Raw genomic sequence first — 123,727 nt, 5'->3', positions numbered from 1 at the left:
TTTTTTTCTGATTGGCCGTGTCGGGTGGTGGTGGAGGGTCACGACACATTTATAAATAACGCGATCTAACCCCAAAACCTTTATTATGAAGGATACAATACGTTTGAGCATTTTGTTCTGGTTTTTTTTAATAGGTAGAACTGCACATTTCTATCAGTTGAGTATTGTGCTGTCATGAGTTTGGCACTACTGTATATGACAGAAATATACATCACAAACCAATAATGCTGCAATAAACAAGTAATCTACACATATAAAAGGCAAAGTTGTGAATATGTGTGTTCAAAATGTTTAGCGTACTTCCCGACATGCAACAAACTTGAAACTTTCCATGTGTGTACTTTCCAGACTGTACACCATGCAAAAATGATAAAAATACACATTTTTGGGGGGGGGAGCTCAATGATGCATCTTTTTTTGCATGGCAAGTGAGCTGTGACGTCAAATCTGTCATGTGACCCACGCATGTGGAAGCGTAACGCATTGTAGTGTAGCGGTTAGCGCGCTGCGCTACGAACCCGGCGACTGAGTTCGATTCCCGCTCACGGCCACCACCGATGACGATTATTTTTACCGGTCCTGGGCCTCCCCGAGGTCGACTCAGCATCAAACGAGTAACTGCTCTGCTGTGTGAACATCGCCACTGGGGAGACAAAGGCGGCGGGCGTGGTGAATCCAAGTCCCGGGCGAAGCCGGGTAGTACAGCTATTAAAGTATATAACTGCCCTATATGAATGGTGCTGCCAATGTTCATCATGGTTGTAATTGACAACTTGCATAGGTATTGAAAATACCATTGTGTGGAAGCCTGCATTTCGCACGATTTTATCCTTTGCATGTGGATTCTCAAATGGATGAATATAACCCACTAGCACGAAGAAACGTAATAATTCTAGTGCAATGGCTAAAATAATTTTTAATACTGAATTGACTACTATTTCAGTCTGTTTTACCGCACTTGAGCAGTCTTGATTTTTGTCTGGAAATTTTGTTTATGCCATTTAGGCAAAATGTAGCAAAACCGTTGCATTTAAACTGCTCTGTACATTCACACGGGAGTGGGAGAAACATTAACCACTGCTGTACAGTTTATACGTCATTCTATTACAGAGTGTTGAACGCTTCAATGGGGATTGTAAAAGTTAATGTTCCTTAATGCAGAGTGTTTTGATGAAGCAGTTTTGCAAATTTTCACTTCACAGCATTACACAGTTTCCCAGGTAAAGTCACGTAGGTAAAAATAAAAAAGTTAATCAAATAACGACGTTTCGGAAGCAACACAAACCTCCATCATCAGGTGGGATAGTCACAGCAAGAAGTAATTTGCTGTAGTGTACGTTACCGAAATAACCAAAGAGTATGGATCATTGCAGTCACGAAAACTTCAAATCTATAAAAAGTTTCCCAGGTGTTTAGTGTTTCTGGCTGTCATTTATTTTTGGAATATTTGGGATCTGGACATTTTTTCCAACGACAGAAAACATCAAAACTTAACCAACTTGTTAATAACGTTGGGAACACCGAACCACAGTCCTTGAGTTACATCATCAACAGCAGCACACATTATTCCAGTGAGGGATTCATTTTGATGTCTATTTAGTGTTATGGTTAGTGTGAGCAGCTCGTCGTGGAACGATTGGCTCTCATTCGTAAGGTTGCGAGTTTTAATCTCGGTTTGGGGTTGATTCTGCCTCGGGTTGATAAAATTGGTATCACTAGGGACGTGCTGTAAACGGATGATCACCGTCTTAATGGTAATTTGAACAGTAAATAACATTCTTTGAGCTGCTTGTTTTGTGCGGTTTTTTTAGCAACAGAATAGTGTTCAGCTCTATGCAGAATTGCCACGTGAAAATTTTACTCGTGTTATGCAATTCGGAAGGTTTTGATGTGTGATTGCATATAAGCGCTTTCAATGAACTGTCCATGAAGGTGTGGAAATAAATTTGAAGTAATATTCTTTATTTTCTTTTTATCTACAATTTAGTATTCAAAATGTATCGGTTGTAAAAAGAAAGTCCATCGTTTTGCTGGCTAGACATGCTTTGCAACATGCAACAAATTCGTGAAATCAAGATTATGACTGGAAAAATAACCATGCTATATATGGGAGTCTGCAAATGGATGTGTTGACAGTAAAGTCTGCCAATGGATTATATTCAACCAAATTAGATTTTATTTGGCTACATAATTGTTCAAAGTGTTGTGCCACATATCGTACATGTGTTCAGGAGCTTCCAGCCATAATCTCCACAAAGACTCGATTCTGCACCTCCATTCTCATGGATTGTTCGTCCACGTCGGCAGTATTATTTACCACAAAAAGCGTATTTTTTCTGCACCTTCAAGTGACTGAAGTTATTATAGGCAGTCTGCAGGTTGACAGAGATGGTCCGATGTGCGCATGACGCGGAATGTGGCGATGTGATGAGTGGGTCACGCAGAGCTGCTGCCTGGGGGCTCCTGAGAAGAGGAATGCGTGGCGAGTAGGGGCCCCGGGGGCCTCACGGGGGCCTCACGGGGGCTCCCCCTATTCTATTGATGAACCATACACACGAGGATCCCCACTCGTGATAAGCCTCACACAGAGATCCCCACTCTTAGCGATGAGCCCCACTTGCTGAACCCCACACAGGGATCCTCAAATGGAGTGTTGACCCTACACAGTGATCCGCAATCGTGTGAAGATCCCACACGTGCACATGTACGAGCAAGCTGCGACGGTGTGGGTGCCGCGGGCAGGATGCATGGGTGGGACAGGTGAGGTAGAGCGGGGTTGGTGGATAGGCGAGGGAGAGTGGGGTAGGTGAATCGAGTGGGGAAGGTAGGACAGTGGCGTGGGTGTGGCAGGTGAAGAGAGGGTGGGACAGGTGAGGCGTGAGTGAGGCAGATACGCAGTGCGCGTGTGTGGGAGCAGTGGGGCCATGCGCGGCTCGCCGCGCTGCCCTCGCCGCTGGCCCCGTCGTGAATCCGGGCCTCGTCAGCTCGACTGAGTCACCGTGGCAATGGAGGCCGAGCGGGCGCGCCTGGCGGCCAGGATCCAGCGATGGAACGAGTCTTGCCTCGACCTCTTTGGGATGAGCACCCCCGATGAGGTGAGACTGCGCCGTGACAGGGTTTCGCCAAACAGAATCGCACGAATAGAAAGACGGTCGCCATCCACGGAGCGCCTCCCCCGGGATTCACCGAGCGTTCAATGCAAGAAGATGAGCGGTGGCGCGGTGGTGACACTCGTGCCTAACAGCAAGTGGCACCTGGGGTTCATTACTGACCGGCGCCTTTCTGTGTGGAGTTTGTATGTTCTACCCTTGTTCTGCATGGGTTTTCTCGGGGTTGTCAGATTTCCTCTCATATCCAACCATTAAATGTAACTTGTATTAGGATATCTGGCCAATATCAGTTACATTGGTCGTGGCTAGCAAACAGGCATTTCACCCCTGGAACATTGTGCTGCCAATGAGCAAGAATAAAATTGTATGTTTTGGGTTTTTTTGTGTAGCCTCTTTATGTACAGTACTGTATGGTTCTCATAATAGTTCTGTCCTGGGATACACGCGGTTTATAAAGCCTAGAAAAGGGTTTTAAAACGACAGCGAGAGCCTTCCCCGTGCGAGTTTAAATGCCTCTACCGGGCAGGGAGCGAGGGCGCGCCCGGGCTCGCGGCCACGTCCAGGGTCGCCGTCATTTTACCCGAGCTGCCACCGTCATCCAAGGCAGTGACCGCCCTAGTTACGATATAAGCCACACAAACATCATCGCACCTCCTGGCTTTAACCTTCTTGATCAAAGCCAATGGCGTAACAATCGACCGCTTCAGAACATCAACAAGCCGACGCGCAAGCCACAGTGGTGCGATTGTGGCCATGCAACCCAAACTGTGGACTGCACAGTAAACCACTGCAGTCTGCGCCCCTGCAACGGCGGAGAGACGGCAAAACTAGACGAACGTCGTGAGAATGTTATTGTTTTATTTCATTATTTTATTATCATTCTACGTGACTTTACCGAAAGAACCAAAGAAGATAGACGAACTCTCTCCTGATGCGCTCTCGTCGTGGCTAGCAGACTGACATTGGCATTTAGCTCCTGAACAAATTAACCTTATGGTGGTACCCCGAGGTACCATAGTACCCCGGCTCTCGCACAATGTCCGTGATGCAGTCACTTTTAGTCTGTTGATGGTCGGCGATGCGGCAATCGACTCATCTCGACGAGCTGTACACTACGATGCACCACTACGGTGCGTGCGAGTGTTCAGGGTTTCAGCGCAATCGTCCTCGCTGCGTTTCGACATCGCGGAGTAGCACTGATTTCGGATTGATTGGTACCCCAGTCGCGGAGTTAAGAACTCCCCTGGAAAATAGTGTCCCAGAAATAAAATATTTAATTGCCTCGGCCATTTGGTATTATTTGGTACCCTGGGGTACCGCCGTATAAGGATCATATTGCCGTACACAATAATATAATATAATTAAACCAGCATGAGTCATAATTGTTAGTATTATGCTCGTTGGTTCTTTCGGTAAAGTCACGTGACTTTACCGAAAGAACCAAAAAGTATGGATTCCTGCAGACATGAAAGTTTCAAATCATGTTAGTTTTTTTATCCAAGAAAGCCTGATGGAATCTCAACTTTTTATAAGAGGGGCCTGCCACGTTTTATCAGGAGGGGGCGATGTTGCTATGTGTAAGCACGATTGAGTAATTTGCAGGTAACAATTTCAGCATTGGGAATGTTGGTCAATACCAATTAAATAATATGGTTTTTTTTATAGCGATAAGATGGAACGGGAGAACCCAGAGGAAACTCGTGCAGAATAGGCGGAGAACATACAAACTCCACACAGAAAGATGCGCGAGTCAGGAATTTAACACGCGGGCTAATTGCCACGAGGCTCACGCGTTACCACCGAGCCACTCCTCTCAAACGTAAATGTTGATCATGCAGAGTGACATTCTGGCTCGAAGGGACTATGTAGGCATGAGATGTATATAGAGCTTGGGTATTGAAACTTCAAGGTTTATGGTAGCGGTGGTGTCCATTCTCTATGAATTAAAATGGAGATAAAAAAAAGTATTCGTGTCCAAGAAAAGCAGAGGTCTGTTGGTCTTCACGAGTCAATTGTTGCCGAGACAATAATTGGGGCTGTCCACTATGGAGATGCTCTGCATCTCACCACGAAAAATATCACCGCTGGAGAAACTTCACCTTCGCACCATGTGAAGAAATGTCTGGTTGCACAGCCCGTGTTTGCTGCCCGGCGAAGCTTCGCATATTGACAGCGCTCACCTCCTGGAGTGACACCACCACCACCAAATGTGCCGCGTGTGTGTGCAGGCCCTGGAGTTCCATGCGGTGGTGCGGTTTCAAGTGCAGGCCGAGGGAGCCATGGGCAGGGTGCACAGCACTTGCGTGCGCGTCACGAGCTCCAGCAACGCCGTCGATGTCCTGCGTGCCCTGGAAGAGAAGCTGCAGACTCCTCTCGACTCCTACGGCATTTTTGAATTGCTCCCTGGCAAAGGTGGGCAAATTCCCGCTTCAGAGACTAGCTGCAAAATAGTGTTGTTCAATTATGTTTGAACATTTATAATTAAGATGTAAAAAAGTATACAACACATTCATACAAATGCACACGTTTGATATTACAGAAATTTTTCAAATGTGGTGAATTGCAGTTTGATTACGTTGATTTTATATAAAAGCTGAATATGGGCAGTACACTAACGTTCTCATAAAGATACTCACTTTTCGTCAGCAGATTATTTCGCTAAACATTTTGTTTTCAACTTCATATTCCACGTTCACGTTTCATCAGTACAGTGCAAACTTGCGAAATGCAGTTCCTGACAGCATGCTGCACCTCTGGCAGAGTGAGTGGAATTCATTTCGCCGCGTTGCTCGGAGCAGCTAAAAGCGAGTCGGCCCAGTTTAGCTGCCGGACATGTAGAGTGACTACACGGTAGCCTCACCAGGATTACCGGTCACATGACGGCTGCCTTACACACAGGCTTGGCAGAACGGCGTTAATTGGCCTTTGAATGGTGTCAGATAATGTAAGTGTGCCTGATGGGTGTGTCTACCCAGTGTGTGTCACGTACACTGCTTCTCGTGCCTTGCTGTTCTTGCATGGCTGTTGTAGAGACCGGAACCTCAGGGATTGCAGAAGCATACATTTCCATCTCTGGCCAATTTTGTGGATTATTTTCTAAATAAGAATGCACTTTAGCTCTTAGTCATAACACAATTATTCCATAAAGCTCTAATCCACAGATTTTAGCTATAACAATTTAAAAATATTTAAACTATGTTTCATTGTGATAATTGCGAGTGTTTAGTTCTTGTGCTATGGAAGCTGCAGGTTGACGTGACGATGCCTCGTGTTAGGCGGAAAGCAGCGCCGTGACGGGAGGTTAATGGACCTCGCGCGCTTGTGCACTGCAGGTGAGCGGCGCTTGGGACATGGTGAGAGACCACTTTTGTTGCAGCTGGGCTGGAACCCCAAAGGTCACCATGGGAGCTTCATTCTCAAACCAACTTCCCCATTACCTGCCAAGGTACTTTGATTCGTATTCAGTGAGGAAAGCCTCACCGATTTTCAAGATTATTTGTCAGGAGGGCCCTGTCAAGTTTACACATTAGGGGATGATGTTGCTACTATGTGTAATCCCAATTGAGTAATTTGCAGAGGTGATTGTTCAGCATTTGGATGTTTTGGCCAATACCAGTTACATTGTGTGGTGTTTTAGTTATGGGAGGAAGCCGGAGAGCCCAGAGGGGACGCATGCAGAACAGGGGTAGGAAATATAAACTCCACACAGAAAGGCACCCGAGTCAAATGACAGTGGTTGGGACAGAAAAAAGCTGATAAGTTAAAAGTGAAAATAGAAGGCGAAATGGGGAACTGTTTAAGCTGTAGGAGCAGTAGATAAGGTCTTGTCATTAACTTTGATGCTGGGGATGGCCACAAGGAATAGCAGCAGAGGCAGCAGGCTGAGTTGGCAGAGCAAAGGCAATGGGATGAGTGAAAGACAGAAGCAGGCAAAATAAGAATTCGTGTTTAGGTGGTTTAACCAGTTTTTTTTACCGGATATAAACCGCACGATTGAGCAAACTCATTGAGAAACTGGAGTCGGGAGAGGGAAAGTAATTTGCAAAGCAAAGCAAATTGAATGTGAAGCGAAAAGTAACCTGAGAAACGGTTTAAACGAAGTGAAACAGTGGAATCTGCGTAGGGGAGTTTGTGCTATTAATGCCAAGCTATGGACATGATATATATGTGTAATACTACACTCTATTATACATTTTATTTTGGGTTGTTTTTAAGTTACGAAAATTGTTAAATTTACATCGGGTGATATGTGAAAGTGGTGAATGTGTGAGGGAGGAGGGTTGTGAGAAGGCTGGCTGTGACAGTGTTTCTCTGGACATCTTTAAAAAGAGCTTTATAGCTCATCGGATTCCTCCAGTATGAATAAATATTCTAATTCTGAAAATATTCTGATTCTGATTGGCTGGGTTTTGATTGCACAGATCAGGCAATGTCCATTGCGTCACGGGAAGTGTCGACAAAAGAGTTAAAAGCGGCTCCAGTGATGCGAAGTTTCTTGTCGGTCGTCCCTTGTGAAGTCTTCCGTGCCTTGTCAACAGCCTTAACAATCTGCCAAGTCAAGTTGCTCAACAGTGTTATATGGATATGTCTTAAATGTCCCATGAGACTTTGCTGATTAATTTCCTCCTGATGGAATTTACATCGGTGTGCTGTTGTTATGCAGCCTCGACTATGTTTTACGTTGGCAGGGTAAACAACTCTGTGCCCATTTAAACACTTGTGATGAGAATGGCCTTGAGATTACCTCTGAAACACAGGTACACACAGGGCGCAGCAGCAGCAACCACCCTCCCTTGAGCTCAGCACACGCCATACCGGCCCGACGAGTTCCTGAAACACTTGCAGCCAATGTTTTTATCAACCCCTCATCTGCGTGTTACCTTGAATGATGTCAATTCATTTCAAGATCATGTTCATGTTTGTACGAATGCATCTAAATCATTCACCCCACAGTTGAATGTAGGTTTTGTTGTTAACTTTCCTCGTCATTGTTAACTTCCTAGAGTCTTTAGTAGCAGCACAACAGGTTTTTCACTGTGCGCAAGTGGAATGCCGCAAGGTAATTCCACATGCATGAACCTGTGTGACGTGAATTAGTGTGTGGGAGTGCAAGTGTGTCAGTGTATGTGAGACTGTGTGACGTGAATTAGTGTGTGGGAGTGCAAGTGTGTCAGTGTATGTGAGACTGTGTGACGTGAATTAGTGTGTGGGAGTGCAAGTGTGTCAGTGTATGTGAGACTGTGTGACGTGAATTAGTGTGTGGGAGTGCTAGTGTGTCAGTGTATGTGAGATTGTGTGACGTGAATTAGTGTGTGGGAGTGCAAGTGTGTCAGTGTATGTGAGACTGTGTGACGTGAATTAATATGTGGGAGTGCAAGTGTGTCAGTGTATGTGAGACTGTGTGACGTGAATTAGTGTGTGGGAGTGCTAGTGTGTCAGTGTATGTGAGACTGTGTGACTTGAATTAGTGTGTGGGAGTGCTAGTGTGTCAGTGTATGTGAGACTATGTGACGTGAATTAGTGTGTGGGAGTGCAAGTGTGTCAGTGTATGTGAGACTGTGTGACGTGAATTAGTGTGTGGGAGTGCTAGTGTGTCAGTGTATGTGAGACTGTGTGACGTGAATTAGTGTGTGGGAGTGAGTGCAAGTGTGTCAGTGTATGTGAGACTGTGACGTGAATTAGTGTGTGGGAGTGCTAGTGTGTCAGTGTATGTGAGACTGTGTGACGTGAATTAGTGAGTGGGAGTGCTAGTGTGTCAGTGTATGTGAGACTTTGTGACGTGAATTAGTGTGTGGGAGTGCAAGTGTGTCAGTGTATGTGAGACTGTGTGACGTGAATTAGTGTGTGGGAGTGCTAGTGTGTCAGTGTATGTGAGATTGTGTGACGTGAATTAGTGTGTGGGAGTGCAAGTGTGTCAGTGTATGTGAGACTGTGTGACGTGAATTAGTGTGTGGGAGTGCTAGTGTGTCAGTGTATGTGAGACTGTGTGACGTGAATTAGTGTGTGGGAGTGCTAGTGTGTCAGTGTATGTGAGACTGTGTGACGTGAATTAGTGTGTGGGAGTGCTAGTGTGTCAGTGTATGTGAAACTGTGTGACGTGAATTAGTGTGTGGGAGTGCAAGTGTGTCAGTGTATGTGAGACTGTGTGACGTGAATTAGTGTGTGGGATTGGTAGTGTGTAAGTGTATGTGAGACTGCGTGACGTGAATTAGTGTGTGGGAGTGCAAGTGTGTCAGTGTATGTGAGACTGTGACGTGAATTAGTGTGTGTGAGTGCTAGTGTGTCAGTGTATGTGAGACTGTGTGACGTGAATTAGTGTGTGGGAGTGCAAGTGTGTCAGTGTATGTGAAACTGTGTGACGTGAATTAGTGTGTGGGAGTGCAAGTGTGTCAGTGTATGTGAGACTGTGTGATGTGAATTAGTGTGTGGGAGTGCAAGTGTGTCAGTGTATGTGAAACTGTGTGACGTGAATTAGTGTGTGGGAGTGGTAGTGTGTCAGTGTATGTGAGACTGTGTGACGTGAATTAGTGTGTGGGAGTGCTAGTGTGTCAGTGTATGTGAGACTGTGTGACGTGAATTAGTGTGTGGGAGTGAGTGCAAGTGTGTCAGTGTATGTGAGACTGTGACGTGAATTAGTGTGTGGGAGTGCTAGTGTGTCAGTGTATGTGAGACTGTGTGACGTGAATTAGTGTGTGGGAGTGCTAGTGTGTCAGTGTATGTGAGACTGTGTGACGTGAATTAGTGTGTGGGAGTTCTAGTGTGTCAGTGTATGTGAGACTGTGTGACGTGAATTAGTGTGTGGGAGTGCTAGTGTGTCAGTGTATGTGAAACTGTGTGACGTGAATTAGTGTGTGGGAGTGCAAGTGTGTCAGTGTATGTGAGACTGTGTGACGTGAATTAGTGTGTGGGAGTGGTAGTGTGTAATTGTATGTGAGACTGCGTGACGTGAATTAGTGTGTGGGAGTGCAAGTGTGTCAGTGTATGTGAGACTGTGACGTGAATTAGTGTGTGTGAGTGCTAGTGTGTCAGTGTATGTGAGACTGTGTGACGTGAATTAGTGTGTGGGAGTGCAAGTGTGTCAGTGTATGTGAAACTGTGTGACGTGAATTAGTGTGTGGGAGTGCAAGTGTGTCAGTGTATGTGAGACTGTGTGATGTGAATTAGTGTGTGGGAGTGCAAGTGTGTCAGTGTATGTGAAACTGTGTGACGTGAATTAGTGTGTGGGAGTGGTAGTGTGTCAGTGTATGTGAGACTGTGTGACGTGAATTAGTGTGTGGGAGTGCTAGTGTGTCAGTGTATGTGAGACTGTGTGACGTGAATTAGTGTGTGGGAGTGCTAGTGTGTCAGTGTATGTGAGATTGTGTGACGTGAATTAGTGTGTGGGAGTGCAAGTGTGTCAGTATATGTGAGACTGTGTGACGTGAATTAGTGTGTGGGAGTGCTAGTGTGTCAGTGTATGTGAGACTGTGTGACGTGAATTAGTGTGTGGGAGTGCTAGTGTGTCAGTGTATGTGAGACTGTGTGACGTGAATTAGTGTGTGGGAGTGCTAGTGTGTCAGTGTATGTGAAACTGTGTGACGTGAATTAGTGTGTGGGAGTGCAAGTGTGTCAGTGTATGTGAGACTGTGTGACGTGAATTAGTGTGTGGGAGTGGTAGTGTGTAAGTGTATGTGAGACTGCGTGACGTGAATTAGTGTGTGGGAGTGCAAGTGTGTCAGTGTATGTGAGACTGTGACGTGAATTAGTGTGTGTGAGTGCTAGTGTGTCAGTGTATGTGAGACTGTGTGACGTGAATTAGTGTGTGGGAGTGCAAGTGTGTCAGTGTATGTGAAACTGTGTGACGTGAATTAGTGTGTGGGAGTGCAAGTGTGTCAGTGTATGTGAGACTGTGTGACGTGAATTAGTGTGTGGGAGTGCAAGTGTGTCAGTGTATGTGAAACTGTGTGATGTGAATTAGTGTGTGGGAGTGGTAGTGTGTCAGTGTATGTGAGACTGTGTGACGTGAATTAGTGTGTGGGAGTGCTAGTGTGTCAGTGTATGTGAGACTGTGTGACGTGAATTAGTGTGTGGGAGTGCTAGTGTGTCAGTGTATGTGAGACTGTGTGACGTGAATTAGTGTGTGGGAGTGCTAGTGTGTCAGTGTATGTGAAACTGTGTGACGTGAATCAGTGTGTGGGAGTGCAAGTGTGTCAGTGTATGTGAGACTGTGTGACGTGAATTAGTGTGTGGGAGTGCAAGTGTGTCAGTGTATGTGAGACTGTGTGACGTGAATTAGTGTGTGGGAGTGCTAGTGTGTCAGTGTATGTGAGACTGTGTGACGTGAATTAGTGTGTGGGAGTGCTAGTGTGTCAGTGTATGTGAGACTGTGTGACGTGCATTAGTGTGTGGGAGTGCTAGTGTGTCAGTGTATGTGAAACTGTGTGACGTGAATCAGTGTGTGGGAGTGCAAGTGTGTCAGTGTATGTGAGACTGTGTGACGTGAATTAGTGTGTGGGAGTGCAAGTGTGTCAGTGTATGTGAGACTGTGTGACGTGAATTAGTGTGTGGGAGTGCTAGTGTGTCAGTGTATGTGAGACTGTGTGACGTGAATTAGTGTGTGGGAGTGCAAGTGTGTCAGTGTATGTGAAACTGTGTGACGTGAAATTAGTGTGTGGGAGTGCAAGTGTGTCAGTGTATGTGAAACTGTGTGACGTGAATTAGTGTGTGGGAGTGGTAGTGTGTCAGTGTATGTGAGACTGTGTGACGTGAATTAGTGTTTGTGGAGTGAAAGTGTGTCAGTGTATGTGAGACTATGTGACGTGAATTAGTGTGTGGGAGTGCTAGTGTGTCAGTGTATGTGAGACTGTGTGACGTGAATTAGTGTGTGGGAGTGCTAGTGTGTCAGTGTATGTGAGACTGTGTGACGTGAATTAGTGTGTGGGAGTGAGTGCAAGTGTGTCAGTGTATGTGAGACTGTGTGACGTGAATTAGTGTGTGGGAGTGAGTGCAAGTGTGTCAGTGTATGTGAGACTATGTGACGTGAATTAGTGTGTGGGAGTGCTAGTGTGTCAGTGTATGTGTGACTGTGTGACGTGAATTAGTGAGTGGGAGTGCAAGTGTGTCAGTGTATGTGAGACTGTGTGACGTGAATTAGTGTGTGGGAGTGCTAGTGTGTCAGTGTATGTGAAACTGTGTGACTTGAATTAGTGTGTGGGAGTGCAAGTGTGTCAGTGTATGTGAGACTGTGTGACGTGAATTAGTGTGTGGGAGTGGTAGTGTGTAAGTGTATGTGAGACTGCGTGACGTGAATTAGTGTGTGGGAGTGCAAGTGTGTCAGTGTATGTGAGACTGTGACGTGAATTAGTGTGTGTGAGTGCTAGTGTGTCAGTGCTAGTGTGTCAGTGTATGTGAGACTGTGTGACGTGAATTAGTGTGTGGGAGTGCAAGTGTGTCAGTGTATGTGAAACTGTGTGACATGAATTAGTGTGTGGGAGTGCAAGTGTGTCAGTGTATGTGAGACTGTGTGATGTGAATTAGTGTGTGGGAGTGCAAGTGTGTCAGTGTATGTGAAACTGTGTGACGTGAATTAGTGTGTGGGAGTGGTAGTGTGTCAGTGTATGTGAGACTGTGTGACGTGAATTAGTGTGTGGGAGTGCTAGTGTGTCAGTGTATGTGAGACTGTGTGACGTGAATTAGTGTGTGGGAGTGAGTGCAAGTGTGTCAGTGTATGTGAGACTGTGACGTGAATTAGTGTGTGGGAGTGCTAGTGTGTCAGTGTATGTGAGACTGTGTGACGTGAATTAGTGTGTGGGAGTGCTAGTGTGTCAGTGTATGTGAGACTGTGTGACGTGAATTAGTGTGTGGGAGTGCTAGTGTGTCAGTGTATGTGAGACTGTGTGACGTGAATTAGTGTGTGGGAGTGCTAGTGTGTCAGTGTATGTGAAACTGTGTGACGTGAATTAGTGTGTGGGAGTGCAAGTGTGTCAGTGTATGTGAGACTGTGTGACGTGAATTAGTGTGTGGGAGTGGTAGTGTGTAAGTGTATGTGAGACTGCATGACGTGAATTAGTGTGTGGGAGTGCAAGTGTGTCAGTGTATGTGAGACTGTGACGTGAATTAGTGTGTGTGAGTGCTAGTGTGTCAGTGTATGTGAGACTGTGTGACGTGAATTAGTGTGTGGGAGTGCAAGTGTGTCAGTGTATGTGAAACTGTGTGACGTGAATTAGTGTGTGGGAGTGCAAGTGTGTCAGTGTATGTGAGACTGTGTGACGTGAATTAGTGTGTGGGAGTGCTAGTGTGTCAGTGTATGTGAAACTGTGTGACGTGAATTAGTGTGTGGGAGTGCAAGTGTGTCAGTGTATGTGAGACTGTGACGTGAATTAGTGTGTGTGAGTGCTAGTGTGTCAGTGTATGTGAGACTGTGTGACGTGAATTAGTGTGTGGGAGTGCAAGTGTGTCAGTGTATGTGAAACTGTGTGACGTGAATTAGTGTGTGGGAGTGCAAGTGTGTCAGTGTATGTGAGACTGTGTGACGTGAATTAGTGTGTGGGAGTGGTAGTGTGTCAGTGTATGTGAGACTGTGTGACGTGAATTAGTGTGTGGGAGTGCTAGTGTGTCAGTGTATGTGAGACTGTGTGACGTGAATTAGTGTGTGGGAGTGCTAGTGTGTCAGTGTATGTGAGACTGTGTGACGTGAATTAGTGTGTGGGAGTGCTAGTGTGTCAGTGTATGTGAAACTGTGTGACGTGAATCAGTGTGTGGGAGTGCAAGTGTGTCAGTGTATGTGAGACTGTGTGACGTGAATTAGTGTGTGGGAGTGCAAGTGTGTCAGTGTATGTGAGACTGTGTGACGTGAATTAGTGTGTGGGAGTGCTAGTGTGTCAGTGTATGTGAGACTGTGTGACGTGAATTAGTGTGTGGGAGTGCTAGTGTGTCAGTGTATGTGAAACTGTGTGACGTGAATCAGTGTGTGGGAGTGCAAGTGTGTCAGTGTATGTGAGACTGTGTGACGTGAATTAGTGTGTGGGAGTGCAAGTGTGTCAGTGTATGTGAGACTGTGTGACGTGAATTAGTGTGTGGGAGTGCTAGTGTGTCAGTGTATGTGAGACTGTGTGACGTGAATTAGTGTGTGGGAGTGCAAGTGTGTCAGTGTATGTGAAACTGTGTGACGTGAAATTAGTGTGTGGGAGTGCAAGTGTGTCAGTGTATGTGAAACTGTGTGACGTGAATTAGTGTGTGGGAGTGGTAGTGTGTCAGTGTATGTGAGACTGTGTGACGTGAATTAGTGTTTGTGGAGTGAAAGTGTGTCAGTGTATGTGAGACTATGTGACGTGAATTAGTGTGTGGGAGTGCTAGTGTGTCAGTGTATGTGAGACTGTGTGACGTGAATTAGTGTGTGGGAGTGCTAGTGTGTCAGTGTATGTGAGACTGTGTGACGTGAATTAGTGTGTGGGAGTGAGTGCAAGTGTGTCAGTGTATGTGAGACTGTGTGACGTGAATTAGTGTGTGGGAGTGAGTGCAAGTGTGTCAGTGTATGTGAGACTATGTGACGTGAATTAGTGTGTGGGAGTGCTAGTGTGTCAGTGTATGTGAGACTGTGTGACGTGAATTAGTGAGTGGGAGTGCAAGTGTGTCAGTGTATGTGAGACTGTGTGACGTGAATTAGTGTGTAGGAGTGCAAGTGTGTCGGTGTATGTGAGACTGTGTGACGTGAATTAGTGTGTGGGAGTGCAAGTGTGTCAGCCTAGAGCCCGAGACAGTGACACGGCGAGGGGGGCGGTTTGCCTTCATGCATAATTGAGCCTGTGTGGGAGAGACGTGCTGTGTGTGTGAGGAGTGTTGGGGAGACGTGCTGTGTGTGTGAGGAGTGTGGGGGAGACGTGCTGTGTGTGTGTGAGGAGTGTGGGGAGACGTGCTGTGTGTGTGAGGAGTGTGAGGGAGACGTGCTGTGTGTGTGAAGAGTGTGGGGAGACGTGCTGTGTGTGTGAGGAGTGTGGGGGAGAAGTGCTGTGTGTGTGAGGAGTGTGAGGAAGACGTGCTGTGTGTGTGAGGAGTGTGGGAGAGACGTGCTGTGTGTGTGAGGAGTGTGGGGGAGACGTGCTGTGTGAGGAGTGTGGGGGAGACGTGCTGTGTGTGTGTGAGGAGTGTGGGGAGACGTGCTGTGTGTGTGAGGAGTGTGGGGGAGACGTGCTGTGTGTGTGAGGAGTGTGGGGGAGACGTGCTGTGTGTGTGAGGAGTGTGGGGGAGACATGGAGGAGCACGTAAGTGCGTGTTCAAGTGTGTGCTTGTGTATGCTTCTCAAAGCGAGTCTAGAATCTGCTTCTTTATTGGTTGTAAACATGATTTAGTAACCAAGGCCTGGGAAACTGATGTCACGATAATGGCCATATTGTGAACATTTTTATCGTATTGTGAAACATGATGTTGCAGCAACCGTAGTAAGCACACATTATCTGGCTTGTCAAGTTTAATTGTATTGCCTGCCCTTGTGCAGGTGTGTCTTTAGTTGTGTCTTTTAATGCAAAAAGTTGTTTAATGTTGTTGTAGTTGATGGTTGTATTCACTCAAAGAGAAAATATCTATTCTGCCAGGTGGACGGTTGTGAAAGCCCAAGTGACCAGGTCAGAGACAATGACCAGGATTCCTTGCAGAGCCTCAAGAATTCCTCCGGTACAACCGCACACTCTCTGTGCACACAGTTCACCCTCGCTCCTTGCACATTAAACACTCACGCAGAGTGGCACACACCGCACGTGTACACACCGCACGTGTACATACCACACTGCATGGCCATGGTGAAGCTCAGCAGCAATTGCTCTGTGAACTCTGATAGCTGCAGCTGAGCCTGGTGACCATGGAGTGGGTCCAGCACCCTCACTACCCACATACACCAGGGCTGACGACCAGCTCCCCCCACCCTCCCTCCCCACCGTCACTCATTGTGGCGCTTTGATGAACTGGCTTCTGGGTTTGCCTGGAGCTGCTGCTGCTGCCAAACATTTTATGTGGTTCAAGTTGAAACAGGTTGACAATGGTTGCAGCTGCTGTTGCTCCCAGGAATTATCATTCACAGATGCCGCCGTATTTACGTAATTATACATTTGACATCTCCGGTGTAGGCAGCTAAATTCAGTGTTTACACATTTAAAGTACCGTTCATGGCTGAAATAGGTTTGTTAGAGTTAAACATTTGAAGCCGGCTAATTAGGATTAATTAATTATCTGATAAATGTAAAGACAATCTCTGGGTGTAAGTCATCAATTACGAAGCCTCAGCTCCCTTGCTGCAAATTGGAGACGCTTTGTGTGGAGAAACCAGTAAGGACACGTTTGGATGTATTGGTTTTCATTTATTTAATGGAGTAATTGCACTGTTATTCAATTTGATTACTATGCCATGTGGAGGTAGCGTACATTACACGGTGGTATAGTCATAACAAAATATTCGGTGATACTGCTGCATTGGCAGTGGTGCACAAAGAACAAATAACAAAAAAACACAACTCAACACAATCGTAAATAACACTGCCTTAACAAGATAAAGTATATAGTAATGCCATTTTTGGCAATGATCCTTCTTCAAAGCACGTAGAGAGACCAGATGTAGCGTGGTTAGTGATAGCAGGGTTTATATAATGATAGAAACGTATTAACCAGGGTTGTCTGTCGGATTTGAACCACACACCTCTGCAACACGCGGAAGGTATGCTACCCCTGGGTCCAATTGTTGCTGATGACCTGCTTCCCCATCTACATGAGTTTATATTCCTACAAGTGTCCTGATGTTATGCATTAGTGGCAAAAATCATCAGCGACTGTCTCTAAAAGCAATAGGTTTTCAACACTCTATTTAACTCACTCCCAAAGTATAGCTAACCCCTTTAATTTATCTAGTCGCTGAACTTCTGTCTCCATCCTGTATCTCTGCTCTGAGTTTAAACTGGCCTTCAAGTTTCCTTCATGGCTGTGTTCAGCCCATTGAGCGACTCTCTGGGTCTCACTCATCACCCCCCATTCAAATGAGCCCCAATCCCACTCTGTAACTCCTACTTTTGCCGCTACAGCTTCTACAGGTCACCCCAGGTGAGAGCTCACACTCACTGCAAACGTCCAACTGCAGGTTCGTAGTGGATATGGATGCATCCATGTGGCCCGGTGTGGTCACCATCTGGGTGCATTTGGTTAGTTCCACAAATTAGGTGGCCTCAATCAAAATTTCAAAATCATCCGAATAATATAATGGGGGGTCATTTTGATGGTAGTTGTAGTGATAGTTTTGGAGAGTGTGGCATGACATATACAGTGAGGGAAAAAAAGTATTTGATCTCCTGCTGATTTTGTACGTTTGCCCACTGACAAAGAAATGATCAGTCTATAATTTTAATGGTAGGTTTATTTGAACAGTGAGAGAGAATAACAACAACAAAATCCAAAAAAAACGCATGTTAAAAATGTTATAAATTGATTTGCATTTTACTGCGGGAAATAAGTATTTAACCCCCTCTCAATCAGAAAGATTTATGGCTCCCAGGTGTCTTTTATACAGTAACGAGCTGAGATTAGGAGCACACTCTTAAAGGGAGTGCTCCTAATCTCAGCTTGTTACCTGTATAAAAGACACCTGTCCACAGAAGCAATCAATCAATCACATTCCAAACTTTCCACCATGGCCAAGACCAAAGAGCTCTCCAAGGATGTCAGGGACAAGATTGTAGACCTACACAAGGCTGGAATGGGCTACAAGACCATTGCCAAGCAGCTTGGTGAGAAGGTGACAACAGTTGGTGCGATTATTCGCAAATGGAAGAAACACAAAAGAACTGTCAATCTCCCTCGGCCTGGGGCTCCATGCAAGATCTCACCTCGTGGAGTTGCAATGATTATGAGAACGGTGAGGAATCAGCCCAGAACTACACGGGAGGATCTTGTCAATGATCTCAAGGCAGCTGGGACCATAGTCACCAAGAAAACAATTGGTAACACACTACGCCGTGAAGGACGAAATCCTGCAGTGCCCGCAAGGTCTTCCTGCTCAAGAAAGCACATATACATGCCCGTCTGAAGTTTGCCAATGAACATCTGAATGATTCAGAGGACAACTGGGTGAAAGTGTTGTGGTCAGATGAGACCAAAATGGAGCTCTTTGGCATCAACTTAACTCGCTGTGTTTGGAGGAGGAGGAATGCTGCCTATGACCCCAAGAACACCATCCCCACCGTCAAACATGGAGGTGGAAACATTATGCTTTAGGGGTGTTTTTCTGCTAAGGGGACAGGACAACTTCACGGCATCAAAGGGACAATGGACGGGGCCATGTACCGTCAAATCTTGGGTGAGAACCTCCTTCCCTCAGCCAGGGCATTGAAAATGGGTCGTGGATGGGTATTCCAGCATGACAATGACCCAAAACACACGGCCAAGGCAACAAAGGAGTGGCTCAAGAAGAAGCACATTAAGGTCCTGGAGTGGCCTAGCCAGTCTCCAGACCTTAATCCCATAGAAAATCTGTGAAGGGAGCTGAATGTTCGAGTTGCCAAACGTCAGCCTCGAAACCTTAATGACTTGGAGACGATCTGCAAAGAGGAGTGGGACAAAATCCCTCCTGAGATGTGTGCAAACCTGGTGGCCAACTACAAGAAACGTCTGACCTCTGTGATTGCCAACAAGGGTTTTGCCACCAAGTACTAATTCATGTTTTGCAGAGGGGTCAAATGCTTATTTCCCTCATTAAAATGCAAATCAATTCATAACATTTTTGACATGCGTTTTTCTGGATTTTGTTGTTGTTATTCTGTCTCTCACTGTTCAAATAAACCTACCATAAAAATTATAGACTGATCATTTCTTTGTCAGTGGGCAAACGTACAAAATCAGCAGGGGATCAAATACTTTTTTCCCTCACTGTACCAATGGTTTGACATGGCACAAAGCTGAATGCACCATCACCATCCCAGCATGGCTGAATAAGTGACTGAGTACGTCCGATACCACGACATTTCACAAGCGTTTTCACCTTGTCAGGAAGCCTGCACAAATTTTTATTTTTACCTGCATTACGACCCTAATGGGATGACACACGATGCCCAAGTGAAAATCCACTTCCAGGTTATACTAATTATTACCCCATATTTAAACTCTCTGAAATGCATGCATGACATCGTGGAGCTGCCCATCCACGTGCATCTCCCTTTTACCCCAACCAGGCCACCTTGAGCTTGGTCCAACAGTTAGCACAATTGGCCATCAAACACAACAAAGTAATCACTAACAGCCGCTAACTCTGTTTCTGAAGGGTTCACACATATTCTCACTCTCCGTGTGGCTTTGCGGTGCGTAGAGTATTCATAACAATTATAATAACCACCGTCGCAAATTATTAACCTGACGATGGTGTGGGTGACCTCGCGACCGACCGAGTGCAGGCAAGGCCATTCTGCAGCTGAGGAGGAGCCTCTCGGGGGGCAGCCAGAGGGAGAGGCGAAGGTCTTGGGGAGAGAAGGTGACGCCCCCCGTCATGCGACAGAGCTCGTATGGGCCGAGGAGCACGCAGCAGCATCAGCAGCAGCAACAGCAGCAGCAGCAACAGCAGCAGCAGCAACAGCAGCAGCAGGGGGACTGCGAAGGCGGGGATGTGGAGGGCACCGAGCAGTGCTTGCCCTACCTCATTGACGTGACTCCAGGTGAGCGCGGCCATGGCATAGACGCTGGTGGTTCTGCTGACCATGCCTTGTAATCCAGCACTGAAGGCAGTTAGGGTTGATGGATTACACCAAAAATGTTGTGAAGCTTCCTTCTTGTGTGCGTTGCGGAAGTGCCATACTCTGGTTTTCCAGGACATGGTGGTACGGTAAAAATGTGGACTCCATCTGCTCTTTCTGTATGGGATGGAGTATTTATCCCCTGCATCAGTGGGTGCTCCGGGGTTCCTCCCACAAGTAAGCACAAATTAATTGGCCGATAACACCTTCGTATGTAGAGCATAGCACAGTTTCTCTCTTTCAGAGCGAGCGAATCCTGTGTGGTGGCGGCGGCGTGGTACAAGTTGACATTATTAGTGTTGTTAGTAAGAGGGAAGCATAACGCAGAATGGAGAAAAAAAATAATTAGTGACCTTTAATCGATGTTTTCCATCTCTCGTCCCTCCAGCGATGAAATTGACAGAAATTACCAACTACTTGGACTCATTAACAATGCAAGACAGATGACATTTTTTTTCTCACGCCTGTGTCTCTCTAGGAGGATCTCAACGCATTTTCTTTCTGCATTGTGAGGAGACGGCCATTGGCTGTGAACAGCACCAAGACCGATGCATTCAGGTGAGCATCGTTCCGGCTGTATAGCCCTTACAAAGATCCCCCGTATAGCCCTAACATCCTGTTTAGGCAAGTGCTGCTAGCGAGCACCTATGAAGGCCAGCACGATACACGATGGGTGGGTGGCTAGCACCATGCCCAGCCGACTTTGTCTCCCTAGTGGTGATATTTACCCTGCACCAGTTACTCATTTCTACAAACATACATACAAGTATGAATGCTCACAAAAAATATTTGCAAGAATCAAGGTGGGGTACTGCATTCAGGTTGCAATCCCAATTAAATTATTTTTCAAAATTCTACCTAAAATTTCAGTAAAAAAATAGTTCAGACTTCATCTCAAAATTTGATGTCATTGATTTGACATTCTGCACCATGAATGAGACAATGCAAACACAACGTTCATACAAATATTAAATCCCTACTTGTTTTTGATGGGTTCCTTTTTTTTACAGCATAATAACTGCATATCTTTTCTCTATGAATCTCAATTGCAGGCTGTGTCTGTGAAACACAGCACCTTCCTTTATGATAGTCTTGTGCTGTAAGAATGACACAAATATAAATTATAATTATTTTAACAATGTGTGCTGCTGCACTGTGTATGTTCTATGACTCTATGAGATGCAGGTGCATGGGCCTGGCATTGGACCTCGCCACTGCTTTGTCCATAAACAGGATGGGGTCGTGACCCTGGTGCCATGCGTACCACTGAACAACCTCACTTACGTGGATGGGCAGCCAGTCCATGAACCTGTGGTGCTGCACAATGGGAACACGGTGCGCCTAGGGTCGGGCACTCTCCTGCAATTTGTGTACGGACCTGGCTCCATTCTGGAACAGGAAATGATGGCGTTTGGAAACACGGATTTCACACCGTCAGGGCCTATGGTGGCTGGCTTCGAGCACAACGAGCTGGGATTGAGGATACCTTCAACGGAAGCAAAAGTGGATGTGCATAGACCACAAGCACAGCCCTCATTGCCGCAAGGGCATCGGTACGGGCCTCTGGGAATTGAACAAAGCGAAATGCAACAAGCGAAGGGGGCGTTCGTGGAAACAGCACCCAGAGCTGTTGGTGCTGGACTCTGCTTCTCAGAATCAGCCGTGAGCGCGGTGGCTTCGGGAGTCTCACAGCCTGAGCCACGTCCCTGGGAGCCCAGTCTAGGCCCAGGTTTCAACCAACAAGGCCTGGGGGGATCAGAGAGAGCTGGAGCCAGGACCAGAGCCCAGGAACAGGGGGATCATCTCAGCAAGCCCTTGTCAGGACCAGAGCACAGCAAAGTCCAGCTCAGGTGAGAAGTAACATGCACCAGGACATTTTATATCTTTGTTTTTGTAAGGACATTACGCAGATGCACGACAAAGTCAATGCACTCGAACCAGCACCATTAGGGCTAAAATGCAGTTTCTAAATGATCTGGCTTACACCGATACCTTCATGTGAATGTTAAAAAAATGAATTCGTACCATTCAATAAATGCATCCCGGTGTTTTTGTTTCAGGAATGCCTTGACTTCGGAGTTATATCAGAAACAAGCTGCATTTGAATCCATGTCTGTGGAACAGGTAGAGCTCCCTAACCCTCAAACTGATGACATTCACCCTCTCCTCCAATCTCGAGCCCTGTGAATATATAACCTTGAGTCTCAGAGAGGTTCCTTTCTTTTGTTTCCTTTCATAAAAAAAATAAGAATCTGTAAACGTATTCACGGTTTAAATGTTTATGGTGATTAAATATCAATCAATCGATATAACTCCGGCATAAACACTGGAATGTAAATACCACTTCGTTGCGCACGTGTTGGCAATGACCTGTGCTGTCTCTGTTACCAACAATGGGACAAAGCATCACTCAGCCAATGCAATTAATTTCAGATGTTCCCCCAGCACGTGAGTAGGGCCCCTAGACGTTGTCGAATGTAGCACCTGCGTCTCTGTCACACACACAGACACACGAATCAGTGTCATTGTCGTGGGGCGGGGCATTTCTGTGGCTATCCACCCGATTGGGTCCACGGTAACGCGCGGTTGGATTTTTAACGACCACCGGGCCCCGCTCCAGCTGCTCACGCATGGGGGGCAGTAGAGCTATTGTGTGGGGGGGGGGGCACCGGTGCAGTGATTCACCACGAAGCAGAGTGACCTTGGAAGGGGGAGGACATTTGGCAGTGCAGGCTTCCCCTCAAAACCACAATGATAGCGCCGGCCCCGACGACGACCACGCACGGGTACTGTCACTCGTGCAACGTGGTCCTGGTCCTGCGTGCTTGATGAGACGGGGGTACGCTCGTGTGAAGCTGTGCACTTATAGTTTGTCCATTGTGAGCAGGAAAACAGAGAGAAGCCTTCCTCATCTACATCAGAAGGGTAAGCCATCGTATTCATAGTTATTTAAATTACTGCACTGTGATGAAGGTCATCGTTTATAGTGAATTCATTTCTTTATAAGATACATGTAGGCATGGGGTTGAATAATGGTTGCATTGCAGTGGAGTATACGAGCTGTAGGTCCAGAGTTGTAGTCTTCAGTCTGATGCCAGATTGTATCCGCTTTATTCACCGCTGAGTGATTTGCTACCATGGCCTGGCGATGCTCATTGGGTGCGATGGAGACCGAGTGCTGAACATAGTGGCGTTTCTGCTGCAGGACGCTGCAGCGACTCCACGCCTACGAGCTTTGCCTCCCCGTCTACGTGGAGGTCTCCTCCATCGGTGAGGACTCCTGCAGCCGCGGTCATCATCGCGGTCTCCTTTCCTCGCTCTCCCTCTGTTTCGCTTTCCTCTTCGTGGGGGGGGGGCGCTCCCACGATCACTCACGAGCCTCCCTCCATCCCTCTGCTTGCCATCTCGCACCACTCACCGGCTTCTCGGTCGCCTTCTTTCTTGGCCGGCTCTCATTACTGCTGCCTGTGTTTAGCATTTCCTATTTTCAGCTTCGTGCCACCCTCATGGAAGTGGGCAGTGGGCGCCCCGCACGCAATGTGACCCACTCGTTGGTTCAAGCCCGGCGGCCGCCCTGGTTAATACTGCGGGTGTAGTGACCGGAAACATACTATGTGCTGTCTGCTTCACAGCGAACGTTAAACATCCCACGACGTAATTCGAAATGAGTAGGAGGCCATTGTGTTCCGGCATCATGGTCCAAATTTGCCAAATTCTAATATTACACCACAAATAACTCGATTTGGATTCCACACAGCGGCAATGATCACCTCCTCCTGGCAGAGGTAAGGCACAATGGTAATTGATATTTACCTAAGTAAAACTTGCACCTGTTGTTAATAAAGTTGCAAAAATCCGGTCTCGCACACAGGTTTGCAACACGCACCATCAATGTTTGCATTTAAATACAGGGGAAAAAGGGTGTCTGATAATCCAGAAAAATCGGTATATGTATCATTGATAGTCTGTAGGCAATTCTAGATTTAAAGCTTTCGTGACTGCTAGGATCCATACTCTTTGGTTCTATTGGGTAAAGTCACGTAGGTGAAAATAAAATAACAAAAAAAATCACGACGTTTCGGCCACAACACAAGTGGCCTTCATCAGGTGAAGGGACGAGACTGTCTGGAGGACAGCGCTGGAGTGAGAGAAGCCACGCTTAGATCACGACCTTTAAGCTGTGTGAGATGAAAACAAAGCGCCTTGACAAAGGAATAAGCATATAATTTAGCATTGAAATGGCTCATTGAAATAGCTAAGTTAAAGTATACACATCTGCACAGGTACCCCTTGACAAAGGAATTAGCATAGAATTTAGCATTGAAATAGCTGAGTGATTAGCTTGTAACTGGTCACAGAAATAGCTATGTTAAAGTCAGAGCATATACATTCACCGAGGCACCTAGTACTAATCAAACAGGAGAATTTAGCGAAACACAACCACGCTCAGACAGCGGACCTTTAAACTGTGTGCGAGCAAACAAGGTATTCTGACAAAGAAATTAGCATAAAAATTAGCATTTGATTGGCCGATTTTAGGAAAGAGGTGGTGTACGTGCCGGTGGACTTGCCGTTTAGCGCGGGGGAGGGGGGGAGGGGGAGTTTACCTATTGATGGTGTGAAAAGGGAATTTATAAGAGCTGAGAAATTAAGCAACCATTGGAAAGATGTTCTAAATCGAACTAAACATTCAACTAATTTCAATGGTACAGTATATTTTTTCAAGTAGTGGTACCCCAAACTTTCTCAGCTCTTATGAATTCCCTTTCTCACTCCAGTGCTGTCCTCCAGACAGTCTCGTCCTTTCACCTGATGAAGGCCGCTTGTGTTGTGGCCGAAACGTCGTGATTTTTTGTTTTTTTGTTATTTTATTTTCACCTACGTGACTTTACCCAATAGAACCAAAGAGTCTGTAGGCATTTTGATTTAAAGCTTTCGTGACTGCAGTAATTCATATTCTTAGTTTTTTCGGTAAAGTCACGTTGAAGGGAAACAACAAAATAATCAAGTATATATAAAACAATAAAAAATTCTCACGACGTTTCGACCATAACTCAAACCAACACACCTGAAGACGACCGTTTGAGTTATGGTCGAAACGTCGTGAGAATTTTTTATTGTTTTATATATATTTTATTATTTTGTTGTTTCCCTTCAACGTGACTTTACCGAAAAAACTAAGAATATAGTCTGTAGGCAGTCGATGTATGTGGTCAATGGTAGAGAACAAAAGGCAGAAAGATGAAGATGTTGGATTATTTGAACAAAGAGAGAATGACAAATGCCAGGGAAAGTTGTAGAGAGTGCAGGCTTTTTGACCTGTGCCCAGGGCCTGTCAATAGCCACGCATTGCATTGGGATGTTGAAGTCATGTTCTTTCGATGTTTATTTTCAATTTGTTGCCTGGTTGAAGACATGTCTGTAATTGAATGTCAATAGCACTCGCCACGTGAAGGTTGCCACTTCCCCCCTCCACCCCCTGCTCTTCTATCATGCGGCCTGTGACCTCTGTGCTTTGCCAATGGAATTTTCAGCCGAGGAGGAGTTCCTGGATGCGGTGACCTCTACCCCATCGGACATCCCGCCCTCGTTCAGCCTGGGACCGGCCTACACCATCTACTCTGCCTGCCGTTTCCTGCTGTCCAGCCAGGGCAGCTGCTCCCTGCCCTCGCAGCAGCAGCAGCGGCGGCGGCACCAGCATATAGCGTATCTCACAGAGGGAGCGGCCTCCCGCATAGAGGGCACAGTACAGGTGGGCATGGGCGCGCAACTGTGCTGCGTCTGTGCAGAGCTTCACACGCACACTTCACGGCACCACGATCACACAAAAAAGAACATGTGACAATCACACAAACAGGAACATTCCGTGGGCACGAAGGCCTTGATTTCAACTGGAGAAGTTCTGGATTCATTGGGGGCATGAGAGATTGCTTTCTAATCACAGTCCACTGCTAGGTTTAGTTTTTTATATGATCTTGTTTTTTTGTGACCAAGATGAAGACTTGAAGCTAGATGGTTGAATTGTTGTGGGGTTTGGCAGGTGATGGTGACGAGGTGGTGGTGGTGGTGGTGATGGTGTCGGCGGCATCGGCTGTGTTGGCTGTTTTGGCTGCTTGGCTTCGTTACCTTTTTCCTGTTTCTCATCATTTGGGAGTGATTAATTTCATTCTTTGCTGGTCAAATGTCTCCTCTGCCAATGAGCTGCAATTTTGACTGTGTTATCCACAAGTGGGCGCTGCAGCATCTCGCATGCCTGCCACTGGTTGTTTTATGTGCATGTGTGCGTGTGTTCACGTTCAGGCAAGTGGACGTGACATGATGGTGAGCGGTTTCTGGATGGCCAACACCTCAGAGTTGCTTCACTTCTTGGAGCAGGATGGTGACCTCCGCCCTCTCACACTCCCAGCGCAGGAGATGCTGTCCTCCGCCGTCCACACAGCATTCAGGTCCGCAATTGGCCTCCGTGTACTCTAACCACGTGACTTTTAATTCTGGTTCATTTAATGAATTTTTACTTTTTGTTCATTGAAAAAAATGTTTGTAGAGGGCCCCGTTTCTTAGCCTGCAGCGTTTCCCTGTGCCTCATGTGATCTGTGACTCACATAAACACATCAGGCTTTCAGTCTTATAAAATTGGTCAAATATAACGCATGCAGAGCTTTGTAAGTCCATTGTTTAACGAAGGCCACCCCATGCCATGTTTGCCATTGTGATTGTTTGAGTAGACTTCATCGCGCTGCTCGGTGCGTGTTAGTGAAGGGGTTCCCAGATCTGGTTCGGATATCGCTCACCACTGACGATAACCATGGGCAGGAATTAACCTCGGCTTGCTAAATTCATTGTGCAGTGCGATAGCCACTGCTTCACTGCTCCACCCCCTCCAGCGTTGACCCATGTGTGCGCTGTGTGCTGTGACCCACAGCAACCTGGTGGAGTGCTTGAAGACGGAGCTGAGTGTGCGCCTGCCCGTGTTCCTGCAGGACCCACAGACCCTGACTGCTGGGGCACCTCAGATAGGTGAGGTCTCATGCTGAACTGGCAGGGATGTGACGACATTCCACCTGTGACAATCGGTAATGCCACATGCTGTCAAAGTGGTAACACGTGTTTCACGATTTTGAAACTTAGAGAGTTGCTTCTCTCATCTCCTTTCGTCTCTTCTTGACCGCATTACGCGGTGCTTGTGAGCAGGTCCAGTGCTGTCTCTGCTGACGGAGGTGATGTCAATGCTGAGGACGTTCAAGACCAACCCCGCGCTGCTGGTGCAGATATTTGCACGCGTGTTCACGCTCATCGCGGGCTGGCTCTTCAACTCACTGCTCTCCGACGTGGACCTGGGCCTGCGCTCGCGCTACTGGGCCACCACGCTGCAGCGCCGCCTGCTGCCCCTGGCGCGCTGGGCCGAGGGGCAGGGTCTGGAGCGGGCTGCGGCCTGCCACCTAGCACACATCGTGCAGGTAACAACAAACCCACTGCATGGACAAACATGTCCTCTATTAGCACAGAGAAGAATCGCCAAGCATCAGGGCTCTCTCGCAGGATGATTCTGTATTGGGATGTTTGGCCAGTTTTACTCGTGGGAGAAATTCAAAATTCCCAAAGAAAATGCACCAATATTCTTTATATGAAAACATTCCCAGATGTTTCAGGTATTCAGTTGTCCATCATAGTCCATCACATCATCTCACCACACCATTAGATCCAGATCCCAATCAAAATGAAGGTGCCATTAAAATGAAGAGCATAATGGCAGGCAGTCATGTGTTGCTGTCCATCCCAGTTGCCCACGAGGGTTTGGGTTACAATCGAAAATGCTGCAGCAACATTGGCAGCAACAATTTCCATAAAAATGCCTCGAACGGATCCATGGCCTTTAGCGCAAAGTGGTGAGCACTGGTGGAGCGTGCCACGCACGTGTTGTTTGTACGTCGCAGATGTAAATCACCTTGGCCAAATATGTCATCTTTGAGCGATATCTCCCATATCATCGTGAGTGATTTCACACGTGGTCGTTTTGACCGGGGGCACCACGTCAGTGCTTGTCGGCGGCATCGAGGCATTTACAGTGAGTGGTTGCACGGTTGCAGGCCACGGAATTGCTGACCATGCGCAAGTACGAAGTGAGCGACGTCCGCGAGATCCTCGTCACCTGCTACCGCCTCAACTCGCTGCAGATGCGGGCCCTGCTGGAGACCTATCAGTACGCGCCCGACGAGCCCAAAATACCGCAGGCAAGGCCTCGCCATGTCTCCGCAGCCGGCGCGGTGCTCTGCTTGTCTGTGGCGAGAATACAAAAGAACCGCGTGGTTCTCACTCATGCTCTGTGAATGCCCCACACACGCCTGGCATTCTGCCGCTTCAAGGATGTTTCTGGTTCCTCTTCCATCTTAATCGCAATTTGATGCTGAGCTCTCGATTCTTCATGATAACTTCTTTTGCAATTGCTTTTGACTCGTGTATCAGTGTCTGTTTACATATTTGTATAAGTCACCTCATAACTGTTTCATGTTAATTATATTCTTGTCAGTCTAAAAGTAATCTGAGCAAACTCATGTATTTATTATTTATCATTCATGTTTATACAATATCTTCAATATCTCATGTGGCACGGTTATTTTGGCACCAATTTCTATTTCCTTCATTGCTGTTCTTGAATTCTCATCCTGGTCTCTTAAGTTCTTATCTCATTAACAAATAAACTTGACTTGAAAAAACAAAGGATTAGGCACTTGAATGCCTAAGCAACAGTCTGCACAGATAGGCCTGTAACCTGCTTGCTGTGCTGCCACCAGATAGCCCTGCAGCTTTGGAATGTCATGCTCATGATGTGCACTGCACAACCAAAGCCCTGGTTTACAGGGGTGCACCACCATCGACACAGGGATATGACATTCAGCTCCAAGAAAAAAACTGTTGATGCGAACTTGGTGTGTGTACGCATCTGTGTACATGCATCTTGTGCACGCGTGTGTGTGGGTATGTGTCTGAGTGTCTCCACGTGTGTATGGACATGCATGTGTGTTTGCGCTCCCAGGAGGTGATTGAGCAGGTGGTGAGCGTGACGCGCGACACGACGGACGCGGTGTGGCTGTCCCAGCAGCAGGAGGTGAGTCGCCTCGAAAGCCTAGAGCTGCGGCTGCCCTTCCTGGTGCCCGGGGATGGCTACGCCTGCGAGGGCCTCGCCGCCATCCCTGCCGGCCTGCACCAATTCCTGCAGCCCCTGCTCCTCGCCGGTAAGTACGCACACATGCACACAGAACCAGTCCTGGGTCTCCCCTCGGTTGATTCGGCTCAAATGAGTATCTGGTGCGATGGGTAAATATGGCCACTTGAGAGACAAAGGCGGCCGAGTACCGTGCTGGTCACTAACCCCGTCATGTGCCATGCTGTCTTTAATAGGTGCTCGCTAACAGCACTTGCCCTAAAAGTCTTAAAGGCTATACGGGTGATCTTTATCTTAGCGTGTGGTTGGGTGTGAGGAGGAGTACCTCTAGCTGTGACGCTGTGACGCAGGGCTGTGCAAACTGCTCCCACAACCGTGGACGGGGACCTGGACCGTCTTCTTCTCCGGCGACTTGGATCGCCGCTCCGCTGCAAACTCGCTGTCCGAGGTGACACGCGCAGTTCACACGCGTTTATTCGCGTGAATGTCCATGCTCGTACGTGCACAGATTTGCAGTTCATGTTCCCACCCATAACAACATCTGTGACACATGCGAAACATGTGAGGGCCAGATTGACTCTGCCCTCCAATAAAAACAGCTGCTAGGGCTTGCAGGATAGCGCAGTCGTAATGCTCTTGCCTCACAGCAAGAAGGCCCTGGGTTCGATTGTTAACTCGGTTACCTTTCTGTGTGGAGTTTGTTCTGCCCTTTTTCTGCATGGATTTCAACCAGGTTCTCTGGTTTCCTCTCATAAATTAAAAAAACCGCACAGTGTAACAGTTATTGGCCAAACATCCCAGTACTGAAAATTCACTGGCGAAATTGGGATTACACGCAGCAGCAACATCATTCCTACTGTGAAAACTTGGCATGACCCTCCTCAAAAAGGGTGTTAAGACTCGGTGAGGCTTTCCTGGGTAAAGAAGCATAACATTAATTAATTAACATCCGTTAATCAGCAGAGAGACTGGCCTTCTACAGGTGGGTGCTGTGTTTGACGTCGTGTTTCATTTTGACTTAAAACTTTCGTGACTACTCCTTGGTTCTTTCAGTAAAGTCACGTAGAAAGAAAATAAATTAAATATAAATTAAACTTTCGTGACTGCAGGAATTCATAAAACAAATAAAATAAAATAAACACTAATGTAGACTGTAGCTTGGTTTTTAATCGGAGTGAGTGTACTGACAGTCTATAATGTAAATGAGCGTACTGGCAGTCTATAATATAGACTGTAGCCTGGTTCTTAACCTCGGTGAGTGTACTGGCAGTCTATAATGTAAACTGTAGCCTGGTTTTTAAGCTAGCGAGCGTATTGCCAGTGTATATAATGTAGACTGTAGCAATGGTTATTAAGCTTGGTTCTTTTGGTAAAATAAAATAAATAATAAACACACGACGTTTCGATCGCAGCACAAGCAGTCGTCATCAGGAAAAGCAGGGTTAGCCTCTAAAGACAAACTGTTTATAAAGCTTTGGAGATGGGCGTAGCCCAAGTGTGTTAGCAGCGTGGGCGGGGCAGCAAATGATAATGTCGGAGAATTCAACGACACCTGCGACGGGTCTCCACCAATCAAAGGGCCGCCAGGCAATCATTGCACCTCGCTCCATACACCCACCTGCTGACGGTGGAGGTTGACAATATACACAAATCAAGTCATGACCCAAAGTGGTTGATGACATTTCCAATGATTGCTGAGTTTATAACCATCCTCTCGGTTGAAATTGTGTCTGTCTGTATATATGGATGGCTTCATGCCTGGATGGAATCTGTCTCAAATTTTTCCATGAAAATATTGGCTACAACCGGAGAAAAGGGAGAACCCATTGGGGTGCCTTCAGTTTGTTTGTAGAATGTTCCATTCCAGGTGAAGTATGGATTGGTGAGGCAGTGTCTCACCAGGGCCGGTACATGAGCATTCAATCCTTGTTGGACCAAATCTTCAATGATTTCAATGGTAGCGGGCACAAGAACTTTGATGAACAAGGAAACTAGATCGAAACTCTTCTTTGGTTCTTTCGGTAAAGTCACGTAGAATGAGAATAAAATAATAAATTAATAAAATAAAATAAGACAATAAAATTCTCACGACGTTTCGGCCACAACACAATTAATAAAATAAATATTGTGTTATTGTATTTTATTAATTTATTATTTTATTCTCATTCTATGTGACTTTACCGAAAGAACCAAAGAAGATGAATCCTTGCAGTCACGAAAGCTTTAAATCGAAATTACATCGAAACTAACGAGCAAATCACCTGGGGACAGTGAGATGTCCTTAATTGACGATACCAGGTGAGCTGAGTTAAGTACAGAAGAGGCGGTCTTACCAGTGAATGGCTGCAAGGTCTCAGACAGATATCGGGCCAGTTTGTAGGTGGGTGAGCCAATGGTGGAGACGAAGGGGTGTATCTTCTTTATGGATTTTTGGTAAGCCATATAATAAGGAAAACTGTTTGGTCTGTTCAATTAATGAAGCTGAATCAGTGATGATGCTGTTCGTTTTTGTAACGAGGCTGTTGGTGGGATCTCTTTTAATTTTTTGTGTAGCTGCCATCATTAAGTAGGTCCTGAATTTTGTTATTGTACACGATTTTATCCATGATGACCATGGCATTGCCCTTGTCGGCTGAGAGGATGACGATATCATCCCTCTTTTTCAATTGAGATAACTCAAAACGCTCATCCTTACTAATGTTGCTGACTGGTATCTTAGCGCTTTTGAGGGTTGCAGCAATTTCAGATCTTGTCACGTCTGCAGCGGTGTCCCAAACCCTTAAGAGCTACATCGACTTGAGCAATAATGTCATCCACTGGTATGTGTTTGGGGGTGACTGCGAAATTCATCCCTTTAGCCAAAACCGACTGTAGACCATTGGAAATAGTGCTATTACTCAGATTAATAACAACCTTGTCAACGTCTAACTTTTTAATGTGTGGATCTGGTTTCTTCTTAGAAAGGAGGTTGAACCTGGAAATCAGGTTATCTTTACATTTAGCTGACATTGTAGCAACTGATGAAGCAGTCATGTTATCTACATGTTCCCAATCAGATGTAGACATTTTTTCTGTCAATGTTAAGTGTGATTTCAAGAGTGTCTTGTCTACTTGATTCAATTCAGTACGGAGCAGTCTAATTCTCTCTGAGATCAGGACCAAACTAGCCCTGAACAAAATTCGTTTAGCATTGGAAGATGTGACGGCAGTAGAAGTCAGTGTAAATGAGATCGGTATTAGCTTAGAGTTGCAGCATCTTTTCAGAAATGTGAGGGACTCGATCAGATGAGCTTTCTTGTCTCGGAGTTTGTTAAAAGATCTTATGGTTATGTGGAAACCCTCCCCGTAGAGGCGGTAAAATTTTGAGTTAAAACTTTCGTGACTGCAGGAATTCATATTCTTGGTTCTTTCGGTAAAGTCACGTAGATAGAAAAATTCTAATAAAAATAAAGTTCATTAAAAAAACACCAATGTAGACTGTAGCTTGGTTCTTAATAGGAGTGAGTGTACTGGCAATCTATAATGTAGACTGTAGCATGGTTATTAATGATAAATGTGGCTTGTTTTGCAACAGGTCTCCGTCATGATGGGGGAACCGGAAATTGTGCAGATAAACCTGCAGAAGCGACAGGGCCTCGGCTTCAGCATCGTCGCTGCTAAGGTTGACCCTTCACCGGACATGTCCACACACAAAGCTAACTTTAACTCTGAACGCGGCCCGTTGAACCGTGCCTGTGTTTCCAGGGACCCAGGCAGGCCAACATTGGGATTTACATCAAGTCAATCATCAAAGGTGGCGCCGCTGACCTGGTAAGCGCCGTGTTCGCCGATGCAAACCAGCGACTGCACACGCACTGTCACATGCGGTGCTTCCGGCGCACGCCGTCACCGTCAAGAGAATCGCTCTCATGGCATGCAGACGCCAACGTGGCCGTACATTCCAATACATAACCAGGCATTGCTCACCCTCAACATGCCGTGCTACCTTCTTCAGTAAGGTTTGTGTTTAAAAGTGGAAATAAAACACAAAATGTGACAGGTATCAGCCAAACATTTAAATCCTGCAAAATTTCATGTAAATTACTCAACTGGGATTGCACACAGCACCAACATCGCCCCCGACTGCAAATACTTGGCAGGACCGTCCTGAATATAGTCTGGAGACTCGGTGAGGCTTTCTTGGGTAACAAGCACAATAATAACTCAGTAATAATACAATTCTGTCGGTCCATGTGATATTAAAATTCCACGTGGGGTGTTGACAGGTACTTGTGGTCCCTGTCAGGAGCCACCAACTGGGCCCCAGGCTGTGGTTCAGATATTGTTATCATTATTACTCAAATGTCCATAACCGCTGTGCTCATTATTCAGGAGCTCCAATTCGGAGCCCTCTTCACTCACAGGTTTTTACTGACGGTTAAATCCACACATGACGTGGTGCTGCATTGCACTGCATTCACCATATACAGGCACTGAGAAAGTGTTTATAATGTTATCTGCACATCTTAGGAATGCGCTTAAGAGCAACTTGGCAGATGGGAGATGCCTGTATAAAGTCCTCAAGTGCTGTCCTAATAGCCTGCATCCTATCCTTGTGTAGTGACATAAATTGGTCACTACGTGGCACAGCGTTGGCTGCTGGCAGGGAAGGGGATCTGCAGAGTGAAGCAGCCCTGCTTGAGAGCAGGCCACGTGACAGACCAAAGAGGGATCTAGAGTAAAGGTTACGGAGGGGACGCGTCGAGAGCCCGCTCGTAGATTCCAGAAGGGGGGCGTGGCTGGGGCGGAGCGAGGCCACGCTAACAGGATAAAAGGGGACCCGAGCGAAGGCTCGAGGCCGTCGTTGGAGTGGGATCCCCTCGTCATCGTCGTTGCTGTAACCTTGGCTGCTGTCGTCATCCACTTGATAATTATGCTGATAGCAGTAGTTGGCTGTCTTAGTTCAGTGCCATCAGTGTCAGATGGCTAGCGTTGTGTTGTAGGGTAGCAACCAGTATAGAGTTGCGTTTAAGTGAGAGCGTTGTTTAACAGTGCAGAGCATGTAACAGTGTGCTCAGTGTTAATTAAAGAATTGCCTCCAAGAGTGACATCTCAAAGTCAGTCACTACACTTGTATTAAGGACACATCAGCATCCTTCACTTTGGAGAGAGTTCAGGCTTTAAATATGGATGTGTGCATCGTTAGAAGGGGCAGTTGTTGGGTGGTGGGAGGTTGGTCAGATGGATGTGGCGTGGAGCCGATTGTGTGTCTCGTGTGCGTGCCAGGATGGGAGAATTGCCAGGGGTGACCAGCTGCTCTCCATCAATGGAACAAGTTTGATAGGAATTTCAGAAAAACGGTAATGAACTTAAATCCACCTGAATGTGAAAGCTGTCCACGACACATTGCACTATGTTTCGATTACCACGGTTGGCTATGTATGGTCCAAATAAGTTCAGCATAAGTAAAGGGTCCAGCAGTGGTAACGGTCATGCCTCACAGCAAGAGGCGCCTGGGTTTGATGCCTGATTCAGACACCTTTCTGAGTGGAGTCTTTTCTTGCCCTGTACTGCAAGGTATTCCTCCAGGTTTTCCAGTTTCCTCACACAGCTGAAACAAAGCATATAATGTAACTATTATTGGCCAAAACATTCCAATGCTGAAACATTATCTGCAAGTTATTTAATTGGGATTACACACAGCAGCATCACATTCTGCTATGAAAACTTTGCAGGATCCTGCCGAAAATGAGTCTTGAGGCTTCCCTAGATAAGTAATAATAATACTCTTTGGTTCTATTCGGTAAAGTCACATAGGTAAAAAATAAAACAACAAAAATCACGACGTTTCGGCCACAAGACAAGTGGCCTTCATCAGGTGAAGGGACCGTGCTGTCACGAAGGTCCTTTGCAAACCCACAGGTTATCATCAGAGATTTGTCCATGAGGCAATTCAGATTTACAAACATAGACACAATTTCAACCGAGTGGTTTCAAATTAAGAAATCATTGGAAAGATGTGCCAAATCATACCAAACATTAAACTAATTTTCAATGGTACAGTATATTTATCCAAGTAGTGATATACCAAACTTTCACGGCAGCTTATTTCCCTTCAAAACAACGTTTGCATTGTCAAATTCCCCTCCCCCCCGTGTTAAGTGTTCTATCAGCACTTTAAGTGTTCTATCAGCACTTTATGCTAATTCCTTTGTCAAAGCGTTTGGTTTCCTCCCACACGACCTGGCTTGACTTTCTTAATTCCATCGCTGTCTTCGTGACAACACGGTCCCTTCACCTGATGAAGGCCACTTGTGTTGTGGCTGAAACGTCGTGATTTTTGTTGTTTTATTTTTTACCTACGTGACTTTACCGAATAGAACCAAAGAGTATGGATCCTTGCAGTCACGAAAGCTTCAAATCTAGAAATAATAATGATACTGTATACCACACGGCTTTGAAATGTGCACTAATGCCTCCTCGTCCAGGTCAGTATTCTGTGAAAATGACCACCAAAGTCCCAGAGGTCATGTGGCCACATTCACAGCCATTCTCTTGCTCAGGCTTTTCCGTGTGAATCCCCCTGCCAGGGTTTGTCTGCACTCGTTCTTTGTAAAATGAGACAGTACTTAACATCCGTGTGAGAAAAACATTCCATTGGAGTTGGAAGTGTCACCTCGGTGGCTCCCACCGAGTGAGCCTGCTGCACTCAACGCACAGTCCCACGTGACTCCCTCCTAGCCGGCCGTGGCTGTCCACCTCCCACGCAAACCGCCCTTGGGCTGCCCAGCATCCTGCCCATCTGTCGCCTTCGAGCACGTGCCCCACTCTGCAGACGTCCTGCTGTGTGTGGCCTGCAGGGCAGTGGAGATTATGATGAAGACCGGATCCGTGGTGGCACTGGACATCGCTAAAAATGCCGCCCTCTTTCACAACTTGGCAGATACGCTCAGCCATCCGACGCCCCTCAACAACCGCGGTAAGCTGTTGCACATCGCCCAGCGTCTGCAGGGTGCGCGGTCCACGCGTCGTTGCGCGGCACGCAGCCTGCGTCGGTGACGCACGGAAATCGGCGAACGCTGTTGTACATTCGGAACGCTGTGCGTGCGTGGGTGCGAGCGTCCCTCAGTGGTGCGGCGGACGTCCCGCGCAGCGCGTCCCAAGAGCGAGAGCTTCACGACGCAGGCGTGGCAAGAGAGGGACCACGCTCAGGGCAGTGCTGCCCATAGCCAGGTGGGTGCACGTCCAGCCCCTTGCTGTCTGCATGAAACGCACAATTTAGATTTATATATAAAGATATACCCACGTAATTGGTAAGGCATGTGCAATTGCTGGGTATTTCCAGTTTGAAATTAACGATGCGTTTTGGCCAAACCCTCTGATCACTTTGCCTGATTGTCTACAGAGTAAGTCCCTAATAGCAATTCAACTTCATAAAAACATATTGTTCCTTTCGGATAATCTTTACAAGAGTTATCATGACCCCCCATTGTAGAAACAGATGGTGAAACAAACAGATAAAGCTAATGCATGACTGCTTTAAACCACAGTTGTAAAACGTTAAAAAGGAAGGCCTTGAGCAGGGGCAGGGAATGGGTGGAGGAGATAGCAGAAAAGTGGCAGAGCTGTCCTGGTGGTGGTGGTGCTGCTGCTGCTATTAACTGTGTCGTGGGCAGGCAGGCCTAGCTCTGGCTCCTCTCGGATTGAGTGGCCAAGAGAACCGCCGTGTGGGGGCCCACATTTTACTGTCATTCACCTCTAGCAAGAGTGGACTTTGATCGTGCGAAAGGGGCAGTTGGTGGTGCAAGCTCTACCCCAGCACCCCGCAAGTGCCGGCACTGTGGCCGGTGTAATCCCGTGTCGCAGCGCACAGTTTGCTGTAATATTCCGTGATGCGTGGCTGTGACTGTCGTGCAGGTCGACGTGTTGAGACTGCTGGAGGTTGAAATCAATCGGCTGAACTGCCGGCACCGCTCTCCTCTGGAGGAGGAGCAGCTGCAGAACCTGTGGATTGAGTACCAGTCGCAGCTGGGTAGCCAGCACGGGGCGGTGTCCCAGGTACCACTGCTTCATCACCCCCTTCCCGGGACGGCCGCACCCAGGGTAACGCTCCCTCCGGCAGCGCGTCCGCCTGAACCAGGCCCAAACTATAGAAGCAGGGCACCCCTGGCGTGCGAGGCTGTAAGGTGGCAATGGCTGTGGAGTGGGTTTATATATGGGTGGCTGGGTGGTGCGTCTTTCCTTGGTGCAAGAAGAGTCTGGGTTCGATTCCCAACTTGGATACCTTTTTGTGTGGAGTTTGTATGTTCTCCCCTTGTTTTGCATCGGTTTCCCTCCATAGCTACATCGGTATGACGAACCATTACACCACGATGGTAGCATTCATGATCATCAGACACCATCACCCACAGTAAAGAGCTCTGATGCGGCACTCACAAGGACTTGGGTCTCTATGTAAACAGTAAATCAGTTGGTTTGTAGGTTACTCTGTGTAAGTCTACGCGTCTCTATGCAAGTCTGTTTTAAGTTTGTCATTCTCAATGTAAGTCTGTGAAAAACCGTAGATATCTCTGTGGGTCTATGCAAGTCTGTATACGTCTATTGGTCTCTTTGCATGTCTGCAAGTCAGATGCATGAGGACACTGGGACATTGTTATTTTTTTATTTTTTTTATTTTACCACTGCCTTATTTATGTAGGCATGATTGCATGTAAGCGGGCAGCTCTGGCTTGTGTATTCGAGCCAAAGACACAATCTTATTGGCTGAGCACACTGCCTGATGTTTTATGTTGCAGTCTTCAGCGTTCAGGCCGGCGACATCCATGCTGGAGCTCTCTTCAGACACCCTGGTGACACAGGGCCAGTACTCGCACCCAGCGCTCCAAGCCCGGCTCGGACAAGCGCTGCCGGCCTGGTCTGACCACAGCCTGGGCCCCTGGGAGCAGCATAGACATTCTCCGGAGCCAAACCAAATGGAAGCGGTTCATCTGGGCACGAGCCAGACACGTCACAAATTACTTTTACACCCAAACTCAAAACAGCGGCAACCTCAGTCAAGTCCACTTTCGTTTGTGACCTCAGCTGGAGCACCAGTTGGCGGCAGAGAAAGAACGACTCATCTGTCACCTACTGGAGAACCAAAACCTCCATTTCAATCCACAATACCTGGCATTAATGTCAACATGAGAAGTGACGGTGAACGGCATAACTCCTTATTCTCAGTCAGTCAGCACACAGTGCCAGAATTGAAAGCCCTGCAGTTACCCACTTATCCCCCTCAGTCAGGGCCGCACTCAGGTGGTTTTAATGCAAGTGTGAAACACAGGAGAGATTCTCAGCAGTCACTCGTGGAGTCTCAGGTAGAGATGGAGGCACCGATGGGATTGGTCTCCTACACAGAGCCTCCTGCTGGCCCTCACTGTGCCCAGTCCCCAAGTGGTCTCTCCCCAGACCTAGACCCCGATTTAGCGGCAGGGGGTTTCCGCCCACTGTTATTCCGGGCACCTGTTCCCCAGGAGGCCGAACGAAGCTCCCCGGTTCCCGCCTCGAGGTTTTCTACAGGATTCTCTTCAACCTCCGATGGGAATCTCAATCAGCTCCTGCAGAGAGGCTTCTTCGAGCCCATCCGAAACTTCTCAAAGAATATGGACCAGACTCTCAATGCTGTGCACCAGGGTTTACCCACAACACAAACACACCCAGATGACTTTAACGCAAATCCATATGACTTACAAAGTACCGTTCACTTTGTGGAAAATGGCAGTGAAAATCAATGTGTACCGATCCTTAGTCACCTGTTATCACGACACAAACAAACTGCAAATCCACACGAGACAGGAGAATTGCACAATGAATTATCTTGTGATTGTGATCGTTTAGTGGGAGAGAGCGGAGTGGAGGACCCTCCCTGCAGGCCCCGGCAGCAGCAGCAGCCCCACGAGCCCACAGGCGCAAGACGCCACGCGCCTGGGTTCACTGGAGCGAGCATCGGCGAATCAAAAGGCACAAGGCGAACCACTTGTAGAGTCATCCCTGATGTACTTTCTTCCATCTCTGAGGAGATGTGGCCTGGAAATGCCCAACAATCCACAGCAACTGAGCTAAATTTCTCAACACACATCAGAAACCCCAAGAGAAATGCCTTGGGTGTTATGGATGCAATACAAAAACCCACACATGACAAAATTATTGCATTGGAACAGACTAGACAGCTTGCTAGAAACGTTCAGGTATCCCATGATGATGTAGAGGTATTGCCCATCATTAAAAATAAACGGGACCAGCATGTAAACACGTCTGCTGCTAAAGAGAGTGAATGTATCGATCAGTCGCCAAGTTCTACAATGCACAAGTTTGCAGCAGATGGAATAAAACCCCAGTTTGTAGAAAAGGTGGACATGAAGGTTCAAGTACCAGGAGGCAACGAAGATCCCAGTCACCTCTCCCTGTACTGGAATGAAACAAAAGCTTCAACAGGACCGGAGCCATCACTCACAACTGAAGGGAAATTGCCCATTTTTAGATCGCATGGAACAAATTCTGCTGGCCCCATAACTCCTCAACACACCACAACAGACATTGCCGACGAAATTAAGTCTGAAGTCGCCTCAGATGCAGGTACGTCGCAGCGAAGTGATGAACACAGGAAGTCGCGCTCCCGTGGGCTTCCACGCGTAACGACCGAGACGCTCACCCTAGCTCTGCGGGAGACAGAGGAGTCCTGGGAAGCACAGGCCACAGGCCCCATCGTCTCACAGCTGCCTAGTGCCGCCGCGCCCTTTGCACCGCAAACCTATCAGTTTGCGGCTCCCACTGAACACTTGCAACATAGCCAACTCCGCGTGAGCCCTGAACCTCCATCGACAGAACCTAAGGTTGGTGAATTTAGCCAAGGAAATTTGGAAATATCTTCTTCAATGGATAACTCACACTTCGAAGCAGACACGAAGGCCAAAGGTTTGACCAATTTCAGTTCTGGTCCTTCCAATAAATTTACAAGATATACATCAAGTTTTATGGGACATTTTATACAGGAAAATATTCAAATGACAAGTGACCAGCTTGAGTCAAAGCAAAGTCCTCCAAAAGTTGAACTAACTCAGTCAAGTGAAGATGCTGACTCTCAGTGGCATGTCGCTTTGATGCAAAATAATAGATCACCTTTAGATTATTACTTGGATGAAACTCATAGAGATGTAGAGGTTATGTTTTGCAATAACATTCAACAAGCTCCTGAATACTCTCAACACTTGAAACAAGTTGCATTCTACCCTTCCATTGAGGCTATGGACCCTCGCGGAGCATCAGAGAGAGGCATGGCCGAAGAGCTTAGTCGGCATCCTGAGGGGCTCGAGCTCCCCGGGGAGGTGGTGCACAGCCAGGATGCAAGGCAGAATGAACCAAACAAAAACAACAGTTCTCATCCTCCACTGAGATCTCAGCTATCTTCACAAATCCCCTTTGTTCTACCAGGAAGACAATTGTGTAGTGATATTAAAACACAGGCAGATATCGCTTTTCTTGAAGAAACAAATCATGGAGCTTCACCACAGCAGGGCGATCATAAACCTCATGATGTGCCCAAAGGTGAAATTTCCAACGCTTATGCTAATAAACCGGAGCAAACTGCCGATGACAGGGTTCTAAATAATTTTCAATTGAGCCCAGTCGATCAAACTATTGATACTCATTGGGAAAACTTAATCCACAGTCAGCTTGATAGATATCTAGAGAGTCCACTTTTAGATACCACTTCCTCGAGTTCTAGTGAAATACCAGCAGTGCATTCCTTGGAGGTCCCACTATTACCTCCATCATTGCCCCTGCCTTTAGAAGCTGAGATGTTCACAGAGTCGGCCTTCCCACCCCCGCCTTCACCATCTACCCTGCTGGTTGATGATTCACCCTGGGTAGAAAGGACAACTGAGGTGGGATCGGCTAATGAATGCGTTCCCTGTAATGGGGGACACTCCCATGAGCATCCAGATGACGTCCAATTTTCTAGAGTAACAGCCCATGCTCTGAGGACCTATAGCTCTGCTCCTCAGGACCCAGGGGAGGTGTCCTGGGCTTTGGGACGAGCATCCCTGAGAGACGGTCGACCGATGAGAGTGGTGGACGTGAGGGAGGGCACTGCTCGAACAGACTTGCAGGTCCTGGACAAGAGAGACTCTTTTCGAGCACAAAAAGTCTCAGGGCTGAGGCTGAACCCAAGTAAAGGCTCAGGGCAGCATGAGCCTCGTCCACCAGTGGCTGTAAAACCCAAAAGCCTGACATCTATGCCTCAACCAGTAGTTCAGCAATCCGGCAAGTTCATGAGATCTGGCGTTTACAAGCCACACATACTACGGCAACAGCATTCAAAGCCTGAAGGTTCTGCAGACAAACTGTCCTCGGTAGGGCTGAGAGAGATCAGGATGGGAGATGAACACCAATATTCCAGAGACTCTCCTCACCGTCAGCACCCCCCCTCCCCCAGGTGAGCAATGCAGATGATACGTTAAAGACCAACTCATCCGACAGTATTTAAACAGTTTGACATTGTTCTGTGAAAGAGTCTTAAAATTAAACGTAAAAAATATATGTAATGGTTCCTTTTTAAAAATGTGTACTTTATAGTGAGGTTTAAGTTGTTTGGTCAAGTTAAAACAAATGATAGGAAAGCGATAATTCCCTTTTAATAATAATTGGCCCTTCACGCAGAGGCCAGAGAGGAATAAGCTATAGTGAGGGAAAAAAGTATTTGATCCCCTGCTGATTTTGTACGTTTGCCCACTGACAAAAGAAATGATCAGTCTGTAATTTTAATGGTAGGTTTATTTGAACAGTGTGAGACAGAATAACAACAACAAAATCCAGAAAAACGAATGTCAAATATGTTATGAAATGATTTGCATTTTAATGACGGAAATAAGTATTTGACCCCTCTGCAAAACATGACTTAGTACTCGGTGGCAAAACCCTTGTTGGCAATCACAGAGGTCAGACGTTTCTTGTAGTTGGCCACCAGGTTTGCACACATCTCAGGAGGGATTTTGTCCCACTCCTCTTTGCAGATCTTCTCCAAGTTATTAAGGTTTCGAGGCTGACGTTTGGCAACTCGAACCTTCAGCTCCCTCCACAGATTTTCTATGGGATTAAGGTCTGGAGACTGGCTAGGCCACTCCAGGACCTTAATGTGCTTCTTCTTGAGCCACTCCTTTGTTGCCTTGACCGTGTGCTTTGGGTCATTGTCATGCTGGAATACCCATCCACGACCCATTTTCAATGCCCTGGCTGAGGGAAGGAGGTTCTCACCCAAGATTTGACGGTACATGGCCCCGTCCATCGTCCCTTTCATGCGGTGAAGTTGTCCTGTCCCCTTAGCAGAAAAACACCCCCAAAGCATGTTTCCACCTCCATGTTTGACGGTGGGGATGGTGTTCTTGGGGTCATAGGCAGCATTCCTCCTCCTCCAAACACGGAGAGTTGAGTTGATGCCAAAGAGCTACATTTTAGTCTCATCTGACCACAACACTTTCACCCAGTTGTCCTCTGAATCATTCAGATGTTCATTGGCAAACTTCAGACGGGCATGTATACGTGCTTTCTTGAGCAGGGGGACCTTGCGGGCGCTGCAGGATTTCAGTCCTTCACGTTGTAGTGTGTTACCAATTGTTTTCTTGGTGACTATGGTCCCAGCTGCCTTGAGATCATTGATAAGATGCTCCCGTGTAGTTCTGGGCTGATTCCTCACCGTTCTCATGATCATTGCAACTCCGCGAGGTGAGATCTTGCATGGAGCCCCAGGCCGAGGGAGATTGGCAGTTCTTTTGTGTTTCTTCCATTTGCGAATAATAATAATCGCACCAACTGTATGTCACCTTCTCACCAAGCTGCTTGGCAATGGTCTTGTAGCCCATTCCAGCCTTGTGTAGGTCTACAATCTTGTCCCTGACATCCTTGGAGAGCTCTTTGGTCTTTGCCATGGTGGAGAGTTTGGAATCTGATTGATTGATTGCATCTGTGGACAGGTGTCTTTTATACAGGTAACAAGCTGAGATGAGCACTCCCTCTAAGAGTGTGCTCCTAATCTCAGCTCGTTACATGTATAAAAGACACCTGGGAGCCAGAAATCTTTTATGATTGAGAGGGGGTCAAATACTTATTTCCTCCAAATAAACCTACCTTTAAAATTATAGACTGATCATTTCTTTGTCAGTGGGCAAACGTACAAAATCAGCAGGGGATCAAATACTTTTTTCCCTCACTGTATGTCATGTAAAGGGCCATTGGCTGAAACGTCACCTATTAGACTTTTGAAGCCAATGTTATTGAAGAATGTCTTGACTTAACGCTTTCGTGACTGCAGGAATTCATATTCCTTGGGTCTTTCGGTAAAGTAAAAAAAATATATATATTTTTGAACCTATCTACGTGACTTGACCAAAAGACCCAAATAATATTGAAGAATGTGTTGAGGTTTTTAGTTGCTCGTGTTTGTGCACCACTGCCAACGCAGTATCACGAAATAATTTGTTTCGATGACAACTGGGTATATTGCATTACATGCATATGTGATTTAGGAAATATGAAAATGGGCAATAATTGGAGTACAACGTATACAAAAGTTTGAAAGTTTGTGCGAGAGTGAACACTCATCAGCATTTTCTCAGTCGCAGCTTGGCTCTGGCTCAGCCTCACGCTCAACTGAGCGAGGCTGGGCCCACAGAAATCCTGAGTGTGGCTGGGACTATGCTCAGAGCCAGCTCAAGTTGGACATCTGTGAAAAAGAGCTTTATAGCTAATCGGATTCCTCCAGTATATATATAAATATTCACGATTCTGAAGTTAAGTGTGGCTTTAAGCCGACTCACTGGATCTAGACCCGAGCCTGATTCAAGCCATGCCTAAGAACGGAGACCTGCCTCTAGCACGGCCGCATGTGTGGGGTGGTCGCATTGCGCGCGCGCTGACGACCACGCGCTGCCTGCTGCTCTGTGCACCGCGCAGTGAGGCCGAGCAGGACGCGGCTCCCGGGGTGGAGACGCTTCCCTTTAACGAGCGCCTCCGCCTCTTCCGCCAACGCGAGAGTCAACGCAAGCACACGTGACCCTGCTCTCCTCTGACATTGGAAAGTGGCGAAGGCTGACGAACCACGCACGGTATTAGTCTCAAATGCTTTGCCTCGCTCGTACGTCGGACACAGGTAACGAAAAGCAGATCACTGGACGCATCCATTGTTGCTGGTGGTAAACATCACGCTGCAGAGTTCGTGCAAACACAGCCAGAACTGCTGTGGTTGCACGCATGCCTTGCACTGATTTCAGCCGTATTACGAGTGGTGTCAGGCTCTAGGCCATAGCTCAAGTACAAGTGCCTTGCCCTAAAAATAGCTGCAGAATTTCCAACCTGTGCATAATATGGCTATATGAGGGTGGGTCATGGTTGAGTACCTAACTTTAAGTAATTTAAGAAAAACTATACAAATGTAAAGCTCAATAGCAAATATAATCACTGTGCAAAATACCACGTACAATTTATGAAAGCAATGGAAAGTCAGCAGACAGGGCAGGATTTCACAGAATGACGATGCACAAGGAGAGAGGGGGCAGCACGTTCAGGCTGGATTTTAAAAGAGGCATCAAGCACTGAAACTGGTTGACCACGGGTCAAACTCTTTTTCCTTCACTCTTCACGTTGGTCGCTGACCTGTGGGTGCCGCCTCCATTGCTTGTCCTCGGTAACCATTTCCACATTGCGACCCTCGGCCTGTCTCTTGGTCGGTTCCCTCCTCCTGTGGTGTCCCCGTTCATCAAACCTTGCACTCGGAGAATGTGTCCACTTCAGCTCTTCTCTCTCCTGATGACTTCCATGAACTTATTTTGCACCGTACGTAACCAATCGTGCTCATGCCGTTAAAGATTTTCCACCAAGACATAGCATCCTGCACATGTGCCAATTTTCAAAGGTCACAAGTTTATTTAAAATTAAGTTTGACTACTCTTCTAAATGTTTTTTTATGATTTCAATGCCTGCGGATTTACTTTTCACAACACCCTATTTTATGCACATTACTACCTAAATACATAGTCTGCCACTACCTCCACTTTTTAACTGATAGAGGTGAAGGAAGGGGAGCATCCATAATCAATGCCATGCACTTTTAAGTAAGCTCATGTTCGGTCCAGTGTCCAGTTTTGGTGCCTAAATCTACCAAAATTTGCAATGCCTTCTTCACGAACAAACCTGCATCATCCACACTGCAAGTCTCTTTGCTACAAGTGATCCATTGTGATGCTTGTTTTCTAGCACTTATTAATGGTCCTCAGCCATCGAACAACCACCGTTTACTTTCCATAATTAGGTAGTCATTTAGTGCTCAATTTACTGACCCGAGACGGGCGATGGGCTAAATCAAACTTGATCATGATTCACAACCTCACACTTATGAGCTCATTGCCCTATCGGCGTGAGTTATATTGGTGATGAATGTGTAAATATAACGTTATAAACGTATACTCTATATCAACGCTTACTATCGACCAGAGGTTAATTGAGAAATTGGTCGTGTGGAATGAGGACGATGAGGCCAAGGTGATTTTGTTTCGCTTGAGAGTTGACACTCGAACCTACATCACTAATTACAGCTTCTGGCAACCATCCTGGTTAAACTGGCTGGGTGTGATCTTATGGAAGCAAATACGTATACTGTATTGTATATATTTCCTTTACAGTTTCATGCAATGAAATGTATAATTTTATACGTAGGCTTTTACAACCATTATGAATCAATTATTTGTGTGTACATAGTAAGGTATCAAGGCTAGATATTACGCATGCTCTAAATGACAGACAATTAATTTTAACATTGATATCATCACCCTGTAAACTAGCATGTTTTCTGGTTGGTTAATTTTGGATTTTATTGATGTACACTAATAAAAAAAATCGTGCATATTTATGAAGTTTCACCTTCATTTAGAAAATGTGTGACCTAAGACAAGTGGGCCAATATGCAGCTCTTCAGGAAATGCTGATGTTTTTTGGCTAATACCTAAAGGTTGTTCACCTTTTACATGCTTTCTGTATTTTGTGAAACTCGCGGTTTTCCAACCCGCACTACAATATCATGTATGTTATAATATTTTATTCTCGTCATGTACAGATTTCACCCTCAACATTTATTGTGGTTTTGTTAACCATTCCCTTCACTCTCAACATTTATCGTGATTTTGTTAACTGTTCCCCTTTATTTCAATGCACAACCCATTACTATGTTAGTTTTGACATAAATTAAGGTGGCAGCATCTATGTAACACTCATTAATTAGATGAAAACACCTTCGTATATATCTTGACTTAAAGCTTTCGTGAATGCAGGAATTAATTCTTTGGGTCTTTCGGTAAAGCCACATAGAAAAAGAATAAAAAATATCACGACGTTTAGATCGCAACACAAGCAATCGTCATCAGGTGAAAAAATATAGTGGGAGAGCTACTGAGGCAGGAAAAAATATAGCGGCAGGATGTTATAAAGGTTTGAGATGGGTGTAGCCCAAGCACCATAAGTGAAGTAGGCGGGGCTAGAGATGAAATTTGCATGTAAATGTAAGATCGGAGAGCTGAGCTACCTCCACGACGACGAAGCTGTAGAGGTGGCCAATGTATTGTGAGAGATTAGCATGTCAATATCAGAAAAACGAGAGCCACCGCCATATCGAGGAAAACGAGCAATGGTGGCTGTGTTAGTGAGATATTTAGCCTGTTAATGTAAAGACATTTAATCGAACCAACCAAGCGGCTTTCCTTAAAACCCTCTGCTGTCAGTTTCGATGTGGTATCTTTGTTTACCAAAGTTCCTGTGCCTGATACCATTGCAATAATTGAAGATTTGGTCCAACAAGGACTGAATGCTGATGTACCAGCCCTGGTTAGACACTGCCTCACCAACACTTACTTCACCTGGAATGGAACATTCTACAAACAAGTTGAAGGTACCCCAATGGGTTCTCTCTTATCTCCAGTTGTAGCCAATGTTTTCACGGAGAAATTTGAGACAGATTCTATCCAGGCATCCATCCTACATCCTTCCTTGTGGAAGAGATACGTAGATGATACATTTGTCATCTGGCCACATGGCCTACCAGCTCTGGACCAATTCTTCAACCACATCAATTCCATACACCCAGCCATCAAATTCACCACGGAGGTGGAAAAGGATGGCAAGTTACTATTCTTGGATTTTTTATCGAAAAGAGACCTGATGGCTCAATGGGACACTGTATACAGGAAATCCACCCATACGGATGCCTACCTAAAACCTGACTCCCATCACCATCCATCCCAGAAGAATTCCCTCATCAAAACTCTACACCATAGAGCTAGATGTATTTCCGACCATCACCACCTAGCCAGTGAACTGGAGCACGTACACCAAGCCCTCAAGAAGAATGGATATTCAGACTACACAATCCGTGAAGCTATCACCCCAACTGTTGGGAAAGAACCATCTGAGGACCCAATAAAAACCATCACCTTGCCATACATAGCAGGAGTCACCAAAAAGATTTCCAAAATCATGAGCAAACACAAGATCCAGGTACGATTCCACACAGTACATAAAATTCGTGATTTGATCCCATCTGTGAAGGATGTGATCCCTGACATGCAATACCCCGGTGTCTACAAACTAAGCTGTGTCTGCGGCAGCAGTTACATTGGGGAAACTAAGCGATATGTCTCGGATCAGGTTCGTGAACATAAGGCAGATCTGAAACACGGTAGGACCAATACCTCAGCCATGGCAGATCATTATTTTAATGCTGTGGGCACACGAAATTGATTTTACCAAGACGAAGGTACTCTGCAAACCCACTGGCTATCAGCAAAGATTTGTTCATGAAGCCATCCAGATATACAAACACAGACACAATTTCAACCGAGAAGATGGGTACAAACTAAGCAATCATTGGAAGGACGTTATTAACCAGTTTAGGTCATAACTGGCTGTGTTGTTCCCTTCCTACCTACCTATGCTAGCAGTTATTTTCGACTGTCTGAGTTACATTCACTCACACAGCCACCATTAGCTGTGTTAGTAAATGGCGGCTTGCCATCCTTTTCCACCTCCATGTGGCAATGGCTCTTTCCGAGCTGTCTCCGAGCTTACATTTACAAGAAAATTTCTTACATTGTCATCCTAATCTCTCACAATACAATGGCCACCCCCACAGCTTCGTTTGTTAAGATTATCCGATCTTACATTTACATGCAAATTTCATCTCTAGCCCCGCCCACTGACCCTTGGGCTACACCCATCTCAAACCTTTATAACTCCCTGCCTTAGCAGCGCTCCCGCCATATATGTTTTTCCGCCTCAGCAGCTCTCCCGCTATATTTTTCACCTGATGACGATTGCTTGTGTTGCGATCGAAACGTCGTGATATTGTTATTATTTTTCTATCTACGTGGCTTTACCTAAAGACCCAGGGAATATAATATAAAGACATTTAACCTGGTAATGTAACTCAGAGAGTCGAAAATAACTGCATAAGCAAAGTGGGCGGAGCTAGAGATGAAATTTGCATATAAATGTAAGATCGGAGAGCTGAGCTACCTCCACGACGACAAACTGTATGGGTCTACTATATGGTACATATAGTTGGGGCTGCATGGCCAAAATTGCACTATTATGGCTTCTGGCTCTGTATATGGGTCTATTTGTATCTCTGAGTCTCTTTGTATCTCTGAGTCTCTGTGGGTCTATGCGTCTCTTTGTATCTCTGAGTCTCTGTGGGTCTATGAGTCTCTTTGTATCTCTGAGTCTCTGTGGGTCTATGTGTCTCTTTGTATCTCTGAGTCTCTGTGGGTCTATGCGTCTCTTTGTATCTCTGAGTCTCTGTGGGTCAATGCGTCTCTCCGTATCTCTGAGTCTCTGTGGGTCTATGAGTCTCTTTGTATCTCTGAGTCTCTGTGGGTCTATGCGTCTCGTATCTCTGAGTCTCTGTGGGTCTATGCGTCTCTTTGTATCTCTGAGTATCTGTGAGTCTATGCGTCTCGTTGTATCTCTGAGTCTCTGTGGGTCTATGCGTCTCTTTGTATCTCTGAGTCTCTGTGGGTCTATGAGTCTCTTTGTATCTCTGAGTATCTGTGGGTCTCTGTGTCTCTGGATATCTCTGAGTCTCTGTGAGTCTATGCATCTCTTTGTATCTCTGAGTCTCTGTGGGTCTGAGTCTCTTTGTATCTCTGAGTCTCTGTGGGTCTATGCGTCTCGTTGTATCTCTGAGTCTCTGTGGGTCTATGCGTCTCTTTCTATCTCTGAGTCTCTGTGAGTCTATGAGTCTCTTTGTATCTGAGTCTCTGTGGGTCTATGAGTCTCTTTGTATCTCCAAGTCTCTGTGGGTCTCTGTGTCTCTGGATATCTCTGAGTCTCTGTGAGTCTATGCGTCTCGTTGTATCTCTGAGTCTCTGTGGGTCTATGCGTCTCTTTGTATCTCTGAGTATCTGTGGGTCTATGAGTCTCTTTGTATCTCTGAGTCTCTGTGGGTCTATGCGTCTCGTTGTATCTCTGAGTCTCTGTGGGTCTATGCGTCTCTTTGTATCTCTGAGTCTCTGTGAGTCTATGCGTCTCTTCGTATCTCTGAGTCTCTGTTGGTCTATGAGTCTCTTTGTATCTCTGAGTCTCTGTGGGTCTATGCGTCTCGTATCTCTGAGTCTCTGTGGGTCTATGCGTCTCGTATCTCTGAGTCTCTGTGGGTGTATGCGTCTCTTTGTATCTCTGAGTATCTGTGAGTCTATGCGTCTCTTTGTATCTCTGAGTCTCTGTGGGTCTATGCGTCTCTTTGTATCTCTGAGTCTCTGTGGGTCTATGAGTCTCTTTGTATCTCTGAGTATCTGTGGGTCTCTGTGTCTCTGGATATCTCTGATTCTCTGTGAGTCTATGCATCTCTTTGTATTTCTGAGTCTCTGTGGGTCTGAGTCTCTTTGTATCTCTGATTCTCTGTGGGTCTATGCGTCTCGTTGTATCTCTGAGTCTCTGTGGGTCTATGCGTCTCTTTCTATCTCTGAGTCTCTGTGAGTCTATGAGTCTCTTTGTATCTGAGTCTCTGTGGGTCTATGAGTCTCTTTGTATCTCCGAGTCTCTGTGGGTCTCTGTGTCTCTGGATATCTCTGAGTCTCTGTGAGTCTATGCGTCTCGTATCTCTGAGTCTCTGTGGGTCTATGCGTCTCTTTGTATCTCTGAGTATCTGTGGGTCTATGAGTCTCTTTGTATCTCTGAGTCTCTGTGGGTCTATGCGTCTCGTTGTATCTCTGAGTCTCTGTGGGTCTATGCGTCTCTTTCTATCTCTGAGTCTCTGTGAGTCTATGAGTCTCTTTGTATCTGAGTCTCTGTGGGTCTATGAGTCTCTTTGTATCTCCGAGTCTCTGTGGGTCTCTGTGTCTCTGGATATCTCTGAGTCTCTGTGAGTCTATGCGTCTCTTTGTATCTCTGAGTCTCTGTGGGTCTATGAGTCTCTTTGTATCTCTGAGTATCTGTGGGTCTATGCGTCTCGTATCTCTGAGTCTCTGTGGGTCTGTGCGTCTCTTTGTATCTCTGAGTCTCTGTGGATCTGTGCGTCTCTTTGTATCTCTGAGTATCTGTGGGTCTATGCGTCTCTTTGTATCTCTGAGTCTCTGTGGGTCTATGAGTCTCTTTGTATCTCTGAGTCTCTGTGGGTCTATGTGTCTCTGGATATCTCTGAGTCTCTGTGGGACTATGCGTCTCGTTGTATCTCCGAGTCTCTGTGGGTCTATGCGTCTCTTTGTATCTCTGAGTCTCTGTGGGTCTATGCGTCTCTGTGGGTCTATGAGTCTCTTTGTATCTCTGAGTCTCTGTGGGTCTATGCGTCTCTGGATATCTCTGAGTCTCTGTGGGTCTATGCGTCTCTTTGTATCTCTGAGTCTCTGTGGGTCTATGAGTCTCTTTGTATCTCTGAGTCTCTGTGGGTCTATGTGTCTCTTTGTATCTCTGAGTATCTGTGGGTCTATGTGTTTCGTTGTATCTCTTGAGTCTCTGTGGGTCTATGCGTCTCTTTGTATCTCTGAGTCTCTGTGGGTCTATGAGTCTCTTTGTATCTCTGAGTCTCTGTGGGTCTATGTGTCTCTGGATATCTCGGAGTCTCTGTGGGACTATGCGTCTCTTTGTGTCTCTGAGTCTCTGTGGGTCTATGCGTCTCGTTGTATCTCTGAGTCTCTGTGGGTCTATGCGTCTCTTTGTATCTCTGAGTCTCTGTGGGTCTATGAGTCTCTTTGTATCTCTGAGTCTCTGTGGGTCTATGTGTCTCTTTGTATCTCTGAGTCTCTGTGGGTCTATGCGTCTCGTATCTCTGAGTCTCTGTGGGTCTATGCGTCTCTTTGTATCTCTGAGTCTCTGTGGGACTATGCATCTCTTTGTATCTCTGAGTCTCTGTGGGTCTATGCGTCTCTTTGTATCTCTGAGTCTCTGTGGGTCTATGAGTCTCTTTGTATCTCTGAGTATCTGTGGGTATCTGTGTCTTCGGATATCTCTGAGTCTCTGTGAGTCTATGCGTCTCGTTGTATCTCTGAGTCTATGTGGGTCTATGCGTCTCTTTGTATCTCTGAGTCTCTGTGGGTCTATGCGTCTCTTTGTATCTCTGAGTCTCTGTGGGTCTATGCGTCTCTTTGTATCTCTGAGTCTCTGTGGGTCTATGAGTCTCTTTGTATCTGTGAGTCGTGGGTCTATTGAGTCTCTTTGTATCTCTGAGTCTCTGTGGGTCTATGCGTCTCTTTGTATCTGAGTCTCTGTGGGTCTATGCGTCTCTTTGTATCTCGGTGTTTCTGTGGGTCGATGCGTCTCTGGATATCTGAGTATTTACTTTTCCATAATTTGGGCCACATGGCCACAGTTACCCTATGACGTCACCGCTCGAATTATTTACATCGACGCTATGGACGTCACTGCGCCAAGTCGTAATTGGGTCACGTGGTGGCGCGGCGGCGTGACGTCGCCACCGAGCGGTTGGTCGCGCGATAGTGACGTCGCGTCCGTGTGTTTTCCCGCGCGCCGCTTTTCCTCACGGGTTACGTGGCCCGCGTCACGTGTTGCACGCCGACCAATGGGAGCCGAGCGCGGGCCGTCCGGACGCGGTGGAGACGATGGAGTCGCGGATCCCGCTCTGCTCCCGCAGCGCCGCGGAAGTCGCGGCGCGCCGCGTCGCTGCCGCCATCGATGAGCTGCTGGCGCGCAGTCTGTCCGATGAGCGGCGTGCCATCGCCTCAGAGCTCATCGTAGCGGTGAGCGGCCATGCGAGTCTTGTGAACGAGGCAGGGCCTAACCGAAAACCCGTGCTAACCCTGCTTTGCGCACCCTGGCCTGTCCTCCCTCCCTGTCCTGCCTTGCCCTCCTGCCCTGTCCTCCCTCCCTGTCCTGCCTTGCCCTCCTGGCCTGTCCTCCCTCCCTGTCCTGCCTTGCCCTCCTGGCCTGCCCTCCCTGTCCTGCCTTGTCCTCCTGCCCTGTCCTCCCTCCCTGTCCTGCCTTGCCCTCCTGCCCTGTCCTCCCTGTCCTGCCTTGCCCTCCTGGCCTGTCCTCCCTCCCTGTCCTGCCTTGCCCTCCTGGCCTGTCCTCCCTCCCTGTCCTGCCTTGCCCTCCTGCCCTGTCCTCCCTCCCTGTCCTGCCTTGCCTTCCTGCCCTGTCCTCCCTCCCTGTCCTGCCTTGCCCTCCTGGCCTGTCCTCCCTCCCCGTCCTGCCTTGTTCTCCTGGCCTGTCCTCCCTCCCTGTCCTGCCTTGCCCCCCTGGCCTGTCCTCCCTCCCTGTCCTGCCTTGCCCTCCTGTCCTGTCCTCCCTGTCCTGCCTTGCCCTCCTGGCCTGTCCTCCCTCCCTGTCCTGCCTTGCCCTCCTGGCCTGTCCTCCCTTCCTGTCCTGCCTTGCCCTCCTGGCCTGCCCTCCCTGTCCTGCCTTGCCCTCCTGGCCTGTCCTCCCTCCCTGTCCTGCCTTGCCCTCCTGGCCTGTCCTCCCTCCCTGTCCTGCCTTGCCCTCCTGGCCTGTCCTCCCTCCCTGTCCTGCCTTGCCCTCCTGGCCTGTCCTCCCTCCCTGTCCTGCCTTGCCCTCCTGGCCTGTCCTCCCTCCCTGTCCTGCCTTGCCCTCCTGGCCTGTCCTCCCTCCCTGTCCTGCCTTGCCCTCCTGGCCTGCCCTCCCTGTCCTGCCTTGCCCTCCTGGCCTGTCCTCCCTCCCTGTCCTGCCTTGCCCTCCTGGCCTGCCCTCCCTGTCCTGCCTTGCCCTCCTGGCCTGTCCTCCCTCCCTGTCCTGCCTTGCCCTCCTGGCCTGTCCTCCCTCCCTGTCCTGCCTTGCCCTCCTGGCCTGTCCTCCCTCCCTGTCCTGCCTTGCCCTCCTGGCCTGTCCTCCCTCCCTGTCCTGCCTTGCCCTCCTGGCCTGCCCTCCCTCCCTGTCCTGCCTTGCCCTCCTGGCCTGCCCTCCCTCCCTGTCCTGCCTTGCCCTCCTGGTCTGTCCTCCCTCCCTGTCCTGCCTTGCCCTCCTGCCCTGTCCTCCCTGTCCTGCCTTGCCCTCCTGGCCTGTCCTCCCTCCCTGTCCTGCCTTGTCCCCCTGGCCTGTCCTCCCTCCCTGTCCTGCCTTGCCCTCCTGGCCTGTCCTCCCTCCCTGTCCTGCCTTGCCCTCCTGGCCTGTCCTCCCTCCCTGTCCTGCCTTGTCCCCCTGGCCTGTCCTCCCTCCCTGTCCTGCCTTGCCCTCCTGGCCTGTCCTCCCTCCCTGTCCTGCCTTGCCCTCCTGGCCTGTCCTTCCTCCCTGTCCTGCCTTGCCCTCCTGGCCTGTCCTCCTTCCCTGTCCTGCCTTGCCCTCCTGCACTGTCCTCCCTCCCTGTCCTGCCTTGCCCTCCTGGCCTGTCCTCCCTCCCTGTCCTGCCTTGCCCTCCTGGCCTCTCCTCCCTCCCTGTCCTGCCTTGCCCTCCTGGCCTGCCCTCCCTCCCTGTCCTGCCTTGCCCTCCTGGCCTGTCCTCCCTCCCTGTCCTGCCTTGCCCTCCTGCCCTGTCCTCCCTGTCCTGCCTTGCCCTCCTGGCCTGTCCTCCCTCCCTGTCCTGCCTTGTCCCCCTGGCCTGTCCTCCCTCCCTGTCCTGCCTTGCCCTCCTGGCCTGTCCTCCCTCCCTGTCCTGCCTTGCCCTCCTGGCCTGTCCTCCCTCCCTGTCCTGCCTTGTCCCCCTGGCCTGTCCTCCCTCCCTGTCCTGCCTTGCCCTCCTGGCCTGTCCTGCCTTGCCCTCCTGGCCTGTCCTTCCTCCCTGTCCTGCCTTGCCCTCCTGGCCTGTCCTCCTTCCCTGTCCTGCCTTGCCCTCCTGCACTGTCCTCCCTCCCTGTCCTGCCTTGCCCTCCTGGCCTGTCCTCCCTCCCTGTCCTGCCTTTCCCTCCTGGCCTCTCCTCCCTCCCTGTCCTGCCTTGCCCCCCTGACCTGTCCTCCCTCCCTGTCCTGCCTTGTCCTCCCTGCCGTTCCCTGCACTCCCCACCCCCCTTTCCTCCCTCCCTGTCCTTTGCCCTTCACCCTGTAATTCCCTGCTCTGCTTCCGACCAGCACTGCACTGCCCACACCGACTGTCCCAGCAGGGCACATCATGCATGTTGACAAATGCACACACGCATTACTTGTGTTGGTTAGCGTTAGTCATGGGCATTGCGGCCATATGAACCTCATGGCGGGACCCCGGGGTCCCGAATAAAAGTCAAAATCGTGATTAATTTATTTTTGGCGACTCTGTCCCACTGCGCACATAAACGCCGCGACCCACCTGGCGCGGATTGTTTTGTTGTCGTCCAAGCACAGCAGCTACGACGAATGCGCACAAGAGCTGAACAAGCGAATGCACTCCATGCTCGGGTATGGGCAGGATCATAATAAGTCTTACCCAAAGCTGCCCAAACTGCCTACACGACTTAAGTCATTTGTCATAACGGTATGTATAATACAGTGCAACTGCTCTCTTATCTTCATTATTATTTGTGACCTACCAATGTCTGCAGCCAGGATCAATCGATGACAATTCTATTACCTGCAGATATTTAACATATGAGATGCGTTGCACCGTTAATTCCTCCTGTTTGATAATACTTCTCTCTTCCGTATGCATCTGTGCAGATAGGTTTTTTTTCCGGTTAAGCCATAGTCCCCACATACCGCTCGTATCAATGCGGATAAGAGGAGCGGCGACCCACTACTCTTTAGAGTAACATTGGTATAAACGTTTGTTACAATTTGAACAACGCATTGAAAACGCGTACTATTTACCTACTGTTTACAAAGTGTGTTCACAAATCCACACTGAGAAACACGATGATTGACAGAGGGGTGTAAATTATTTTTCGATAGTATATTTAAATAGAGGTACTGCAGGTAAATAGTTTTCAGTTTTAAAGCCTTAGTTTGACAAGACAACACTTGCCACCATCTTTCAACCCATTGGTGAAAAAGAGCAAAGTTTTTGTTTACATTATAATATAATGTTTATATTATATATAATATAATGTTTACATTATAATATGTTTACATTATAATATAATGTTTATGCGAGAGCCGGGGGCTTATGGGACCCCGGGGTTCCGCCATGAGGTTCATATGTAAAATTTTATATTCGTGACAAGACATACGCAAGATTCTTACAGGACGGTATATCCCGCATCGATATCGCTAATACACATCAGAGGTATTGAGTTTGGCTGGTTCTGAGTGATGTCAATATTTTATTGTTCAGAATGATCTTTTTTAAACCACTTTACATTCACTATGAGTGCTGTGAAATTCATAATCCTGTTTAATTTAGCTCAGGTGATATCTCCCTGAGGTTGCGTTTCTCAGATGTTGGGATTCGGACTGCCACTCACATTCACTATCCTTCATTCGTGAATGTCATCAGTGTATCTACCTTACAGCAAAGTCCAATTGTTTTCGACACTGAAAAAAAGCTTGACATGGGTAGTATGCAAGCCTGAGTTGGGTGATGCATTGCGTTGCCTTTCAGACCTCATCTTCGGTAATATTGAGGTCTGTTAATCGCAACATTCACATCAAACACTGTCTGCTTCACCCTTAGAGACGCGGTTATGTCTCAGTGGGATTGTTTACAGTGGAGCTGTGATGCTTCTGTGCTTGCAGACCATAGTGAGAGGTCTGCAGGAAAATGTGACGATAAACGGCAAGCTGTGGCATGAAATTCCTGAAGTGGAAGATCCCCTGCAAGGTATGCAATTGTAAGATGCTGTAAACTACATTCTTCAGCCAAACGAATGTCACCTCGTGTTAGAAACGATCTATAGAACAGGAAGCTACAGAATTACTGGGGTCACGTTCTTGGCGTTATCTCAACACTAGATGGCACTCGGGTTTTGTAAATCACTTCACTGCTTCTTCGCCTGTTATACAGCATGAATAATTATTGGTTTCAGCCCTCACAGTTAAACTGATGATGACGAATGAGCAATTTGTGTTTTTTACACAGATGCTTATACCAGCAACTTGCTGGACATGAAAAAAAAAATAATTGGGGGTGGCTGAAATTTGAATAAATTGTCTGAGTTGGTTCTGCCTCAATTCTGTTGACACATGAATCCTCCACTTGAGCCACTGATGTGAAAGTTAGAGTAGGTTATGAAGCCCACGAGATGAGATTTATGATACTTTGTTAATGAGCCATGATGGATATATTGCTGTCGGGTCCATGGTTGGTTAATCAATTCCAGAGCTACTCTCTGGGAAAAATTATATATTCTTTTAAAGCATGGGACATGCTTATTTTCCTTGGATTTTAAAATTATTCAGTTAATGGTGCACACATTATTCAGGTTTATGAAACCCGGGGATAGGTACCTCAGGTTGTCTATTGTGAGGAGATATTAGGTTGGGTTCAGAGAGGCAATAGAGGGGTAACAAGAATTGGTAACTGCTTTTATAATAAGTCCACAATATGGTAGACAGAAAATGTATAGAGGTAGTGAAGGATGGTGGGTATGTGATGATGTTTGAAACTGAAGGTGTGGAAATTGGAAGGCAAGAGAATTGTAGAGGCAAGGTTGGGTACAGAGGCACAACAGTTGTATGTCATGAGGCAAGGATACATTTTTATGACATATACCCATGTATGTGTAGTGACATAGCACTGACTGTTGTACTGCAACTGCAGGAGGGCACTTAGCGCACACGCCGTTGAGCATCTACACGGGTATGCCGGCAGGGCAGAGGCACTGGGGCAAGGGTCACGATAGACCTTGTGGGGGAGCCCCTGGACCCCTCTGGTGAGTTCAAGAAGGGAGGCGCGGCTAGGGCGGAGCCAAGACGCGCCGAGGGGAATAAAAGCAGCGAAGAGCGAGAGCTCCAGGCTGCCAGTTCTGGGATTGGACTCGTCTCGTCATCGCTGTCGTCATCGCCTTCGCCCGATCATTGCGCGGCCTGACATTAGTTGGCTGTCCCGGTCGACGCCGTCGGTGGAACAGGGTCGTGTCTGGGATGGGTCGTGAGCAGTGTGGTCGAGAGAGAGAGAGAGGGGGCCCGAGTGGTGACATAAACTCAACAACAATAAAAGGGGAGGACGGTGCCTCCTGCGATTACCTCGTCTCCGACTGAGTGTGTGCGACGCACGCCACCCGCATGCACACACAACTCTCGAGCAAGAAGGAAGAAGAGACCTACGACACTACATATGTAAACATGCAGAGTGACGGAAAATAGTTAATATCAAACTTGATCTTGCAACCTACATAATAGTAATATAAGAATACGGAAACCAAGCAAAGCGTTCAGCTAAAACTAAGAATTTGAATTACCGCAATTAAAGCTTGTTTTTGCCAATTTCAGGTTTTTCCTTTATCTGCGATCTTTATTTCTGCAATCAGATATGGACATGGCAAGCTTGGATAAGACTCGGAACAATTACATTACGACCGTGGCCGGCAAGCGACGGCGCTACCCCAAGCGGATCCTCAACCACTTTGTCCGGGAGCTGAAGGCTGAGCGAGAGTGTCTGGTACGAAAGCAGGCCTTTTCACATCTGATCCCAGCTTGATGAGAACCATGGGCCATAGACACATCATGAACCATACACTATATATACACCTGATGCTGTATAATCTGTATGCATAAGAGATTTAGTATCCATTTCTAGATTGTTGGGAGTGGGTGAGTTATGTTTATTATAGTTCAGTCTTGTATTTTCTACAGAACTGGTGATAGATGGCTGAAGAATTCAGCGGCACCAAGTTTCAGGTTAATGGTCTGCTGATAGTGAAGCTATGAGGCCCACATCTGTAATAAACGCTTGCAGCTGCAGTACTCATAGAAGCAGTCTTCACATACCAGGCCCCCACTCCCACTGAAGTCCACCTACACCTTGCTTGACTCAAGGCCCTTTAGGTAGACACTTAAGGTGATTATTTCACACTTTTTATTTAAATAACTTCATTTTATTGAATGCTAGTGAGGACCATTTACCACTACATTTGAATCTGTAGGTTGGATGAAATGAGCTGTGGCATTGGTTGGGCCTGCGGGCCATAGTTTTTATATATCTGCATTAAATCTTATCTACCTGTTCAACAATGATAATTTACTTCCTCTAGGAAATGTGTGTGCATACCATGATTGCCTGTTTGTCATTACAGAGGTTTTCCCATTGAGCCATACAGCCTTATTATAAACAGTCCATGTGCTTTCTGTGTTATTCCTATGAAAACTGATACCTCCTGGTTTCTGAACAACCATGGAACATCTAAGTTTAAATTGTAAATGTTTGATAAAGGGTTGTTTTTTGTTGATAATTTATATTTATCTTGTTCCAGAAATTGTACCATCCTTATCTTCCAAAAAGCCTGAAGAAGGAATGCAACACAGGTGCTTTGTGGAGTCTGTTAAAGTGCAGTTTAACGTTGTTTACACGTTATCACATGTACAAGTTAGCCCAAGTATGTATATTGAACTTATTTTGCACCTTACGTCGTCAATCTTGCTAATTGGAGGTGCATTACATTGATTGTGTTGGCATATATTGGTGAGTGTAATATTCCCCTTTGTCCTGTCCCGCTGACAGTTGTGTGCGGCGAGTCTGTAGACGATGCTAAGCACAAAGAGCTGAGTGAGCGGGTGACGTGCCTCGCTACGGAAACATCAGCAGTCATGAAGGTATACGCATGCCTTGTTTATACAGCCCATAATCATGTTGTGGCTCTGGATGTGTTGTGTTTTTATGTGATTTCGTGCATAGCTGCTTGAGATGATTGCATGACAAAAGTTGGGGGTCCCCTTTTTAAATGTAAAAAGGGGATCCCCAACTTAACCTCTCCTTCTTGTACTTATACGATAATTTCTGATGTGACTTAAATTTATCGCTATGCTTGAGTAATCACAGCTCGTCACTACTTTCACCCTTTCTCTTACCCCCACTATGACTAAAGATGGAGATGTGTGGAGCAGCGTGCTGTTCTCAACATCCTGTATTTTTCATGCCATTGTCTCTGCTGGTTGCTCAAATTCTCTGCAATTGGCACCTCTGCCATCATCTCTTTTATGGAGTCCTCTCCTAACCCTGCATCTACCAGAAATATGTCCCATGCCTGCCTACTCGCTCTTCTGTGTTGCCTTAACTCTGGTACCATGGTGGACCTCCTCATTGCAAAAGGATTGGATTTTTTTAGAAATTGCAAATTAAAATCAAGTGCAGCTAAACCTGTCTTAACCCATCTAGCACCAGAGCCCTAAATCCTCATTAGAACTGCAACTTGATCCAAATCCGCCCATAAGCAGCGTGGCCTTATGACACCGCAGTGCATTAGCAGACGCAGCAGCAGCACGGGGCAGCAGCAGTAGCCTCCACAGTCGGAGGCGACGCACCATGGAGCAGCTCGTTATACAGATGTCTCGTGCAAATATAATTGTGTCTGTGGAATTTGAAGTATATGACCGGTGTAACTTTAACTCCAATTATAGAAATTTACATTTTTCAATCTGACTGCTTTTTCTTCCAAGTTGTTGCCCTCCATGCTGACAAAAGTGGACAATCTCTGCAAGGCTGTGGAGTCGACGAACGGCATGGCCACGGGCGGCACCAACGCGATCGTGCACTCGCCCAGCGTCGAGGTGACCCCCGTGGGAGAGGCTCACGCAGGGTTGCAGCTCCCCGGCACACCCCTCAAGGTGTCGGCAGAGCGGCACAGCCTGCTCCGCCCACGGGCGCAGCCCGATGAGCAGCGGCGTGTGACACTGCGCCGCAGGCTAGCAGTGGATATGTCTCCTGAGTAGCCCACGGTGGATTTTGTTTGAAGAGCCCACTTGTTTTTTTCTTATGTTTTAGCTTTCTGTCATTGTAAAATAAATACACCATTTAAACAAACCTGCATGTTCACAGCTGGGTAATGTTGTTTTGTACCCATAAAGCAGAATCACTTGTATAGTTTTCCATTTTCTCTTTATATATGCTAAAATATAATTGAACAATCTTGCTAGGGAATGCTGGGGTTATCTTAGACCAGTTTCCCAAAACGGAGGTCAAAGTAGGTTCAGATTAAGTGATTAATCAATCGGAACACGTTTGTGGGACTACTGGAGCTGCTTGCAGTGATGACTCCTCTGACCCTGGCCGGAAGAGTCAGTGCTTTGCATATGCAACATGACTGGTATGCCTGCAGAGAAAATCTCATCAATGTATAAAATGTGGGGACTGTCACCTGAAGTTTAAGAGACCCTGGATTAAATTCGTGTTCTTGGAAACATGCCAATGCTGCTTTGCAGTTGACTTAAAACGTTTGATTTATATTTTTTAGCCTGTGGCTGTCAATTGTGATCAGTCCAGCTGAATTGTTAGAGTGCACGTTAATCTTGGTGGTACAACACCGAGGTTTGTGTTTAATTCTAGATTTAAAGCTTTCGTGACTGCTAGGATCCATACTCTTTGGTTCTATTGGGTAAAGTCACGTAGGTGAATTAACTGAAGCAACTTTAAAGCAACTTTGTCCAGAAAAAAAAACTATCGATGTCTTCCAATGATTGAGATGATTGGTCTAATTTACTTTCTTGCAGTTCCAGGCATTTGCCAACTTCAATTTAAATCACACACATTTCCAATGTGGGGAATCTTTTCTGCACCTCCTTTTTATCACCTTATATGTATCTCGGTAGATAAATCAAACCTCGTATAAACAAAACACATTGTTGCCATCACAGAATGAAATTGTTTTTGGAGTGTGCCATTCAAAATAAATATATTGGCACAATAAGTATTGTAACTTCTGTGATGCGAATAACATTAAGGGTAATCTAATCTTCTTTGGTTCTTTCGGTAAAGTCACGTAGAATGAGAATAAAATAATAAAATAAAACAATAAAATTTTCACGACGTTTCGGCCACAACACAAGTGGCCTTCAGGTGAAAGGAACAAACCTGTCGGGACGACAGAGCTCTGTCGTTCTGTCCTTTCACCTGAAGAAGGCCACTTGTGTTGTGGCCGAAACGTCGTGAGAATTTTATTGTTTTATTTTATTCTCATTCTACGTGACTTTACTGAAAGAACCAAAGAAGATGAATCCTTGCAGTCACGAAAGCTTTAAATGGTAATCTAATCGCTTACTTGATAACTATTTTCGAATTTCACAATACATATCTTAGCAATTGGGTGAAATTGTGCAAAAATTCTAATTGTGTTATAAATTTTGGCACAGGTAAATCCCATTTGGCAATGAATGCACATTTTGTATGGGGACCTGGTTACACGATTACACCTGGTTACAGCAGAAAAAGCCATGAAGAAAACAATGCCACAAACAACTACATGGTCAAGTTCCAACTGACAAGGTCGTGCATCAACTCGGTACAACAACACAAGACGAGTAGAATGTATCACATACAAACTTGTGGAGTATTATGAGCTGTAATTCTACTTGAGCAGCCTAAGGACAACCTGAAATATTGTTTCCGAGTAACCATTACTTTTGAATGGGCCTCGTGGTTTTGGTGGATGGCTCTTGCTGGTAAAAACTCGCAGCATTTATTTCACATGTTTAACTGCTGTTGACATTTGGTAAGTTGAGATTTGGCTTAAACATTTATTGAAAACACTCATCCAAAGGGCCTGCAGGCTGAGGTACTAAAGTGAACATTTCATGAAAAGGCAAACTTGTCTGAGCAGTTAGGATCTGGTTAATAGTCCATTAAATATATCAGAATCTGAATATTTATATTGGATGAATCCGATTAGCTATTAAGCTCTTAGCACAGACGTCCAGTAGGTGCGGGTCAATGCCACAACAACAAATCACGATTTGAAGCTTTCGTGACTGCAAGGATTCATCTTCTTTGGTTCTTTCGGTAAAGTCACGTAGAATGAGAATAAAATAATAAATTGATAAAATAACACTAATATTCTCACGACGTTTCGGCCACAACACAAGCGGCCTTCATCAGGTGAAGGGACGAGACTGTCCAGCGCTGTCCTACCAGAGAGTCTCGTCCCTTCACCTGATGAAGGCCGCTTGTGTTGTGGCCGAAACGTCGTGAGAATATTGTGTTATTTTATCAATTTATTATTTTATTCTCATTCTACGTGACTTTACCGAAAGAACCAAAGAAGGTAAACAAATCACTTTAAAATATAGTTCGTGAACAATTTGGTTTTTGGCATGTATTCTCCAGTGTCCTGTTCCTCTTCCTGCCCTTCAACGTAATTTAAAGAATGCACCTCCATTATTTGCACAGTTCTTAACATGTCTATGTCATTGTTTATGCTTCTGATCCATATAACGTAGATACTCTGATTAAACACGGTTTTTTACAATAATTGATGTACAGTATGGCTTTTTATCATTAAGTCAGTCCATACCGATTACATCTGGCGGTTCACTAGCATTGATTCAAGAAAGCATGGTGCTGCTGATGGGACACAGTTGAATCCGTCCATAGTTTGCTTGTACGGAATGTGCTGCCGACATTACACTCCGAGAAGGCCTTGGGATTGTGTAAAAAATAAAAACATTTTACTTTGTGGAGCGAAGTTGACGTTCAGATTGAGGAGGGTGGAGAAGCGACGTTCACAACGGGTGGATAAAACCTCGCAAGGTGATATAGTAGGAAGCACAGGCGATGCATCAGCCAACCATTAGTCTGTTCCGCAACCTGTCAGCAATGAACACCACCACGCGATGGCATTTGTGCACCTCTGTGTGTGAGTGTGTGAGCGGTAGTGTAGCGGTCAGCGCGCTTTGCTGTGAACCCGGCAACTCAAGTTCGATTCCTGCTCACGGCCAAATCCAGTGACTTTTAATCAGTCCCGTGCCTCCCCTAGGTCGACTCAGCCTAAAACATGTAGCTGATGCGGCGTGTAAATATTTCTACTCATGAGACAGGCGGCTGGGCGTGGTGCTGGTCACCCACCCTCTCAAATGTCTCAATTTGGATTACAACAGCAACATCGCCCCCTACCGCGAAGACTTCACAGGACCCTCCTGAAACATTTGAGACTCAGGCGTTCATGGTAGACAAGCGCAAATAAAATTAATATCAATGTTTATACCTTGAATAAACTTTGTTATTTCTGATGTATTTTGCCAAGAATTTCTTTCAAAAATGTTAATACAATTTGCGATGATCACAATACATTTGATATGTAGAAATACGGACTCTTACGATTATCGTGGAAACCATATATCTTACAATATGAGGAAGCTATTGGAGCTATGCACTCTTAAGTCTACATCGAAAACTCATTTATTTTTGTTTCGTGTGTTCAACATCCGTGTACACATCGTCAAGAAAAGCCCCGGCACGATAATCGTGGATGCCGTGCGGTGCGCGAACATCGCCGCCCTCGCTCAATGCGCGATCCCCCCCTGGGTTTCCGCGCTCCGCCTATGGCGCGGGGAGGCGCAGGGAGGAGGAGCGCGCGGATCCTCACTCGGAGCCTCGCGGCGATGGAGCCTGGAGGGGAGCCTGGAGGGGACACGGAATGCGAGATGGGCTCGGCGAGGGGGGGCTCAGCGAGGGGGGGCTCGGCGAGGGGGGGCTCGGCTCGAGGGGGGTCCTGTGCGCTGGGGGCTGCGCTGTGCACGGCGTTCATCATCATCTTCGGAATCCTCGGTAAGAGACTCGGCGGGTGATGATGATGTGAGGTGATGGTGGGAGACGAGGATTTGGGGTGATGGTGAGGTTGATGGTGAGATAATGGCGAGGCGATGGTGAGCTGTCTTTGCTACTGCTTGTTTACGAGCCAACCCCGCGCGGCTTAGCGCAAAATAATTGAAGATGGAAAAGTTCAAATTAATGAATCGACCTCCTCGACGAGGATGGCTGCGAGTTACAGCGGCGAGAGAACTTAATGTCTCGAGCGTCGCGTGAATGTCCGAGTCGATCGCTCACCTTACCCGTGTCGTCACCTCACCGTGCTACAATCGCGTGCTCTTACATCCAGTCGATTTCAAAAGTTTAGTTTTTCCGATAAATAGCACGAAGTCTAACGGCGCCGCAGTGAGTGTAGGTGAGTGAGTGGGGGAGTAGTGTCACTCATGAGAATTGCCGCGTTCCCTGCCCGAGCAGCGCTCCTGGGGGCCAGTGTCTCTGTGCCCCGTGTCCCTCTGCCCCGGTGTCTCCGTGTCCCCGTGTAGTGCATTTACTCCACGTGTAATGTAAATGTCATTGACGAAATCAACCATGAACGCGCCCGATCTCATGAGACCAGCGGTTTGAGGTTGGACCGCGCGTGAATGGGCGATCACCGAGCGTGGCGGCTATTAGAGGCTGCGGGGCGACGTCGCTGGTAGACAGAGAGAGCAGTGGAGTATTTGTACCGCACGATGCTCCCTACCTTCACAAACCAGCACAGACCAGCGTGGTGAAGTATGCTCAAAAGATCCCACGATGTGCCTGTCGTGCGAAAGCCCTCACCCAGCAGTGGACTTACAAAGGGCTGTACGTATATGCATGTCGTGTTGGTGATTTGCCTTCACCGTGGCTGCTGTTTGTGTGGACGGATTTGCCAGTCTATGGATTCCTCCCACACGAAATCCACGATGGATTTTGTGAGTTGATTTGACATCCATTTTTTCCCGTGGCATTCCAGTGTTTAAAGTGAGAGTTTGTTTCGAGAGCAAGAGAAGTGTGCGTGGTTGCGGGACTGATCAAGTTTTCGCATAACTCAGGGAAGCAAGCACAGGCGTGGCCGCATTTAATAATCGTGTGAGCTCAAAACAAAGCATTTGACAAAACCCAATGGAAAAAAGAACGTACAAAAAAGGAAATGAAACAGAGTTACAAACACGAAGACTAAATAAAATAAGCACAGAAAAATTCAACCTACACGCAAGTAATGGTGCCAGGATGATCCTCGCAAGAACCATTCAACATAGCCTTGGCAGCTGGCACATCCAAATGATGCGTTCAAAGAAGATAGCGACATTGGCCCTCACCAAGTCCCATCTCGTTTTGTCAAACGTTCGAATTAATACGCGGCATCTCGCCTTCACAGAATAGCCACATAAACCAGGGGACCCGTGCGCTGGGCACCCCTGCCTGGTCTGACTCGCCCCATGCTCCCCGCTCCATTCGCTGCACGATTCAAGGCTGTTGTTTCACCTCTGGGCTTGCGTGGACATTAAACGGCTCGAGCAATGAATGACGCAACAATCACTATTCTCTAAAAAACTGACTTTACACATTACAGGGCCATTCACCTCTCATCACACGAATCAATATAGTTCACACAGATCGCTGGGGAAGAGAATAACAGAAGCCATCATGGTGCACGAAAGGTTCCCCTACCACACACCACCACCAACCCTCAACAACACTTATTCAGCACTAGACAGGTTGTCAAATGGTGAACTGTGCTGAGATATAGTCGCTTACACTCGTCATTAACCGACCAGAGTCACGACAAAAGTCGCATTTTATGAACACAAATAAACCGAAGCATTCATACAGAAACAAAATAAAGTGAGACCGGCATGAAATCCCCCTTGGGGTTGAGTCTGGCATCAGCCAGCGAAACAGGAAGCCATCGTTCACTCCGCTGGTCCCTAGCGGATCGGCATCGCGGGCGATGCACGGAGACGCATTCCGGAACGACCCCGAGGATAAATCACACGGGGCCCGGCGACTCCCGCAAGAGCACCGGAACGGGCAGGAGCTGCGCGGGCAGCACACACGTGGTGACCTCCTGGCTGTGCGCGCCGTGTCCCCGTGCGGAAGGTCATTCGTTTGCTCTCTGTGCGGTTCGGAGCGACATGGGTGAACGTTGCGGGCGTTTGACTGCGCAGTCCGCTTCGTGGGTGGGTACTCTATGAGTCGTTTCTCCACATGTTCTGCTACAGACAAGAAGACCACGATCTGTACTGTGAATAGAGAGTGTTGTGGTTCATAAATACACATTTTCATCACGGTTCAGGGTTGTAGTAAAGCAATTCTAGATTTGAAGCTTTCGTGACTGCAAGGATCCATACTCTTTGGTTCTATTCGATAAAGTCAGTACGGTCCCTTCACCTGATGAAGGCCACTTGTGTTGTGGCCAAAACGTCGTGATTTTTGTTGTTTTATTTTGTACCTACGTGACTTTACCGAATAGAACCAAAGAGTATAGTTTGTAGTAAAGCAACCAAATATTGAGATCACACCGCAATTTAAATACAGAATATGCACACACGTTTAACATGGGTTTCCTACGGGTTCTCCGATTTCCTCTAATATCTAAAAATCAAACACACAATGTAGGTATTGGACAAACATCCCAATGCTGAATATTTACCTGAAAATGTCTTCATTGAGATGACACAGCAACAGCAGCAACATCGCCTCCAACTGCAAAAGCCTGGCAGGACCCTCCTGAAAAAAGCGTTGAGACTCAGGCTTGCCTTGGTAAACAAGCGAAGGTTTAATAATAGTTTAGAACAGTAATCAAGCAGCACTGAATAATGGATAATACGGAATCATATTCGTTGAATGCATGTAGTATTTTCGCCATCCTTATAGTGCAAGGCAATCAAAGAGACGCGGTACTTCACACATACAGTCTGCCGTATTATCATCGTCGGGGCGATATTGCTGTGCGCGATTCCGATTGAGTAACTCAGTGAACACAACTCGAGGTGAATCCAGGAAGCGATAAACCACAGACATGTCAGCCGACAACTTCCACCGCGCACAATCTGCAGAGATTATTCACACGGCAATACCGAACTCAGCTTGTAAAGTGACACCGCATGTACATCCTGGGCAATGTCACCGTTGAGCCTTAATATGGCATTCGACTTAAGTTGATATTTCACCTAATATTTTGCCGTATATTGTTTTCCAGACTATGTTTCCCCTCACATACGCCAAGAGCAGAAGAAGAGCATCTGTTTTAATAATAAGCTCACACACGCGTGAACTTGGAAATGCAGATTCCATAATTTCCCAAAACAATTATCACAAAGTGCGAGCAAACAATACACGCCCCGAGCTCTCCCATGCAACACACACGCGCAAGGCTCTCCATCCCCCAAGCGCACATTCACCTCGGTGCGCAAGGCGGCATGGGATCCTATGACGATAGGCAGCAGAAACCCGCAAGCACTCCTCACTTCTCCCCCTGTACCACCGTGCCCCTGTGGATCTCTTTAAGCCCCCGACAGAAATTATCCTTCCATTGGCAACAGCCTCTGAAGGGGTGGAAACCCCTCTTGCCTTCCAGAAAAAAAACATATCTGCGTGCGAAGCAGCGCTACTTTCCTCCCGGGGGTGGGGTTCTGTCGCATTGCTGCCTCCCTTCTGTGGCAGAGCGAGAAGTTAAGTGCGGAGAATCTGCGGAGAGCAGTTTAAGCCGTGGCGTTGCTAAATCAGTCATCCAACTCTCCCCTGTCCCTGCCACATGAATTGCTGCGTCCGTGGTGGAAACATGAGTCCTGCAAATGTTGCCTCGTCCGGTCCATCGGTGTCAGCTCCGGGTTTGGAGGTTGCTCTTTAATATGTCGGTATATTTATACTCGGCAGAAGCTCTCACGGTGTTCAACGTGCTGCGCTGGGTCCGACCCTTGATGTCATCCCACCATCACCACAAGCACGTTCGCCTTTGTCTTCCTTTTGCCCTTCAGAGAAGGCGCGACGGCAGAAAGGCTCCCTGAGAGTCTCGCGCCTCACGTGCGCAGTGCGCGCCACCTTCCGCTGCCGAAGTCTCGCGCCAATCTCGGCCGTCCCATGATTTGTTAAACTTCTTTGTTCATACATTTCTTGTCCATCCTATCCTCAACATGCTCCTACAATTTAAAATCTAAAGCGCTTCTTTCCTCCGGATGAATTGTCTTTTGTCGGGGACCAAGGCTCACATCCCGTTCAGTCCCATCGAGCACACGCAGCCTGGAAAGAGCGGAGTGGTGTTCGCGCTCAGACCTCGATGGCCATCAGCCAAGGGTCCTGCTTCTCTTGAATGCCTCTTGATTGCTCGCGGGCCCTGGAGACCACGCTGAGGCCAGTGATATTCCACACATTAAAAAAAACTAAAACTATATCCCATCTTGTTAACGTAACATACTCTACGTGCAATGTGAATATAAACAATGTGAATGCTATACAGTGAACGGCACCCGCGGCAGCATAATAGCGATGTCGCGTCCCTCCCCCCTCCTCCTCCCCCCAGTATTGGTCACGGCAGCCTCTGTGTTTTATTCCCCCGATGTTTCACTCAGACCCGTATTTTAAAGAGAGGGGTCTCTCCTGATACATCTGTCGTTTGAGTGAAAATATACATTACAATAAAGTTCATGTATTAAATAATATTTATTTTAAATGAACGCATGCGCATTACAGCGCACGCATGAATGGTAAACTGCTGGTGATATTTCACAAGAAACCCAAAGTCGATTTTAAACTCATGGGTCGACTCAAGACGCGCACGACGCCAGCCTGCACGTGCGTTTGGTCGCCGCGTGCAGCTCACGCCGAAGTGGCTCCCACGGGCACCCGCAACCACTCCTGACGGTCGTTCATCATTGAGTGCAGCAGTTATGCAATTACCACAGCAATGCATTTAACAATTACAACCACGTGTCTACCCAAACTATCATCACGATCGGCGGCGGTGTCTCAAGCCAATTTTTAAGAAGACAATATGCGCAAAAAAAGTTATCAGCAGTGTTCATGAGTTGCTTGGTCAACTGTTTTTCCATGGCTCGCATAAACCCTTGCCTATGGGAACAGCACGAGTGAAATTTGCCAATTGGCTTGGCTGTAGAGAAATGTTTTTTAACTATTCTGGTTTGTTTAAAATGTCAGGAGATGTCAAGGACAGGCAATCTGTTATTATAACAAACACAGAACATGAAGTCCGACTCATCATCCAGAGTACCGACTCAGTGGAGCGGTTCCATTCCGTTCAGCTCTCACATCCATGCCGGGCGGAAGGCCGTCTACTGCCCATGCATTCATCCTGCACCGCGCTTGACCTCTTGTGGGCCTCACGAGCCACGTTTCCGGAGTTCTAATGCAATGACCTAGTATTGCAGTAACGCAGGCTATGTAAGACAGAGCAAAAGAGAAACTATCTTCAAACATAAAACATGTTCAAAGTGGGTACACAGGAGGTCATGTGGACAGTTGTGGCAAGAGGTAATTTCACAATTGTGACTCCCAGTTGCCCTACAAGAGACGACGGAACACTGCCGATGCGATTGTGCAAACATTGTCATGCTACACATGTTTCCATGGTCAGGCAATTTTTATGAGTCTGGCTGGATTTCAACTGTTCAAAATTTCATGATCAGCCATAATTTATCCAATGCTAGATGAAGGCCTCCCCATCTCGTCGCCATATGTTACAGTCTCACAGTTCCACAATCGTGAGAGTTCATTCATATCAGCTGATTTCTGCACTTCGCCTCTGCAGTGGATCTAGTCGTGGGCGTCTTCTCTCCTTTAGCTGCCACTCTCGTCAGCCCTGACCTAATATTGGCGTCTAAATCTGGTCTTTTTGTGTCCCTGGATGTTCTCGAAGCAGATGAAGGTAATAATGACATAATTATATTTATTTCCGCGGGGAAATCCTCACCAAATCTCACGACTTGTATGAGAGTTCAGCATTGGGGCCTTTGGGCAAATTTTAATCGTCACGGATTGGCATTTGGAATTGAAACCAGAGTCGTTGGAGAAAGCCCACACATCCAACAGCAGATAGCACCTGGTATTCCCAGGCAGTCTTTCATCCAGGCACTTGACTGACTCAACCCGGGCGTGTGTACGGGGCTCTGGGGGGGATCGGTGTGGGGGTTGTGGAGAGTTGGTGTGGGGGTTGAGGAGGGGTGGTCTGCAGGGCGGGTGTGGGTCTGCTGTAGAACATAGTGAACCGGCCATGCATCATCTCCCTGTACGTTTCACTCTGGGAAAAACACCCTCACTCTCCCCCCCACACCCACCCCGGGGAGTCACGACGGCTCTGATCCTTTCCAATATTTTTTTCGAATCAAATCATGCAACGATTTTCGCTGGATATTGTGTTATTTTGTAACCGCACAACTTCTCCCTTCGCCACAATAACATACTGACTATTTACTGTCCTTATCTTCCAAAACGCATGCGTTTGCGATTAAGGCTGTGTTCTTTTAATGGTCTAAACGCCTTGTGGATGTAATTGTGTATTCCCTTGTTCTGGAATCACAACGCGGCTGTGTTTTCCCTGATTTCCTCTCAACAACAACTGCATAAAAATAGGAAAAGTTTAAGAATGCGCGCAGAGGGCAGTGTAAACAACAGCCCTGATAGCGTGGGGAGGAACTTCATCCAGATTCCTTAAAAGGCACTGCGAGTAATTTTACTCTTCTCGTTGTTGTTGTTGTTTTACGTGCTATCCCATCAAGAAGGCCCTGTGTTCATTGTCAGCAGCATTCGGCACAATCATCACGAATCGGGAATAAACTTCAGGGTTTTCTGTATCGGCGCGGGGCTCAGAGCACACGGGAGGCGCTTACCTCGGCGTGCACGGCGCTCACCTTTGGGTGTAACGGCACTCTTGTTCGTGTGCAGCTGTCGTCAACAGGTTAATCGTGATCGCGCCTGCAGACGTGTGCACCACGGCAGAGTGCGTGGAGGCAGGTACGTGCCGGGGGAGCCTGCGGCAGCGTGAAGGGAGTGCGGGGTGAGTGGCGGGCAGGGCGTGCACCCTGCCGAGAGACGTCCGGGCCTAAGACGGTGCCGCGATGCTGCGTGGTGCGCGCGGCGTGGCGCGAGCCCTGTTCAGATGTTTCGGGGACGAGTCCGGCTGCAGCTCCTCGAAGATGTAACGGTGGGGGCGGGTAGAGATATTGTGTTGGCGGGGGGGGGGGTAGAGATATTGTGTTGGCGGGGGGGGGTAGAGATATTGTGGTTGGCGGGGGGGGGGGTAGAGATATTGTGTTGGGGGGGGGGTAGAAATATTGTGTTGGCGGGGGGGGGGGGGGTAGAGATATTGTGTTGGGGGTAGAGATATTGTGTTGGCGGGGGGGGGGGGGGTAGAGATATTGTGTTGGCGGGGGTGGGGGGTAGAGATATTGTGTTGGGGGTAGAGATATTGTGTTGGCGGGGGGGGGTAGAGATATTGTGTTGGCGGGGGGCGGGTAGAGATATTGTGTTGGCGGGGGGGGGTAGAGATATTGTGGTTGGCGGGGGGGGGTAGAGATATTGTATTGGGGGGTAGATATATTGTGTTGGCGGGGGGGGGGTAGAGATATTGTGTTGGGGGTAGAGATATTGTGTTGGCGGGGGGGGGGGTAGAGATATTGTGTTGGCGGGGGGGGTAGAGATATTGTGTTGGGGGGGTAGATATATTGTGTTGGCGGGGGGGGGGGGGGGTAGAGATATTGTGTTGGGGGTAGAGATATTGTGTTGGCGGGGGGGGGGTAGAGATATTGTGTTGGCGGGGGGCGGGTAGAGATATTGTGTTGGCGGGGGGGGGGTAGAGATATTGTGTTGGGGGGGGTAGATATATTGTGTTGGGGGGGTAGAGATATTGTGTTGGGGGGGGGTAGAGATATTGTGGTTGGCGGGGGGGGGTAGAGATATTGTGTTGGGGGGGTAGAGATATTGTGTTGGCGGGGGGGGGTAGAGATATTGTGTTGGCGGGGGGGGGGGTAGAGATATTGTGTTGGCGGGGGGGGGGTAGAGATATTGTGTTGGGGGGGTAGAGATATTGTGTTGGGGGGGGGTAGATATATTGTGTTGGGGGGGTAGAGATATTGTGTTGGGGGGGGTAGAGATATTGTGGTTGGCGGGGGGGGTAGAGATATTGTGTTGGGGGGGGTAGATATATTGTGTTGGCGGGGGGGGGGGTAGAGATATTGTGTTGGCGGGGGGGGTAGAGATATTGTGTTGGCGGGGGGGGGTAGAGATATTGTATTGGCGGGGGGGGTAGAGATATTGTGTTGGCGGGGGGGGGGGTAGAGATATTGTGTTGGCGGGGGGGTAGAGATATTGTGTTGGCGGGGGGGGGTAGAGATATTGTGTTGGGGGGGTAGAGATATTGTGTTGGGGGGGGTAGAGATATTGTGTTGGCGGGGGGGGGTAGAGACATTCTGTTGGGGGTAGAGATATTGTGTTGGCGGGGGGGTGGGTAGAGATATTGTGTTGGCGGGGGGGGTAGAGATATTGTGTTGGCGGGGGGGGGTAGAGATATTGTGTTGGGGGGGTAGAGATATTGTGTTGGGGGGGTGTAGATATATTGTGTTGGGGGGGGTAGAGATATTGTGTTGGGGGGGGTAGAGATATTGTGTTGGCGGGGTGGGGGGTAGAGACATTGTGTTGGCGGGGGGAGGGGTAGAGATATTGTGTTGGCGGGGGGAGGGGTAGAGATATTGTGTTGGCGGGGGGGGGGGGGTAGAGAAATTGTGTTGGGGGGGGGGTAGAGATAGTGTTGGCGGGGGGGTAGAGATATTGTGTTGGCGGGGGGGGTAGAGATATTGTGTTGGCGGGGGGGGGTAGAGATATTGTGGTTGGCGGGGGGGGGGTAGAGATATTGTGTTGGCGGGGTAGAGATATTGTGTTGGGGGGATGTAGATATATTGTGTTGGGGGGGGTAGAGATATTGTGTTGGGGGGGGTAGAGATATTGTGTTGGCGGGGTGGGGGGTAGAGATATTGTGTTGGCGGGGGGGGGGGGTAGAGATATTGTGTTGGCGGGGGGGGTAGAGATATTGTGTTGGCGGGGGGGGTAGAGATATTGTGTTGGCGGGGGGGTAGAAATATTGTGTTGGCGGGGGGGGGGGGGTAGAGATATTGTGTTGGCGGGGGGGGGTAGAGATATTGTGTTGGGGGGGTAGAGATATTGTGTTGGGGGGGGTAGATATATTGTGTTGGGGGGGTAGAGATATTGTGTTGGGGGGGGTAGAGATATTGTGGTTGGCGGGGGGGGGTAGAGATATTGTGTTGGGGGGGTAGAGATATTGTGTTGGCGGGGGGGGGTAGAGATATTGTGTTGGCGGGGGGGGGGTAGAGATATTGTGTTGGCGGGGGGGGGGTAGAGATATTGTGTTGGCGGGGGGGGGGTAGAGATATTGTGTTGGGGGGGGTAGATATATTGTGTTGGGGGGGTAGAGATATTGTGTTGGGGGGGGTAGAGATATTGTGGTTGGCGGGGGGGGGGTAGAGATATTGTGTTGGGGGGGGGGGTAGAGATATTGTGTTGGCGGGGGGGGTAGAGATATTGTGTTGGCGGGGGGGGGGGTAGAGATATTGTGTTGGCGGGGGGGGGTAGAGATATTGTGTTGGCGGGGGGGGGTAGAGATATTGTGTTGGCGGGGGGGGTAGAGATATTGTGTTGGCGGGGGGGGGTAGAGATATTGTGTTGGCGGGGGGGGGGGTAGAGATATTGTGTTGGCGGGGGGGGGTAGAGATATTGTGTTGGCGGGGGGTAGAGATATTGTGTTGGGGGGGTAGAGATATTGTGTTGGGGGGGGGTAGAGATATTGTGTTGGCGGGGGGGGGTAGAGACATTGTGTTGGGGGTAGAGATATTGTGTTGGCGGGGGGGGGGGTAGAGATATTGTGTTGGCGGGGGGGGTAGAGATATTGTGTTGGGGGGGTAGAGATATTGTGTTGGCGGGGGGGTGGGTAGAGATATTGTGTTGGCGGGGGGGGGTAGAGGTAGTGTTGGCGGGGGGTAGAGATATTGTGTTGGCGGGGGGGGTAGAGATATTGTGTTGGCGGGGGGGGGTAGAGATATTGTGTTGGTGGGGGGGGGTAGAGATATTGTGTTGGCGGGGGGGGGTAGAGATATTGTGTTGGGGGGGTAGAGATATTGTGTTGGGGGGGTGTAGATATATTGTGTTGGGGGGGGTAGAGATATTGTGTTGGGGGGGGTAGAGATATTGTGTTGGCGGGGTGGGGGGTAGAGACATTGTGTTGGGGGTAGAGATATTGTGTTGGCGGGGGGAGGGGTAGAGATATTGTGTTGGCGGGGGGGGGGGGGTAGAGAAATTGTGTTGGGGGGGTAGAGATATTGTGTTGGGGGGGGTGTAGATATATTGTGTTGGGGGGGTAGAGATATTGTGTTGGGGGGGGTAGAGATATTGTGTTGGCGGGGGGGGTAGAGACATTGTGTTGGGGGTAGAGATATTGTGTTGGCGGGGGGAGGGGTAGAGATATTGTGTTGGCGGGGGGGTAGAGATATTGTGTTGGCGGGGGGGTAGGGTAGAGATATTGTGTTGGCGGGGGGGGGTAGAGATATTGTGTTGGGGGGGGGGGGGTACAGCAGTGTTTGACTGCTAGGGGGGAGTGAACTTTGGTGGTGCCAAGGAAACATTTGGGTCAACTCCAGGACCTCCACGAACGCTGCTCATATCGAGATTGCCTATAGCCATGATCCCTACAAGACCCAAATTCCCGTGCTGTATCCACGTAGAGCAGATCTCGTGGGGGGCTTGGCTGATGAGATGCCCTCCCGTCTCGGCGCATAGCGGCCGCGGTGATGCAGAAGCTGGACTGGAGCACGGATCCGTGCGACAACTTCTTCCGCTTCTCGTGCGCGGGCTGGGTGCGCGCCAACCCCATCCCCGAGGACGCCTCCACCTACGGAACCTACTCGCACGTGCGCAAGCAGGTGGACCTGAAGCTCAAGGGTGAGGCGACCGCTCGCCCGTCTCCTGTACAACCGCAGCCATTGGCGGCGGTGGGGCGGCGGCGCAGTGGTGACGCTCGTGTCTGCAGCAAGAAGCACCTGGGTTCGATCCCCGAATCGGGCGCCTTTTGTGATGGAGTTTGCATGTTCTCCCCCTGTTCTAAATGAGTTTGCTCCGGGTTCATAGATACAACCATAAATGGAACTGTTTTGGCTAAAACATCCGAATGCGGAAAACTTACCTGCAAATTACTCAATTGGGATCACACGTAGCAGCAGCATCGCCCCGGATTGCGAAAACTTGGCAGGTCCCTCCTGAAAAAGTTGAGGCTCGGTGATGATTTCCTGGATAAAAGCGAGTAAATAAAACATCAAAAGGCGTCCTGTTCTCGCCCAGTGATTATTCGTGTCGCTTACACCATCAAGGCTGATGGAATCAGAATTGCCGGTGATCAGTGTGTTCCTTGAGTGAACACGCGTAACAATACAATACACACGAAGGCGGAAATTCTCTGTACGTAGTTCGTACTCGTGGCTGTCTAACTTGTCTGCTTGTAGAACTTCTGGAGAGGGATAGCGACGAGCACACTGAGCTGGAGGCCATCAGACGGGCAAAGGTTATGTACCGGTCCTGCATGAACGAGTGTGAGTTGACCAGCAGCACGTGCACGCATGAATGAGTGTGAGTTGACCAGCAGCACGTGCACCCATGAACGAGTGTGAGTTGACCAGCAGCACGTGCACCCATGAACGAGTGTGAGTTGACCAACAGCACGTGCACCCATGAACGAGTGTGAGTTGACCAACAGCACGTGCATGCATGGACGAGTGTGAGTTGACCAGCAGCACGTGCACCCATGAACGAGTATGAGTTGACCAGCAGCACGTGCACCCATGAACGAGTGTGAGTTGACCAGCAGCACGTGCACCCATGAACGAGTGTGAGTTGACCAACAGCACGTGCACCCATGCACGAGTGTGAGTTGACCAACAGCACGTGCACCCATGAACGAGTGTGAGTTGACCAGCAGCACGTGCACCCATGAACGAGTGTGAGTTGACCAGCAGCACGTGCACCCATGAACGAGTGTGAGTTGACCAGCAGCACGTGCACCCATGAACGAGTGTGAGTTGACCAGCAGCACGTGCACCCATGAACGAGTGTGAGTTGACGAGCAGCACGTGTACCCATGAACGAGTGTGAGTTGACCAGCAGCACGTGCACTCATGAACGAGTGTGAGTTGACCAGCAGCACGTGCACCCATGAACGAGTGTGAGTTGACCAACAGCACGTGCACGCATGAACGAGTGTGAGTTGAGCACCAGCACGTGCACCCATGAACGAGTGTGAGTTGACCAACAGCACGTGCACCCATGAGCGAGTGTGAGTTGAGCAGCAGCACGTGTACCCATGAACGAGTGTGAGTTGACCAGCAGCACGTGCACGCATGAACGAGTGTGAGTTGACCAACAGCACGTGCACCCATGAACGAGTGTGAGTTGACCAACAGCACGTGCACCCATGAACGAGTGTGAGTTGACCAGCAGCACGTGCACCCAAGATGTCGGATTCCTCGTGTGATAGTGTTTCTTTGTTGGTTCTGATTTCCATATAATTGCCGTACTTTGTTTTGCTTCCGTCGTTCTGATGACCCAGGTCACTCTAGGACATGTGACTCTATCGTGGTCTCTGGTTGAGTTCCCACCACCCGGGCTAGAATCCCTTCCCCGCCAAGTTCTTGCCCATAAGAAAACCCTCTGTCTCTAGAGCTAGCCCCTTGCCTGTTAATGAATCCAGCATCCAGTCACTGGTTTCGACCTTCTGGGTCTCATCAGCAAAGTCAGGCTTGCTAAATAACAGTGCGTGACACCTAGCGTGTGTCTCTATAGTCCACACGCTGTTGTCACTGCAGACCACGTGTCCCCCCCGTAGCCCGTATCCTGGAGTCCCACTGCACCATGCGGGTCTCTGCAGTCCCCAGGTCGGTGTCGCGTTGCAGGCTGCACCTGGCGGCTGCACCGCGTGGGCATTCACCCCGATTTGGGCGGCAGGGACGTGGCCCAGTGGCAGCACTCACAGCAAAGGCGTTCCTCGGGTTCCATTCCTCACTCAGGTTCCTTTCTGTGAGGTCTTTGTCTGTTAAACAGAAACACATTCAGTGTAAGTGGTCTTGGTCCGGCATCCCCATGCTGGTTTCACCGACCCCGAGCACACGTGAACGTGCCGCCGTCACTGAAGTCGACACCCACACGGCCATCAGAGTGGAGTGCATCTGTACATTGCAGCCCTCATCGAGGATCTGGACACTGCACCGCTACTGCAGCTGTTGTCCCACCCAATGCTCCGCTGGCCGGTCCTGAGCTCTACCGTCGGATGTCGCGACTCAAGCGAGGGACTCGCTGCCTGCCCCCATCGAGAGCCCTCCTCAGAGGCCGAGCCGTGGGACGCGGGCGCCTTCGATCTGAGGGAGACGCTGGCCGTGTTGAGCAGAAACTTCAGCCACTCCATTCTCATGTCCCTGCACCTGGGCACCGACGACAAGAGCTCGGCGCACTACATCCTGAAGGTGAGGCTCGTGTACTCCTGATGATGCACCACTCTCTTTGTAACAGTATTTCACCTGCACCAAACTGAGACTGTTTTTTTCGGCCACCTTTGCTGCTGATGTTGCAACGAGAGTCGGAGTACGACTCACGGGGGGGGGGGGGGGGGGTGGTGGAACGCGTCTTTCCTTTCTCCCGGAGGAAAGCGATCGAACGTTGCCGCTGCTCGTGTCCATCGCTCGTCACATCCCAGATTGTTCTCTGTCCGCAGTTTGACCAGGCATCACTGATCCTTCCAGCCAGAGAGGACTACACCACCAACAGCACGCAGGCAGTCACTGTGAGTCTCGTAGCGGTGGTGCGGGGGGCTGCGTGTCCACGTCTTGTCTGATGTTCAGTTCCCTCGTGTTCGCTGTTGCCTGCTTGTTCACCAGGCACTGGAGGAGAGCAGTGATGTCCAGAAATGGCGCAGGAGCCACATTGATGAAGGTGGCTCCCTCGGTGGGCTCTGAGATATCCTCTGTTCCGATTGCTCTTCTTATTGTCGGGGTCAGGCTCTCTTGTGTCAATTCAACTCTCATGCTGACCCACAAGGGAACACTGTGAATCGCGTTAACCCAGTCAGAGTGAAGCCATAGTCGATGCGACTGCGTGCATGCTTTGTGTGCGTTAGGTGTGAGCCCCTACCCCCAGCGCTCCAATTCTCACCCGCTAACCATGCCAATACGCAGCAACATTCAATAAATGTATACGTATAATTAAAATAAAATTAAATGAATATGTATATACATATTCATTTTGAAAGTATGTCGTTGCTTACATTATACAGATACTTTACACACCTAAGCATTGGTATTAGTCTGCCGTGTGGTAAGTCCCGTCACGATTGCTTTAGGGTGTAGGGGTTTGTAGTGCCCCCCTTGTGGGCAGGACGCACACGAGGGGGTCGCAGCCCTTGCCGCTACTGCCAGCCTGTTGTCGCGTGTGCGCCGTGCAGCACCGACAGGCGCTGCTCCGCCTCCTGGTCGACATCGCCCTGATGCTGGGAGCAGAGTCGCGCACTGCGCATGAGGACATGGGCGCCATCCTCAACTTCGAAGTGCAGTTAGCAAACGTAGGTGGCCAGCCGGCTCGCGTAGCGCCCTGCTCCCACGCACCCTGCTCCCACGCACCCTGCTCCCACGCACCCTGCTCCCACGCACCCTGCTCCACCCACCCTGCTCCAACGCACCCTGCTCCACGCACCCTGCTTCACGCACCCTACTCCACGCACCCTACTCCACCCACCCTGCTCCCACGCACCCTGCTCCCACGCACCCTGCTCCCACGCACCCTGCTTCCATGCACCCTACTCCCACGCACCCTGCTCCCATGCACCCTACTCCCATGCACCCTGCTCCCACGCACCCTGCTCCACGCACCCTACTCCACGCACCCTACTCCACCCACCCTGGTCTATGCACCCTGCTCCCACGCACCCTGCTCCCACGCACCCTACTCCCATGCACCCTACTCCCACGCACTCTGCTCCCACGCACTCTGCTCCCACGCACCCTGCTCCACGCACCCTGCTCCCACGCACCCTGCTCCACGCACCCTGCTCCACCCACCCTGCTACACGTTCCCTACTCCCACCCACTCTGCTCCCACGCACCCTGCTCTATGCACCCTGCTCCACGCACCCTGCTCCCACGCACCCTGCTCCCACACACCCTGCTCCACGCACCCTAATCCCACGCACTCTGCCCTCCGCGCGTTGTTGCCGTGTCGAGCCAGGCAACTGCCTCGGTGCCGTTTGATTTTTCAGATTTTGGTCCCGCGGGAGAATCGCACGAGCGAGGCGCTCTACAACCGCTACACGGTGGCCGAATTGCAGGACCTGATCCCGCAGGTACCTGCCCTACCCCCACACCCTCCCGCGGTTTGCGAACTGCCGCACACAAACGTGTGACCAGGGTACGTAAATCAATCCGATTTGATTTTAATAAAACGGGAAAAAAATTGTGCAAACGCACACACACTCCCTTCGGCTTGGTGAACCCGTGTCAACACAAGACATTGGTCAAACACCCCTCTACATCCTCCTCCTGTCATGGCCTTCATCACCAGCTCGACTCACAGGGCAGCCAGCATCTCAGGTGGGCACCCCATGTGCTGCAGTGTTCTTATGCGCAGTCTGCGGGGTGCTGCATGCAGTTCGATTGGCTGCGCTTCATGAAGGCTGCGATAGACACGCAGGAGAGGTACCCGGAGCTCAACGCCCTCAACTCCTCCGAGCCAGTCATCGTCTGCGTGCCGACCTACTTCCAGAGCCTCTTTGAGCTGCTGGGACACACAGACAAGCGGTGCTGAGCCAGCACATCTCAATCCACCACACAACACACATCACCACAGCATACCCTACCAACCCACCACCCCAACACACATCACCACAGCATACCCCTACCAACCCACCACCCCAACACACATCACCACAGCATACCCCTACCAACCCACCACCCAATACACATCACCACAGCATACCCCTACCAACCCACCACACAACACACATCACCACAGCATACCCTACCAACCCACCACCCCAACACACATCACCACAGCATACCCCTACCAACCCACCACCCCAAAACACAACACCACAGCATACCCCTACCAACCCACCACCCCAACACACATCACCACAGCATACCCCTACCAACCCACCACCCAATACACATCACCACAGCATACCCCTACCAACCCACCACACAACACACATCACCACAGCATACCCCTACCAACCCACCACACATCACCACAGCATACCCCTACCAACTCACCACCCTAACACACATCACCACAGCATACCCCTACCAACCCACCACACAACACACATCACCACAGCATACCCCTACCAACTCACCACCCCAACACACATCATCACAGCATACCCCTACCAACCCACCACACAACACACATCACCACAACATACCCCCACCAACCCACCACACAACACACATCACCACAGCATACCCCTACCAACTCACCACACAACACACATCACCACAGCATACCCCTACCAACTCACCACCCCAACACACATCACCACAGCATACCCCTACCAACCCACCACACAACACACATCACCACAGCATACCCCTACCAACTCACCACCCCAACACACATCACCACAGCATACCCCTACCAACCCACCACACAACACACATCACCACAACATACCCCTACCAACCGACCACCCCAACACATCACCACAGCATACCCCTACCAACCCACCACCCAACACACATCACCACAGCATACCCCTACCAACCCACCACACAACACACATCAACACAGCATACCCCTACCAACTCACCACCCAACACACATCACCACAGCATACCCCTACCAACCCACCAAACAACACACATCAACACAGCATACCCCTACCAACCCACCACACAACACACATCACCACAGCACACAAAAATCCATATGGCCAAAACAGACGTGGATTTTCAGTGATAAAATAAGTAATTTCAACGGAATATCCAATATGACGAAGCGTGTGATCCTTGTGCCGTCAGTGTTGTTGCGAATTACGTGGTAGGACGGCTCGTGATGAACAGGGTGCGGAGTCTGAGCCAGAGGTTTCTGCAGAGACACCTGCAGTTCCACCAGGTGAGCCTCACTCCAGCTGCTGCAGAGTCCAGCAAGCGCCATATTCACTCAGCTGCCGTGTTTCATTCCGGCGTCGCGTCGCTATTCCTATTCACTTCACGGTGCAGCTTCCAACGCAACATCGGCTGTGTGCACTCTGAAATAATAATAATTATTGTTAAGCTTGTTCACCCAAGAAATCCTCACTGCATCCCGAGACTGTCTTTAGGAGGGTCGTGCCAAGTATTTTTAGGTGGTCATTTACGTCGCAAACTTTTCAGCACTGTGATGTTTGGCCAATACCAGTTAAATTGTGTGTTGTTATAACTAATCGAGGAAACCGGGGAACTCAGATGAAACTCATGAAGAATAGGGAGAGAACATACAAACTCCACGCTGAAAGGCAACCGAGATGGGAATTAATCCCAGACCCTTCTTGCTGTGAAGCAGGAGTGTTATCATTACAGCAGCTGCCACATCGAGTAATTCAAACGCAGATGTATCATTACAAATGAGTGGCGCTTGTAAATAAAGATAAGCCATACATATTTCAGCATTTTCACATCGAACCTTTATACCCGAATGCAGAATATTATTGTTGAACTAGTTTACATATAGTCGTGTTCCGAACACCTTCGTTCATAAATATATGAGAATAATTAAACTTACAGCAATGTCCCCACGGTGTTAAGATGCTCAGTAGTCATGCACACTCAAGGAGTCAGGCCATGGCCAGGTTCTAAAAACACTTCCACTCCGCCTGTTGTACAAGAGGCGCTGCTGCGGCGAAGGCATCGTGATTCTGCACGAAACCAGCAGAACGGTGACTGCATTCTGCCCTTGTCAAGTAAAATACGCCTGGGTGGAGCAGCGCTACAGGGGGGTTAGCTCACTGCGATATGAACCCAGCGACTCGAGTGTGATACCCGGCCGCGACTCACATCAGTAACGAGAGGACTCAAAACCGGTTCTCACCTGCCTGATGAAGTATGGTCAATCAACCCCATGACTTCTATGGTGTGAGGATTATTTTATCTAACAGTGGCTCAGCAAAGAGCAGCACAATTTTACTTGCTCAACACCATCCACGAAAGCAAGGACTTCCACAAGCTGCTTCTCAGTTATGTGGCTATACAAAGGCAGGATAATCGGTTATTTTCGTGCACAAATCTTAGCGTAGAACACCTGCCCCTACTGACACCCAGCCACACGACATGCTCCCATCGTCCTTGCGACCCTCGCGGTGGTGATGGGAGTTGCGGCACGACCGATGTCCTCCCCGCGTCCGCAGGTGGTGATGGGTACGCGCTCGGTGCAGGCGCGCTGGGACTTGTGCGTGAACCTGGTGGAGGCCATGATGCCCAGCGTCATGGGACGGCTCTTTGTGGATGCCCATTTCCAAGAGGAGAAGAAGGAGCTGGTAGCCATGCAGCTCACACTGCCGTTGTTAAATTATTCTTTTTCAAATCAAAATTTGCTACAATGTAGTCGGTGGAATATGTTTGTGTGTCTGTCTTACGCTTGTCCCCAGATGGAGAAGCTGGTCGATGGGATTCGCTGGGCATTTGTGGATATGCTGGAGACCGAGAACACCTGGATGGATGTGCCCACCAAGCAGAAGGCAACTGAAAAGGTGCTGCACGTGAAGCCACTGCCAGTGCGTGTAGAGGAGACAGAGAAAAGGAGATAGAGAGGGTGGAGAGTAGAGAGTGTGGAGAGGAGACAGAGAATGTAGAAGATGGAACAGATGCTGCAGACCCATGAATAGAAGCCACATTGAGTGATTAGGAGGAGGGCAGTGCACCTATTATTATTCTACATCTGTATTCAACTTTACTTTAATTCCTAGATAATCAAAATTCATAAATGAGTTGTATAATAATATGCTTATTGTATCCTGTCGTGTTGCTGTGCAAACGTCAACACGAGACACGTGTGCTTTGTGCTGCAATGTGTGTCCCGTTGCATTTTCTGTGCCTACATGGCAATTGGGGTTCTCTTTGTAACGTGCCATGTGGTGTGCCCGGTGAGGTGGGTAACCTGTAATGTGTGGAACACAGTCAACCACGTGAAACGCGTGAGCCTCACCCGAGTACTTTTTGGCCTTGAGTTGCACTGGCTGTGTGTGTGTCTGTGCATGCAGGCTGATGCGGTGTTGGCCAGGATGGGCTATCCAGACTATATCAAGAATAATACGTACATCAATGAAGAAGTCAAAATGGTAATGCGGTCTCTGATTCTGTTGTTTTAATTTTATGGTACGGTGATCGTAAGGTCCCGGTTATCCAGGACAAATATGGTTTAAAGCATCTCTTCGATGTCCTGTATGTTGTAAAAACATCCATAGGGGTCATGTAGCCTGAACCACAGGCCTCAGTGACCTGCAACTCTGATTCCATCAGCCATGATGGTGGCAGGGTAGAGGTGGGAGCGATACAAGGAATAACTGGGCGAGGACAGGACGCCTTTTGCTGTGTTACTTTACGCGCGTTTACCCAGAAGTCTCACGACTTTTTCAGGAGGTTCCTGCCAAGTTTTCGCAGTAGGGGGCAATGTTGAAACGTGTGATGCCCATTTAATTATTTGCAGGTAATTTCAGCATTGGGATATTTAGAACTTTTTTCACACCGTACGTAGCCAACCGTGCTAATCGAAGGTGGCAGGAAACTGCAGCACCCAGAGAAAAGCTCATGAAGGGCAAGGAAAGAACATACACACTGCTCACAGGAAGGCACCCGTAATCGAACCCAGGGCCTTCTTGCTGTGAGACATGAGGGTTAGCACTACGCCACCCTGCCGCCCAAATAATGGTGTGTGCAGGTGAGTATAATGGCGTGTGCAGGTGAGTATTTGTAATGGCGTGTGCAGGTTATTATAAAGCCATGTGCAGGTGAGTGTAATGGCGTGTGCAGGTGAGTATTTGTAATGGCGTGTGCAGGTGATTATAAAGCCATGTGCAGGTGAGTGTAATGGCGTGTGCAGGTGAGTATTTGTAATGACTTGTGTTTCCTCAGCTGCGCTTGAGGGAGGATGATTACTTTGGGAACGTGCTCCAGCTGCTGCAGAACATGGCGCAGCACGACTTCCACTGGCTGCGCAGACGCGTCTCCAAGACAGAGTGAGCAGCGCACATTTCTCACCGCACACCTCTCACCACATACCCCTCACCGCCCTCACCATGAAGCCCTCGCGGCACACCCCTCACCGTCCTGCAGAGACGCAGACGGCTCGTCGCCGCGTGGCTCCGTCGCTGCATCGCTGGTGTTGCAGCTGTTCGCCTGCATGGGAGTGCGGTGTCCTGTCCCGTCACAGGGAGGCCAGACAATAGCAAGGACGTAGAGGCACCAACACTGAGCGGTCCACATCGGGCCGCCCCGTTCCATTCTCCTGGCCATAGGCTGTCGATTCCAGGAATCTGATTCCCTACCTCTGGGCTCCCTGGATCAACTCTCGCTGCTATGCGTGCCCCTTAGAATGAGGAAATAATTTGTGGCTACAAACCCAGCCATAATCAAATCTCTCATTCGTACGATGACTCTTGGCCTGAGCCAAGCACGTGACTGTGGCGCAGCAATCGGTCGCCACGCTCGATGTTTCTCAGCCACGCGCGGCACCGCCGACTGCACCACAGTCAGGAGTCTGCAAGAGGTGGGGCACTCATCATACACTTCCACACCTCCGATTAAAACGGTTGGCTACGTACGGTGCGAAAGAAGTTCGACATACTTACATACACACTTCACTCTTAGGGGGGCAGGGGCACAATTCCTGGGAACCCCGTGACGTCTGTGACAAAGAGGTTATTTACATGCTTTGGATATCTCTGCTTGACAATCGCATGTTCTCCTGTCTCTTCAGCTGGCCTGTGGACTGCAGTGTAAGGCGTCACATTATCTCTACACTATTAAACAACAGCGCCTTGTCCAAATCCACCCTCATGTTGTCATTGCTTTCTCCCTCCTTGTGCTGGCTGTGCCATAAGCGCCATCATGCACTGCTGCTGCCTGAACTCTCTGATCACGTGGGCTGTGTGTGCTGTATTTAAAGGGCACATAAATCACCTCGTGTCCAGATTTGAAGAAAAAATAAGAGGCATTCAGGTTCTCCGGTTTTCCCCCGTAGACAAAAATCATACAATGTAACTGGCATTAGCCCACCAATAATTATAAAATACCTGAAGATTACTCAATTGGTATTACACACAACGGCAGCAACATCGCCCTCATTTTCAAAAACTTGGCAGGACCCTCCTGAGAATGCGTTTTGGGACTCAGTGAGGCTTTCCTGTGTAGATGAGCGTTATCATGCGAAAACGAATGCGAGTGGGGTTAGCGTGGAGGTAAGTATGGATTTTTAAAGCGGTTGTTGTATTTCAAAGCGTGGTGTTGTTTTTTTTTGCCAGGTGGTATACCAACCCCACGACTGTGAACGCCTTCTACAGCGCCACGACCAACCAGATCCGTGAGCCTCGCAGGAGCACATACGGCAGCACACGTGGCAGCACACCGATCACCGTTGATATAGCTAACAAAGCTCGTGCACAGCAGCAGCGTTCACACAGCGTCCCCACCTTTGACAAGAGTCCAATTCGCATGGCAAACCGCGCACACGCGCGCCCCCGGTGTCAAGGAATACACGATGAGCTGAGAGGAAATACTTTGCTCCTGGTAAAATACGATTTGCTCCTTGTCCCTCAGCCGACAAACCTTCTGGGCAAATGTTTCCCAGGAGCAATGAAGCGTGTGATCCCTGTCCTAGTTCCAACTGCCCCTGTTTGATGTGTGATCTAGCAGAGAGCACTAAGTTGTGCGATATTCGAGCAAAGACCACTCGATGAGAGCTGTGGAAGTCACTTTTTGCTGTGCACATGGCATTCCGTATAGATCTGTCCATTTGTTTGCGTTGAATGGATCACACAATTTGTGGAGTAAACATCGGGCAACCCAGCAGCAGTTGACCGGCCTGACTCTGCTGATGAGAGCCTGAAGGTCAAAACCAGTCCACATTTTACCTGCTTAAAATTATCTTGCTGGGAAAAAATACTTTTGATTTAATGAAAAAAGACAATGGTACACTGCTGCCACCAACAAGAAGAGTGTCAGCAGCTCACAGGTGATGCGGACGCTGCTACTGCAGCCTACAATCCAACATTGTCAGAGTGACCGCGTGTTTGGAGCTGGGAACACGGCGGTTGTATGGCATCGTGTGTGGTGGTGGTTTTGGTTTGTCGTTTTATGTGTCCGCGTAGTGTTTCCAGCAGGAGAATTGCAGAAGCCCTTTTTCTGGGGAGACAAATACCCAATGTGAGTATCAGTAATGGAGCAAGGTGTACATCACACACGCATAAATTCGACAGCGGCCCTGTTCGCTCAGAGCCCATAGAGGGCCCAGGAGAAACTGCGACTGTTTTATCTCTATCACGTAACCAGGTGCCATTCGCGGCAGCAACCACGGGAGACTGAGAAACAAGGAAGCAGGAAGGCATGAGATTACCAGCATAGATGATCAAGGAACTGGGATAAATATCAAGGAGAGATTTGATTGATGCACGCACGAATATTTTTGCACCATGAGAATGGAGTGCAGGCTTCACGACATGCTTCGTGATCCCTCTAGAATGGAAGGCACGTGATGTGGTGTGTCTACGGAGTGCTAAGCAAACTGATTCATTCCACATGTTTAAAAATATCATATGCATGATTCTGGCTCAGAGAACTGAGGCAGAAGCTTCAGAAGTGGGTGCAGAATGAGAGGAACCTTTTGGTGGTGAGTGTAACCAGTGATAACACTTTTGAGAGTGTGATCGATGATTGTAGAAAATGGGAATAGACTGGAGAGACGGCAGCTGGTCAAGTCATTGCATACGGGGCAGCCAGCAGTGGCCAGAGTTGCAGGTGGAGAGTAAGAAGGTGTAGCGGGAAGAGGAGTGCGACAGGGATGCTCCCCGTCCCTATCACCATTTAATAGACGTGAGGAGGCAATGGTGAGGAACGAAGGAGTGAAAGTTGTGGCTGACTTCTAAAACGTTTCGGTTCGAGGTGTGAAATGAGGTTGAGGCGCTGAATGTAAACAATAATCGGGACAGAAATAAAGAGTATTGAAGAAACGCTAAAATTGGGGAACGGGAGGAGAAGTCTGATTTGATCAATTCAAGAAGACAAAACATTTGGACTGGGCATGCAGCTGGGTATGTGAGGGCCTTCGGAAGGAAACTCTCGAAAGAAGGACCATCGTAACAAAATTCACGAGGTAGAAAAGGGATAGCGGTGCTTGGCAGCATAGAGAATAGAGGATAGAAACACGAGCATCGGGGCACGCGAGTGTCGGCACGGGGGGTTGGAGCGTGCAGTGAGCGTACGCACTCGTGCTGCTGTGGCTGCTGGGCTGGCAGGTCCCTGAACTACGGTGCCATCGGAGTCATCGTGGGACACGAATTCACTCACGGCTTCGACAACAATGGTGAGACGAGGTTTCCACGCTCACGGTGACGGCGCCACACGAATCGCCATCAGCACCATCGTCTCGTAGTGGCTGCTTTCACTCAACACTAAAAGCATGGCAGTAACAGATTTGTAAAAGCATTTATCGTCGCTTTTTGTTTTGTGGCGGCAGGGAGGGGCCACAGTAGTGACACTCGTACTTCACAGCGAGACTGGTCTGGGTTCAATTCCCGACTCTCATGGCTTTCTGTGTGGAGTTCTCCTCCTGTTCTGCATGTGTTTCTTCTAGGTTCACCCCTGTTACCTCCCATAGCTAAAACACCAAAGTGTCACTGGTATTGGCCATACATCCCTTTGCTGAAAATGTTCCTGCAAATCACTCAAGTGGGATCACATATAACAGCAACATTGCCACCGACTGAAACAATCTGGCAGTATCCTCCTGAAAAAGAGTTCTGAGAATCAGTGAGGCATTGCTGAGTAAACAAGCCCAATAATGATGTTCACCAAATTATGCCTGAGGTCAATGTTGGAGGGAGCTGTGGAGGTAATCTGACAGGAGAGTTCTAAGCGAGAGTGGGGTTGCACCAGGCACCAGCGTGGAGTCCACTGCTGTTTGTGACCTTGTTGGTTGTTTTGGGTGAAGCCAAGAGAGGAGCTGTTGTGAGGGCCAGCGGTCCAGAATTGTTCGGTGATGAAGGGAAGCCTCTCTCTGGCCCTGGGGAAGCTTCACTCTCTCAATGAACTAGATTTGCCACACCGTTTCATTGCAGGAAGGAAATACGACAAACATGGCAACCTGCACCAATGGTGGAGCAACACATCGATTGCACGCTTCTCTGAGAAGGCGCAGTGCATGATCGAGCAGTACAACAACTACTACTGGAAGGAAGCGCAGCTGCCTGTGAGCAACCACAGACCAGCCGCCATAGGCAACGCATTGTTTGCCTCGCCACAACATGCCTGCCTCGTCATCATCATCTACTGCTGGACGAAGGTCCCCAGTGGTCACTTCATGTGTGCGGTCGAGTCCTGGCTGTCAGCGCCGGCGTTTGGGGAAACCTCTCGCCGATTCTAAAAGTGTTGTCGGCCCATGACCTGCCGGTCACGGCACCGCAGACCACCTGTAGTCAGTGGGGAGGAACTTTCACGTACCCAATTCCCCAGCGTGTGTCTGCAGCTGACGCAGAGAGCGCTCGGTGCGATGCGCTGTTGTCGCCGGCGCCCTGTGAGGACACGCGGTTAATCGGCTCTGTCCTCGGCGTGCAGCTCAAGGGCAAGAGGACACTGGGAGAGAACATCGCCGACAGTGGGGGGGTTCGAGAGGCCTTCAGGGTAAGGACCCACGACCCGGGGAGACAAACACATCCGTGAGTCTCGCTATGGCACAGCGATCCCCGGTACAGGCACGGTGCGCAAGGGCAGCAGCCAGATTCGTACAGAACAGGGAGGGCGCTCGCACACAAGTCACGTGATGCTGACTGCAGGATTATCACTTCGCTCATGTGCGGTCACGTTTTCACTCTTGCTCATGACTGTTTTTGTTATTATTATGCTTGCTAACCCTGGAAAGCCTCAACGATTGACTATACTCTTTTTCAGGAGAGTCCTACGAAGTTTTCACAAGGTCATGTTCCTATGCGTAATCCCAACTAAGTAAATTTGCAGGTATTTTTTCAACATTGGGATGTATGGCCAGTTACATTGTTTAACTATGGGAGGAAACCAGAAAATCCATAGAAAACCCTTGCAGAACGATGGGAGAACATACAAACTCGTCCCAGAAAGGCACTCGAAGTCGGTAATAAAACCTTGACCCTTCTTGATGTGAGGTACAAGAGTTACCAAGTGTCACCCTGCAATCCTATTATATGCCCTCAAGAATTTAAACACATACATGCTAACAGCGACACTTAAGATCAGTCCAACATCCGCAAACCCACGTGGGTCCTCAAAGCTCTAGGAGTTGAAGGAAAGGGTGCCCTCTGCAAGACGTTGTGCCTGGGAGAATGTGGATGGCACACATTGATACCAGTACGCATAGGTGTTCCTATACTGACGGGATTTAGAGAGGGCTGATGTTTAATATTAGTGCGTACGATCCCCTCGTGCACTATTCCAGCCTTGCCAAGCAGCTCCCATCCCTCCACCCTAGGAGCTAAGGAGCGGTGATTGTGTGTCTCAGTGTGTCTCAGTGTCTTGTGGTTGCGTGCTTGCATCTGCGTAGGCATATAGGAAATGGATCAAGGACAGCCGGGGCGGGCAGGAGGAGCCTCTGCTACCTGGACTCAACCTGACCCACAACCAGCTGTTCTTCATCAGTTACGCACATGTATGGGCACATACACATGCACGCACCATCTTCATGAGATTACTTCCCTCTTGTTAGTGGAATTCTAATTACGTAGTGATGGCGATGCGCCATGCCAGCCTTTATAGTATGTGTGTTACGTGGTATGTGGTACATGGTGTTCAGTATGTGGTACATATATGCGGTGCGTAGTATGTGGCATGCTATTTGATGCATGCCGTGTGTGTTGCGTGGCGGTAACTGACGTGTGGTGGTGGGTTTGGTGTTTTCAGGTGCGGTGCCAAGCACACCGGCCTGGGGAAGCCAGGCAGATGGTGCTAGTCGGGGCTCACAGCCCTCCGGAGTTCAGGTAACGACGACATCAGCCACGCTGTTCACACTTGTGCCCGTGCCATAGGCATCTCCTGCGTGAATTGTCCTCGACATGGAGTCTGAACGCTGGCTCAGCGCATTGTTTTAGGGGTGGACTGCCGCGAAAATCTCACAATTTCTGCAGTTGTGGTAACTTTAAATTGACTTTGAGGCCAAGTTACACCCGTGAGAAATAATAGTTCTATTGTCTTTGTAATAGTGGCCCAATATTATGATGGCTGAGATGATGTGGAAACCGTTTGATCACAAGAACACCTTCATGTTAAACTAGAATTGAGATGACTATACCATCAACACCACGGTGGGCTTTGCCTTGCTACATGACTGATGTCCGATTGTGAGCATAGTGACTTTGTGGGGGTGTATGGAATAGTGGTGCAACAAGCACTGTACTTTAAACCTGGCAAACTAGATTCAATTACAGATCACGGCAAACATCCGTGATATATGAACTGGTTATTGCGCTCCTCTAGGACGACTCAGCCTAAAACGACTACCTGATGTGGTGTGTAAATATCAGCACTGGAGAGACAAGACGGCCGGGCGTGATTCTGACAATACCACCCGCTCAGTGTGCCATGCCAGACTTAATAGGTGCTCGTTAACAGTACTTTAATATGTGGGCTTCACGGTGGATCTCTGTCTCTAAGTTTGTGTGTGTGTGTGGCGTGCTGGTGCTGTTTGTTTCTCCAGAGTCCTGGGATCGATGAGTAACTTTCCGGAGTTTGCTCGCGCGTTCCAGTGTGCGGAAGGCACCACGATGAACCGTGGCAAGCAGGCGTGCCGCGTCTGGTGAAGCGCATGACCGGTCCCCCATCCCCGCGGGACTGCACGGACATTCCAGCCGATGTATGCAGACTTGTTTAGGGGAACCATACTCAATGACAAACCTCCCAAATTAAAAGATCAATGAGAAATTAGGATTTATCTTGTGCAGAGTGCGAAAAGAAAGCTGAAGTGTTTTTTTTTGCACATTTCCAACACGTCACTATATTGCACTGTTTAAATGTTCGGCAACATCCCACATGAAACACCGCAGCTCCATTGCATCTGTTTGGCTGGGCAGAGACTGAGATGATCTGAGACCTGACCCCTGCCCTCCTCGCTTGCCTGGATAACCCAGCCCCGCTTGCTCAACTAATTCCAGCAAAGATCTAGGAAAGAAATGTTTGGCCTATAAAAAAAAAAACATTTTAGATAAAAAAATACATTTAATGCACATGTAAAATAAGTAAGAAAAATGTGTCGCTTGTCTTCATGAAGACAGATTGATACATTTTTACAATTAAACATCTCATTACCGTCTTAAATCAAATGAATTGCACCTTGCTAAATTCTATTCTCTCATTGCCATGACAACTACCCACGTGAGTTGGGGCCAAGTTGAGCAGAGCCCTGGGAGCCCAGTTCTGCACCGGCTTCACTCCACACAATGCACAATTAGTTTAACATTTCAGAACTATCACTATATTAGTCGTGTTTTACATCTATAATTCATGTATTAAAAGGAAAAATGTATTTACTAAACGTAGATGATTACAAATTGACTGTGATTGCATATCCCTTCGAGGGAAGCACTCAAATATGTTGTGCTGTATGCAATAATAGGGGTTTTCTCCTTTTTTCTGGCAACAAAATTGAAACCTTCTTACAAGGATTCATGTCTGCATTAGCCACAATACCCGCAGTCAAAATGCAAACAAAAAACATTCTATGATAATATATGCATTGTCCTTGAAACTGATTGGTCCACACCAAGGGACGGCTTTCTTTTGAGCCTCGACCCAATTGGTGCTCAAACAGATGACGCCAAAAGGCGTACAGCTCAAAGACAATCCACTAGCAAAGTAATGAGGGCTCGGGGTGAGCATCTACATCATTAGACCTCCTTTGCCAGTACCAAAATGTACATTTTTGCAAAGGAGTACCAAATTGTACATTTTGTACATTTTTACCAAAATGTACATTTTTCAAAGGAGTACCAAAATGTACCAAAATGTACCAAAATATACATTTTGGTACTGGCAAAGGAGGTCTAATGATGTAGATGCTCACCCCGAGCCCTCATTACTTTGATAGTGCATTGTCTTTGAGCTATACGTCTTTTGGCGTCCTCTGGTCGAGCACCAATTGGGTCGAGGCTCAAAAGAAAGCCATCCTCTGGTGTGGACCAATCAGTTTCAAGGACAATGCATATATTATCATAGTATGTTTTTGTTTGCATTTTGGCTGCAGGTATTGTGGTTAATGCAGACATGAATCCTTGTAAGAAGGTTTCAGTTTTGTTGCCAGAAAAAAAGGGGAAAACCCTATTATTACATTTTGGTACTGGCAAAGGAGGTCTAATGATGTTGTGCTGTGTTAAGAGTGAGGACGTGTGTGTGTGTTTAAAAAAAAAGACATTTACAAACATGTTTTGTATACATATATGGCCTAAAGAACCACAGGCAGCATATTGCTCAAGGTCGACTTGTGGCTTTTGCTCCACATCACTGTCAGCTGTTAATTATTTGAATAGTGAGCTCAAGCTCTTGGGCAGGCAGCGAGTGATATCGCGCATGACGTGTGAGAGCTTGGAGGTCTTGTCCAAATCACCGATGGCTGCGCTAAACACCACCTTCACCACCTCCAGCTCCTGTTTACACCGGAGTCGGTGACCGTGTGCAGGCGTACGGTGAGAGCAGGTGGAGAGTGTGGTTCTATTCTCTTCTCACGTGTGATGGGAGCAGCAATGTGTTTAGGAGCTCGATGCCAATGTCGAGGTCTGCTAGCCACGATGAGAGGGCTTTAGGAGAGAGGGTTTGTGTAGTTTTGCTATTCCTAGATTGAAAGAGCACAGACCACAGTTTTACCATATGGTCCATAGTTTGGGTTGCATGGTCACAATAGCACTACTGTTGGTTGTCTTTAATTTTTCATTTCTGAAAGAGATGTGTGCATCGGCGTGTTTATGTTCTGATTATGTGGGTGATAGTTACGTCAGTGTCTTCGAGGAATGTCAAAGCCAGGAGGGTACAATGTGTCTGAGATGAGGTGTTTATTCTGCAAGTCCTCATTGTTCCACTGTTCCTCTTTATCTTGGCTATATTCTAGGATGGTGCCAGCGTGATCTCAGAAGGGGGATCGGTAGGTGGTCGGTGCGGTACATTGTTGAGGTCTTGATTGATGAGTAGGTTGTCCGCGGCAAGATAACGTGTAAGCTCCCGTGAGGTTTGCAGAATGTTTGTCACAACATTGAGCCAGGGGGTTGGTGTAGATTTCGGTGTTTCGATTATTTGTGTATCTACACGCAGTATTGGCGTGAGGTCCGATCGCAGTGGCTGCAGCCCAGGGGGCCGGACCCGCAGGGCTAATGTGCGGTGTCGACACGTGACAGTCGGGCAGCTCCACGGGCTGGCATTGTCGTGGGAATCGTATCACGTGATAAACGCACCCATGATGTAACCTGGTCTTGGATAAATATCCCAATGCTGAAAATGTACCCGCAAATTTACTCCATTAGGGTTACACTCAGCAGCAACATCGCCCTCGATTTGGAAAACTTGGCAAGACCCTCTTGAAAGAAAAAAAGAGGTCTTCAAACTTGGAGAAGCTATTCTGGGTAAACACGCTGCATAATGTATGTGCATGGGTGGTGATGCCTTCAAACAGGTGACTTAGCAAGCATTTCGTATTCTGACAGGGCAGCTGTACTATGTTGTCGAGGGATACGCGCTGAATATACACAAAGGTAGTCGAAGGGTTATGGAATATCATGTGAAAAGCTAATGTACAATCCAAACTGGGTTTTAAAGAAAATGCATTAAAGTTTATAAACATCACTGCTCCGCGCCCCATTGGCAGAAGGAACGCATGAATGTTGTCCCACGCGGAGGGCAACGGAACGAGTGAAACACTCCGCAGGGAGAGCCTCGATGGCTGGCGGGGCTCGTGGTGATCCCGCGGGGGAGCCCGGGCAGAGGTCGAGGGACAGCGCCACGCGCCACACTCTGGAGACTAAATAGAGCTCCGGGGATTTAGTGGATCTGTGCTTTCACATTTATACCGCTCGATGATAAGTAATCGTGGGTGTAAATTCACACGTATACTTTCAAATCCATTTGCGGTTATGTTTTATACCTTTTCGCACAAGTTTATTACGAATGAAGTAAATGCTTAAGTTACAGTTTTATCCAAATACTGTAATGTGATACATGTGAACAGTTACCGTGTGCTTTATATCTTTTTTTGCGATATTAAACGTTGGAAAAATGATTTTTATTTTTTAGTCAACAGTAAATTATTGATCAATGCAAGAGTACAAGATTTAGCAGAACATTACACCTACAATATACTTCTATTGGAATGCTATTGTGTTAATACTCGTGTAAAGCATTTGAGAAGAAATCACATTTAACCAAGGTTAAATCAATTAATTAACAATGAGATACCCCTTTCAGATGTTGTAAATGGGCAACTGCACAACGTGGATACATTTCACAGTTGAGCGATGTGGGTAATCGGTGGTCGAGGTGTGAAATGGCTCCTTGTTCGAGCAAGCACATCAACCCATTAGGATTGTAATTCAGATAGAATCGTATTTGTCCACCTCTCCTGCGGTGTCGTGCGTACGCACAAGGCCTGGAAGTTACATCCACGCTGGGATGGCGGTTGTGCATTTAGTTTCGTGTCAAATCATTGGCATCTTGCATTAAAAAGCCACGTTTCCCAAAATCTAGATAACACCTTCAAATGACACTCCACATATATTGGGATAGCTCTGAAAATCTTGACTAAGGCCCTAAGACGTGGAACTGCGCCATTGTAACCGATATAAGTGAAATATATTTGCTATTCATTACCAAGGAGGCTGCATCCAGGTTGTTGACAGTTGTGATGATGTTGTTGGTTTTAACTCGTGTCAGGGACCAAGAGGAGTAGAACACCGATTGGGCTGCAGTGCCCTCTGACGAGCACAGTGTGGCCATGCTGGCAACTGCTCAGCACGATGCTCACTCGCCAATCACTCCCTGCTTTTGACTAAGCTCTGACGAGATCGGGCACAAGCGTGACACAATTGTGTCAATAATGAATCGTTATTAATTATAATGGATACATAATAATGCACTTTATTCGTTGAGTTTTAATAGTGACAGTAAACATGGGCGATGCCGAGGACCGTGGTGCTGATCGCGGTGCGAGTGAGCCGCCTGTGCGCACATCGAGTCGCCGTCGTGTGGAGTCACCGCGCCACTGCGATGCAGGTTCCGGGGCCCCTGGCTGGCGGCTGGTCCCTGCGACTCAAGAGACTCGGGGAGACACAGACAGACGGAGACTCGGGGAGACACACGGAGACTCAGGGAGACACACGGAGACTCGGGGAGGGGAGGCGCATCGCGGCATGATCCGCTTCGTGCTGCTGGTGAACGCGCAGGGCCGCGTGCGCCTCTCGCGCCACTACGAGCGCCTGGGCGCGGCGCGGAGGAGGCTCGTGGAGGCCGCGGCGGCGCGGGCCGGGCTGAGGGCCGGAGACGGCGACCAGGTGCGGGGCAGTAGGGCCAAGAGCACGGGCAGCAGTAGGGTCAGAGACACGGGCAGCAGAAGGGCGAAGGGCACGGGCAGCTGTAGGACCAGGGGCACGGGCAGCAGAAGGGCGAAGGGCACGGGCAGCTGTAGGGTCAGGGACACGGGCAGCAGAAGGGCGAAGGGCACGGGCAGCTGTAGGGCCAAGAGCACGGGCAGCAGTAGGACCAGGGGCACGGGCAGCAGTAGGGTCAGGGACACGGGCAACAGTAGGGTCAGGGACACGGGCAGCAGAAGGGCGAAGGGCACGGGCAGCTGTAGGGCCAAGAGCACGGGCAGCAGTAGGACCAGGGGCACGGGCAGCAGTAGGGTCAGGGACACGGGCAACAGTAGGGTCAGGGACACGGGCAGCAGAAGGGCGAAGGGCACGGGCAGCTGTAGGACCAGGGGCACGGGCAGCAGTAGGGTCAGGGACACGGGCAACAGTAGGGTCAGGGACACGGGCAACAGTAGGGTCAGGGACACGGGCAGCAGAAGGGCGAAGGGCACGGGCAGCTGTAGGACCAGGGGCACGGGCAGCAGTAGGGTCAGGGACACGGGCAACAGTAGGGTCAGGGACACGGGCAACAGTAGGGTCAGGGGCACGGGCAGCAGAAGGGCGAAGGGCACGGGCAGCTGTAGGGCCAAGAGCACGGGCAGCAGTAGGACCAGGGGCACGGGCAGCAGTAGGGTCAGGGACACGGGCAGCAGTAGGGACACGGGCAGCAGTAGGGGCACGGGCAGCAGTAGGGCCAAGGCCAGGGGCAGCAGTAGGGTCAGGGGCACGGGGCAGGGCCAGCGAGACTCCACGCGGCTGTGAAGGGGCCACCAAGGGTCCGGACAGTCGCGGTGGTGACACTTCTGGTGGCTCGCAGCGAGAAGGGGCCTGGGTTCGCTACCCAGGCTTGGGCGCCTTTTGTGTGGATTCTGTTCTCCGGTGTCTGCTCATGACTAAATACATTGAATAAATACACTAAATACATGCACACAGTGTAGCCTGAGTGCTGTACGAGTAGCGGATTGGCATGCTCTATTTACGTGACAAACCTTACTAATCCTCTGTGTTGGGTGCTGGCGGGTTTAACGACACATTTATATTTACGCGATTTTAATCGAAACATTCCTATATTATGAGGGAATTGGCCAAATATACATCCGAATGCTGAAAATACATTACATGTACAGTACCTGCAAATCACACGCACAGTAGCAACATCAGTAGCAACATCGCCATCTCCTGGCGACAAACGTCGTGGCAGGACCCTCTTGAAAACGGTTTTAAAACTCGGCGAGGCTTCATAATAAAATAACTTAGGTAAAAAACTAGTTTTTCAATGCATACACTTTTATTTGCACTTACAAGTAGAAAGTGCATTATTTTGACCCCGGAATTAATCGAATTTGATGTGCTGAATAGAAGCGGGTGGTTTCCTTTCGATATGTTTAATTTTCTTTACGCAACTGCTTTTTTTAACCAAACTGTTTTCATGTTATTTTTGTAAAAGCAATGTGTATATTACATATTTATTCCAAGATCTCAATCCAGACAATAACAATAGTTAAATATTGTCCGGATAATGGTAATATGTTTGATCTACTGCAATAAAAAATCTAAGTAAAAAACACGAAGAGGCCCAGGATCGGCGGGACTTGGACCGGTTCTTTGAATGAAATCTTGAATTGTCAAGAAATTTCAGCTCGTCAGGCTTCGTAGATCCGAAAATATTAAGCGTCAAATATTTGAAAGAATATAAACAGGCAACAGCACAAGTTAAATAAAAGTGTGTAAAAACATCTGCTGCCGAGATGGGTGCCCAAGCACCTCAGCACACTCTCAATCAAACCTCCAGTATATAAACAACTCGCCTATTTCCCGTCCAAGGACGGGTATATTGCAGTAAATGTGAAACTTGCAAGCGAAAAGCAGACCGCGACGTGATATTCATTGCATTAATGCGTGTGCAATTTGTAAGGGCGCGGTGACACAGACCTATTTCATTTTAAGGTTAGTCCCTTTTTCATCATGACGTCCTTTTTACTTTGATGTTTCAACAGCGTGACGGAGATCACGTGACGTGAGGGTTCTGCCTTTGTCATGAGGGTTGGAAGTGACGCCGAGGAATGGGGAGTGAAGTCAGCCGCTAATTATTATGAATGAGGAGGGGTGGTCGATGTTGAGTGGCGTCACGAGCGTTACGGACAGACATTCCAGGGTGATTATAGTAGGTATGCTCGTATATGGATAATGCACGTACATGCATATTGTCTGAGTGTCTCCCTCGCAGTGAACCTGTCAAGAGAACCACAACTGAGATTACACCCTCAGACAAAAGCGGCCACGCGCATTCACCTGAAATATTTATACGGTAGATTTTAAAGGGTAATGAGAACAGTTCAGAGAGCAATGGTCAGGACCAGGGTAAACAAACAAATCTGGTTTTCACAGTCATGGCAACAGTGAGAATTACCAGGGAGTACCAGTCGGACAACCCCTGTTTAAGAGTTTCCTGTCCCAGTAACTCTCGGTATCCGAGTTTGCCAGTGAGGGGGCCCAGGGCAACCTAGCAATGAGAAGTTGTCAGAAATTCGAGTCAACGACACAGTTCCACTCATTCTTTTAGCTGGAAGACGCCGCAGTCTTGCTAATTTTTGTTTCTGACAGGCAGGGGTTTTCCTATCTATCAACCTACCGCCCAAAGGCCCACAGAAGATGCCTCCACGAGGTTACAAAAAGTCCACCAGAAGATTATTTTGCCATGGGAGGTATTGCCTCAATAGGCAGCCTGAACTTAGAGGAGGGAAGGCAGGTTGTCAAGATGCCAGGGGAAATTTCTGGAATATGGGAGATACGGGGAAACGTGTGGGGATGATTGCTTGTGATTCATTCCGGCTGCGATCCAGCGCAATCGATTGCACTGACATTGCTCGGAGTGTGCGGGCCTCCGCGGTGGGTGATGATGCGCAGGGTTGTGCCCGTGGCTGTTGCAGTGCTCATTCGTGGACTACAAGGACTATCGCCTGGTGTCACGCCGCTACGCCGCGCTCTACTGCATCGTGGGCATCGATTCGGAAGAGGTGAGCAACTTCCCACTGAGTGTTCCTCATGCAAATCTTGTTGTGCCCACCGCCGCCCATGGGCTCTCCCTCGCACCAAACACTACCCCGGTGCTGCAGCCTGTGTCCTCACTGCTGGTTTGCTTCTGCTTTTATCCAGGATTTATAACCCAGGATGTGCATCATTGGTGAGGTGGCAGGATAGTGCTAGAATTTAAAAGCAAAATGCAATCATTTTATGGCATTCATTTCACACATCCTTAAGCTGTCTAACTCTGCGGTGATATATTGGCAGCAGGGGATGTGAATAATGCCCTGATGGGTAGGCGTTCGCTTTAATGACGCGTGGCTGCCATGGTGCGTGTGGCTTGTAAAAAGCAGTCTGCCATCTCGTGTGTGGCCAGAGGAGGTGTTAACTGAACGGTGCCCGGTGTTGCCTCTAAAGAGGATGGAGTGAGTGTCCGAGTTCCGATGGATGTCACTCACCAACACATCGCTGTGTCTATATGAGGCACCCACACTAAAGATATTTTCTTTAGTGTATCTACATAACTTTACCGAAAGATGCAAAGAATATAAAGATAGGCTTCCAACAGTTTTGCATATGGGTTGAAAATATTAATAGGACACTTGCATTATCCTGGCTTATTTTTTTATATTTTTCAAATCACCAGAAACTTCACGAAGAGGCATTTCAGCGCCAAGTATCTACTAATCATCTGTATTGGGTATCGGAGTGCGCAGCGGTATCGGCAGTGACATTGCGCTGCGTCTCTGTTGATGCTGCATGGCTGTGTTGTTTCAGAATGAGCTGGAGATCTACGAACTAATTCACAACTTCATAGAGACACTGGACAAGTACTTCAATCGCGTGGTGAGTGTCTCACTCAGCCACGTGGTGAGCGTCTCACTCAGCCACGTTGTGAGCGTCTCACTCAGCCACGTGGTGAGCGTCTCACTCAGCCACGTGGTGAGTGTCTCACTCGGCCACGCGGCAGCAGCAGCAACAGCAGAGAAAGAGCAACCTCCTATTGAAGGGAGGTTGGTTGAGTGTTTATCCTGAAAGCCTTTATGCCTGGTACAGGGAACACGTGAAGAGGACCAGAGCGAAAACACTGAGGGCAATCTTATAGTTGGTGTGCAAATGGATTGGGAACCAGTGGAGAGTTTTAAGGGTTGGTCTGATCTAGTCTTATTTATGAGTGCAAGTGGCAGCAGCATTTTTGATTTTTTGGAGTGTGGAAGTGAGGAGTTTGAGAGGCTATAATGGAGAGAGATGCAATTGTCAAGCCAAGCGGTGATGAAGACAATCATTAGAAAACCAAAAATGTAGCATATGACCATGGCGATCTCACAGTATATATTACCGCTGCTTGAAACTGGTCTTTGATCCATCAATTTAAATTAATTATCATGCTCATGATATAGACATAGAATAGTGTAAGAATACTGAATGTAGAATTGAAATGTTGTGTGACTGGGTCACATGAGCCCTGCAGCCATTTTAGTATCCACATGCTTGATAATGATATATATGTTTTAACTATTTGAGTTGGACAGTTCAACATTGCACTTCTAATGCTGTTGTCTCATCCTTTCAGTGTGAACTTGCCGTATCCTTTGAAGCTCACGATGCTTTACGAGCAGTAAGTTCTAGCTGGTATCGGAAGCACTCCTATTTCGGTTGTGTGCTGATTTTGTTCGTATAACCGATTATGTGGCATGCTCAAGCACAAACTTAGTAAAGCCTCTAGGGTTGTCAGTCTGTTCGTGTTGTGGGAGTTTCCACTGCAGCATGTGAATAACGCAACGTGTGCATACACGGATGCGAGTGGGTGTAGGCACGCCCGAAGAAGCAGCCCGGTCATAGTCCCAGGAGCTGTGCGTGTTTGTTTACACACGTGTACATCAATGACTGGTAACGTGGTCGTGTTTTTGTTACTCAGGAAACACTCAGCTATTTGGATGTTCACGCTTTTATGTATAATGTCCCAGATAACCTGATAGCTGACGTAACTCTACAGGAATGTTTTAAAAGCAACTTTCGATCATGTACTTGGGAAAAGCTAAAGTGGTGGTGAGGGTGGAGGGAGAGTATGGCCTGAAGGCTGTCTGTGAAGTGCCTAGGTGAATCCTTGACACGGCGACGCCAGATCATGTTTAATCTGGAGAAGGTGCACATGGTGTTGGACGAGATGGTGGTGAATGGGCGCGTGGCTGAGACGAGCCAGACTCGCATCCTGGCTCCCATCTACTTGATGGAGCGTGCCGACCAGAGCCAGTAAAGGCCGCGGGGACGCGAGGTGCGGGGGATACGGCACATGACCGGCTGTTGCCGTCCTGTGTGGAGGAAGCGGCGCTGCGAGCCGACCGGAGAGGCTTCTGCAGGAACAGGCGGCTCCTGCCCAGTGGGGTCAGCGTGACCGCTTGGCGCGCGGGGAGGGAAGCGCCACCACCTCTTACAGCATGCAACAACCAGCATGGCTTGATTTCTTTTCAAGTGGATCTCAAATCCAATTCGCACCATCATGAGGAAAGTGCGAGTGTAGTATGATTTATTTTGCACACCCCCATTCTCTGAACTGAGCACAAAATGTTGACAATTTTACTTGTCTGACTTGAACATTACTTCAAAGTGACCTGATTCAAAACCTTGTACTGCAATTCATACTCGGCTGCGAGCCGCTGGTGCGGTGAGACGTGAGTCCGTGCCGAGCGTGCCGTGCGCATAGCCGCAATCTGCTTGGCTGCCATCCTTGCTGCCCAGCCGAGCGCACCGCCTGGCGTCATTTCCCACGATGCGCGTGAGGGTTTGCCACCTGCTGCTGGCCCTCGCCATTTCTCTCAATCTGCTCTTCATGTATTACTTCATGAGAGAGAGCGGTCGAACAAAGTCGGCGCTGGAAGGCAGGGGCGGCGGACGGGCCGGGGCGAGGTCGACCGCCAGCAGAGGCCCCCCCGTACAAGGGACCTCGGACACACCGAGGGACGGGACGGCTCGCCAGCACGGCGAGCGCAGCGAGCGCCGCGAGGCAGGCGGGCCCGAGGGAGCCTGCTGGCCCGGGGGGGTGTGCGGGCCCGGGGGGGCTTGCGGCCCGCCGAGGCGCCCGGGCGTGGTGGCGCTGCTGCGGGAGTTCGAGGAGTTTGAGAACAGCGTGGGGGAAACGGCGCGGGGTCTCCTGGCCGATGGAGGCTCCGAGCGGGAGGTGCTGGTGCTGTCAGACCGCGACCCTTACCCGCCCCTCGCTCTGCCGCCAGGTGCCACCGCGGGCCCCTCCTTGCACGGGGAGGGTTGTGGTTTAAGGCTGTGTTCATACCGGTCGTATAGACTCACACAGCAAATTCCTGCCTTCTGTTTGAAAATGGAGTTGGATTGTATTTGTGAATAGATCTCAATTTTACCATTTGTACAAGCCCTTGCAGTGTGCTACAGTATATTTTCACCCTCTACAATGCACTCATCTTCCAAAGCTATTGCCATAAACGTCCTAATGTTTCTCTCCAGCACTCTTCATACAAAGGGTGAAGAAATGAATGTGTTAAGTCACGTTTCTGCCTAGGCTATGAAAAGCTGGGCCTGCATTTCAAGAAATAAGATTTTTATGTTTCAAAACTAAAAACCAGTGTTTGAGTGCGAGTACCCAAAAATGTGAATATTCAGTCAGGGTGTACCATATAGCACTTGTCCTATTCAGCCGATTGCTGATTCCCTTCTCTTGGTAGACCTATGAAACCACATGTAAAGCCGAATAGATTGCAGCAATGTATTTTTCCATAAACTATCTCCGTCTCCTCGTAATTGTATGTCCTCTGTATTGTTTTGTTGCTCTGTTCTCTGCCTCCGTCGGCCTACGTCGTTGTGGCCGTAGGCCTCTAGTTTTGTCACCGCCCATGCTGGGGCTCGATCTCCAGGCCTCACCGGCTGCCATCCCTCCAGGAGCACGCCTGGTCGCGTTGTCGGGCCACCCTGAGCGGGCCGTTGCCGAGGCCAGCCCCGAGCGCCTGCTGCGTAGGGAGGCCGTGCTGCTGGTGCCGGATGGAGTGGCGTGGTCCGGCGCAGGGGGTGCGGAACTGTTGCGGCGCCTACAGGAGGAGCTGGGCCGATCTTCGGGCAACGTGCGCATGGTGGCGCTGCCCGTGCGGGGTGATGTCCCCACGCGCTGCCTCGACCTCTCGGTGCGCCGCCTCGTGCGTGACCCTGCGTGCTCGCGGTGTCAAGTAGAGGGACGAGGCAAAGAATCCACAAAGGGGCACGGCCCCAGTAATCGCGCAGTACTTGGGCAGGAGAGCGTGTCCAGGTGTCCACAGGAAACAGCGTGGAATGCTTCAGCCAATCGGGCTTCCAGATAAAATGTTTGCATTGCCAGAAGACATTGATCCAGTAGATATTGATGATTGATTCAATCCGGCATGCTTAGTTATTTGTTAAATATTCACAATGATATAATACCTCAAACATCGCTGCAGCTGCATCTGAGTTTCCATCACAGTGAAAGAACGTTGAAAGGGGCGATGGTCGCTGGATGTAGAAGGCTCAGCAGATTACAGATTTTGCTCTAAATATGTTAGAATTAATTAAGCAATTCAAGCCCATAAACAGATTACAAGGTCACCACCAGCAGACCACATGGTGGACTGATGCAATCGGTGAACCCGTGCCCTTGGATGCCCAATACGGAACGACTGGGCGACACCGCTGCCTCCCACGCATGGCCGGCTTAGCGCGTGATCGGTGTTGCTTCTGGAATTATTTGCCTTAGTAATTTTCAGATTTTTGGGGATCCTTTCCGGTATAGCCCAAATCCTAGCTTTGCCAAATCTGGCTTCGAGAGGTTGTACATTACAAGTTGAATGAGTGTGCGGTGTGTAACAGTGGGCATGCGTGGTTGTGTGTGGTGCTACCTTCAGTCAAAATGTCTCGAGTGAGTAGCCTGGTGCAGTGCTCATCCTCACTCGTAGGCCAAATACAGGCTCTCAAAATCCAATCCTTCCATTTGATCAGCCCCAATGGGGTGATGAGCCAAATCAGCCCCAACTGGGGTTTTAGCCTGATTGTCAAACATTTTGGTCACATTGACACCTATCCAGTTGTACACAAAGTGTAATGATTATATGCTTGTGAGTGTGTACAAGTTTATTGCCATGCGCTCCTTGTGTGTGTGTTAGGTGTGTCCAGCTGTGTGGATGTGCGGACATACGTGTGCCTGTATAGGTGAGAGTGAGGGAGTGGACAGCGGAGTACCGGGCGCCCACGCGCGCTGACGAGTGTGATGCTCTGACTGGTGATGCCGTCATCTTCATCCGCACGCCGGTACTGACCGGGCTCGAGCCACACACCGATTTACACACTCCACTGGTACACGAATACTCATCACCGACTTACACACTCCACTATTACTCATTACAAACCGGACATGAGCCACACACAAAATTCAACACTTGCACTCACATTAAATACACTTCACTGATATATGTCTACACTTGGACTTGGCAACTCACAAGGGCACATATGCCTAGCTTGGTTTCATCGACTGTCGGGGCAACCTATGTTGTGCAATCAAGTGTGCCAAGCTGTGGGGTGATGTCGCCTGGACCCAGCCCTGCCACTTTCATCTCCCATTCACTGCCATTGACGTACCACATGAGGTATTCCTTTAAGGCCGAATTGACCTAATTGAGGCCCATACCCAGTTCAGTTACCACTTCCCGCTGTTGTGACCTGCTGCGCTTTGTGCCCACGGCACAGATCCCCGCGTGCGTAAACGTGCGCCTACAAGGCTACGCTAGTTGCGCAATTCTGGCAGCGCTCGTTGCCGCTCGCGTGTTTGTACACGTGTGATCTCCGGTCCCTGTGCGTGCGTGTCCAGGACCTGCTCGGCGTATCGCTTCCTTGGGCCCGGCCCCTGCACACGGCACTTTTCCTGCAGACGGCGCTGCGGGGTTGGCGCGTGCGGCTGCTGCGCGACGTGGCGCCGCTCGCACGCCACCCCCTGCTGACCGACGCTCATGCGCAGTGGAAGGCGAAGCAGCGGCGGCAGACGCGGCTCGACACGCTGCACCGGGACCTGGACATCCGGCTGGTACCAATAGTCGATTGCTTTCAGAGCACTACGATGCACTGTGTGACAGGGCCGAGGCCAGCTTGTACACTGAATGTGCAACACATTCTCTACGGGCCCCTTGAAATATTTTGTTTGTGTCAATCCACATGTTCGAGATATTCCACATGAGCGCACATAAACTACTACACCCAGATTCATCAACTGCTGCTGCTGCACAATGCTGGCGTCACACTCCTATTCCCTTTGGAGTCCCAGGCAGATGCCTATGTCCAAACTTGCTCAGGAACCGCTGTATCCACGCGGAGGGAACTAAGTGTGTGCTGCCGTGGCGTGCGTGCTGCCGTGGCGTGCATGCTACCGGGATCTGCTTGCTGCCGGGGTCTGCGTGCCGCTGTGACGTGCGTGCATGGCAACGTTCGGTGCGCAGGTGCGCGACGCCGCGGGTCAGGAGACGTGGTTTGGCTGCAGCAAGAACACGGCGCGCTGCTTCGGCTCGGTGCTGGACGACACGCCCGAGTATCTGCACCGCGGCCGCTGGACGCCGCCATGCTGCCTGCGCGCCCTGCGCACCACGGTGGCACGCGTTGTGCGCGAGCTGGAGCGCGCGGGGGTTCGCTACTGGCTCGAGGGTGGCAGCCTGCTCGGAGCCGCTCGCCACGGCGACATTATCCCTTGGGACTACGACGCGGATCTCGGTCTGTACCGTGATGACATCACCAAGTGCGATCTGCTCAAGCGGGCGGCAGGTGCGTGCTGGGCCGGGGCCGGCACAGCCCCCCTTATGTGTGGCTGTCCCTGGCTGTGTCCTTGATGTTGTGCACATGCCGTTGTGGTGTACGAACGTGGCAGAGCGCGTGTGTGTGTAAGCATCCACAAGGAAGTACCCTCTGCAGTGTGTAAACATCAACATTGGTGAGACAAAAGTTGCTCGGCATGGTGCTTGCCACCCACCTCCTCATGCGTCGTGCCGGCCTTCATAGGTGCTACTCGTTAACAGCACTTTCCCTAAAATTCTGATAAAAGCTATACCGTGGGTCCTTGTCTTTGTGTGCACCTGGGTTCGTAGCACTGGGCCCCGTGGAGGACGAGGAGGGGTTCGTGTGGGAGCGCGCGCGTGAGGGAGACTTCTACCGCGTGCACTACAGCCGCACCAACCGGCTGCACGTGGACCTGTGGCCCTTCTACTCCAGCTCGGGCACCATGACCAAACTCACGTGGATGAAGGGCCACCCGCAGGATCGTGAGTTTCCCGAACACTTCCTGCAGCCACTGGAGCGCATGCAGTTTGCCGGCATTCTGGCGTACGCTCCAAACAACCATCGACGCTTCCTCGAGCTAAAGTTTGGCCCGGGAGTGATTGAGAATCCAGAATACCCCAACCCAGCTAAAAAGAGACTGGATCAGGACAGTGCATGATCAAGGCTGAAAGCGATCATCTCACACTCACCAATGAGTGGGGTCCCGCTCTCGTGTGTGGAATATCTTGAGGTTATAGATTATAATTTGTTGTTGATGATAATTTTGGTGTTTTATTTTGACTTGTGGTTTCAATGTCAACCCTTTTAGTGCCTAGAGACCTGCTGTGTAGGTACGGCGCTACGTCTATCGTGTATGATGATGATGATAGTCATTGTTTCTCAAGAATTCAAACTCGGCGTTTACAGTTTAATTTGCATGAGTGAGAATCTGGTTGGCAATGTTGCTTGTTTGGATTGTAGGCATTTAAGAACTTTTTATTAAACACAGAGTGCTCTCTTATTAAGAGTTGAACTTTGTGATGGTTTTCTGGCCCTTGGGTTACAATAAAAAGCTAGACATTTCCCTTAAAATATTTTTTGTTGAACTCCAAATCCAGTGATGGAAAATCCACATTCCTATAATGGGTATATGTTTATTCAACAGTACAGTAAACCCTCGCTATGCGCAAATTTCTGGATTAGAAAGTTTGGCGTATTGGCGAGTTGCTAAATATTTACTAATTCTCTATTGGAAACTCGCTGAACTCGAGGATTTGCGAGTGTACGTTCCAGGCCACCGACATCGGGGAGATGCATGCAGAATGTTACATTTAAAACTGCGAAGATTAGGCACACCCCCTCGGCTGCCCGCGTTGTCCTCCGTCTCGCAGTAATCCCGCCCTGAACTCACTACTGTGTTGTGCATCTTAAATGTATACGTACTTACAGTCGACTCATACATTTTAGTATAAACGAGTTGTCTGCGGGATGGATGTGGCTCACGAGCTATAGTTTGGACGGCCATTACAAACCGGGGCTTTCATGAAATGCCACATTGGCACTGCTTGAAAGGCTGTAGATGCCAGCTAAAGCTGGTGGCTGATGAGGTCGTTTGTGAGAAGCATGTTGTTTTAGTCGCCCTTTTTATATGAAGGACAATTAACAAGTTTAGTGCAGCCAATTTAACTAAACTATGTAAAACTATTTCTCAAGACGCAAATTATAACCAGGGTTAAGCAGGTACATTGTTTTTCCCTATTCAAAATTGTTACATTTGACCAATATATAAGCGGGGTGACCCATCTGATGTGCAGACTTTGTGTGTGGTTGTTGGTGTGTGCCACTCTGCACCCTGCACTGGAACGCAAGTCAGTCCTTGTCATCGCTGCACAATATTGCTCTCCAACATCAGCCGTACGCAGCAGGAGAAGACTGCTCTTATACCAAAGCTTGGGGAACTTTGCTTCGAGTGATGAAAATATTGCTTGCCACGTTTTGCATAAGAGCTAATTTTTTTTCCATCATGTTTGTAGCACGCTGAATCTATGACGAAACTTTCGTGTCAGCTGTCACTGCAGCTCATTCCACGATTCATACGCCTCTTCATCATCAGCCTGGGCAGGTGACGTCCTCCGGCGACTCGTGGGCGTGGAGTACCCCGGGAGTCAAGTGTTCTGGCCACACTCATGTGTTTTTCCACATTTGTGTCTAATCTCAGATTTGGTTTAAAAACTGTGAAATAAACGACCAGGGCTTGTGAAATACGTTTCCGTGTTTTATTCTGGAGATGTGTTCACGCCACTTTGCCACGCGCCACCAACTGCTTTTTTAATTTAACACGCAGGTGGCTTTTTTCAGTAAAATGTACGATGTATAATTGATTTATTAAGGCCACTTAATTATCTGGCCAAATCTTTTTCTTTAGGCACCCTCCACCACCCGACAGCCAAACAAATGAACTTGCCGCATGTACAAACATTACCTCACCCACCAGTGAGTTGAACAACAATCACTTTAGTATCCAATTGCTAAATTTACTGCAAATAATTAAATTACTACAATCTTGATTTGAAGCTTTCGTGACTGCAGGAATTACTGTTTGGTTCGTTCGGTAAAGTAACGTAGAAAGAAAATAAATAATAGAATACGACATTTCGATTGCAATACAAGCAACCGTCATCAGGTAGAAATATATTTTAGAGAGACACAACATCGACACACAGAGACCCAATGCCTCTGTGTCGAGGCCTTAAATAGAGGCATTGGGTCTCTTGTGTGTCTATGTTGTGTGTCTCTGTGTTGTCTCTCTGCTTGTGTGTCTGTCTGTGTGTCTCCGTGTCTGTGTTTTGTCTCGCTCTCCAATATACAGTGAGGGAAAAAATATTTGATCCCCTGTTGATTTTATACGTTTGCCCACTGACAAAGAAATGATCAGTCTATAATTTTATTGTTAGGTTTATTTGAACAATGAGAGACAGAATAACAACAAAAAAATCCAGAAAAACGCATGTCAAAAATGTTATTAATTGATTTGCATTTTAATGAGGGAAATAAGTATTTGACCCCTCTGCAAAACATGACTTAGTACTTGGTGGCAAAACCCTTGTTGGCAATCACAGAGGTCAGACGTTTCTTGTAGTTGGCCACAAGGTTTGCACACATCTCAGGAGGGATTTTGTCCCACTCCTCTTTGCAGATCTTCTCCAAGTCATTAAGGTTTCGAGGTTGACGTCTGGTAACTCGAACCTTCAGCTCCCTCCACAGATTTTCTATGGGATTAAGGTCTGGAGACTAGCTAGGCCACTCCAGGACCTTAATGTGCTTCTTCTTGAGCTACTCCTTTGTTGCCTTGGCCGTGTTTTGGGTCATTGTCATGCTGGAATACCCATCCACGACCCATTTTCAATGCCCTGGCTGAGGGAAGGAGGTTCTCACCCAAGATTTGACGGTACATGGCCCCGTCCATCGTCCCTTTGATGCGGTGAAGTTGTCCTGTCCCCTTAGCAGAAAAACACCCCCAAAGCATAATGTTTCCACCTCCATGTTTGACGGTGGGGGTGGTGTTCTTGGGGTCATAGGCAGCATTCCTCCTCCTCGAAACACGGCGAGTTGAGTTGATGCCAAAGAGCTCCATTTTGATCTCATCTGACCACAACACTTTCACCCAGTTGTCCTCTGAATCATTCAGATGTTCATTGGCAAACTTCAGACGGGCATGTATATGTGCTTTCTTGAGCAGGGGGACCTTGCGGGCGCTGCAGGATTTCAGTCCTTCACGGCGTAGTGTGTTACCAATTGTCTTCTTGGTGACTATGGTCCAGCTGCCTTGAGATCATTGATAAGATCCTCCCGTGTAGTTCTGGGCTGATTCCTCACCGTTCTCATGATCATTGCAACTCCACGAGGTGAGATCTTGCATGGAGCCCCAGGCCGAGGGAGATTGACAGTTCTTTTGTGTTTCTTCCATTTGCGAATAATCGCACCAATTGTCACCTCACCAAGCTGCTTGGCAATGGTCTTGTAGCCCATTCCAGCCTTGTGTAGGTCTACAATCTTGTCCCTGACATCCTTGGATAGCTCTTTGGTCTTGGCCATGGTGGAGAGTTTGTAATCTGATTGATTGCTTCTGTGGACGGGTGTCTTTTATACAGGTAACAAGCTGAGATTAGGAGCACTCCCTTTAAGAGTGTGCTCCTTATCTCAGCTCGTTACCTGTATAAAGACACCTGGGAGCCAGAAATCTTTCTGATTGAGAGGGGGTCAAATACTTATTTCCCTCATTAAAATGCAAATCAATTTATAACATTTTTGACATGCGTTTTTCTGGATTTTGTTGTTATTCTGTCTCTCACTGTTCAAATAAACCTACCATTAAAATTATAGACTGATCATTTCTTTGTCAGTGGGCAAACGTACAAAATCAGCAGGGGATCAAATACTTTTTTTCCCTCACTGTAGTGCTACCTGATGACGGTTGCTTGTGTTGTAATCGAAACGTCATATTCTATTATTTAATTTCTTTTGTTTCAACGTGAGTTTACCTAAAGAACCAAATAGTAAATTACTATACTTAAATTCCACCGATATGGCATTAACACCTAACACGTGCATATAATTGCGATTTAATTCTAGTCCAGTCGAATTTATGTTCTCATTAAATGGCAGCAGGATGTCGCATCTTTTTGTTATTTTCGTACTTGTCTGGCCCTTTGCGGCATACCACGAATTCCGACCGAGAGAGCGCGCCCGGTGTCTGCCGCTGCCCTCGCACCGTGAACTCGAGGCGACGCTGCCCCCCCGCCCGCCCCGCCCCGCCCGCCCGCCCCGCCCCGCCCCGCCCCGCCCCACCCCACCCCACCCCGCCCGCCCCGCCCGCCCGGCGTGGAGGTAAATCCTCTGGCCTGGCATGCGTGGCGCGCCCCCCCGAGACTCCGGCTGCTGTGGCCGCGATGGCGTCGTGAGGCCCGCGAGCCTCCTCCTCGTCATCCTCGTCCCTCGCCGTCTCCTCCCCTCGTCATCCTCGTCCCTCCACGTCCCATCGCAGCCTTCGCGTCCGCCTCGCCATGCAGGGAGGAGGAGGGGATGAAGACTATATGTCGGCAGCCTTCGTCGAGGCGGGGTGAGCGGCCCGGAGAAAGCGCGGCGCCTGTGCCGTGAGGAGGAGGAGGTTGATGATGATGATGTTGTGGCCATCCCTGTGGTCATCCACTGCTAGATGGAGCCCTCCCTCTTCGCGGTGTGAGTGCATGCGAGTTGTTTGACCATACTTCACCGCACTGGTGGCCCGTGCTGGTTGGTGGGGTGGGAGTCCAGGGCCGGCCCAGTATCACTCGCCACTTGTGTTAGCCATGGCTGGGAGTCGAACTTTTAAGTGTTTATGGTTTTTAATAGCGGAGTGCGCGGGTCACGGCGCCAACGCTCGTTTGATGTTTTGTGTATCTGGGTGTCCGGGTGCTCTGGTCATCCTGTACCCGGGTCGTGGTGCCTGCGAGGATGTGAATACGATTTCTTTGCAAGAGATTTCACCTCGGGTTGTTACGGAGACAGAAATGTCCACTCCCAGCCACCGGGCAGACCCTGGCCAGGTTCAGGCCCCCAGCTGGCTAGGCCCACGACACAATAATCCACTTATACTTGATCCTCAAACTAGGCCTGGCCCATGGCCTTGAAACGGCCCTCGACTTCACTCCACATTTTAGCCACAGTATCCGGGTCCTATGTCGGAATACTTATCCGTAGTGAAGCAGACGGCGCATATTATGGTTAGTGCACCCGCAGTATTAACCAGGGCGACCGATGTAATCGAACCGTACACCTCTGCATGGGTCTTGTCACTGCCCCGAATCCTTAGTGAAGAGGGATTGTGTCAAGACAATAGCACAGGTACATACAGAAAATCTAGACTCGCGTGAAAAGTGATCACTTATCAACCTTTATATACTGTTTACAAAGTATATAACGTGATCACTTATCAACCAGTGCAGCAGGAAACAGGGTGACCAGTTTTGCTTGGTTGTAAACGACATTTGAACCTTGCATGGCCAGGTGGAGTTCTCTGAATCTCTAGCTCAGCAGGTGGCATGCCAGGTCTCTTGTCTCTGGACCTGGCATGCATTTGAATGGCCATGCACACGAGATTGTTGTTAAGGTCCAGGAGCTACTTCCCTACATGCTAATCACATAGTGGCAATGTTATCATTCGACAGTGGTACCGATTTTATTGACCTCAGGAATGATCGGCTGAGTCAACCCTTGACTGGGATTTAGAAATGGGAACCCTCTGAATGAGTTAAGCGCTATAAACCATTGCAAGTCAAAGCTCTTATTACTGTTGCATCAACTTTGCTAAATTATATGTTTATATCCTTCGGGTAGTACATAATTACGTGCGTCCGTTATATTGGCATGAAAGCACGCAATGTAATTTTCATTTAGATTATCACCCAGCAGCACAGCTCTGGGTTGGCCGCATCTGTGTGCATTTGTGCATCTCTCGTCCGCACAAGGAAGGACCAGCGGCCAGGGCTGGTGGTGTCGCACGCGGTGAGGGCACAGCGGCGCCTGGAGCGGCGTCACAACGAACTGAACGCACAGCACCGCGCGCGGCACGTGCCGCGAGCCGTGGTGGAGCAGCAGAACCGCGAGGCGGCACTGTCCTCGGCGCTACCCACTCACAACCGCGGGTTCGCCCTGCTGCAGCGCATGGGCTACCGCGCCGGACAGGGGCTCGGCAAGTCCGGTGAGCGGCACCGCGGGCCCGCGGTACGCGCCGGTATCGGTCCACGCGAAGCAAGGATTGATAGCGGCAGGCAGGAGAGGTATCGTAGCTGCCCACCCTGAGTTATAAATGCCCTGATAGTGCATTGTCTTTGTGCTGTTCGCCTTTTGGCGTTCTCTTGTCTAATACTTTGAGACTAGGCTCTAAAGAAAGCTGTCTCTAGTGTGGACCAATCCGTTTCAAAGACAATGCATACATTATCAGAGCATAAACTTGATCTGGAGCTTTCGTGACTGCAGGAATTACTCTTTGGTTCTTTCGTTAAAGTCACGTAGAAAGAAAATAAATTAAATAATAGCATACGACGTTTTGATTGCAACACAAGCAATCATCATCAGGTACAAATGAAAGAGAAAACAAACCTAGTAAACTTAGAAATACAATGCAATACAACACAGAGAGTCGGCTAACATAACAGTCAACACCCTACCTGGTTGATTACGTTCTTCCAAAGATTGCTGAATTTGAGAGAGAGACAGAACACAGACACGGAGACACATAGACAGACACATAAGCAGAGAGAGAGACAACACAGACACACAGAGAGAGACACACACACAGGCACACAGAGAAGCAATGCCTCTGTGTCGAGGCCTTAGAGAGAAAAGGGGGCAGAGAGAGAGGGGGGTGGGTAGATAAATTAGAATGTCAATGACAGATTTGGAGCTTTCGTGACTGCAGGAAATACTACAACACGAGGACACAGAGAGAGAAAACACATTTAATCAAACAAACTTAGCAAAATTTGGAAATGTAATGCAATGCAACACAGAGAGTTATCAGACCATGTTTTTTTGCGTGTTCACCACAAGTACATGTGGTTAATGCAGACAGGATCCCTTGAAAAAGGTTTCTGTTTGGTGTTTTAACATCTTAACACCTAAATTTTGATTTAAAGCTTTCGTGACTGCAGGGATTCATATTCTTGGTTGCAGTCGAAACGTCGTGAGAATTTTATTGTTTTATATTTTTATTATTTTATTGTTTCCCTTCTAAGTGACTTTACCGAAAGAACCAAGAATATCTTAACACATGTTTTATTGCCAGAAAGGGTAAAACCTATTCTCATAGGTAGGAGGGTGATGACTGTGCACTACCGATAGTCTTAAGTGTCCACGAAACAAGCTGTGTGCATTAAAGTGAACAGCTGCAAGTAAAAAAACACTGAGAACTGGGAAATGGTTCTGGTGAACACTGGAGTGACACTGGAAGCACCGGGTGTTGAAAGCGTGCACGAAGGTTCACCCACCCACAACTCGCCACACCGCCACTCACTTCGTGTCATCCTGGTGAACATTACTGCAGCCTTACAGAGCGCATGTACAGACCATCTGTTATTCCACTGATGGATGAGGGATCTCTCCGCACCTTCTGGGCTGTGGGGGTTATTTGTCCATTCTTCACCATGCTGGTCAGTTTGGGTTGAAGGCGAGGAGCATGTATGTTGGAACATAGTACAGCACATTAATTAATATTGCTACACTCTTATGACAATAAAGCCGTGCTGCAACTTTCTTTTGTTTTATGAATAGCGGTCGCTCATCCAACTACTACTGTTATTTTACCAGGTAAAGCCCTCTTGAACTATGAGCTCTGTTTTTGAGGCAACTTGGCCACACATGATAGTGCACTGAAGTGGCTTATCGCAAGTCGGGATTTATAGTAGCAGCCAAATAATCAAAATGCATGTTTCTAATGTGGAGGGAAAAACTGGAGGCCCCGGAGAAAAATCTACACAAAATCAGAGAGACAACACGCGAACTCCAAATATACATGCGTCAGGGTCGGGATCAAACTCGCATCCTCCTGTTGTATACCATGCGAGGGAGATAACATTTCCTCAAATGTCATGTGACACTGCACGGACATCACTCCTGCAAGCTTGTAAATTGCCAAACTCGCAACGGAACTGCTCGTTTCCCTCATCATCACACTCATCGTCACGAGGCGTGTTGGTGTATTTGACTTGCTTGTGCGATCACTCTCCATGCATGTAGATATGTTATACTGGTAGGAACGAAGTTGTAAACTGAGTGTACCAGCCTGCAATAGATTAATGTGTCCGTCCGTCCGTCCCCTTTCAATACTTTAACGAAGTGAAATTTCGTGCTGTTGGGGTGTAAAAATAAAATTGCGCAAAATTCCAATGTTCCTACCAGCCCACCCTGCAGGGACCTGTTAATGGCAGCTTACAGGTGATTTTGTTTTTCTGTCTTTGATACCACAGGCACTGGCATCACGGAGCCTATCCCTGTGCAGCCCAAAGCAGGTGAGTGCCGATTGCATTTGCTGCATGGAGGAGCCACTCTCGGACATACGCACGCTTAACTCTGTGCATGTAACTAGGAGCAGCAGCATGCAGGCCAGGGACACAGCCACAGTGCTGCCAGTCCCATGTATGTTCCTGATGTGGTAAATTAAACCAGAACAGGGGAAGAACATACAAACTCCACACAGACAGGAGTCAGATTCGAGAATTAAACCCAGGCCCTTCTTGCTGAGCCACAAGTGTTGCCACTGCGACACCATGCCGCCTTAATCTACAGTTGTATCAATAGAGATTGGAGTGTCGTGCCAAACGTGCCGTCTGAAGTGAGGGATTGTGTGGTAACAGTGGGTGGTCGAGAAAGCTCGGGCAGAGGTCGACTGCAGGGAGCCCGGCTCGTGAGCGTTGGTACGGAGCGCGTTGCGGAGGCGGAGTTTGTGTAAGGGAACTTGTGGGGTAACCCTTGCCAAGAGGAACGTATTTTGTTGGCGAGGGAAATCGTGTTGGGAACTCATGAAAGCTCATTCAGATGACGTGTTTCTTCTGTGAGGGAGACCCTGGGGTAAAGAGAAGTGCACGCACAAAGATTTTGTAACAAGATCGGCACAAATCAATGCAAATAATAATGGTCACGAGGTCTCATGGTGGCCAAGTCTGCGGATGCCATGGTGATTCCTTAGTTGCACAGTCGACACTCGCCCCCATCCGATCCAAAAATAAATTGTGAATCACTAGCCCTCTGCTCTTTTAGTTTTCAACCACCTGGATTTATATTTGGCTTTGTCTGAATAATGGCATTTATAATTTATAGTTTGACCGAGTTACAGGTATACTCAGGCAATCTGAAGGGGAGAGAGCGTCTGTAACAATTGTGCAATGTGATGATATTCTAAGGGCAATTGCATTGCCTCAGCCATGGTTTTAGGAGAGACTTAGAATAATCAAAGGTTGCACATGTGTGCGGTACATATACATTTAGAGATTCACTGGCATGGGTCTGCATCGTGCCCAAATTGTACGAATGCTATTTCAAATGCCTGACACAAACCATTGCTACCAAGAGAAGTTGAGTGGACAGATGTCTGAGCATGTGGGTATGTGATTTGTGTTGGGGATGAGTTCGGAGGTGATTTCATTTTCTTTATAAGGATTTGTATTATCGGAGCTTTAACTTGCAATCATCTCACAGCTTTAGGGCTGACCTCACTGACCCTACACACATCAGTGTTGGTGCTTGCAGATTAGAAAATGAAACATAAATCTTAGGCTTACCAGAGAGCTTGGATGATACCAAAATAAATAATACACGCACATAAGGTATTGGTAAAGTGCGCAAAGAAGAATGGAGAGATGCATGCTTGCATTTCCACTGAGAGATGGACAAAGGAATACGTGGAACAGTGAACAAACGCGAATCAGAGACATTGTATTGACAATACAGAAAGAAATGGCCTCCAATAGTAACCATCGCTAGGTGGGTCAATGGCCGATGTGTGAGGACGATCAACACAGAGATGGAGTGATGAGATCGGTTTCTGCGCACAAGTGAGACGATGGTAGCAGCACTGGACCGACCGCAAGGGATGGCGATGGTGTGGGGAGACCTTCATCCAGCAGTGGATAGACATTGGCTGATAATGATAGAGCTATTGGAAGAGCTTATTGTAACACGTGGACATTAGAAGAGCAGTGAGATGCCATTGGCTTTAATTTCCTCTGAATGAGAAAATACAAGTGAAATGTATCAGAAAATAAGTTGCAAATTAATGAGCAACCACAAGTATTGTGGCAACATATACAATGGGTGGTGGCATGGCTGCAATCAGGGTGCATGTTTGTGATGATGCCAAGTGGTAATTCACTTCATGATTAAACTTAGCCAGCATTGCTTGTGTCGAGAGCTTGATTGTGTGTGACAGGCAAGCAAGATGTAGGAACAAATAGCGGTCATAGGGATAAATTTGGCAACAGTGCTCTCAATGATTTCTGACGAGTTGAATTTCTCAACTGTGTGCCCAATGGGTGCCGAAAATGTTATCGGACTCTTATAAGGCGAAGAAGATTCGCGTTGGCCGTACCTTATCAGGCAGATTCCTGATGGAAGGCGAGATTGAGTGGGAACACCCGGGTTCAACTCCCAACCTTACGCATGAAAGGTCACGAGGAAAGGTCACGTTTTTAAGGACATGCAGGGTCCGATAATGGTTGCCTTGAAGGAAGATTGACAGACTGTCACAAGCGCTTCACATTGTCGGAGAAATACATTTGGCAAAGTGTATTGTGACGTTCATTTGTAGTGCCATGGGCTGTTGATAGGGAGTGGTGTTTCAGCATTGTAATGCACCCCCACACTCAGTATGTGCGTTGATGGAATTGTTGGGAGAGTTTGGATGGGATGTTCTGAAATGTGGCAGAGTCCAGACTTAGTGTGTGTGGTTCTGCTGGTGGTGTGTGCGTGTGTGGTTCTGCTGGTGGTGTGTGCGTGTGTGGTTCTGCTGGTGGTGTGTGCGTGTGTGGTTCTGCTGGTGGTGCGTGCGTGCGTGTGTGCAGATAGGGGTGGAGTGGGCCGGGAGAAAGAGAAAGAACGACAGGTGGCGGAGCGACTGCGGCGCAGGCAGCAGCAGCAAGCCAAGTGTTCGGTGGAGGAATACAGGCACGCACTGTGTGTGTGCTCACATCATCAACATGAATGAAGCCTCTTATTACTTCGTACTTAAAGAAAACTCTTTGTTCTACCAGATCTCGCATCAGGGTGTCTGCATTATTTTTTGATCACGTCTCGGTTAACTGTCCAAATTGGGGTTTTCAACTATAACTATGTAGTACAGCAACCATCTGTGATGATACATTTAACTGTAGGCAAAGATCAACAAGCACACCCATGATTACGCTTTAGTTACTCACCTGAGCTGTTTTGGTGGGGCCACAGCGAGTGCTCTGCCTTAAACTAGATTCAAGATTCCACCCTGTGACGTGCAGGCAGCTCTGCTTTTCTATCTTGTGGGGAAGATGCTTCCAGTGCTTGGGATTGCACAGAGAACGTACGGTGATGTGGGGGGGGTGTGATAAAACAGCCAGACCCATGTACCCCTCTATGTACGGATAGACCCTGCGTGGGCGGTCGTTGCATGTCTGCTCTTCACGTGACGTGCGTTCTGCGTCCCGCGGTGTAGGACGCGCGTGCGCAATAAGCTGGAAGATCGCCAGACGGAGGACGACCTCCGGAAGAGCCGGGGAGCCTGCGAGCAACTTGACCAGCAGAAGGTTCAGGGGACGGCGCGGGGCACGACAGGCGGCTCCTGGGGGCGGGGGGTCGTGTCGTGGGAATGTGGTTCCTGGGGCCTCAATTGGTGCTGTGCCACAGAGAATAGTTGAGCGAGGGAGTCCCCATGGCTATTGGTAGGTCAGCTCGCAGGCAACAGATAAACAACCATCTTGTGAAGGCACTTGTGTCAACTGTCATTTTAGAAAATTCGGTGTACATCGCAGCGCGGAAGACAGTACGTCCGGCACAGCGGTATTATACGAGCATTCTCCTCTTACCAACAAATTCCTATCCTGAATTACGACCCTAATTCATTGAGGTACTATGCCCAAGTAAAATAACTTAATGATTATACAATCATGAGCATCATTAAAGGGTCTGAAATATACATCTGAAATTGTGTAACTGCCCTGTTATTGCCACCAGTCATTGCTAATAAGTGAAATTAATAAAATGCACATTTATGAATCTTTCGGATTATATTAGTTATACTGATTAAACAAAAATTGCATAAATGACAAAAATAGATGTGGTGCCTGCGTGTGCTTTGTGATGCACGCCATGAGCCATACGGCACACGAGCGTGTTAACACGTGCTCTCCGTGTCCCTTGCATGTCGTGAGCAGGGGGTGAGGGAGCCACTGGAGCCCTGGTTCTGGATGCAGCCTGAACCAGACGAGGATGAGGATGACGAGGACGATGAGGAGGAAGATGATGACGACCAACGCAGTGTGAGTGCTTCTTTGCAGGCCATGAGCCGCACCCTCCTCTCACGAGCATGGAGTCCATGAGCCGAGTCGTTTGCCGATTCGCAGCTCCAGAGTGATGTAACGGGGCTGTGCGTGGCGCATGCGTGCTACTCTCTTGTGCATGCTGGTGCACGTCACCTGACCTTCACTTCACATTTAATTTCCCACTACAGACTAGTGGCAGACCCAGCACAGCCCAATCAGTAATGCTGCTCAGCTGGGACTACACACGCTGCCACGGTGGAATATAAGCTTAGGTTTGACAGTTGATACCAAATTATTTATATGAACCTTCAATACAAAAGCTGCGTTGCCACAATCCAGTAAAGTGACTTCCATTGTTGCCTATCTCCCATATTGCCTAGCACCAGTTCCTGTACAGTTTATGACCAGAGGTGGCCAACTGTCACTGCTTCCTGTGTTTTTGTAGTAAACAACAAGAGAGTGATTCTCCTCCTCCTGAGCGAGCATCTTATCCACTGTCTGGCCAGACGATATGTGGTTCTACGTATAGTCTCTGAACCCCTGAAAACTGGCAGTAAATATGGTCACAAGTGCTAACATTTGAACCTTATGGCGGTACCCCGGCTCTCGCATCATGTCCGTGATGCAGTCATTTTTAGTCTGTTGATGGTCGGCAATGCGGCAATCGACTCATCTCGACGAGCTGTACACTACGATGCACCACTACGGTGCATGCGAGCGTTCAGGGTTTCAGCGCAATCGTCCTTGCTGCGTTTCGATGTCGTGGAGTAGCACTGATTTCGGATTGATTGGTACCCCAGTCGTGGAGTTAAGTACACCCCTGGAAAAAATAGTGTCCCAGAAATAAAATATTTAATTTCCTCAACCATTTTGTGTTATTTCGTACCCTGGGGTACTGCCATAAGGATCATTATACTGGTGCTGCAACAGTGCAGACCACAAACTTCCTCTCTGGTGAGGCCAACAAAGCCATGAACACCACCTCCTACCATCACCGCGGCCCACAGAGAGAGAGCTGTGCGGGAGAGATGAGGCGAATGGCAACTTGTTTCACCCTGACAATTAGCAGAGCCAATCATGATTTCTGGGTAGGGCATTTGTCGAAATTGAGTGCATTGATAGGGAAACCTGCGCACTTGGTGAGGTACAGTGTTGTGTTAGTGTTCAGTGCAATGACATCCAACACAAAAATTGCTCCAGCCTTCAGGAAATGGGCACTGGATGTCATCTGACCCACGACTAACAGCTGTTGTGCCCATGCAGCGCTTGCAGAAGCAGGAGATGCTGCAGAAGCTGACGGGCTATCTTCGGTCCGAGCACTTCTACTGCATCTGGTGCGGCACTTCCTACGAAGGTGCGTGCTGCGCTCGCTTGCCCAAAGGGGTGCCAGTTGGACAGCTCACCAGTCTCCACTCACACATACCTTGGTCACTCGGACTGAACCACCGTTTCATACGTTGAGGGATAACACTGATTTATTACTATGTGTAATTTCTAGTCGTGCAAAATACGTTTGATATTGTCCCCTGTACAGTGTTTGTAGTAGTCTCATATCTGAGTAAACAGGTCCTTCCTTGTTAGCTGATGTTTCAAGGAAACTGCTCGCAGGAGGTAAAGTCAGCCTCTCCAAGTGCAATCAAGTAAAGGGTTGGCACTCATCTTCATAGGCAGCCTGGAGCCAGCACTGCAAATGCCACGTTCCCATAGCAGGGATCAGTCTGTATACCCGTACCACTGTTCACCAGCCAGTGTGCTCTTCCAGTTGACCTCGAGGGGATAATAGATCGAGGCAATGAGGAATGTAATTTCTCAACCTTGCAACTGTGATGCAATTTAGCCACAGTTCAAGGTTTAATCAGACTCAAATGCAGTGTCACATTTCATCAATCCCTCTTGTGTTTTATGATACCCTTATGTAATAAAACATATATAACTCCGATTTTAATTGAAAGTTTGTATCGTTCTCGGTGAAGATCCTTAAGTAAAAAAAAAAATCTATTCAAATTAAATGTTCTACATTTTATCACCTGGACCACAACTAAATCTACAGTGACATTGTGTTTCCCCATCAGACCGTGATGACCTGGACTCTAACTGCCCCGGAAGTACTGCAGAGGACCACAACTGATGGGTAGAGCCAAGATAGTTGTCGTTACAAGTTTCGCAAGATTATTTTTGATGCCACGTGAATTCTCATCTGAAGACTGTGCCCAAACTTCACCCCCGTTTTCTTCCACTAGATGGAGAAAGTCAACACCGTTCGTATGTTAGAGAGTAAAATACCTTTTCTGCAGTGTCGTGCAGTCGTATTCACTGTGGCTACCCGGTAGATTTATGGATTGACAGGCATGGCCACCACGATTGGAAAATATAACGCGAGGGCTGGCGCGAACTGGTTTGTGAAGACAACTGTACGTGCGCATGTACTGTACATGTAACCACAGCCTCCTGTATCAACGCTGGAAAGCTATGGTGCCCAAATAATATTCTTTGGGTCTTTCGGTAAAGTCACATCGATGGTTAAAAGAAAATAACCAAAAACTATGACGTTCCGATCACAACACAAGCGGTCATCAGGAGGAGAGGATGACGTTCGCTTGTGTTGTGATCGGAACGTCGTAGTTTTATTTTCTTTGAACCATGTACTTGACTTGAGCGAAAGACCCAAAGAATATTAATTCCTGCAGTCACAAAAGCTTTAAGTCAAGATTTGCCCAAATAATGTTTTGTTTGTGTAAATACTATTTTTTAAATTAAACTTTAACTTAAATAGTCCATGTGTTTCATGCTCATTGACATAAAACTCATCTGGGGCCTCTGATGTAGTGCAAAGCCTGTGGCAACATTTGAAATCCCTCTAATCCTGTGCATGCACTTGCTGCGAGTGTACATTATCCATGCTCAGAGCACTTATTTCAGCCATGTTTACATTGCCCTTTTTTAAAGTCATTACGAATTTGCCATTGTGAAGTGGCTGTCGTTTGTGGACAATGTGGCTCGGGATTTCTGAATGCCCAATTTTCACCAGCCTTGGCTTGGACATCTCTGGGGAGTTGTGCACCACCTTGAATGTGTACCACCTCAATAAGGAAAAAAAAGCACATGCCACCCAGTAAGGAGGCGGCTCATCTCGTGGTTTCCATTAATCCAGTTGGAGCATGATGCAGCACAGCAGTTGCTGCTCGTTGCAAAGGTTCACAGTTCAAATCCTGTGGCTACCCCAGTTAATACTGTGGGTGCAGTAATCAAAACATACGACGTGCCGTCTCAGTCAGTGGACATTAAAGATCACGATGTCATTCATAAGCATAGGCCAGTGTGCCTGCGTCGTGATTACAATTTTAAAAGTTCACACTGCACATTACGCAATTGGAATATACAGTTCATAGCAATCATGCCAAAACGTGGCCAGGGCCCTCCTGAAAAAGAGTCCGCAATGGTCCAAGTTGGACCATTTGCCACTGCACTGCCATACAAGATCTGGAGGCGGCTCCATAAACGAAGGGCATGGCTCCAAACAGACAAGAATGCAGACAGCAGAGAGGCCCCTGTGGGCCGGAGGAGTGGTCCCTATGGAGCTGCTGCAGGGCTCGCCAGGCGTCAATCGGTGCTGCAAGACAGTCTTCTGCTGCGCTGTCACCTGTGCACTTTGCACTCACTACAACTACTTAAAACACCCTGCATGAATCCTTATGCAAAGTTCCCTTTAAAAATTGATTTTAAAATCGTAAAATCTCAAATTAACTTTCAGAATCTTAAAGCTTTATTGCAAAACAAAATAGATCACGATTTCATTTATGGTATGGACTGCTGCCTCGATTGAAACTTTGATAATTACCCGTCCATTGTTTATATAACACATTCCTGCAGAGGGAGCCGGTAGGAACGTTGGGTTGCTCGGTCAATGGCCAGGGTCAATGGCGGTGTGGTGTATTCCGCAAATATGCCCGACTGAGGGCGGGTACAAGCCGGCGTGAGTAGGTTAAACGTTGAGTTTTATAAGGGCACCACGGGGTTACCAGCCCCTCCCCACCCAGCCCCACCCCTCCCATCATCCCCTCCCAACTCCTCCCCACCCCACCCAGCTCCTCCCCACCCAGCCCCTCCCTCCCCACTCAGCCCCTACCAACCCAGCCCCACCCCTCTCATTTTTGAATGCACGACGGACGGACACAATAATCCCCTGTGGACTGGTGTAACCAGGAGGTTCCTACCAGTATAACTTTCAAAAGTGACGGTGGCATATTACACGCTGGGCTACTCACGTGTGTTATGACACTGATGGGGAACCGCTGATCGTTTTGCATATCAGAGGCATTGTAGGAAATCTGTTCCAATAATGTAATACTTTAATTTTTTTTTAACGGGCATACCTCAGTTCTGTTTTTCACCGTTTTCTTTATCGTTTTTTTTTTTATCAGCGGCGATAGTTACAAGTTTAATAGGTCCAGTTTCACATTTGTAACACTTACAAATCAACGCAATGATCGACACAGTTACGTGTAACATCAATAATGCTGGCAGCTTTGCTTTTAAATGGTGAGCATGGAAATGCTGAATTTGAATGTTGAAAGGCTATTTCCTAGCAATATCGGCAAGGACGCGTTTATTCAGCAGAGGATTAAATGGCTGATGACTGTACAGTTTACGTTAATCCCTTGCCTGCCAAGTATGGATTGAGAAAATTGACGAGTCGGCAAGAGGCACTTGGTTATCCACTAGTAAGTACTGCAGCCTAAGACAAAACAACTGTAAGCAACGTTTAACACATCCCAAATAAATGCGAGTGGTTTTCTTTTGTAAGTAAATGCCGTGTGTGTGGATTGCGTACGGTCTACACACACCGTCGAGCAGCGTATCACGACTGGTGGCCTTCATGTCAACGCCAATTGGCTCGTAGCTGCAGAGGCCGGTGGTAATGAACAAGACGAAAACAGAAGTTAAA

The 123,727-nt window shown here is 48.4% G+C and overlaps 6 protein-coding genes and 1 long non-coding RNA gene across 11 annotated transcripts; 6 read left to right on the top strand and 1 right to left on the bottom strand.

The window, feature by feature from the left end:
- The first annotated feature begins 2,827 nt into the window (after nucleotides 1-2,827).
- Nucleotides 2,828-45,926, top strand: LOC116947931 (uncharacterized). Its single transcript, XM_032964252.2, has 25 exons — nucleotides 2,828-3,095; nucleotides 5,339-5,522; nucleotides 6,443-6,555; nucleotides 15,680-15,758; nucleotides 19,511-19,768; nucleotides 20,325-20,404; nucleotides 21,032-21,696; nucleotides 21,907-21,970; nucleotides 22,734-22,771; nucleotides 23,052-23,116; nucleotides 25,381-25,598; nucleotides 26,147-26,292; nucleotides 26,769-26,863; nucleotides 27,038-27,303; nucleotides 27,934-28,077; nucleotides 28,881-29,079; nucleotides 29,360-29,457; nucleotides 32,584-32,670; nucleotides 32,754-32,819; nucleotides 34,275-34,348; nucleotides 35,849-35,967; nucleotides 36,118-36,221; nucleotides 36,906-37,046; nucleotides 37,784-41,466; nucleotides 43,980-45,926. Exons 1-25 carry the CDS (start codon nucleotides 3,006-3,008, stop codon nucleotides 44,077-44,079), a joined length of 7,176 nt encoding a protein of 2,391 aa, XP_032820143.1. The 5' UTR covers nucleotides 2,828-3,005; the 3' UTR covers nucleotides 44,080-45,926.
- On the top strand, nucleotides 44,087-62,776 carry NSL1 (NSL1 component of MIS12 kinetochore complex). Of its 4 annotated transcripts, none has more exons than XM_032964255.2 (7): nucleotides 44,087-44,175; nucleotides 52,091-52,261; nucleotides 56,115-56,199; nucleotides 57,848-57,978; nucleotides 58,790-58,841; nucleotides 59,038-59,129; nucleotides 59,973-62,776. In XM_032964255.2, exons 2-7 carry the CDS (start codon nucleotides 52,124-52,126, stop codon nucleotides 60,243-60,245), a joined length of 771 nt encoding a protein of 256 aa, XP_032820146.1. In that variant the 5' UTR covers nucleotides 44,087-44,175; nucleotides 52,091-52,123; the 3' UTR covers nucleotides 60,246-62,776. The 4 variants fall into 4 exon arrangements, with proteins under 4 accessions (XP_032820146.1, XP_032820147.1, XP_032820144.1 ...); XM_076071170.1 differs by lacking the exon at nucleotides 44,087-44,175 and adding an exon at nucleotides 54,789-54,918 and having other exon boundaries at nucleotides 52,157-52,261; XM_032964256.2 differs by lacking the exon at nucleotides 44,087-44,175 and having other exon boundaries at nucleotides 51,685-52,261; nucleotides 59,059-59,129.
- Nucleotides 62,777-63,990: 1,214 nt separating this feature from the next.
- PHEX (phosphate regulating endopeptidase X-linked) lies at nucleotides 63,991-94,605 on the top strand. The gene is made up of 22 exons (XM_032964251.2): nucleotides 63,991-64,071; nucleotides 70,978-71,046; nucleotides 74,878-75,039; nucleotides 75,597-75,683; nucleotides 77,326-77,606; nucleotides 77,855-77,923; nucleotides 78,581-78,697; nucleotides 79,391-79,474; nucleotides 79,780-79,928; nucleotides 81,150-81,243; nucleotides 82,514-82,642; nucleotides 82,754-82,855; nucleotides 83,366-83,443; nucleotides 84,237-84,340; nucleotides 85,625-85,683; nucleotides 86,471-86,525; nucleotides 87,614-87,681; nucleotides 88,436-88,566; nucleotides 88,932-88,997; nucleotides 89,890-89,994; nucleotides 90,246-90,322; nucleotides 91,039-94,605. The coding sequence occupies exons 3-22, from the start codon at nucleotides 74,889-74,891 to the stop codon at nucleotides 91,139-91,141; spliced, it is 2,109 nt and encodes a 702-aa protein (XP_032820142.2). The 5' UTR covers nucleotides 63,991-64,071; nucleotides 70,978-71,046; nucleotides 74,878-74,888; the 3' UTR covers nucleotides 91,142-94,605.
- LOC142929589 (uncharacterized) lies at nucleotides 65,141-66,893 on the bottom strand. Its single transcript, XR_012945750.1, has 2 exons — nucleotides 66,731-66,893; nucleotides 65,141-66,320 (listed from the first exon to the last, which is right to left on the bottom strand). It is a non-coding gene; the product is annotated as an uncharacterized LOC142929589 (long non-coding RNA).
- Nucleotides 94,606-95,286: 681 nt separating the features above from the next.
- AP4S1 (adaptor related protein complex 4 subunit sigma 1) lies at nucleotides 95,287-101,234 on the top strand. Of its 2 annotated transcripts, XM_032964250.2 has the most exons (5): nucleotides 95,291-95,866; nucleotides 98,875-98,961; nucleotides 99,746-99,814; nucleotides 100,542-100,553; nucleotides 101,094-101,234. In XM_032964250.2, exons 1-5 carry the CDS (start codon nucleotides 95,486-95,488, stop codon nucleotides 101,223-101,225), a joined length of 681 nt encoding a protein of 226 aa, XP_032820141.1. In that variant the 5' UTR covers nucleotides 95,291-95,485; the 3' UTR covers nucleotides 101,226-101,234. The 2 variants fall into 2 exon arrangements, with proteins under 2 accessions (XP_032820140.1, XP_032820141.1); XM_032964249.2 differs by having other exon boundaries at nucleotides 95,287-95,866; nucleotides 99,746-101,096.
- A 504-nt stretch (nucleotides 101,235-101,738) lies between these two features.
- FKRP (fukutin related protein) lies at nucleotides 101,739-108,001 on the top strand. The gene is made up of 6 exons (XM_032964248.2): nucleotides 101,739-102,198; nucleotides 102,878-103,116; nucleotides 104,153-104,251; nucleotides 104,808-105,020; nucleotides 105,430-105,748; nucleotides 106,069-108,001. The coding sequence occupies exons 1-6, from the start codon at nucleotides 101,739-101,741 to the stop codon at nucleotides 106,416-106,418; spliced, it is 1,680 nt and encodes a 559-aa protein (XP_032820139.1). The 3' UTR covers nucleotides 106,419-108,001.
- Nucleotides 108,002-110,665: 2,664 nt separating this feature from the next.
- Nucleotides 110,666-121,075, top strand: GPATCH11 (G-patch domain containing 11). The gene is made up of 8 exons (XM_032964247.2): nucleotides 110,666-110,858; nucleotides 112,246-112,478; nucleotides 114,745-114,786; nucleotides 117,334-117,436; nucleotides 117,957-118,047; nucleotides 118,675-118,779; nucleotides 120,046-120,136; nucleotides 120,855-121,075. The coding sequence occupies exons 1-8, from the start codon at nucleotides 110,803-110,805 to the stop codon at nucleotides 120,908-120,910; spliced, it is 777 nt and encodes a 258-aa protein (XP_032820138.1). The 5' UTR covers nucleotides 110,666-110,802; the 3' UTR covers nucleotides 120,911-121,075.
- Nucleotides 121,076-123,727: the final 2,652 nt, after the last annotated feature.

Source organism: Petromyzon marinus, chromosome 31 (assembly GCF_048934315.1).
Source record: "Petromyzon marinus isolate PM22_M1 ecotype Great Lakes invasive population chromosome 31, UKy_Petmar_22M1.pri1.0, whole genome shotgun sequence".
NCBI lineage: Eukaryota > Metazoa > Chordata > Hyperoartia > Petromyzontiformes > Petromyzontidae > Petromyzon > Petromyzon marinus.
The sequence above is the reverse complement of the archived record's forward strand: the minus strand, read 5'-3'. Positions and strand labels throughout refer to the sequence as shown.

Bases quoted from the DNA above. Each gene is read 5' to 3' on its own strand.
- LOC116947931 (XM_032964252.2), top strand. From the start codon at position 3,006: ATGGAGGCCGAGCGGGCGCGCCTGGCGGCCAGGATCCAGCGATGGAAC. The intron at 29,458-32,583 runs GTGACACGCGCA...GTTTTGCAACAG, and splicing joins CTGCAAACTCGCTGTCCGAG to GTCTCCGTCATGATGGGGGA. The intron at 32,820-34,274 runs GTAAGCGCCGTG...TGTGCGTGCCAG, and splicing joins AAGGTGGCGCCGCTGACCTG to GATGGGAGAATTGCCAGGGG.
- NSL1 (XM_032964255.2), top strand. From the start codon at position 52,124: ATGGAGTCGCGGATCCCGCTCTGCTCCCGCAGCGCCGCGGAAGTCGCG. The intron at 52,262-56,114 runs GTGAGCGGCCAT...CTGTGCTTGCAG, and splicing joins CCTCAGAGCTCATCGTAGCG to ACCATAGTGAGAGGTCTGCA. The intron at 56,200-57,847 runs GTATGCAATTGT...TTCTGCAATCAG, and splicing joins AGTGGAAGATCCCCTGCAAG to ATATGGACATGGCAAGCTTG.
- PHEX (XM_032964251.2), top strand. From the start codon at position 74,889: ATGCAGAAGCTGGACTGGAGCACGGATCCGTGCGACAACTTCTTCCGC. The intron at 75,684-77,325 runs GTGAGTTGACCA...TGTACATTGCAG, and splicing joins CCGGTCCTGCATGAACGAGT to CCCTCATCGAGGATCTGGAC. The intron at 77,924-78,580 runs GTGAGTCTCGTA...TGCGCCGTGCAG, and splicing joins ACAGCACGCAGGCAGTCACT to CACCGACAGGCGCTGCTCCG.
- AP4S1 (XM_032964249.2), top strand. From the start codon at position 95,486: ATGGGCGATGCCGAGGACCGTGGTGCTGATCGCGGTGCGAGTGAGCCG. The intron at 95,867-98,874 runs GTGCGGGGCAGT...TGGCTGTTGCAG, and splicing joins GGGCCGGAGACGGCGACCAG to TGCTCATTCGTGGACTACAA. The intron at 98,962-99,745 runs GTGAGCAACTTC...GTGTTGTTTCAG, and splicing joins TGGGCATCGATTCGGAAGAG to AATGAGCTGGAGATCTACGA.
- FKRP (XM_032964248.2), top strand. From the start codon at position 101,739: ATGCGCGTGAGGGTTTGCCACCTGCTGCTGGCCCTCGCCATTTCTCTC. The intron at 103,117-104,152 runs GTGCGCCGCCTC...GTGCCTGTATAG, and splicing joins CGCGCTGCCTCGACCTCTCG to GTGAGAGTGAGGGAGTGGAC. The intron at 105,749-106,068 runs GTGCGTGCTGGG...CTGGGTTCGTAG, and splicing joins TCTGCTCAAGCGGGCGGCAG to CACTGGGCCCCGTGGAGGAC.
- GPATCH11 (XM_032964247.2), top strand. From the start codon at position 110,803: ATGCAGGGAGGAGGAGGGGATGAAGACTATATGTCGGCAGCCTTCGTC. The intron at 110,859-112,245 runs GTGAGCGGCCCG...CGTCCGCACAAG, and splicing joins GCAGCCTTCGTCGAGGCGGG to GAAGGACCAGCGGCCAGGGC. The intron at 118,048-118,674 runs GTTCAGGGGACG...TGTCGTGAGCAG, and splicing joins AGCAACTTGACCAGCAGAAG to GGGGTGAGGGAGCCACTGGA.